The sequence below is a fragment of the Myodes glareolus genome, chromosome 1, assembly GCF_982192425.1.
Source record: "Myodes glareolus chromosome 1, mMyoGla1.1, whole genome shotgun sequence".
Taxonomy (NCBI): Eukaryota; Metazoa; Chordata; class Mammalia; order Rodentia; family Cricetidae; genus Myodes; species Myodes glareolus.
The window spans coordinates 104,148,374-104,292,552 of NC_142026.1; the positions used below are offsets into that span (position 1 = coordinate 104,148,374).

Below are 144,179 nucleotides of genomic sequence, written 5' to 3' on the forward strand. Positions count from 1 at the left end.
AGTCCCCAGAAAAAACTCTACCTATGCCTTTGAATAAATAAACAAATTTTTAAGAAGTGGGAATAAGCAAAGCATGGGGTGCATGATAGACACCTTTATCTTTTACTCTGTCTTTATGTGTCTCCCCTTTGGTGGTCCTTATTCCCATCACCTCTGCTATACTGTGTACCTACTAACCTTGGTTATATCAAATTTTCTCCTCCTCGTCATCCCCTAGTTTCTATTCCTCCTCTTCTCTCTCCTTTTCCTCCTTTCCCCCCTCTTTCTCCTCTTCCTTCTTGTTTTCCTCAAGACTCACACATGCTAGGCACACAAAGATATATGTCTTCTGCCCTTTTAGGATAGTTATCTTAATATTGAGACAGACTCTTGGTAAGTTTCTCAGGCTGGCCTTGAACTCACTCTCTAGCTCCAGCAGATCCTCAACTTGTCCTTTTTGGCCCTAGCTGAGATCACAGACCTGAACCATTAGGTCCAGCGTCAACATCTTTTCATCCTAGGTGCTGCTTAAATATTTGAACATTTTTTTAAAGTAACAAAAACTAAGCAGAAAGTGTGTGTGTGTGTGTGTGTGTGTGTGTGTGTGTGTGTGTATCTCAAAGAAAGCCTGAGGTTTTTTTAAATGTATTTATTTATTATGTCTACATTGTATCTCCTGCATGTACATCTCCATGCCAGAAGAAGGCACCAGATCTCATTACAGATGGCTGTGAGCCATCATGTGGTTGTTGGGAATTGAATTCAATTGAACTCTGGAAGAGGAGCCAATGCTCTTAACCTCTGAGTCATCTCTCCAGCCCCAGAAGGTATATTTTAAAAATAAACAAAAATGCATGCACCCAGGGCACATATGGGAATTCTGTTTCTGACGGTCAATTCCTAGCCAAAGGCCCAAATAAGCATCAACCTTCCAATCTTCTTGGTTGCCAATCTCTCAAGAAAAACATCGGATGAAGAGACTAACCACTTCAGCATTCACTGTGTCTCTTTGTGGGCAGATCTGGCTTGCCTCTGTGAGATGAAAAAGAAAACAAAACAGCAGGAAGAATTTCCAGTACTTTCCTCATGCAAAGGTCCAAAGCAATAGCCACACCAACAATTCTTTCTTCTCTATCTGTTTAAGAAGGAGGTGAAACATTGGAGAAATGGCCCAGTGTTTAAGGGTATGTACTGCTTTCCCCAAAAGAGTACCTGAGGTCAGTTCCCAGCACCCATGTGGAACTGCTCACAACAGTCTATAACTCCAGCTCGGGATATCTGGTGCCTCTGGCCCAGGACATCTGCATTCAGATGTACACATGTTCACACATACAATTAAAATAATAAAATAAATCTTAAAAAAAATAAAGAGGCAAAGCTCCCCCCAGGCCTTCATGACAAAGCATCTGCATCAGAAGTAGGTGACACAGGAGACAGGAGAATTCCATGAGCTTTTTGTGAGAAAGAAGGCAACCCTGCCCCCCACCCTTGCCCCCAGCCCCAACCCCCATACCAGGCAAGCAGGACACTGTGTTTTGGAGGTGTCCCATCAGCACACAGAAATCATTTCTGCCCATAATGATTCAATCTTCAAGACAGAAACAAAGGGATAGCCCTAGCATGGAAGACACTTTGCCTTTGAGGATACTGTGACAATGTGTGCAGAAACTTTTGATTGATTGTCACAGTGTTATAGCAGCTATTGGACAGGTGTCCATGATGTCCCTAAACATCCTACAATATAACAAAGAATTATTCAGGAAGTGTAAAGAGCACCAAGGGCTTAAAACACTGCATCGAAACTTTGTAAAGCCAATGTACTTTAGAGACAGCAATTTGAAAGTGACTCTATAGGGGATGGTCTTAGAGGTATACAATTAAACACTTTCTCTTTAATGAGAAGGGAAGTACTTTATCCTCTGAATTGTCTGGACATTTATGTATAATTTGTAGATTAATGAATATATCCAGAAATACTAGTGGAACTTAGAGAAAACAAGATTGGCTCACTAACTAGGTGCTGAGGGAAGCATTTTATGTAATGTACTCAGTCTAATGATAGTCACAATTTACTGATGAATAGACATGAAATGATTTTTCTGTGTGTGTGATAACCATTCCCTCAATTGCTTAATAGTGTCTGTCTTTCAGGCAGGTGCCAGATTCACCTATCTTTGTAGTTTGGGCCCATTAGTTTTATACTGGAATGATGGGGGATGCCCCTTTGTATGCTGAGAATATGTTTTATTACCACCGGTTAATAAAGAAGCTGATTTGGCCTATGGCAGGATAGAATACAGCTAGGTAGGAAATCCAAACAGCTATGAAGAGAAAGAAGGCAGAATCAGGGAGATGCCAGGTAGCCACCAAAGAAGAAAGATGCCAGAACATCACCAGTAGGTAAGCCACAGCTACACGGTGATACACAGATTAGTAAAAATGGGTTAATTTAAATTGTAAGAGCTAGTTAGTAATAAGCCTGAGTTAATAGGCCAAATAGTTTGTAATTAATATAAGTTTCTGTGTGATTATTCAGGAAATTAAATTGCAGCCAGCAGTTCATTGGAATGCCATTTACATGATTTAGGAATCTTTATTGCAAAGTAAATTTCTCCAATTTCTCTCAGAACATTCTCTCTTTCTCTCCCTCTCCCTCTCTCCCTCTCTCTCTTTCTCTCTCTCTCTCTCTCTCTCTCTCTCTCTCTCTCTGGTTTTGATTTTCAGGTCCTTTGATTTTCAGGTCCTATTACTCTACTCCCTTTGAGGTGAGAAGACAAACACCCCCCCCCCCCCCCCCCCGCCCGTCTGCCCTCACAGCTACCCCCGCCTGCTTCGAGGAATCTCCGTTGCAACCAGGTCAAGCTGTTCCCAGGCCAGCATAATCACCCTAAGACCAGATGGGTCCCTGAAGGTGATAAAACAGGATATCTGTAGTCAGATACCTGGATGTCAGCCTTCGGCCGATAGGAAGACAAAAAGGGGAGCAGGAAACCCAGAGTGAACTGCCTTAACTTATTCCCATGTATTCAAGATGAATAGACAACCCGTCCCTGACCTAACCCCACCGTTTTATCTGAAATAACCATTGAGAATGTATCTGCTTCTGTAAGCCCGCTTCCCATCATTTTATCTGAAATAACCATTAAGAATGTATCCGCTTTTGTAAGCCTGCTTCCCATCATTTTATCTGAAATAACCATTGAGAATGTTTCCGCTTCTGTAAGCTCGCTTCTTGCTATATAACCAGTCCTGAATCCAGCCCGGCATGCTCAGCTCTCCGAAAGCTTCAGCGTCCACGGGCGCCGCCCGTGTGAACAAATAAAAATACCTCTTGTTTTTGCATCCAATTGGTTCTTGGGCGTCAAGGTCCCCGAGGGGAGAACACCCAAATTGGGTATCTTTCAGAGGTAATAACAGTTCCTCTTTGCCTTATGAGCAGAGTGGGTATTGCAGGGAAGGGAAAACCCAAAGGAAACCATAATTTAGCTTGATGATGCTGAGAGTCTGTTTACTCACTAGCAACTCCATCAGACACTGGTAAGTCCTAAGCTAACAGCCTTTGTCCTTCTCATTTGGTGTTTACTTACCTCTTGTTTTCCTATTTTGGTGAGCCTGAAGCCCACCCATCACCCCTGGCCTTTACAGACAGCTGTGTGGTTGGTGGACTTCCACTCTCTGTCCATCCCAGAGCTGAAGATTTGCAGAGATAGGAAAAGCAATGAAGGCCCTCTTCAGGAGCCCATGTGACCTCTCTTCTGTTCCTTTTGCCCTACTTAGATGCACCTGCAGGTGAGGTCAGTGAGTCTTTGGGAGGCAAAGGTTCAAGGCTTCCTTCCCCTTTATGTAGCCTCTCTTCGCTCAGTGAGGGATTCTGAGGCTCCATAAATGTTCTTTCATCAGGCCCCTCATGAAGAAACTCTGGCCAGCTTATGCCTGGTGGGCATGACTCTGACAGGCCTGTCTCCTCTCTCCGTTCCCTCTGCCTGGTTAAAAACCATTAAATTGCATCCCTAAAGCTACCACCAAGGTCTATTCCCTTATTTGGCCACTTCCTCCTCCTGAGGCTGACTACCAAGGTCATTGCAGTTCATCAATCAAAAGCCCCCTTTGCCTTACCTAATTAACATGCTCAATTAAAATTAAACACCTCATCCTAACAAGGGGTTCCCCCTTTTACCTTTTTAAACTGCAGTGTATCTATTGCTACATCTGTTTCCCATCTCTCTAGTCCTTTGTCCCTCAGGGGTAAATACCCTTCCTCCCTCCCTTGTTTCAGTTCCCTTCTTCCTTGTCCTCTGCCGCTGTCTTTGTCTCTTATTCCCTCCCTCTGTCCATCTGGGGGACTTGGGAGTCCTGAGCTGATGCTTTTCCTTTCACTCAGGGTGTCACTGGTTGCCCACTGATTTTCTCTCCCTCTAACTTCACAGCCCACACGGTGCTCAGGGAGCACATCCCAGTTGTTTTCTACACTGCTGGAGAGGGCGGAGACTTATAAAAAACGCTCTGTCCATCACAGGGTTGTTAAGAGCAGGAGTGAAGGGTCATACATAATAGAGCGGTCAGGGCCCCACCTTTTCTGGCACGTTCTGAGGAAGGACGGATGGGTGAGACACAGATTGACTCACATCTGGATTTTCTTTACTCACCTCTGCTTCCTCCAGTTTCCCTGCCCTCTCCAATTCCTCTGCATTTAGGGGCAAATACCTTCGTTTTCTCTGCTCACACTTCTTTCTCTCCTTGTCTATTTACCCGATGGACAGTATTTTAATTTAACCTGGAGAATCAGCACCTCTCATCTTTGCTGTGGACAATATCTAATAGTCATTCTCAGTCTTGGGAGACCATCAATATTACCTAGAGAGCTTTCCAACTATAATTAAATTCGATTATCTGGAATGTGAACGCAGGCACAGAAAGGATGCAAATCCCCTCATTCGGTCCCCTCGGGATGCTGGGAACCGGTGCTTCAGAAGCAGGAGTGACAGGGGTGAGGGGATGAGAACAAACACATCCATGGATGCCACAGAATGCAGACAGCCAGGCACAGACAGGCTGAGAAACTTACGGAGGCTGCGCAGATGTCCATTTTCAGTGTGGGTCTCTCATGTCAGCCCAGAGTTCTGGCTTCCTATCTATTCATTAGTGAGGTGTAGGAGTCAGAGTCACTGTATTTTTTGCCTGCCCTTTTCAATCTTTCACCTCACTTCTCACCGCCACCCACATCCCATGCATACTCTCAGCACGGTACACCACGCGTGGCCTAGAGCTGCTTCAGGCCAGTTCACCTTCCCTTTGGACACTGACGCCATCCGCTTCTTCATTGCCTCTTCGGAGTGACCCTCTCAGAGTGATCCAGAGTTTACTGACTCAGACTCACACCTGAGTGTTGTGCTCCGTGTGGAGCAGGTAAAAGGAGGAGGAACATGAGGGACAAGGTGACCGCTTGCTTAAGTTATCTTAAGTTCCTTGGAGGCCGAGGAACTCCAAGTAATGTAATTTAATTTATAGTTGGAAAGGTCTCTAGGTAATGTTGATGTATTGAGAACGACTGTTAAATATTGTTCACAGCAAAGATGAAAGGTGCTGGTTCTCCAGGTTATATTAAAATGCTACTCCTCAGGTAAATAGACGTAGAGAGAAAGAAACGTGGAAAGGAGAGGGAACGTTTTGAACTGTAAGCCTCTTAAGTGTTGACTTAAGCATATTCTCTCAGCTAAGCCACAGCTTGGTGGTGTGATGGTTCAAATATAAGCTCATCTCCAGAAGTTCAAGCCTTGAACTTTGTCTCCAGCTGGTAGTGCTGATTTGTAAACTGTGGAATCTTTGAGGGGAGGGCTTTAGACTGGAGGAAGGGAGTGAGGAAGGCAAGCCTTGTGGGTTAAAGCCAAGCCACAAATGATAGATTGGCTCTCGCTCTCCTTCTCCCCGCCCCCTATGCTAAAATGTAAGCAAGCAGCCTTACCCTTCTGGTACAGCCATATACATACATCCTGTCTCTGCCTTTGCGGAACGTGTCCCCTTACACCTTGCAACAATATGAAGTTCTTTTCTGTCAAGTCGCTTCTTGTCTGGTATCTGTTCACAGTGACAATGAAGGCAACAAATACAGGGGTAACACAACTTACTTGGCGAATGTCATGCTTCAAGACTCAGCTGAGGTAAATGAAATTTCCTCTTGAGTGTCTGTTTTGAGAGGTCTTTAGCAGTGACTTCAGCACACTGGACTAGCCTTGCTCAGCCCTCAGCACCTCATACTGCTTCATGAATCTGTTTATCCTTCCTTCTCAATAGATCCTGAACCCTTTGAAAGAGACGGGGAGAATCGGATCCTTCATTTGTTGCCTTGGAATCTGGCCAAATCCCTGGCACAAAGAACGAATGCCAAGTCTTATGATCATAAAAATAAAAGGATCAAAATGTTAAAGGGGCCGTAGCTCAAAGTTTTAGCAGTCAGAATGATTCAGGGTTCAGATGACGGGAGATGACTTAAGCGGAAAAGTCAGGACCTACTTTTAGCTCCCGTTAACAGCTGGGAACCAACTATATATAACCCGATGTTTAATTTCTAGGATTAAGAAGGCCAGGACAACTGAATAGACTCTAAAAGTGATTTAATCACCCAGTTGCACTTTATACCTGCCCGGTCATTTTCACTAACAGTCCTTAGGATCAATGCCAAGAAAATGATTACATCCCTCTGAGATCTTCAACACAAAACTGAGAAAACAAAACAAAACAAACACTGACATGCTTGGGTACAAGCAAAGAAGCCACTGGTATGCCTTTTTTAAAATTTTACTCAAATTTTGTGATCATGGTAAACAGCAAGGATTGTAAACACAATCTTATGTTTTGGACACTAGCATAGTGTGCAGAGGCACCCTTTCCACACACTAAGATGTTCTCCTGTTTCTTTTCCTCTTTTTGCCATTTTTTTTCTTTTTTTTAAATTGATTTTATGGAGCTATACATTTTTCTCTGCTCCCCTCAGTATGCTTCCCCCCCACCCCATGAAAAGTACATGTTTTCATTTATATTTATTAGGCTGGAACTTTGAGAATAACTTGGGTGTGGATAAAATATGACTTACTGATTGCTTATTCCCTGTCTGCTCTAAACTGTAAATCTGTGTGAGGCCCTTTGGCAGGAATCATGGGAGATTTAATACAATAATCACCTTCAATCTCACCAGATTTCCTCATCAATTTATTAAAGAAAGAGAATAACACTCTCATACCAAAGTGCCAACTATTCAAGACCACGCATAAGAAAATGCTAGATTGTGTTTCACGGACATTTGTTAGCTGCTGAGGAAAGGGAAGGATTCCTGGAAGGTCGGCTAGTGGAGGGGAGGTGGGAGCTGTGAGCCATATTCTCTGCAGACATTCCAATCAGGTTCTCAGACAAGGCCCGGCACAGAACTGAAGTTTTAGTCTTCTCTAAACAGGACTTCCTCACCAACCCAGCAGTATAGTCTTCACGATTCTGCATAACAAGGCATATGTCCGAAGACCAGGCTGGCCTCGAATTTACAGAGATCCGCCTGTCTCTACCTCCCGAGTGCTGGAATTAAAAAAGTGCAGTACCACCGCCGGGCTACCCTGGCACTTCCTTTGTCATTTGGAGTCATAAACAAAAGTCCCAGAGTATTATAGTCCCCCGTATCAGGAAGCCAGATAGGACTGCTCAACACTATGATTTCAGCTCTCATTTGGTTGCTTTTTTTTCTTACTTTCGCGTGAGGCTGGATCCATACCCAACACGAGCATGTTGTCGGGTGTCCCTAAGTGCAATAGAGTGTGCTGGACTTTACAGCGCAAGTCTATATATTACGTAACCTTAATAAAGTGCTTTTTAGTCCGAGATATAGTGGTATGTGCTCAGTGTTAAATGAAGCAGTAACATCAAGGTTTCTTTAAATAGGCATATAAAACAAAGTTATGTAATGGTCAGTTGACAAAAATATGGTACTAGGGCTCCCAGCAACCTAACAGTACTTTCTCCACCAGGGTCAGTGGTACCCCTACACTCCTTACCTTCCTCTAGCCAAAGCATTTGTCTCTTGTATTGCCTGTCTCTGGGCCATGTTGGTTATCAGGGCATTTGTGGAGGTGGAGAGGAAGCCTCCCTCCCCGTGCGCCGAGCGGCCGGCAGGTGGCGCCCGACCTGTCGTTCTTGGCAGCGCTCTGTGGACCAGGTGGACTGGAAGGGGCGGAGGTATCCAGCAGCGGCCAGTGGTGGCTGCCCGCAGTCCCCCACCCCCTCCACGCAGAGCTCGCGACACGCGCGCCTGGAGAGGGCCCAAGAGCGGCGGCAGGGTTAGCTGTCTTCCGAGCTCCTGCTCCGCTGCCATCTGCTCAACGAGGCGTCCGCGTGTCCCCCGCGGCTCTCAGCTCCACGTCGGCCACCATGGAGGCGCAGGCACAAGGTGGGTGGTCGCCCCGTCGCCCCCGGGAGGTCTGGTCCTGAGCTGCACAGAGAGACGCTCTGCCTGCGCTAGCTAACTTTACTCCTGGTCCGATGGGGACATTCTGCGTGTACGGAACTCTGCGCCTACGCGCGCCTTCGGGATCACGTTTGCATCCCTAGCCGAATTCGGAATTTGCGGTGGCTTTTGGGGACCAAGGAAGAGGTCAGGGACCCGGAAACGGAGTAGCCCTCCTGCAGGATTGTGTCCCTGTCTTCACGACCCCTTCCCTTCCCACAGTCAGTCGCCCCCACTTCCTTACTGTAGAGGGTGCCCAAAGGACCTGTTGTGCGGGCTCCAGACCGTTGCGCTCGTCTCCACCGGGGAGCGGGATCCCCGGGACTCTCGCCGTGGGCTCGCGTCCTTCGGTTCACAAGTGCGAGCGGGGCCGGGGGGTGGGGGGTGGGCGGAGGACGGAGGCGCGGGATGTGTGTGACCTGGATGCGCGACAAGGTGATGGCTCTCTGTCCCTACTATGCGAGGACTGAGGCAGGAGGATTGGCCTTCAAAGGCAAGAGAGCTTTACAGTCCCTCCCGACCTACCCCCACCTCCAGATTGATAACCATGTCCCGGTTTTCCGCGATCAGGGATAGGTGTCTACCTGCAAGCCACAAGGGACGCCAGTCTTAATTAAGGCCCCCTCCTCCTCCGCGCGCTCTGTCTGTGCTCCGGTGTCCGCTGGAGGAGTCCAGAGAACGCTAGAGGATCCTTCAAGAATATGAGTAAAGGATCAGAGCAGGGCAGATGTGGAGTGAGAACAGGAACGAAGAAAGCACCCAGGAGTACACTTTGGAAGCAACGCTCAGAAGGAATGGCTTGCATTAACACCACCAGGACCACCGTTCTTAACACTAAGGAATTCTGTGGTGCCTTTTAAATACATCAAATCCTAGAGGAAAAAAAAAGTAAGGAGGTGCCTCATACACTTGGGTTCTAGGGGCAAACGCAGTTTGGCAGTGCTAGGTCTGGAGTCATTGACCCGGTTGCTGCCAGCATCGCAGTAGGAACAGCATGAACCATACTCCTCGTCGGTTCCATCAGTCAAGGTTCTACTAGGAAGCTGCAGAACTTCCAGTACCCCACCCCGCTATTATCTTAATAGGAAAGGAGAGGGCAACTAAAGGTGGAAGAAATTGTTTAATAACTTAAGGAAGCCTATCCCAGATCCTGGAGGGAATCTGTAAGGTCACCTGCAAGAGTCTTGTAATGGGAAAGTTTGGGCTCAACCCTCCAGAGCATGAACAAGTGCGCATGTGCAGCCAGTGGGGACTGTGAGGTCAGTGGATGCAGAATTACTCAGGAAACAGGAGAAAGGATGCCAAACAACTGCTAGACTAAAGAGGGTCTTCCTTAAGGCAGACCACGTGATCAGTCGTGAGGCGGAGTGGGAGGGGTCTGTGGAGGATGCGGAACTGCCCAGATACTGAAGATGATCTGGTGTTGAGAGTAAACTGACAGCAGAGTTCCTTGAGGGGAGTTGCATGTAACAAAAGCTTGCAGATGGGCCTTATAGAAGGTTCCTACTGACTGCTGGCAAGTAGAGAGTCTTGGATGAAGGTCAAATGCAAAAGCAGATGTCCCAGTGGATGTCTTTGTGTCTGAGCTGAAGCAGACACCGACAATACTGGGGCTTTTCAACCTGACTTTCAGATTAGAGTCCATTCATTTCTAAGTATTTGCGGAAAATTGGCTCCAGGGCCCTCCTAAAGACCCCCAAATCACCATCAGAGAGCTGACTCAGTGGTTAAAGCCTGTACTACTCTTGCGGAGGACCCTTAGGATCACACTTATTTGGTCCTCCATCTACATCTGCACCAGTGACTCACAACTGCCTGTAACTGCAGCTCCAGGGGAATCAGATGCCCTCTTCTGGTCTCTGTGGGAACACACATATGCGCGCGCGTACACACACACACACACACACACACACACACACACTCACACACACACACGCGCGCGTGCGCGCTTAAAAACATATCAAAACCCGAGGAGGTTCAACTCTGTTGTACGTCTTCATAAGAACTCTTATATATCTCCTGTATACTTTCATTTATCTCCAGATCATTTATAAAACTGATCCAACCAAATGTCATGAAAGAAACTATTATATATATATATAATTAACTTATAAATAGTTAACCTATATATCAAATACAATGGCAAAAAGTCCATATATGTTCAGGTAGTTTTATCAAGTATTATTTATCTGCACTTGATTACATTCAAGATTCCATATCAGTCATTTTGGAATCCCTGGGGCCTAAGCATGAGTATGCTTGAAAGCTATCCAAGCAATTCTATTATTCAATAAGGTAGGGAAAGAATTATATTAATTAAAAAGCACCTTCCCAAATTCTGAAGACATCTGAGACTGTAGACCAAGAACTACTGATGTTACTAGCTTGCTTTAATATGTGAGCAAACACTCCCATACTTTCTTTTCCCAAGCATGATATTGGGAAGAACAAAGCCAGGATTGAGTCCTACCCCGTGGAATGTACAGTAGAGCTTGAGATGGATATTCACCTGGAGTTTGCCTTACAAATCAACAAGTAAAATCACCACATACTAATCACGGGAAAGTAGATGGTGTAGTACAATGAAAGCATAGACTTTAGGCCTGGCCGTCAATAGTCAAAATAGCTTAGGCTGTTTCTTTTGTCTCTGTCTCTAGTCCCCACGCTTTATACGCATCGACTCACACTGTGTACATAGCCCTTGAGGTAGTAGGTAGATTTCTTGTTCCCATTTTGCAGAGGAGATGGGACAGAAGTTAGATTCCTTGTTTATGGATAAACAATCAAGGAATAGTGAAGTTGGTTTTGTGAGTGTCCATTCCAGTCAGACCCTGGACTTCTAAAGGAAAGGTAGAACCCAAGTCTTAACTTCAGCTGCCCTGTGACACTCTCCTCTGCCCTCTTAGCTGGATGGAACTGAATTGAACACTCAGTGGGTATTTGCTCTTTGATTCTAAAATAGACCTGTGGTTTCCAAGGTGCAGGTTTCTACCCGTGATTTATTTTAGAATTTTCTAGACTGGAGATGGTTTATCTTTCTTCCCCCCTTTCTCTTTCTTTTTCTAAATCTAAAGGAAAGCAAATGTGCATGAGATAAGACCTCATCCAGTGACTAGAGCCCCTTGCTGCCCACAGTGCTATAGATCTGTGTGGTCCATGCAGCTCAGAAATGCATAAGCAGGTCTTTGAAAGTCTCCCTTGGAGCGAAATTCTCCAAATATGTTCACTGGCTTTGTGAAAGAGCAAATTGCTTCCTGCAAAACAAGAAGGCACACCAAGGAGCTGGTAGGTGGGGAGCAGGGGGATTATGGGCGGGCGACTTTCTGAGAAGGGGCTGGTGAATAGAGTGCAGTGGGAAACCCTCAAGCGCACAGCCCAGCAAGCTGCTTTTCACTGGCCCTGGAGAAGTTTGCCTTCACAGAGTTGGCATACAGTCTCTGACATAGCATGATTCCATGGCGTTCAGTACTGTATCAAAGTCTGAATTTTGATCTCAGACTGATTAAGTACAGTATTTATTTTGAATTTGGTATGAACTATCTCCCTCCAGTCTCGTGTGCTGAAGGCTAGATTTCACTGTGGTATTGGCAGTCATTGAGAGGTGGTTCAGTCTTGAAGACTGTAGCTTAATCGATGTGTTGATCTGTCGATAAGTTCATAATTTGATGGCAGGACTGGGAGTTAGAAAGAGGTGAGACCCAGATAAAGAAGTGGGTCCTTTAGTAATGGTAGTCTGATAGTCCAGCTCTTCAAGGCCACCTCTCAGGTTCGAGGAAGAAGTCCTCAACGAAGCAAAACTGAGCTTACCTTCTGTCTTTGGGTAAAAACTCACACACACCGTCTGAGGGTCACACTCTTTCTCATTCTGTAGCTCTTGTTCCGCCTCCACTGCTTCTAGGTCTCCTTTGTTTCAATTCTCTGTTCCAATTCTCACTTGTTTCCTTGTTCACATGGCTTAAATGCATTTTATTTTAATAGGAGGCTTAGGCAAAGTTGCAAGAATTACATCTCATTGGTCACAGCACATTCCTTGGGTAAATGATTAGCTGAGCCATTTACCATGGCAACGCAAGGTTTCAAGGTTTCAGGTGTAAGACTGACCAGAGGCTGGGGGCACAGTGCCTGGGTGAGACAAGCTACAGAGAGATCTGCCCAGAGTCAAGTCTTGTCAACCAGGCTTGGCAAGTAAAGAATTGGTCTGATTTTTTTTTAGGTTGCTTTGTGTTAGTAACCTTGGCTGGGCATCAGCAACTCTGAACTTGTGCACATCTGTAAAGTTTTCAACTTATGAACCATTTACGGAAACATTCAGCCTAGTTTGAACTTGCTCTGAAGTAAAACCGAGCAGTTGTGTTAGTCTGAGTAAAAGGAACAAAACAGGCTTTTAAGTGTCTTACAGTCCTTGTGGGACAATGGATCTAGTTATGAAGCATGTCATAGAATATTTTCTGTACATCAAAATTATTCAGATTAATGAGAAGTCATCTTCCTGACTACCCATAGATAAACGTGCCCATAAAAATGAAATGCAATCATGAGACTATACATACATATCATATGAAATTACACACTACAATGCAGGTATTGTGGAGACACCAAAACTGCTTTAGCAAATGTGAAGTTATGGACAGGAGCAGCAGTTTCCAGAGCTGGAGGTCCCATAGGCCCTGCCTGGACAGGATTCTTCTCTGTCTGAGAATCATTCCTCTGGCGGGTCGACAGCAGAACACTAGTTGTCACCTACTGTGTACGTCCACAGCCCTCGACACCTGAGACATTTCTAGTGGTTGGAACCCTGCTCTGCTTCCTGCTTGTAGTGAGGCAAGCAGCTGTGTTCACCTGTGTTCTAACTACCATGGCATTCTGCCCCATCACGGTCCAACAGCAATAGAGCACGCTGACCATGGATGAAAGTTGCTGAAACCATGATCCCAAATATTTTTTTTCAAGCCGCAAGGTGTTTCCTCAAAGTATTTTGTGACAGCAGAGAATGTTAACTGTCCCACAATATTGTGATAGCTGAACGGCCATATATAATTTCTAGTCAGCCACTTGACATAGGAAACAGCTGACGCTCTGCAGGGAGTAATTTTTGCTGAGCTATGATGCTTATTAGTTGAGATGGTTCAAATTCTTCTCGTCATACGGCATTTTCAATTTATGATGTCTGTATTGGGGCCTAGCCCCATAGTTAAACTGAGAAACACCTGGAGTAAGGGAATTCGAATAGGATTAGAGTATGCTCCTGAAACATGTGGTAGCCATTTAAAACAAAAATTCTTGATCCCTTTCAACTGTACCTTAATGTTTTATTGCGTCTCTGCTTCTGACTATGGGGAGTCTCTGCTTGCCTCTGATAAAAACGTGTGGTCTTCAGCAAATATGTATTGGTTGTTATGACAATAACACATACTTTATAAGCACTTGGTTCCAGTAGACATTAGGACATCTATAGTTAAGATCCCAGAATCAAGGAAACCTGTCTCAATTTTAATTTTGTAATCCTTACTTTAAAATTCAAATGATTCTGGTGAGGTACTGGTTTCCCTGGGCCTCGACTTCATCATGTGAGCTGGAGTTAATAGCGCTAATGTTCTAGGGTCATATTGAAATGTTAGCGAGTTAATTTAGTTAAAGTACTTGAAATGGTGCCCTGTGCATGGTAAGCTCTTTGTGAATGTTTGTGGTTGCCTCTCTCAGCCCATGACAAGACCTGAACATGCACTGTTTTGTTGAAATGTGTGTAGGAACACCACAAGGCAGGTGTCTTTACTTATAGCTCCTTTTCAGACAGGAAAACTGAAGTGAGAAAGACAAACTTCAATTCCAGTTCTGCTGAATTGAAAATACATACTTCCCCCGGGGTACTGCCCTGTCTCTTAGTGAGGACTCAACTGCACCCCAAACGATGTAGCAATGAGAGGTTAGCAGAGTCAAAAATTTATCACCATGAGTAATACTTCAGAGAGCTAAAAGATGGCTTATTTCCACATTAGCAGGACTTTTAGAAAGCTAATTAGAACTAATTCACACTGAAAATGGTAACAATACTTTGACTTGTTAGGCCCAGTTCAACATTGTGCACACTGAAAACCACATCAGACTTACACGGAAGGTAATACTGTTTCCATTGTCTAGGTAAGGATGCGGAATTACAGGATGGTTACTCAACTTTTCTCACCTCAGGAACCTTAGAAATGTTGGCATATGCCAATGTGAATGGGGAAATTTCACAGGGTCCTCCCCCTAGGTGAAGAGCTATAGGAAATCAGTGGCTCCTGAGAAAGTGAGAACAAGTTTTCTCTAGAGATGAGCTCCCAGACCTAAACACATATGAACAACACTAAAAGGACTCAGTAGAATATATACGTCTATGTATAATTGAATAATAATAATTGAAGAGGAGAAGGCCAACAATTTAAGAGGATGTGAAGGGAAGATGTGGAAGAGGGAGGAATGGAAATGATTTAGATACAGTAATCATGTATAAAATTCTCAAAATATTTGACTGCATACCTGAGGTTTTACTTACTTTCTGTATCAACCCCTCAAGTTGGCATGCATAGCAATCAATGCACCAAATTGCAAATGATGAACTCACTTTATATCCTGTGCACTCAGAGCAGCTTTCGAAGGGCAGAAGTTAGCTGCACTATTCATTCTGTATGTGGCTAGGGTCTAGGTCATGAGATCTGAAGGTGATTTTGGATTTCTGAGACCTTTGAGAATTTTCTTCCCAGGTTGGAGACTGGGCTTAGGTGCTTAGGAGGAGCTGGACTGACTACAATGTCTATATTATTATGTTCTGATTATGGTTAGGACCAGTTAGCTGGGTTTGTTCACAGGAGGAAGAATTCTGTTAGATCACCCAACATGTGCTTCACAGAAATTGTACAGAATTTTATCACCAGATCTAGGAATAGTCAGTTTAAGTAGTTAAAATGTTCCACTTGTTTGCCCATATCTATTAATAATGGTGCTTGTGGATTTTATGCTTCTCTCTCTGTATATGAATGAGAGTGTATGGATATTTGTGTGTGTGTGTGTGTGTGTGTGTGGCCAAGAAGTCTTTCCCTATTCCTCTCCACTGTGTTTTCAAAGCCAAACACTCTCTCTAATCTGGTGCTCACCATTAGGCTAGATCGACTGTCAACCAAGCCCCTGGGACAGCTACCTGCTGTCAGCGGGGTTACAGATGGCTAACATTTCACCTGGATGCTTGGGACCTAAATCAGAGTCTCTATACTTGACTGCAGGTACTTTACCTTCTGAGTCATCCCGACATCCTCACTCTCAGTAGTTTTAAAAGAAACTAAAAGTTATAGAATCTTTGTGTTATTTCTGGCAAATGGAATCTCTATTCTCCAAACACTAACTAAAAAGGACTAATTGTAAAACGTATCCCCCTTCAAGATTTTGTTTTGCCCTGTGAATATTATAATACATAACAGTTTAGATGAAAAAATGTTTCATTCAAGATTTTGTTTTGCCCTGTGAACATTATAATACATAACAGTTTAGATGAAAAAAAAGTTTCATTCATTTAATTCTCTCCAATGCATATTAGCAAAATATCCACTTTAAGAGAGCACATAATGAAACTGTGGGGGAAAAAAAGGAAAAAAAGCGATTTGCCACTTTAGTAATGTTTGTGAGCATGGTCTAAAACAGTGATTCTCAACCTGTGGGTCTCCACCCTTTGAGGATTGAATGACCCTTTTATAGAGGTCACCTAACACTGTCTTGCACATCAGATATTTACATTATAATTCATAACAGCAACAAATTGACTGTTATAAAGTAGAAATGAAAATAATTTTATGGTTGTGGGTCACCACAACATGAAGAACTGTATTAAAGGGTCACAGCGTTAGAAAGATTGAGAACCACTGGTCTAAAGCATCAAGTGAAGAAAGAGGTGTCTGCTTCAGTCACTTGGCTTGCTCTCAATGTATGCAGGTGGTCACCATTACTGCTCCTCTGGAATTCTCCCAATGATTCTTGGAAGTCACTTGTTAAGCTTATTAAGTTATGATGCAATTAAGAACACATGAAAGATGATTGTAAAATGCAAATTTTCAAACATGTCATGCTGCATTCCATCAGATGTCTACAAAAGTAAAATATAATTTTCTTAAAATACAGACATTCAATTAAAAATTATTATTGATATACTGGGGAAGGCAGCAAAACATTTTGATGTATTCAAATAAAACTTAGGCTAAAAGGAAACTTTCTGTCCTTAAGTAGTGATACATTTTAAAGAGTTTCTCTCAGTGTGTTTTGTGTATAAATGGTGTGCTTTGATATATAAGATGTGAAGTTCCCAGAATAAAACCACAAATCCACAGTACCCTTAGTCATCAACAAATTCCTTCTTTTTGCAAAGGACAAAACTGGTATTTTACTGTAATCAGAAAGTATACCATACTGAAAATGTGTGAGTCTGTTAGACCTTGTTTCCAAAGCTGCCATGGTTATTTATATTGTAGAGAAAATTGCCTTTTATTTGACATTGATTTAAAATGTGGGATTCTCTTCAAATCCTGGAAAAGTTGCAAAATGGGGTTTTCTTCTTCCAGTAAGAAATGTCTTTTGTCGGCTGTTAGCAAGAGCATCTTCTTAGATGGTTCTTGAATGTGGAATTAATTCATTTGAAAGAAAATGAAAATTTGGGGTGAGGGGAGTGAGAGAGACTTCTGCAGATATCTCTCTTAGCGTCTGGATGTTGGGTATCTGTGTTTTTTCCATTAGTGCCTCCTTTACACATGAATGAGCTGAGAGCAGCAGTGATGAACGAGAGAGAAAGAAAGCACTGTGTATATTTCTCAACATTTCAGCTTCCAAAATAGATTCATTTCTACATAATGACATCAGGGAAAGGTAATTTCCCTTACTTCACAGGGCAGGCTTGGAGGAAAATTTAGTTCTTGTCCTGTGTTATTTCTGTTTAACTGCTGAAGGATTCCAGGAGGTTCTAAGATATGCATGTTACTGTACAGCTTGTTTCAAACAACTGGAAGAGATTCAAGGGTTGATGGGAATTAGGGTTGAGAGTACTGGTGTTTTGAATTCACTTGTTAATAAAGTTGTTGATTTCCTTCCTTAAAAGATCTGGGCAAAAATACTAATTTTCTCAAAGACTATTGTTTTATATCTTGCTGTCCAAAATCTCACAGTTAGATGTAAATAGATTTTAGATGTAAATAAACAGAGATTTTGATGACCTTTTCTATTAGTAGAAACAGTAAAACCCATTCATATGTGGCTTAATCCCATGTTTTATGTTCTCACCATTAAATCTACTTGATTGCAGCAACAAAGGAATTGATAACATGAAAATAAATAACTCTATCATAGATGTCCTACCTCAGGTAGACTCGGAGCTCAGTGCCTCTGTTCTGTTGACTCTGGACTAGCATAGAGGTGTATTGCTCTCTTCCCTCAGATGAAACTCTGAAGCCCAGGACCAGACAGCTCTTATCTTCTCAGATCATGTGCTGTATCCACTTTTATAGAACACTGTTTTAGCTCTGGTCTCAGAATTTGTCTGTTCCTCTTGTCTGGCTCACAAGGTTAAGGAAATTAAGCATTCCATAATGCTGTCTTGTAAGTTATAAATTTGGTTTTTATTTGATTTAAAAAAGAATTAGAACCCCGTTCCTTTTTCTCCTCTATTTTCTCTCTCTGTCTCTGTCTCTCTCTCAACACCCAATCCACTTGTGACATCTCAGCCAAATTATAGTTGACTATTATTACTTCACTCCTTTGACTTTCAGTGTCTTAGACTCTCCTCTCCTCCCTCCTCCACAAACCTCTTCCTTAGCCTACCCTAAGACTCAAACTTTGGCTTGTGCACCCTTTATGCCTACACTCATTCTCTGGGCCATCTCTTCATGGGATATGGAAAGTGCTACGTCTTAAGCACTTGAGATCTTACTTTTCCATTCAGGACCTTGCCCCTCTATTTCAAATGTCCTCTTGCTGTGTCTGCATATTCAATGAGATGCGACATGTAGATTTCTAGTGTGCAATGCCGACTGTGTTTTCAAAGTCTACTCAGACTTGAGCAGCTCTCCCCCTTCCCCTGCGCTGGGCCAGATCAATATCTCTCTCTCCTGTCCTCCTGGGACTTCTTAGCTCCTGGTCTCTCCGCTTTTTCTCGGCTTATCTTTGGCTCTTTGGCTTTGAAGTCTCAGCAAAAACCATCGAATTGACGCTTTTATTGTTTGGTCCCTCTGCTCCCCCCCCCCACCCAAACCTTTTGAGTTCTTCCCTCCTTATTCTCCCAGCACTCTTCCTCAGATATCCTTCTTGATGGTTTTCTCCCCTCCTTGGATCCTTCTCCAAATGCTACTCTCAGCCTGCTCCGCAGACCTGGTAGCCAGGCCATGTTACTGGGAGGCAATTCTCCATTGGTATCTCAAGCTTGTGCACTGCTCATCTTCTGAGCATTTATGCCTTTTTTTTAGACATGTTTCCAAGGTTGCCTGATCGTGTGCAGCTCTGGGTGACAGAAGGCGTATTCTTCATGGGCAGGGTTACTTGTTATTGGCAGGCGTGGGGCGTATTTGTAGCTCCTCTATAAATCAAGGCCTCCTATTTTAGTGTTGCCCTTCTGCAACACACACCACTGTAGAAACAGACAGACCTGGCCTTCTTCAGTTGATTACATCAGCCTTTGGCATCAGTGCTCAGGGAACCAGTACAGCGCTGCTATTCTGACGACTGCTATTGCTGGGTGTAGGAAGCTGTCTTTCCCTGCAGTCAGCCCAGATGCTGTGTTGCCTTTGACAGCATCCGTAAAGCTAGACTGCTCATTTTTCAACTTGAATTAGGGTAAGATCTGGCCTTTCAGAATTTCTGACTCTAGTTTTGAATCTTTTTTGCCATCTCCACGTTCACTTGCTGTAGTTGTGTGTATGTTTTATTGCTGTTGCTTTAACTCTTGGGGGCCTACTACACAGCTCCCAAATAAATCACAAGGAGCCTTATTTTTTCTAATGAATGCCTGGCCTTAGCTTGGCTTGTTTCTTACCAACTTTTCTTGACTTAAGTTATCCTGTATATCTTTTTTCCTCTGGGATTTTACCTTTCTCTATTTCTGTATACCTTTCTTTATTTCTTACTCTATGACTGGCTGTGTAGCTCAGTGGCTGGCCCCTGGAGTCTTCCTCTCCTCCTTTTTCTGGTTTCTTGATCTTTTCTTCCCAAGTTTTTCCTTCTGTTTATTCTCTCTGCCTGCCAGCCCCGTCTCCTCTCCTTTCTCCTGCCTCACTATTGGCAGTGTTTTAGATAGGAAAAGTCACACAGCTTCACAGAGTGAAACAAAGGCAACATAAATGAATGCAACACATCTTTGCATCATTAAACAAACGTTCCACAGTGCAAACAAATGTAACATGCCTTTAACTAATATTTTCCAACAGTCCACTTTTGTGTGAGCCTTTTTTTAAAGTGAGAATTTTATTTGTTGACCTGGAGACTCTGTTCTCTCTTCTAGATCATGCCCTGAGTTCCCACGAGTTCAGAGTTTCCTGGTTAAACAGCCCTACTATGTTGCCATGTTTACCTGAGCTTCCTATAGGCAGAACTTGCTGCTGAAGGGCCCGTTCATAGGTTTGAGAGGAAATGAAGAGCTGGTTGATTTGGGGGTGCTAGGAGCAGACTGAATACACAATTTCGGAACTAGTTCTAAAAGTGTTGATCAGTATCCTGGACTTCACCAGGAAACTTGTTAGAAACACAAACTTGATGGCCCTACCTTAGGCCAACGAAGTCAGAAACTCTGGGTCTGGGCCACTGATGCAAATTCAATAGTCTGGGACTAGTCTACATTGCACATGAACAGTGCCCCAGCCAGTACTTCTGGCGGACAGAAAGTCTTGCTGAGTCCTGAGTCCTGGTGGCCATTCCCACACGTCCCATAGATCCTGTAGTGCAAAGACAAGGCTATGGCTTCCTTCCAACTACCGATAGAAACATGACAGGTATGCTGAGATGCAGCTACCCTGTCAGCTTCACAGATAAGCAAGCAGTTATACTGTAAAGATTTGCCTGCCAAGGAACCATGGGGTAGCTTGTCGAAGCTGGCAGCTTTTCTAGGATTTAATCAAGAAAGCCTTTTTCTAGAAAGAACTAGTTCAGGGTCCTAGTTTAGGGAAAAGAAATCTGCAAACAGTCTATATGAACTTTGGATAGATTTCCCCCTCCTGTTGAGCTGCTAGGTAATCATGCATCCCCTAGCACTTAGTTGTTGCCTTGTGAGACCCTGAACGGAGGACCCAGTTAAGTTGTACCCCAATTTCTGACCTACGGAAACGGAAGAAAATGAGTATGTGTTGCTGCAAGCAGAAGCAGCAATCAATAATGTGTTACAGAAGTCCACGCAGAGAGAGGACAGGCTGCAAATTTCCCTAGGGAGCCAGTCTTGGGTTCTATAGGTGTGATTGACAGTTGTGTCCTGGTACATGTTTCCTCTGCACACACACTTAACATTTCCCTCCCCCGCTCTTTGTGGTCGTCTTCCATTTAATGTACTCTATAGTTTAAATTTATTCTGTTCATTTTTTTCTTCTCACCCCCCCCCCCCCAGGTAAGTTCTGCAGGGCCAAGATAGTTTAGTTTGGTGGCTTCTGTCCAACTTCCAGCTCCTGGAACACAGATCAGCCATCTCATAGGGATTCAGGCGGTATTTGTAGAAGAAACGGGGCCACCATAATTTTCATTTCAAAGTCTGCTGGTTCTTAGTAAAAGCTCCACTAAAATCAAGAGACTTTTACCACTGTTTTTGTTCATTATCTGCTAAGTGCATGAACAGTAAAAATAAATGAGCAGGAAATAATTTAAACAAAGTAGTGAAGGAAATGGAACAATTGGATCACATCCTCTGACCTCTTCTCATTAAAAAAAAAAGACTCACAGGTTGCTGTTCTTGTGAGGCAAGGGCTCGTCTGCTAAAAGGTTTGTTTCATGTAACAGTTCATTTCTCTGGGTCAGTTTCTTCATGGTGCATGGCAATCTGGCTCCCTGTGTGTCTCTGCCAGTGTGACTCCCAGAGAGACTCTAAGAGGAAGAGAGTGTCCAGTTTCTCTGTTAATCTGTGCTCCGTTTTCCTTCCTCTCTTCTTTTAAAGACAGGACTGTCCTCAGTCATTTCTAGAATGGTAGGGACCACTGCCAAGAGGAGAGAAGTAAATAAGCTCCTGGCTCTTAACCTGATGCCTGTTAGGAGCCTGGTGTATGAGTTCCACTGCCCACGTCTACGTACTCCTTCAAGAGCTTTGTTTTGGAACACCAGATTAGGCTTCAGGGCCAATACATTTGCAGTTCATGGTAACAGGCCCCTTCCGATTAGGCCAAGGTAAAACTAGTGATATATGTTTGAGATGGTTCCAAATGATGTAGACAAGGGGGAATTCTTACCAAGGAAGAATCTTCATATATAAAATGCCCTTGGAAGGCACCAGAATCAGCTCAAATGTGAGAGGATCTTCCGGAGCAGAATCATAGCCCTTCGTAACTACTCTCTCTGTCCTTGTCTGTCTTTCTGTCAGTCTCTCCCTCCCTCCTTCCCTCCCTCCCTCCCTCTTTCCCTCCCTCCTTCCCTCCAGTCCTAACAGAACACCAAACAAGCATAAATAAAATAAAATGTCTCCACAATAACAAAAGCAACCTGCCAGACCCAATGTCCTCTTGGTTTACTTGCTTTCGTTAACTTCAAAATCACTAACTTTGTAGGTCCCACAGCTGACGCCTACACTATTCGTCTTTACCGTAGATAACACACCTCACCCAAGGGCTATGGTAACAGCTGTCATGACTATTTCTGTAGAAACCTGAAGACCACTTTTGCTAAATCCATTGATTCTTCGTTGGAGTGTATTGTGCCTAAGGGGTAACTGAAAAGCTTGTCATTTCTGTCTGCATATGGACTTCATCCTTGCTGCTGTTTTAGCCCTTAGGTCAGATTTCTAACTAGCTTTTCGTGCAGACTGCCAGTCATTTGCAAATGTTGTATTCGAGTCTTTAATGCAGGTTAGCTTATTCCTAGCTGGAGCTAGTATCTGTTTCTCTTACACAACCCTTGTACTTTCTTGACAACTTATGCATCTGTGACTTTATCTATACACAAACCCAACCACGAAGCCAAGACATTTGTGCAAAACCCTAACGGAACCAGCAGTTTCTGGGTTAAGTCATCTTCCTGTTAGCCAAGAAGAAAAGCACCTTTATGGATGGTAAAAACCTTTATGTGGATGATGACAGGCCAGGGGACAGACTGATCCTCACCCCAGAAAAATTGATAAAACGTGACCTCTTCTATTCTGTCCAATGAGCGACAGTCTGAGCCCCGACTCCATCCCTACTGAGCCCTTTCTGTTCAAGGTAGCATCGACTGTCTCAGCCTAAAGTCCCAGCAAATAAATCCTGCTTATCTTATTTAACTTGTTTGGTATTGTACTGTTTCCACGGCCAGGAATCCCGCCATCCAGCACCACTCTGTGCCAACTTTGCCTTTAAATCAGTGGTATGGTCCAGAAGGACTGGGTTACAAAAGCCCTTATTATCTCCCGAACACGAGCCTGTTTTCCTCTGAGTAGTTGTTTCTTATTTTCCTGCATCACTTATTTATTTATTTGGTTTTTTTTTTTTCAAGAGAGAGGGTTTCTCTGTAGCTATCAAGCCTGTCCTGGAACTAGCTCTTGTAGACCAGCTTGGTCTCGAACTCACAGAGATCTGCCTGCCTCTGCCTCCCGGGTGCTGGGATTAAAGATGTGTCCTGCATCATTTACATAATGATGTAATTATAATCTTTTGAGAGGCAGCAGGATATCAGGGAGAAGGGCTGGGAGCCAGGTGTTCGGCCTCTGTTGCAGGCGTTGCCAGCACTTTGTCTGCTTGCTTATCACACACCTCTAACCTGATAGGGTTGGATGCCCTTCAAGGTCCTACCTCGCCCATCATTAATAGGTCTGTTTAAGTTCCTTCAGCACAAAAAACATAAAGTTGCTTTTCTAGATATATGTGCACATACATTTGTTTCTGAGGGGTTTTTGCTCCTATTTCCTATGTGGAAAATTTTCAAATACATTAGATATTTCTACTATCTAATGCAATAGGCAAAATTTTGTTCTGGGTGCTGTTACTTCTCATTTAAAAGATGATTACAAGACTGCATCAGCATCCTTCCTGTCTCACAGGGCTGCAGTCACCTGAGGGAGTCCAAAAGACAGAAACAGAAGAAAGCAAAATACAGGTTCTGTCATTTACAGGGACTGTCACCTCAAGGTGAATAGCGTCGGTGTTGTCACAGGTCTGACTTTTCCGTCCAATTCAGTCATTTCTTTGGTTTGTTTTAACATACCGTGTCTCAGTTTGCTCGTCTACAAATTGGCAAAAATGGTGGCTTCCTGGGAGGTTTGGTGAGGATAGAGTGCGATGACCTGTGGGAAATACTTGTGACAGTGGCTGGACACTGTCATGGCACTAAAAAAGGAAGATTATTCCTTTATTAATTTTTCCATCTGGTGTTTATTGGACAACTTCTGTGCTGCATCCTAAAGCAGGTGTGAGGCAACTGTGAATGAACCAAAGCCTTTCCTTGGTGACTTTAAACCCCACCACCTCCATTTTTGTTGTAGAAGCTAGGTATTTATGCTTCTATTTTTAAAATATTCTTATATCAGAAAAATCCTTTGGATTTTCATACACTACCTACCCCAACGTTAAAAATAACTTCCAGGGTCTGAGGGAAGATGAATAGGTTGAAGGTGGAAATAAATACAAAGACTAATGACATTTGGACATCTGGCCCTTAAATAAGATTTCATTACTGAAACATAAATTTTACCAAGTCAGTTAAAATTTCCTGCAAGTACATATTGTTTTTTTTTTTAACTTGGTTGCTACTTCGGATCTTTTACTTTCTAAGATTACAGCTAAAGACAGACAGTGGGATAGCAATGTAATAATCATCATCTAGATACATTTGGAGGAAGAATGGGCAGGTTGGATGTTTTCCTCACATTATATTGCTTATCTCATAACAATTTAATAAAGCAGACAGGGAACAGCCCGATACTCATCTCTTTACTCTGCAGTTCTTATTTCCTTCGAGTCTGACTCAGGTCTGATGATGATAACACAGGCTCATCAAATCAATGTGCTGCCAATGAAGCAAGGTGCCCGCTCTGGATGGCAGGACATCAAGCATCCTGGTATCTGTTGCTAAGCAGCATGCTGAGACCTCAGTGTTCTCAGAACATCTAATGACAAATTGGGATCCCAGCTCTGGCTTTTTCAGATACTTCAAATCTAATTATGGTAACAAAAACCTTTTAATATTCATGTTAGCACATATACATATACACACACATACACATATACATACATGCATACATACATTCATACATATATAATACACTACATACACAGGATGTAGTACATCCTGTATGCATATACATTATAAAGACTTTACTCTGGCTTTTTTCATCAGTTGATAGTATTTTATATTATACATAATTATGTGTTTGCTTTTCCTCTCATATAGAAAATAGACTCAATAAGAATAGGTAGTTAGACCAGGCAGTGGTGGTATACACCTTCAATCCCAGCACTCTCAGGGCCAGCCTGGTCTACAAGAGCTAGTTCCAGGACAGGTACCAAAGCTGCATAAAAGAAACCCTGTCTTTATTAACGAATCAATCCCACACCAGTTATGTTTTAAGGGGTTATTTATTTGGCGGGGGGTAAAACTTACATACACCATAAACCGTCAGGAAGGGAGCCTAGTCGCTGGAGCAGGAGCCGGGAGCAGCAGCCGAGACCGAGCACCGGAACCAAGAGAGACCTTATCCGGAACTGCTTCTCTTTTTAAAAGAGAAATATACCACGCCCCAGTGGGCTGGTATTTCAGCAGCTATTGGCTGACGGAGCGAAAGTCGCTCCCCGCTGCACTGTGGGCTCCTGCTTCAGTGATTATTGGTTGAGGCAGCGGAAGTTACTCCCACAACATGTCTTGAAAAACAGAAAAGCAAACAAAACACACACACACACACAAAGAATAGGTAATTAGGCAGTTTTCCTTTCTTGGCACTTCTTCAGTTTAGCTAGAACATTGATTGGTTTGTAGAAGATATTTCTTAAATATTTCTAAAAAATAAAAGAATGGAATAATAAGCGAATGAATGGGATTTAAAGAATGTAATCACAGGTAATCTTTGCAGATAGGAACAGGATAATGATCTTTCAACTTTTGTGAGAAATGAATTGTTTAAAGAATTCTTTTAACTTTTGAAATAAGAGCTGCTAAAGTTAAAGATAATAAATATTATTAAAATGCTGCAACAATACTGAGAATTTTAAGGGTTGTTAAGATGGCTCGGTGGGTAAAGGCACTTGCTGCCAAGCCTGCTAATCTAAGTTTGATATCTGGAAATCAAATGGTAGAAAGAGAGAACAAATTCCTGAAAGTTGTCTTCGGGCCTCCACAGGCACATACAACACACACACACACACACACACACACACACACACACACACACACATACACACACACACTGAATAAATAGATAAATAGAAAGATTGATTAATAGATGATAGATAGATAGATAATGTGATAAAAATTTAAAAGGCACAGAATAAAGAATTTTCAGGAAGTGTCTAGTGGTACAGACCTGCAATCCCAGGGAGGAAAATGCATGCGTGCGTGCGCGCACACACACACACACACAAAACTGCCTTTGTGTGAGAAAAAGAAATATAAGGAAAAGGACAAGTTGCTTCAAGACCAAAGAGAGAAACTTGGGCAAGAGATGTACTGGTCTTCAGGAAACTCTGTACCAACTCCTTCTTCATTTCATGATAGGTTAGTAAATTCTGATGCTCACTTGAGCAGTTGTAGGCTTAGAAGTTTAAGAACTCAAAAGAAACCACTGGTGTACCGATGTACATTTTACTAACAAAAAGTTATTTCTTCAATCTCCATTAAATAAACATTGAGGAAACCCTTGGAGATGACCACCAGTATGAGATGTGCAAAGGTTCCATGGTTTGGGTGGCGTGCTTTCCTGCTTGTTCTGGGGCAGAGGTTACAACGTGGCAGGAAAGGAGATGCCACAGCTGGCCACGGCAGGTGACTTGCCTGGCAGCTCTTTTTTAGGAGATTGGCAACACCTATTGCCAATCAGACAAACAGTCTAATGGACAGAAATAAAAGCTACAATTGCTTAGTGACATTTTAGTGACATTCTCTTCCTTTGTGTTGCTCATGTGGCCCATTTGTTTATCTAACATTTAAATATTTATTGGAAGATGTAGTCATAGTCTGTGTGCCACCAGAGGTTAGTGAACTAAACTCACAGTGTGAAGTTTCTTTGTCCAAATGTGTCACCTCCCGACAGCCCCTCTGATGACCCGCTACAGTTTAAGACATTGATGAGTATGAATTCATTTATCTCTGAATTTCAGTAGGCTTCCAGTGGAGGAAATTTTTAATTTCATTGGGAATTTTCGCAGAGGAAATCACCCATAGAAATATCTTAATATGTGGGTATTCTTTCTCTTAGTTTCACAGAACTCAGAATGGATTCTGTTAAACAAATGCTTGACTTAGCATTAGTTTATTCTAATACCATGGTGAAAGTGCATAATTAAATAAACTCCAAAAAACACTGTAATTTAAACTAAATCCTTTTTGAATCCTCAAATGCTAACTTAAATAGATATAACCATCCTGTTAAGCAATGATTTGATTCTGTCCTGTGTGGATGCCGTCATTGTTGTATGATAGTGATTGAGCTGTCCCTTGAATGATAGTAGATACAGCATGGGTTGCTGATACATCATGTCTTTGAGTTTTGAGAGCTGTTTGTCAATACATTGAAGCTCACATGTGATCACAGGGAATAGCTACTTCACCTTGGGTATATTCAGAATCCCGTCTCCCAGGTCATTTCTGCTTTGTCAAGTTAAGAGTTGACTCAGGTGGTTGTATCTATCTGGAATACTGTTAGTTCTTACGTGTGTTTCTCTGCTGCCAGTACACTCCTGACTTTGACATGGAAAGTCATCTCTGTTTTCTGAGTGCCCACTGCTTTCGGGGTCTGCGTTGTGCCCTCCAGAAGGGTCTTGGTTTAGAGTTAGAAGGGGCTTGAGAAGAAGTCTCAGACAATCTCCCGATCTTGTGGGAGAAAACATAGCCTTAGGAGATGAAGTGATTGACCCAACTAATGCATGGCAGTAGCAGCAGAGGAAAACCCCTGTTTTTCTGATCCCCATCCCTGTGGTATGTTCTCTGCCTGAGGCAGCCCGTGACCTGTGTAGTACCATGCCCACATTAACCCCTATTACTTAGAAATCAAACAAAGACAAATAAAAAACCAGAAGGTTATTTTTTTTAATGTAAATATCAGCATTTTTTTTACAGCTTTAGATTAGGAGAATTTATATTTTTAAGTGTTGCTTAATCTTTTTCTGTTTGTAAAAACAATTACATGATTAGTAATTTAATTCTTATATACTTATTGAAGCCATTGTTTTCAAAGCAACTTTGTATAGTATGATATCCAAATAATATATCAAGTACAAATTTGGTTACTATAATACCCCACTTTATATGTCAGTACCCACTTTCTAAATGATTAGTGTTTCCAAGTACTTAAATCTTAGAAATCTAAAAATTAAGCTTTTAAGCAAAGTGAGTCTAACATTCTTTTTAATGACTCGATATTACTTACAAATTTAGTAAAACTTCCATTTAAAGATCACGAGTTTAAATTGCTTAACTAATTAAACATTTAAGATTGCAATTATAAGTCTGGTAGTCTCCCAAGAGACGAGATTCTCTCACATACAATGTAAGTTCCAAATATTCAGGAGTCTATGTAGTAAAACCACAAGATTTGGGGGTTCAATTTCTTCAGCTCACTCTTCACTCTGTACTTACCTTAACTTTCCATGTGACAGGCAGTGTTTTAGGAAAACAATAAGAATACTAACCAAAAAAGGAACTTTTCTTATGAAGCCAAACATTGTAGGAATGGGGTATATAATAAATGATATAATTGAACATTCTTGTGACATATTTTGGTAAATCCTAAGAAAAGATTGATGAAGAGGAGCTGTGAGGGGGCAGGAGATCTCAGTGTGGGCCTAGAATGTTCTACCTCGTTGTGGTTGCTACTCTACATAGGGGTCTTACCAAGCTGATCGAAGTCACTTCTTAGAGAGCTGAATTTCCCTCAAGTTATACAAGACCAAACCTTCGACACACGGCAATGAATGAATCCTTCCCATGACCTCAGCTGACTTTATAATTGCTCTGTCCCTTAAACCAGGTGTAGTGGTGGCCACTTGTGATGCCAGCAGTTGGGCCGTACCAAAAGGAAGATCAGAATTTCAAGGTCATCCTCAGCTGCATCCTCAGTGAGGTCAGCCTGGGCTAAAGGAGAACAAACCAAAACATCAGTAATGATAATAACAACAAAAATTTTGCTCTGTCCCTGTCATAGTTTTATTTTTGCCCCAATTAAGCAGTAACATATGGAAGAGAAGGTCTACTTTACTTAATAATGTCAGGTTAAAGTCTCTCTGAACAGGGAAATAAAGACAGCAGGAACTAAAACACATCACATCTGTAGTCAAGAGCATAGACGAATGCATGCACACTTCCTCGCCTGATTGCTTCCTTGCTCCATTTCCCCACTGGTACAGTTCAAGACCCCCTGACTAGGAAATAGTGCTACCCACCATGGACCTGGTATTCCCATATCAATTAAGGTATTTAAAATAACTCCCCAGAGACATAGCTAACCATCACGCTCCCCAACTCCATGACTTCCAAAGAAAAACCTGCCATATTCATCTTGCTTGGTTGGATTTTGGTTTTTTACTGGTGCTTAAACATGACTGAATTCTAGTTACCTGAACTTTTTTTTTCTGTAATTGAAAGACAACTTTCCCAGCCATTATCCAATCAAATTTAGTTCCCGAGGAGGACTTCACGAAGGCAAACGTTGTGCGTCAACTCTGTTTTGTTCCTCACTTACTATTGTGTCACACGAAACACAACAGCCTATGTAAGGAGGCCCTCATACATGCTGTTTAAGACTACACAGGATGGCTCAAAGCCGTAGGTCCCACTCTGCCTTTTGGTTGGAGTCAGCAACTCAGAGAATGAACAGTCTCATACATGAGAAATAATTATAAGCACCACACACCAAAGCATGGTGTTAGCAAAGTAACATTGTCTGTATGGAATTACAGTTATCCTTTTCATTCATCGGGGAGGTGAATGCTTATATTTTTAAAAAACCCTTTAAAGCGTGGTGTGGTGGCTTATGCTTATAATTTCAGCACTCAGAAAACTAGGGCAGGAGGATTGCTATGAGTTCCAGGGCATCATGGACTACAGAGTAACAGTGTCTCAAAACAAAACAAAAAAGAACAACAACAAAAACCCCACATAAAACAGAAGCATTTTTTCTCCTACATATTTCTCAAGTAGGCAGTTTCTGTCCCGTTCTGTTTAGGTTTTGGTTCATACAAGCTGTTTTTTGTTTTTCTTGTTTTTTCTACATTGCTGATGGTTTTATCATAGCAGGCATGTGTCTACAGCATATGTTCTTTGTGCATAGAATAGCATTTAATTACAGCAGAAGGAATGTAGCATTCTTTTACTTTCGCTCTACTGAACTTAGCTTTTCCTTCCTATTTGATCCCCCTGTCTTCTGTAACCACAAACAAACCCCTGTAAAAATGGAAATGCTGGGCTGGGAGGGATGGTGAGAGTCTAAGTGTTCCTGTAGAGGACCTGAGCTGACCCGGCACCCCACACTGAGGGCTTCACAACCACCTGTAACTCCATTTTCAGGGTGATCTGATGCCCTCTTCTGGCCTCTGCAGGCACTTGCATGCATGCACGCACACACACATGCATGCATGCACACACATATGCATGTGTAAGCACACACACACACACACACACTTTTTTTTCTTTAAGGATGGAAACACTGAGAAGTCAGCTCCCACTTTTACGAAGTCTTTTTCATGCCATTGTCTGCACCATTTAAGATATCAGAAGACCATCGTGTAGGGAAACAAGGTCTTGCAGAAAAAACTAGGTAAACAGTGAGAAATAATTCCAGGAGGCAAGCCGCTTTCCACCTGTGTTGGTCTGTGCCTGCTTGTACTTCAGGATGGCACTCTCCCACCTCCCACCTCCCACCCCACCTCCCACCTCCCGCCCCCATACTAAGCTTTCTGCTCTCTTGTAACCTGTAACTCTGGCTCCTGTGGCCATCTTTCCTAACTCTAGCCTATGAGAACCCAATTCTTCAGTTTTAGCCATTTTTTTTAAAAAAAATACTAGATAAACATTAATTTATTCCTACATCCTCCAAAGATCACTATAAATTACTTCAATTGTGCAGAATTTTACTTTGATTTTGAAGTTCTCAAAATTCCTAATTCCTACGAATTTTCGAACTGGATGTGGCAGTGTCTTGTACGTGAGGATGACACGCACGGCTGTGCGGCTGTTTCTGGATCAGAAACCTCGAGTCCCAGTTACTCCTCTCTGAGCACTCAGCTTCCAGAAGTAACCGTGACTGGGACTGCTTAATATCCGTGTAAAACGCTTGTTTCCTGGGTCTTCTAATGATGCATTCAGGTATCACGAATGTGTCCTATTTCTTCGCTCAGAGTTCTTTTCCAGGGAAGGGACAGAAGCACACAGCTTCCTCCCTGAAGCCCACAGAGCTGCAGCCTGTGACACGCTCACTGTAACCTCCCCTTCCAACTGCCGACTGCATTTCAGCACATCTAGTTGTATTCATGGTCCTTTCTGTGCTGTGAAGGAGGCTGGTATTGCTCTTCTGCAGATTAGAAGACAAGACCCTGGAGAGAGGAAAATGGTAGGTTAAGGCCATCTCAGAAATAAGATTCCAGCCGATTTGTGCATTTTCCTCTTTAAGATCTAGAAAGACTAAGACTCTCAGGACAACAAAATCAGTAATTGCTATATGGTATGAATTAAGTTATATATACACGGTGGTAATTGATCTTCAACGATTGAATACATCTGATAATATATGACTCAAACTGTTAGCACAGAGCATTACTCCAAGACCAAAATTCTGGAAGACTAAGGTCAGATTATAAAACACCTCTTCTAGAAGATTTAGGAATAACCAAGAAAGATAAATAATGTACTAAAAAGACCAAGAAATATTTCGGCCAGAATACAGAAAAGAGGGCTGGAGTCATGCCTTAATTAGCAAAGTTCTTGCACACAAGACTGAGGCTCTGATTTTGGATCTATATCTAACACCCACATAAAAAGCAAGACACATTGATGCTCATCTTTAATCCCACCTAAGGAGTACTGAGGACCTCTCAGCAGAGCTGAGAGGCAGAGAGGGATTCCCTTGAGCTTGCGGACCAGACAATCTAGCTGAATCTGTGAGCTCCAGGTTGGGTGGAAGACTTTGTGTCAAAAATTAAGATGGGGAACAATTTAGAAAGACACCTGACCTTGTCATCTGGCCTTGACATGTGTGTGTATACAATCACATATATACATTCACATACACATACATGAACATGTATGCACATGCAAGCGCGTGCGCGCACACACACACACAATGAAGAACTAAAGTATTTGGAGAACTTGACTATCATATCAGGAAGGAAGCCAACTGGTGTTCATTACTTTCCCAGAGGAAATCGAGACAGAGGAAATCAAACAAGACCTCATCAGCATCCTGGGATTTCAATATTAAATTATGAATAGATAAAGAACTGAGGTGTTAAAAGTAGCATATGTTACTATTTGATAATATTTTCATTCAAGCTTTTGGTGAGCACCTTCAATGTTCTAGGCACTGCCTAGATTCTGGGGATACACCAGTGAACGGACAGGGATGCTAAATGTGTCAACACAGTTGACTTTGGATATGGGGGCTGTACCGGTTGACTGTGGCCTTGTGTGAGTTCTTGATGTTTGGAAACTCTGGTTGTCAGAGGCCAGGGTTTTTAATTACAGTTTGGAGAGTCAGTGTTACATGTTACATCGACTCCAGTGACTGAGGAGTATTTGGGACCTTAGGATGGCTCTAGACAGCTGTCCATGATTGGGAAAAGTTCATTCGTATAATCCTTCCCCAGAAGTTTTCTGCCTAAATTATTCCCTGAGGCCAATTTGTAAAAGATTTTATTTATTTATTATTATTTACTGTGTATGTAGTTTGTAATATGTGTGTATGTGAATGCTATGTGTGTAAAAATGTCATTGTGTATGCAGTATGTATGTATTTCACACATGCATGCACACGTGTGTGTGTGTGTGTGTGTGTGTGTGTGTGTGTGTGTGCATGCACGAATGATGCCAAGACTTATGTGTGGAAATCAGCGGACAAATTTTATCAAGTTGATTCTTTCTTCCCATCTTTACATGGGTTCCAAGAATCAAACTTTGGTTTTCAGGTTTTAGGTTTCAGCAAGTGCCCTTACCCACTAGCCATCCCGCGGACCCCTGGGTCAGTTTTTATTGGCAGAAGTCCTCTGACACTCTTGGTCTTACAGAGGTAATAATGAACTTCTGTGTAGCTATTCTTTCTAGAAGCCAGTTACACTTATGAACCAAGAGGGTGAGAAGGGTTAGGAGACAGACACGATGTTTGCCAGGAGATTTTATTGAGCTAAGGTCTGCAAGTTGTCTTACTTGTCTGGGCATTGTGCAAGCCCATTCAAATTGGATCTGTATGTTCTTGCAGACTGTGTGTGGAGATCAAAAGCACCGAGAGGCCTTAGGCAAGCTTGCAAACGTTCGCACTGTCACTTTTCATGATGCATAAGGACAAGTTGCCTTTTTCCAGAGTCGTGAGCTGAAGTCGTGAGCCACATGTGGGTGTTGCGTTTTTAGGGAGAGTGAGGTGAAGATGAGTGAGTCCCCGTCTAATAGTAGCAGAGGGGTGTTGAGTGGGTGGCTGCGAGAGTCGGTTAAAGGTAGAAAGGGAGGAGACCTGCCATCTGGATATGAGACGATATTCCAGGCCCCGGGGTACAGCTTCTTAAAGTAGCCTTTGCTTCTGGAGTAGATACAATGTCAGACATGTTAACCTCACTGAGGAAATCTTAGGGAGTTAAGCTGCTAAGAGCCCAGGACTGGCTCTCAGATCTCATCATGTCTCTGTCTCTGTGGTCTTGGACTTAGCTATATAAGTACTGCTATCCAGGACTCTATTTATCCTCTAAGACTCAGTTAAGTGGTAGTGATGGAAGCTCCGTTTCGCAGATGAGTAAACAGAGGCCTGTAGTATGTGAGTTACATGTGTGACTAGCACTCAAAAGTTACTGTGTATGCTTCTATAGCACATGATTCTGTAAGTATTATGTGACAGAGATTAAGAATATATAGGATGCCTGGATGCTCCTCTTAAATAGTTTATACCAGTGACAGCATTGGAAACCTAGAAAAGACGGAAGGACAGAGTCCCCTTATCTGGAGATTTTCCAATGCAAGTCGTTCTTAAAAAATAAATAGAAAGAAAACAAAGTCAGAACAAAAAGAGTACCTTGGAAGTAATGTTTCACAGCTGTAAAATAAGCTGCAGCACCCAGGAAATTCCGGGGCAGCCAGCTGTGGGCAGGGGTCTACAGAAAGTGCTCTCCTGTGCCCCAGGAATCCAAGGTGGCCAGCTAGAGACAGGAATACGCAGAAGAAACCTTGACAAGGTGAGTCCAGAGGTGGGTTTTGATGGGAAATGGTAGAATATAAATATTTGAATGAAACAGATGGATGAAGTGAGGCCGGTGAAGAATCCAGAAGAGAACAGCAGTCCACAACTCCAAGTACTAAGAAACTGTCTGGATAAAATCTTAGAGCAGTGGTTCCCAGCCTATGGGTCATGACCCCTTTGGGGTGTCACATATCAGATATCCTGTATATCAGATATTTACATCAGGATTCATACTAGTAGCAAAATTATAGTTATGAAGTTGCATTGAAATAATTGTTGAGGTATTGTTGAGGTTCATCACAACATGAGGAGCTGTATTAAAGGGTCACAGCATTAGGAAGAATGAGAAGCATTGCCTTAGAATTTCTGAGGAGAAAAAGGAAACATTCATCACACAGTCTCACTGCTAGGATTGTAATCCACCCAACTGTTTGAAACAGGCAGGAATCTGTAACTGAACCATACTGAACTGTCTCAGGATCATGGCACTAATGTAATGGCAGATTTAGACTAAGTTTTCATGACCAGTTCTCAGTGCTATCCCCCAAGACTGGGACCCCATGTGGCTGCTGCCATGGGTCCTAAGAAGCTGTTAGGGCCAGCACGACATTGCCTGCAGGATCTGCCTGGTTCCTGAGTTGTGACTTTTGCCCCTGGCTCCAGAACTACGCTGTGTCTTCATGTTGGTCCTAGGAAAATGACAGATCACACACTGCTGTCTTTTAACATCCTGATGTTGAGATCAAGACGCTGGGAACCCAGCCAGAAAGCATTGGTGCCAACATCACTGTGCTTGGCTGCCAGAAGAGCACACATGGCCAGTTTCCACCAAGTCCCTTTAGATGGCACATAATGGATGGAAATGAAGTCATAAAAATGAAGCCATTGTTGGGCTCTGTGAAGGTCAGGGCTTGGCTGTCCGGACAGACATGTCCACAGAAAAGAAATCCCAACTGAAGCCCTGCAGGTGCTAACAGGGGAGCAAGTTGGTGATGATGTATGTGGAAGACTTAGATTTTTCTTTATATGTGACAACAAACGTAAGATTTCGCTTTAGTGCTTGTATTTGGCATTTTGCTTTTATGAGATTTTAATTCATTTATATCCTAGCTTGCTTTCTGTTACTGTGATGAACTCCATAACCAAGGGTGCCTTGGGGAACAAGAGAGTAAACATACAATTTGTACTCCACCATGAAGGGAAGTCAGGAACAGCAAGTTGGAACCTGCAAGCAGGTCGGAGCAGGGACCATATGTGAAGTCTTCTTACAGGCTTGCTCCCTATGGCTTGTTCAACCTGCTTTCTTATACAACCCAGGATCACCTGCTAAAGGGTGTCATGACCCACAGTGGAGTGGGCCTTCTCACAGTACTCATCAATCAAGCAAACATACAAGAACCTGAGGCACAGAGTGACCATAAAGTAGCAAAATCCAAGCTAGAGAAGAATGAAAGAGATAGTATGGTGTGTAAAATTGTTTGTGATATGAGTATGTGAGTTTGCTCTCCAGAGCATATGGATAAAGGGGCCTAGCTTCTTGCCACATGAGATCCCAGCACGGTAGAGGTAGAGGTTGATACAGGGCGATCCCTGGGGCTAGCGAGCCAGGCACCCTAGCCTAGTTAGCAAGTTCCAGGCCAGTGAAAGCCAGTGTCTCAAAAAGTAAAGTGGGAAGTATTAGAGACACAGGACATTGACTGCTGGCCTTCACATGTGAATGCACAAATGAGTACACCCTGATACACACGTGTACACATGCACTCGTACACACAAAATAATTTTTGTAGACTGTGCAGGGGTGGGGGTGCAGAGACAACTTTGTAGGAAAGCGTTTGCTTGAAAAATGTGGGTGCTAGAGTTTAGATCTCTTGAATCCACATAAAAGCCAGGCAGAAATGGTGACTTCCTGTAATCCCAGCACCCTGGGGGTAGAAACAGGGAATTCCTAAGGTAAGGTGGTTAGCTAGGAGTCTAGATGGCCAGCTCCAAGGTCAGTGAAAGAGTCAACAAGAGCAAAGCAGGAAGGACATCACATGTTAGCACTCAGCAATAAGAAGGACCCCCGCATGTTAACCACTGGTCTCTACATGTAGACACACACATGTGCACATCATCGTCAACAACACACACACACACATATGTACAGTCATGAGAGAAATATTGTGCAGTACTACTGTGATTGCCTAAGAGGCACAAGGCCCTGGATTCAATCCTTAGCATGTCAAAAATAAAACCAGAGAGTGGACAGGATTTGAAGACAGACCTTAGATGCCAACCCATGAGCTAGAGTAAGTATAAAAAGATATAAATGACCCAGGCAACCCAAGGATGATCTTAAACTCCACTGGACTAATTAATAACTATATTTAATGAAGATTCCCTTAAAGTCCCAACAAAAGTGTTTTGGAGTTGTATTAACTGTTCATAGACTAGCTGAGGAACATAAATTGTTATTCTAGGGATTGCCCTGGGGGCTATTGGTATGTACTGTTCTAGCTTCATATCTGAGGTTGCGGTAAAATATCCTGAGAGAAAGCAACTGAGGAGAAACAGGGTTTTATTTGGCTTCTAGTTCCAGGTTGCAGCTCATCACTGAGGGGAAGTCAAGGCAGGAACTGCAGCATGAGTCAGCACATCTGTAGGCCAGAGGAGAGGGGAATTATCTTAGACACACTCTGGGTCTGCTTCTGCTCAGCTCACTCCTCTCTTCCACAAGTCGGGGCTTGGGCTGTGGAAACCAAGGCGGGCCTTCCTGCCTCAGCTCACTCTTAGGAAGATTCCTCTGAGACATGCCATAAGCCTGCCTGATGAGGCAGAGAATTCCTCATTGAGCTTCCTTCTTTCCAGACGACTCTAGCTTGTGTCAAATTGTCAGTAAACATTTATCAGCAAAATAGTAGTCGTTGTCATCCAAACAGAGGCACTGACACCAGAACGGTTCAAAATAAGTCTTCCAATTTGCTGGAACTGGATGTATGCAATACAGCGGAAAGTTAGTGGGGGAAGTCTAGCTTAGTAGTGACTGACTTAAGAAATCAGTTTTGAAGTTTGGCAAGGTGGTACATGTTCACCATCCCAAGACTCAGGAAGAGGAGCCAGGAGTTCAAGAATTCAAAGGTATCCCAGGCTAAATAGTAAAATTTTGTATTTAAAAGGGGAGAGGAGGCAACAACAACAACAAAATTAGTTTGACGTCTACTATATGCCTTATAAAATCAATTTCATATTAAAGCAGTGTCGACATTAAAGAGAAAAACGTGACAGGCATGTAAATGCTGACAAAAATAGAGAGCGATCACTTTCACGGGCGGATGGAGGAGTGTGAATTATTTTGGTCTTTGAAAGGGATAGTTGGTCAGCATCTGTTAAAATTTATATTCTGCTCTTGGAACTCCCCAGAACTGAGTCTATCTTATATAACGAAAGATAGCAGACACAGAGATTATTTACTGAGCACTGATTCTAGTGAGCACCTCATTCTGCCCCCTGGCGGGGGTGGGGGTAAGAAGGGGAAAGAAGCCAATTTTAAAAATCTATTTAAATGCCAGTGTTTGAACACATGTGGTATTTGTTTACCATGGAGTAGCCAGCAGTCATTTAAAAGTGGTTGGTGTGAGTTGTTCAGAGCAGCAAGATGGAGAGGGTATATAGAAACGTGGCATTTTTGACAAATGGTTGCAAAAATCTGTCTTTGAATATAATTATATACTGTACATATAAGTATGTATCTATGCATGTGTTCATATATGCATGGTTATGTATTCGCTCACAGGTTATGTATGTGTGCATACACACATTGACATGCTGCTTAATAATAAAATCCTGTGTTATTTTTAAATTCAGAAATTGGCAGGTACATTTTTAATACCTCCTCAGGGACATGCTAATGCGTTTAATTTCCCTCTGAAACACGAGAAATTAAGCAAAGCTTTCTTGTTGGCACTGAAGAACAATGGGCCTTTGCTGAGGGGCTGGGAGAAGTATCAGGTGGATCATTAATCTTGAAGAATAATTAGTGCCGATCTTGATTGGAGCCTTTCCATTGAGATGATACATGGTCACATGACCACCCATTGAAGAAGCGCTTTCCATCGTTACCATAGCATGCTGTGCATTCAGCCATCGCCTTCACAGTTTGGTAGGTTAGGAGCAAGCTGCCATATCTGAAGAAATGTGACTCAAATGGGAACGTTTCAGGAATTCTCTCACTGAGTGAGGTGCTCACATCACCCACTTGGTATCCAAATGGAGAGGCGTATTTTCATCCTTAGCGGATCTGTCTTTTGCAGAGTGTTGATCCTTACTCCCACAGCTGTTTGCTGATAGGGACCAAGGTGGCTTCCTTCACCCTCTTACACCTGCCTTGTTAAAAAGGACATACTGATAGCCAATAGAAGTGTTCACACTGCATGAAACAATGGGATTCTTTTTACAATTTTTGGAACAATAAAGATCACATCGTTTCATGTTAGTTGTCGTGTATATGCATGTGTGTTTAGACACAGAAACTACACTGAAGCAAATCAGAACCTCCTGAAACACTGCTCAGCCTTTCCTGGATCATTCTTTAACACTTCTATTCTCTATTATTCCACTTAATTCTATTAATAATCATTCTGGTCAGTCTGTTGAGTTAACTCCACGACCCACTCTAACTGTGGTAATGGCTTGAAGTTTAGACAAACAAACAAATAAAACAAAACATTGTAGACAGAATTCCATCAGAATTGCATGTCTGGCATCCCCGGGCTGAAAGATTTCTACTTGACTAGCTAGAAGGTTCCTCCCTGGGGTCAAATTAGAACCAAGCATAGTTTGTTTCTATTAGTATGTGCTAACAAGGCCAGATGTATGTAGGACCTTCTGATTGCAGATTTGACATAGTTCTAAGTCTCTACCATAGTGGAGACTGCAATACATTTAGAAAATTAGCTTGGACTAGAGGAGAATGAATAACTTTTGTGTGGTCGTTGTCTGTGGTACTGACTTTTGTTTACTAGTTGGTACAGCCATGAGGAGGATGCTCATCTCAGTATAAATAGAAGGTATCTCAGTTGCTTTCTCCTCTGCCCGGAATGGGCTTGTGTCACCTTTCCACATCAGTCTTTCAAACAACATGCTCGAGGCTGCCAAAGAAAGACTGCTGTTCTGAACTGAATGGCAGTTGTGCATATTATTTGAATGACTCCCCTACTTGGGCAAAGTCCTAGCATAATTTTTTGGGTGCCACTAGAGGCCAGTTGTCCCCTCTGTCCCAAATACAGGATTCATGCTTGCCTGACGTTCAGGACTTTACAGTTGAAAGGTTTGAAAGTCTGATTCACTCCTGGACCTCAGAGGAAAATGATAAGTTTCACATTTGAGTGGACAAAGACTTTCAAAGACTTTCAAACTTTCCAAAGTCTGATGGGAAAGTGGACTCTTCCATGCTACCTTTTAAAGTATGTGTAATTTAAGAAATATCTGTAAATAATCACTTGGAATTAAAGGCTGTTATGAACTACCTTGAACTGTAGTTTTTAATCTAGCATTTTTTCCTGCTGATTGACATCAGTGCCTTTGATTTCGTGGGTATTGTCCAGTGTTAGCGCATCACACGGTGAGTGCAGATAGAGCCTCTTTCTGCTTAGTACTTTTCCATGGGCTTCCTCTCAGCAACTTCGTTGTTATTTTCTTTCCACTCTGAGGTCCTTCCATATCTGATACAGGGACAACTTGATTTTATTTCCTCGCTGCATGAGTATTTGAAGTAAGCTGGTTTTCATTTAAAGTTATTTCCAGTGCACCCCTCTGAGAAGGCAAAAAAGTAGAAGCATAGCAGCAATAACCTGCAGAGACAGAAACACACAGAACAAAGGGCGCAGCAGTGTGCCAGGAAGTCAGTGTGCCAGCCCTAACACCGACCCTCCCACTCCTGGTCCCTTTCTAGAATTCTCTACCAGCCTTGACGTATTGTGGCTTAAAAGAAAAAGAACAGAGAAAGCATTCTGCGCCCGAGTTACTTGCCGTGCCATATGTGGCTGAACGGTTGGCCACAGTGTCACTTAAAGTACCCGATGAGGAGTAGCTTCCCTCTGGGGACCGCACAGCTCCGAATTCGAACTGTTTCTGCCAGTCGAGTCTTTGTGAATGGCGGGAATCTATATGCTTTTCCTTGGTTGGTTTGGTTTGTAGGACTGTCCAAATATAATATATTAAACTTGTTAAGCTTGTTACCAGCCAACCAGAGTGAAGTGAGCTATTATTGCAATCTCTCAATTTGCTTAATTGATTCCCTAGGTAATTCTGTTTTTTTTTTTTTTTTAAAAGGAAGAGACCTGGTCAGTTGTTCTTCTCAACTTAGACCATGAAACGCAATATGGATAAATCCAGCAGAACTGCCATTAGGGGCTGCTCATGCATGCTTCAGCAACGCCAGCCATAAATTTCATTTTCATTTTTCTCTATACAAACTGTACTGAATTGATTCGGCATGTGGGAGTCACCATCAAGAAACTGGTGGTAGGAAAGCCATGAAACCAAGCATCAGTCTTGTGTCAGCACGGGTGAAGGTGTCCGTTTCTTTGGTCTGTCTTTTTCTTATGTCAGAACAAGGAAAGAACGTGAAGCTATGTGTTCCTGTTCCCTCCACTCTTTGCACCGGGTTCAGTGATTTGCATTCTGTCGCAAGGAATCTATGATTTTAAACTCAAATTAAATGTTTTCCCCTTAAACTAAGTTATTCTTTGCTGCCCTTGGATTTTGTTTGTTGGTGATGGCCTTTTTTTTTTCTTTTACCATTATCATTTTATTCAGTTGCATGCTTGGGTTCTCAGTAATCTTCTGAATCATATTCGCTACCACCAGCATTTATAGAAGAACAAACTTTTCTTTGCTGCTTTCATCTCACCTATGGCCTGGGTGTTTGCTGGAGTCCATGAGGATGGGTGAGCCTTCCTGTGCTTGGTGCAGAGGGGCCCGGTGCTCTTTTCCGGGTCATATGGAAATACAGATGGTGTCTCTTTTCTTTACTTGTAAAAAAAACACCAAAGAGACGCTATGCTTAAACTGGGGTTCAGTATATGTTCTGACAGGAAGAGTAATAAGGAGGAGCCTACATATTAAAAAATGTGGTTTGTGATGCATCAGAGTTCCCTAGACTCAGACAAGTTTCCATGTAGCTGGTGGCTCTTGAAAGTGCTTGTCACGATGGAATCAAGATGCGGACATCCACGCACGGCAAACCTCTTTTCCTCCCTGCCAGCTGAGGAGAGGCGGAACAAGAAAGTTTCCCGGAAAAGAAATACATGAATGATTGTGGACACAAGTTCACAAGTCTCAGGCACCTTTAAAACAGCCCCTTTCTTCTCTTTTCTCATGCTCATGAGAGGCCAACATATTTTGTCATGATTGGCTAATTTTTATCAACAAGATAAATTCATTAAAACAATAAACCAAATAACTAGTACCCACATGGTATAATGGTGTAAGGGCTTCATTTTCTGGGGGTAGGATCTAATTAGAATCACTAATGAGTTGAAGGAAATTATGACCGAAAAACCTGGCACAGCTGCCCTGTGGCTGTGTTTTTCTGGTTCAGCTACACACCCTGTCCCTTCTTCATTATCCCCCAGGGCCTTCATTGCAGCACAAGAGTGGAAGTGTCTAGGGCTGGCCTTGACTCTGAGTGAAAATTTCCGTTTTCATGGTGACCCTGTCTAGCACTCTGAGCACCGGCTGTTTAACTGGAGGCCGTTGACTGCCTGCAGCCCTGTCACATGGTCACCTGCTTTTAGTATAGAGGGGTTTCAGAGCTTTAATGGCCTGAGCAGCAGGAATTTCTCTGGGGCTAATCTGTAGCAATCGGAATTTTAGAACAGAAGAAATCCCACTTTTCCTCGTTTCAGCGTGACGTGTTTGCTGGGGAAGCATCTGCCGCACCTGTAATGCCATTCGTTCAGACTTCTCTGTGTGCCAGCATCACCTGGCCACCAGGGGATTGCTGTTGCCAGAGAGCGATTCACCTGCTGGGGAAGGAAGAACTCTTGTCTGTTGGGTTGGAGTTCAGTAGCACCTTTATCAGAAGCCCACCACTGTCTCTGAAGGATGTGCACTGCGTTTTGTTTTGTTAACTTTCCAGCTATGGCTGAGCCCACTTCTCTGAGCTCCCAGGAACCCAGAGAGAAAAGATAACACTTGCCATGGGTTCCAAACACCAACCAAGCCTTTTATTGGGTGACTTCGATGGTGGGCCCAGCTTGCTTCATATGCTCATGTACACCCCACCCCTTTAACAAACCTTTTTAATAAAGCCAGATCTTCATGATGTACCCTGGTAAGAGCTGACTGTATAATAATAGGTGTGCCTCATTTGAGTTCTTGGACGATTTATTAACATCCCTGTTGTCTGTAGCAAATATTTAATTATAAGGGTGTTGGCCTGGCAGTTCAGTTCTGCTTGGCCGGTTGGTCATAATAATCATAGTGTTATGTCCAAACCTGCGAGTCCCTGCAGAAGCCAACAAGGAGACCGAGTCCCATATGTAAAAACAAAGAGCCTTTATTTTAATCAAGTTTGCAAACTCGGTCTCTCCACATGTCCAACATATTGGAATAACCAGAGAGCCCCTGAGCTCAATTAGGATTTGGTTTTTATAGCAGTAAAGGTGGGGGTGAGGGGTTCCTGAGGTTCAGGATCCCTGATTAGCTGACATTTGTCTAAGGTGAATGTTCTGTGGCAGGTGATCCTATCTACAGCGGTTGGAATGTTGGGCGTTTCCTTTGAATGGTCTGTTCTTGGGTGGTGGTCCGGTAATCTCAGCTTGTGGTTCCTCCTGCATCCAGGTATTGCCTCAGGGTAAACTGCTGAGACTCAGGCCTCTCATTAAATTTATGGAGGACTGAGTTTTACTCTGGCAAGTGATAATGGTTGGAAATAAAGAACTTTTTGGGGGGTGACTTGTCCATACTTAGCTTATCATGGCTGGCCCCCACAATAACCAACATTTATTCATTATTTTTATGCGGTAGACACTGTGACCATTAGTTTATATAACTGAATGCCATTTAATCCTTAAAAGAGCTATTTGAAATAGTTGCTATCAGTTCTTGCATTTTGCCGTTGAGGAAAATGAAAATTCTGAAATACCAAGCGAGGTACAAGGGCCTTTCTGTAAATAGTTGCACTGCCAGAGCTAGGTTCCGGTTTACCCGACCCCAGAGCTAGGCTCCAGCTCAACCAACTCCAGAGGGAGCTAGGTTCTGACTCCCAACTCCAGAGCTAGGTTGGGACTCCCAACTTCAGAGCCCTTACTGAGTTGCACTGTGATTCTCAGTCTGGGGAATGGAGCTGCAGCTAAGGCCTGGCTGCAGTAAGAATGCAAGTAAGGGCTATTTAAGCCTGCTTATGTCCTTTTCTCTTCCTCCTGGTACCCAGGCTGGGTAGGATAGGGAAGAGTCTCTTTTCACACATATCACAGTTTTGATGTAAAATGTCTTTCATAGGTGCATGTGTCTGAAGTCTTGGTCCCCAGGGTTTTTTTTTTTTTTGTGTGTGTGTGTATGTGTATACACTATACAATATATACTATATATACTATGTATAGTGCATGTGATATATACTATATCATATACACTATATGGTAAATGTATAATAGTATATATACTGATTTATATATATATACACTAATTTTCGTATATCTGTGCTCATATGTTCATTTTCACATATATGGAAAACACAAGTAAAATACATGTAGCAGTAAGATATATGTAGTTATAAAGATATATATGTGAAAGTATGCATCTAGGCATAAATGGCCCTGTCTTCTGAGTCCAGCATGAGTGTTGGAAGAACGTAAACTGCGTGTATTCTTGAGGCACCAGCTTCTCACTGCGCAGCTGCTAATGCCTTTCTGAGGGAACTGAGGAATCGGTGCTGTTGGAGGCTTTGCTCAGGCTTTCGCAGAGCTGACGGGGTCTCGTTTTTCTTGAGAACACCAACAGTACAGTTTATAGGTTGATGCTCTTAGACGTCACAAGGCAAACAGAGAATTCACGACAAGACTACTTTAAATATTCGGGGGAAGGAACAGCCAGGAGCCACAGGAAAACAACGAGAGTCTGAGACAATTTATGGACTCGGTTTTATGCTTTGCTCTAAGATGAATATCACGGGTGACATCCTTTTCTCCCTTAGAGGTTTCAACTTCATGGTCAGTTGGAAATGACAACTGACAGCAGCGAAAGATCGGGAGTGAAGGCTACATTCTCGGCATTTTCTTCAGTGTTTCATGTAAGAGTGGAGGGCCCTTTTAAAACTGCGGAGTCATCTGGGCATGTGGGTGAAAATGTAGTCTCAGCTATCCAGGGAGCTGAGGCCGGAGATACACATAGGCCTAAGAGTTCTGAGTAACATGGGGAGGGGGAGATGGTATCTCAATCAACAAGGACAAAAATAAGCAGACTTTCACATATGAAACAGGACAATTGAGCTGGCTGTGACCTCTCCCCGGGAAGCTGTTTTTCATTGGAATTTCACAAGGGCAGAGCAACTGACTCACAAGGAGCTTCTCAGGATTTCCCAAGCTATTCCTGGTCTCACACTGGGGCATCTTCTCTGCTGTCACCCTGCCCCAGTGTCCTGGAAGCACTGTGGCAGCTTAGAAAATTGATGTCTCTGCTTTTCACAACTTTGTAGCTTCAGAGAACGTGGGTCCAGCTTGTTCAAATAATGATTGTGTCTCTAAGACTTAAATAATGCTGAGCCCACAGATGTGCCTCTTGCATAATATCTTTTGATATAAAAATCTCTGGTCTTGAACATTAGCTGTCCATCAATGCCACCTGCAGAGATTAAAAACACATGTATCCTACAGATTGACCCCAAGGGTTCCAATTCAGTAGGCCTGGAATGATGCCCTTAAAATTGGCTTCAGATGGATGAATCATCAAAGAGTCATGACAAGGAAAAAATAAGCTTTCTGCAGCCTACAAAGAGGAAGTTGTTTTTAAGACTCTGTATGTTATGTTTTTGTCTCATATCCTTAGTCCTTGTGACTGTTGAACAGAGAAAACAAAATCAAACATGAACTTGTATTGGCCCCAGAAACATTTAAGGTAGTTCCACAGTTTTATTAAAGTACAGGATTACTTGAATTTTATGCAGAAAAAAGAAAACGCTTTAGTGGCTGTCTGAATAATGACAGCTCCAAAAGACATGCTAATGTAGAAGAGGGACTCTCATCAGGCCTGTCTTAGCTGCTTTTCTATTGCTGTAATAAAACACTGTAACCAAGGCACCTTATAAAGAAAGCATTTCATTGGCTTATGGTTTCAAAGGCTTAGAGATTGTGATGGAGGAGCAAAGAAACAGCTGAGAGCTCACATCTGGATGCACAGCCACAAGGTAGAGAGAAATAACTGGAATTACACTGGGAATCTTTTGAAACCTCAACACCAGCCCCCAGTGACACACCTCCAAGAAGGCCACACCTCCTAATCCTTCCCAAGCAGTTCCATCAACTGGGGCCATATATTCAAATATATGAGTGAGTCTATAGGGGAGCATTCTCATTCAAACTACCATGGGGCTCTACCCTTAGATGAAGAGCTACAGGCAATTAATCACTGCTGAGGGGGAGAATTAGTCTTCCCCGGGATGAGCCTCCTTAATTAGTTATCCAATACCAAACTTTCATTCCTGAAATTATATACATATCAACAACACTAAATGGATTCAGCACATAGCATCTGCGTGTGTATATGTATGTATGTATGTGTGAATAACCATTAAAAAAAAGAGAGACCATGATATGAGAGGGAATGTGGAAGAGATTGGAAGAAGGAGAGGAAGGGGATTATGTAATTATTTTTCGATTTAAAAAACTGCAAACCCCCAAATGTTGCAAACAATTACGAACTGGACTTATTTCCTCCTTGTAAGATGGTTAATTACCTCTTCTGCTTTCATGTATAAGTGTCTTTGTGTGTGTGTATGTGTGTGAGCATGTGTGTGTGTGTTTTATATGTGTATACCTGTATAGTTCAGGAGGGTTACCTGTGCCTGTGCATGTAAATATCAACACCAGAGATCCAGGCTGTGTGTCTTTCTCTATAGTGCTCCTCCCTTTCTTTGGGGCAGATTCTCTCTGCCCCAAAACCTGGAACTCATGATTTTGGTGAGACTGCCTGACAAGCAAGTCCCTGGGATCCAAACCGAGGGACTGATGATGGTACAGCAAACCACTGAACCACGGAGACGTCTCCCCCATCCCAACCATAGCTTAATTACTTCTAAGGAATACGCAGCATGATGGACGGTTATTGAGTTGTGTTTTCTGTTGGCTTGCATAAAGTACACGATGTTTGCTGGAAAGTGAATGGAGCTGGGGAATCATCATACTTATGCAAATAAGTCAGATTCAGAAAGATAAATATTTTTACTCTCATGTACAGAATTCAGATTTAAGACACAGATGGGGTATGAAAATAGATACAAAAAGGGAAGTTGGGGAGGAAGAGGTCTTGAGGAAGGCATGAAGGAAGGATGAGAGAGGATTTGAGGAAGAGAAAAAGGAAAGACAAATATTGCATGGTCTCATGTTTGGAACATATGTGTCAATATGTGTCTGTTTGCATAGAAGCAGGAAGACGACTTTAGGGGAAAGGAAGGGGCAGTGGATAAGAGACGAAGCATAATGGTATGGGGTGAATATGGGCAAAGTACAATTGTGCACATATATAAAAATGTCAAGGAATTCCTTTGGTTGCTGACTTTTTAAAAGTGCCTGATATTTAACAACTTGAAATATTGTTTTCATCTTCCCCGTAATGTATTCTTCAGTATTTACCAGATTCCATTAAAATACAACAAATTTGCCGGGAAAGAGAACGTCCCTTTTCCCTGCATGTCTGTAGCTGACAGTGGCCTATTCTTAGGCTTTGCACTTCCCTCAGCACCATGGCATTGAAGCAGACTTAGAGCGCCGACGTGGTGTCAGCCTGATTTGACACATAAGGCACAGAGGTGAGAGTCCGTAAGGACCATTTTCTCAGAACCACATAGTCAATCGGTGTTGGGTACAGCCTTCACATCCCTATCCCTCAGCCATGTCCTAGCATGATGAACAGGAAGAGACAGCCAAGGAAAAGAAACACCCCCCAGAAATCTCTGACCAGTCCTGAGCTTTACACGAACAAGCCATCTCTCATTGGCAGCAGAAAAAGATGCCCTCAATCTTTTCTGTGCCACAGAAGCGCTATGTTTAATGTATAGTCTGGGACTGTTTTCTAAGACAGCTTTGTACTCATACTTGCTCAAGTTGTACGGAGCCGTCCTCATTTCTTGATGAGAAAAGAGCTGGGGCCTTTTCCTTTAAATAAGCCTTCCTCAGAGTCTGTAGCAGCCCTTCTCTCGATAAAGGTCTTCCTCCATCCTAGAACTACGGCCTTCCAGGGCCAAATCGTTTCATCCAGGTGTGTTCATTCTCTTAAGACCCCACATCTTCTGTGCTACCCAACTGAACATGGGGTGGGATAGAAGTGAGTCCTCAAACCCCAAAGCGTAAGAAATGTTACTTTCTTTCCTCTTTCTCCCTACCCTCTTTGCCCCTGCAGCTAGATTTTTATTGCTGGCTTGCTCTTCTACCAGAAAGAATTGTAGAAAAATCTTTGCCTCCAAGCAAGGAGACACCCCTTTCTTCTTGCCTGCCACCCCTGAAAGTAAAGAGTCTTGCAAAGTCCTCGTAAGAGGCACAGTAATTAAAAAGTTTTTAAAAGTGGAATTAATTTTTCTTTATAAGATAAGATATAATAGGAGGTGACAATCAATATTTATAAAATAGCATATAGTTTAATATGTCTTAAGGTTAGACAACGTTTTATAAACAAGGGCCCCTTGGCAAGGACGACTCTCAGCAAAGTGATTCCCCTAAAAGAAAGTAAGCACTTGTCTAGTTGTGTTCTGGGACATGTCAGTGCTGAAAGTTCAGATACAGCTGCTGGTAAGCGCTAAGGAGAGAATAGATGACTGAGAAAATGCATATAAGAGTCAAAGGGGACACAAAGTCCACCCAATCTTTGCCCCTTCAGTTTTAAGACTCGAAACTGGCATGTGGGTATTCACTACCTAAAATAGTAGAGCTTCTGATAGCGAGAGAGAGAGAGAGAGAGAGAGAGAGAGAGAGAGAGAGAGAGAGAGAGAGAGAGAGACGTAAGAGAGGAGGGAGGTACAAGTTGTCCCACATGACGTGGCTAACTGGATACAGGGATGCAGTGTACTTGGGCAGACCTGGACATTTGCCACAGTTTCAGATCGCATGCACTGGGCAAGCCACAGACCGGATTAGCTCTGGAGCCTCTGAGTGAGCCCTTGACTCCTGAGGCCAAGATCTTGAAAGGTTAACACAATCAAAGCTCTCATAGAAAGTGGGATTGCATGCTGAACTTCCTGCCAAGACCAACAAGACCAAAGCTCCCTACCCAAACTGCATGTGACATTGACTTCTGCTTTGCTCTTAGGGAGAATGAGCCTGTGGCTTGTCTATTTTTGGAGACAGAGGACTTTAGTCGGTTTTCAGGGCATTCACAGTGCTTTGGGAAGGTCCTTAAAGGTGTTTCAGCACTTTCAGGTCATTTGAATCCTCTGGGCCTACTGTCTTCACCAATGACTTTAGTGACATGAGGTTTTCAGTTCCTTATGGGAGACAGAATAATCGAAAAGCCCTCTTCCTTCTTTTCCACTCTATACAGTGGGTACAAAGACGACCCCTGTCATCCCTGAACACACTCAAATTGGATTCACGGTGTAAGGGGAGGGCAGGTCACCTGCATAGAAAAAGCAGAACTTGGGTTTGCCATTTTCTCTGTGTGAACATCAGTTCATTTATGTACAAACTGAGAATAGTGATAACTACCCATATGAAATAAAACTTTCTTGACACAATGTCTGACACTGAATAGAAGTGACAGCTCTCTTGAACAGCCAACCTGCCTCTGCCCTGAACAGAGCTTTCTCTTTCCTGATGGTTCTCAGCTCTGCACTACAAAGGATATTGGGAAATCTCTCTCTCTCTCTCTCTCTCTCTCTCTCTCTCTCTGTGTGTGTGTGTGTGTGTGTCTGTCTCTGTCTCTCTCTCTGTCTCTCTCTCTGTCTCTCTCTCTCTCTCTGTCTCTCTCTCTGTCTCTCTCTCTCTGTCTCTCTCTCTCTCTCTGTGATATGCATGTGTGTACATATGTATGCATGGGTGTGTTTGCCCATCCATGCGTGTGTAGAGGCCAAAGGTTGGCATCATGTCCTCCTGTATTGCCTTCTTTGTTTCCTCAGATAGAGTCTCTCATTGAACTTGGAGCATGCCAGTCAGCTAGATTGGTTAGCCCGTAAGCCATAGAGATCCTCCTGTCCACACTTGCCAGCGCTGTGATTACAGGGACGTCTCTACCTCTGACATTTTACATGTGTGCTGAGGATACAAACCCAGGGCTTTGTGATTACACAGCAGGGATTTTCCCATTAAGCCCCACCTCCACTCTTTCTAGTTACCTCCATTACTCCTCTGACATGGGGTTACAGAGACTAGACACGCTGCTGAATATCTTACAGTGAGTGCACACTTCAGCCCCCATAGCAAAAATTCACCATGAAACCATCAATGATGCTGAGGCTGCAAGCCACAGGCTGGCTAGTTCTAGATGAAAGGGGTGTGAATTTAGCTATTGTCCCTTGGGAATTAGAGCATGTCTCATACTTGCAACATGGGTCTCAGCTGGCACTGAAAGAGGCAAAGGGGCCATAATGGAATCTACACACATTCTGAGAATCTAGAAGCCGAGCAGAGAAAAATTTTATCCTAGAAATACAGATGTATCAGGCTGGGTGGTGATGGTAATCCTTTTAATCCCAACACACAGGAGGCAGAGGCAGGTGGATTTCTGTGAGTTTGTGGCTAGCCTGGTCTACAGAGCGAGTTTCAGTTACACAGAGATCCCTGTCTTGAAAAGCAAAAAAATATGAATATTTCTTCGATACCCAAAGAAAAATGTTTTTTAAATTATTATTTTTCACGCTCTTGCCTTGAACTTTTGATCCTATGTCTTAGCCTCACAAGAGCTAAGATTTCACCATAACATTGTTTGTTTGTTCAATTTAAATTTAGACAAGAATTCTAACTACTCAGCGAGATAATTAAATATAAACTAAAGAGTCAAAGGCAGGTTATGTTTATTTAACTTTTTACCCATAGCACAGCCTGAAAATATTGACTTGATATAATCTATGAAATCATTACATTTTTGTGACAGATAAGACTAAAAAATAGGGTCACACATCAAATTCTGTGTTCAGAGAGACTCACTTCAAATAAAATAAAATGTCATTAAAAATATTATGTTTAGAATGCCTGAAATGTTCGAATAAGACATGCCAGAACTGAGCACTTACATGTGAAATGGTGGGAGTAAAGTCACTGCATCTGAATGTGTGGCCACAGAGTGGGCTAAGAATAAGTAATGATTGAGCGCTCAGCTGCAGACAAGTCATTGATGTGACCTCCTCTAAGGTTCAGGGAGCATAGTAGAGGAAGGAACAGAGGGAATGCTAGCATTCAAAGATGAGAGAAGAGCCGTGAAAGTGCTGTTTCTTGGGCATGGCACAGCCAATGTAGTCACACAGTTGCTGTCTGCCTATCAATAGCCAGCTATGGATGGGAAGGGACTCCAGGGCCCCGCCCCTTCCTGTTGAACTACTGTCTGTTGACTGAGGTTTTCTGTCCCACCAGGTCCCACATCCGTTTAGATCCAAACACACAGATGTAGAGAGGAGCTGCGGGCAGGCCTGCTTTTCGTCCCGCCCGGCTCCCACACGGCTAGCTTAGCCCCAGAAATAACAACACATAAATTGTATTCATTTAAGCACTGCCTGGCCCATTATCTCTAGAGAGTTAGTCAAGTATCATATCTTGATATTAACTGATTTCTAATAATCTGTGTAGCACCATGAGCTGGTGGCTTACTGGAAAAGATTCAGCATGTCTGACCTAGTGACTGGCTCCATGGCGTCTGCCTCATTGCCCTCTTCCTAGCATTATGTTCTGTTTACTCCACCTACCTAATTTTCTGTCCTATCAGAGGGCCAAGGCAGTCTCTTTATTAACCAATGAAAATAACAATAGATAGAAGAACCTTCCACATCACACAGAGGTCTACATTGATTATAAACTGAATTGGCCTATTTGCTCAGGCTTCTTATTAACTCTTAAAAGTTATATTACCCCTTAATTCTTGTCTATGTTAACCATGTGGCTTGGTACCTTTTTTGGCGAGGCAATCACATCTTGCTTGCTTTGTGTCTGGCTTCCTCTGTGTCTGGGTGATGATTGCAGACTGACTCTTTCCTGTTCCCAGGATTCTCCTGTTCTCCTTGCCCTGCCTCCACTTCCTGCCTGGCTACTGGCCAATCAGCACTTATTTAAAAATATAAGAGCAGGGCACAGACCATTGTCCCACAGCAACTGTCTACTGATCGATTCTGGGAGACAGATAGGTAAGAAACTGATGATGAACTAGCAGAGTTCAAAAGATGGCTCCAAACCCATGGTCACACACATGGCCTTGGTTCAATTTGAGTCACCAAACAGGATAAAAAACCAAAGGGTTTATAGAAATGAGGGGGTGGGAAGGGGGCTGGGTGACAGTGATCAGAATGCACTGTACATGTGAGAAATTGTAAAAGAACAGAATTAGTAAGAGTCACAAATAAATTAAAGGGATATAAAGTGCCCTTGGCTCTGAGTGGTCTCTTTCAGACTTTCACCACCTCCCATTCCCTTGGACAGAGTCTCCTGGTGGATTGCTACCTTACTGCCCAAGCGAGGTCCCAGGACCCAGAGGAGGACCTGTGATTGTTGGCACATTTAGCAGTTCTTATACCCCTCCTCTGCTGAGGCAGTGCCTTTGTAGGAGACCGTTTGTGTGCTTAGCACCAACCGTAAAGCCCTGCTTTCATTCAGTATGTTTTGCCTATCATAAATGCCATGAGTAAATTCTGAAGAGTTTGAGCTTCTTTCTTTTAAAAGCACTTCAGGATTCAGTCAGTTAAGAATACATTGAAAAATATCCTTTCTTTGGTTGAGGGGCATCTAGGTTGTTGTGGGAGTAACTTCCGCTGCCTCAACCAATAGTCGCTGAAATACGAGCCCACAGTGCAGCGGGGAGCGACTTCCGCTCCGTCAGCCAATAGCTGCTGAAATACCAGCCCACTGGGGCGTGGTATATTTCTCTTTTAAAAAGAGAAGCAGATCCGGATCAGGCCCTCTCTTGGTTCCGGCTCTTGGTTCCGGTGCTTGCTCCTGGCTCCTGCTCCCGGCTCCTGCGGCTTGGCTCCCTTCCTGACGGTTTATGGTGTATGTAAGTTTTACCCCCCAAAATAAATAACCCCTTAAAACATAACTGGTGTGGGATTGATTCGCCGATACTAGGTGGTTCCCAGGTTCTAGCTATTACAAATAATGCTGCTATGAACATTGTGGTGTGATTATGCCCAAAAGTGGTAATTAGTCAGACTGTGGTGGCACATGACTTTAATCCCACACTTTGGAGGCAAAGGCAGGCAGTTCTCTGTGAGTTTGAGACCAGCCTGGTCTACAAAGTAAGTTCTAGGACAGTTAGGACTGTTACACAGAGAAACCCTGTCTCAGGGGAAAAAAAGACTTCATTGAAGATTGACTACAGTCACATTAACAACAGATTCAGTGATGTGTTTTCTTTGAAAAAAATTCCATTTGCATTGCAGAGAGTATTTTCAGAAGCTAGAGACAAATGACAGACCCTGCTTTTCAATAATTCAACATGCCCTAGTTTTAAAATATTCCTTCATAGTCATTTATTTCCACCAGGAGTGAAGGCTTTGTGTCCAGGAGCCTGGGCCAGACCAGACAGCGAAGAGTTCCAATGGCTTCTCAACCTCTTTTGAAAACCATGGCCCACTTTGATTGACACACCATGGGAGAAGATGACTTTGGGTTATGATGTTGAACCATGAAATGCCTCTTGCTTAGGCTTCTAGGATGCTCCCATTCATGAGGAACTGCACATTCTTGATTTTTCTCTTTATTTAGTGATTTGGAGATGGTCACTACAGTAAATATATATGATTTCACAGGATTAAATATTGTCCCTATTTTTATTCAGCTATACAATGACTATTCACCAAATACTTTTGAGATTATAATATAATTACATCACCCCCTTCTTTTTCTTCCCTCAAACCCCACTTTTTTCTTTCAAATCCATCTCACTTTTTTCTTTCAAATCTGTGGCCTCTTTTTTCTTTAATTGTTGCTACATACATACATATATATATATATATATACATATACATATTCCTAAATATGTGAGTACAACCTATTCATGCTGTACAAGCTTATTTGTTTTCAACTTATTAAGTGAAAACTTATATGTTTTCAAGTGTCAAATACTTTTTAATGCCTCAGGGATGCTCCAGCCTTGGGAGACGATTCAGGCTATGCCTCTGCTCTGGCAGTCTCTGGGAAATTCCTGATAACCACTAATCATGGGATAGGTGCTGGAGTGGACTAATTGGTAGGGTGGATGGGAGGAAACATTTCTTAATTCCGAGAAGAAGTCACAGTCTGGAAACCATTTGATTGAGCTTTACAGGCAAAGAAAAATTCACACTCACACACATACATACATCATACACACATACACACACACGCACACACATACCACACACACATACACACACCACACGCACACACCACATACATACACACATGCACACACACTCACATGCGCACACAATACACACACATGCACATGAACACACACCACACACACAACATACATACACACACCACACACACACGCACATGCACACACATCACACACACAACATACATACACACACCACACACATACACCACATACATACATACACACACACGCACATGCACACACACCACACGCACAACATACATACACACACTACACACACACCACATACATACATACACACACACGCACATGCACACACACCACATGCACACACACTCACACACACAGCACACACACCACATACATACACACACATACACACACACACACACACACACATTCATCACAGGAAAGGGATGAACTGCTGCATGGGAACAGAAGGTGCCCGAATGATGAAGTTGTGTGTCAGGTCGGGGACTCCTGATGGAGAATGGTTGCAGGGACCAGTGCAGAGCCACTCCTGATTCCTGACTCAGTGCTGCTGGGAAGTGCTCTCATTTACTCTCAGTGAGATGCTGTAGGAGTCCTACTGGGCTTTTACAGACCAAATGGTTACTAGGTGAGAGAGTAGGACTAGTAGCCCAAGGGTGCCAGTTCCAGAAAGATCTGTATTTTTTAATATGTAGTTATTACAAACAATCTGAAAAATATAAGAAAGTAGTCAGAAGTAGTGAAACAACTCACTCATAGTTTCACTTTCCAGCAATATTTATTGTGAATTTTCTTCTTATAGTCTTTTTCTATGTAGAAGAAATATATCTAATATTTGATTTAAATATTATATTTTAAATACACATGGTACTTTGAGCTTTGTGTTATCATTTGTTGCTTTTCTGGAATGTGATGTTATTTTATGATGAAAGGATTTATTATCCTGTATATATCATATTTTGAATGATTAACATATTCCACATATTTATCATACTTCCAGTTAATATTATTGACTATAATAATACCACATCTAGGCTGTTGTAAGCCCACATGCTCTTTGATTCCACTGAAAAGGTACAATAATATGTCCCTAGTTGAGAAGAATGGAAATGCTGTGTTGGCTACAGTAGTATGAGGATAATTTTGAGCTCACAGTTCAGAAAGACGCCCTCTCTGTAACAATCATGAGGCCAAACTAAGGTTTCACTGTTTTGGATACTTAAAAAAATTGAACGGACAGAATTTAAGCACTATCTTTCATTGTAATTGACGACAGTATCTATTATCTAGCTCTGAAACTGTCACCTAAAATCCTTTCTTAGTTATTCATTTAGGTTAGAACTTTCATTTAAAATGCAAGCAAAAGTTAATAATTGTGCACCTGTTGCAGCCAGTCAGGTAATGCGTTCATACAATGATAGTTTTCTTCTTCTTTCCTATGTCACCTTTCGCTGTTGCAAAGATTTGTGCTGACTGTGCCCCTTTTCTAACCTTCCTCAACTTGCCATGCAGATCAACAGTGATGGAGAGTCATGCTTACACATCAAAGATATGCCATTCCTTCCTGAGATGGGTCATATGCAAACACAGCTCATTGAGTCCCCTCTTGCATTCAGTAAGTCATACACTGTGGAAACCCCTTATGGCCAATACATTATTTTGAAGTAATAACTGGAAAAAAACCCACACAAATACAGCTGTACTATGCTTGGATTCATTTTTGTAGTCTTCACTATTACCAGCAATACTTTAATATTTTAGAAATGTCTCTTTATGTCTATCCCTTTTTTCTTACAGATTCACTTTCAAAAGCAGAAATGGTAGGTTGAAGGCTCCCCAAGCCTATGACAGCGTAGAAATCAATGATGTATAGATGCCCCAATGCTTCCGAAGCTTTTCGATACAATGTGTATTTGAAGTTTGACAATGGCTTGGATGGAGATTTGCGTAGCTTTTGGCACCGACCACTGAGGTTGGGTGTCTTTTTGTACTTTTTGTGCAGTGCATTTTCATTTCTAAGGCTTGCTTTAAAATTTTCTAATTCTTGCACATTGTACTCTTGCAAAACATTCCACCGTTCAGAAACGTGTGTCCCCATGGCCCTTCACATGGGTTTTCCTGCTCAGGTTTCAGGAGTAAAGGGGCTTTTACTTGGACATGCTCAGCAACCATCATCAGGCCGCTGAGAGAAAGGTGAGTGTGCAGAACTGATTTGCTGAAACCTAGGTGGCTATTTGTACTCTGACCAAGTCAGAGCTGCAGGGCTCTGAGTGTTGTTGCAGACACTGTTGCTATGCGCTCTCCTTCTCTACCTTTGCCATTGCTTAAGAACCAGAGAGTTTTACAAAGCCCTCCCCCATCTGAGTAGCTTATCTGACTACCTACTCCTTTCTTTCATCAGATCTTGGGAGAGACTTGCACTTTTGTCCTGCTTCAGGTTTACACATGATGTCTTCCATTGCCAAGGGAACGATGCTATTGTTTGCCTGAACTAGGGTGACCCCTCAATTAAAAAGCTGAGTGAACATTCAAGGGATGACCTGGGATGGAATGTGGCCTGTCTGGAATGCTGACCCTGCATTGGCTTGTCCCTGCCTCATTCCCTGAGGAGTTGTCGGAAGTAAAAAGCTGCTCAGAGCCCATGGCTATAGGCTGGGTATTCTCAGGAAAATTCACATCACCTAGTATGTGACTGGGAGGACCAATTCTGAAGTCTACTTTTGGTGTTTTAAAAAGGAAGAAGGTGGAAAGACAAGACAGGATTTTTTAAAAAAGAAAAATGAAATAAAAGCAAAATAGGTACTAATTTTTATTAGTGAGTTTGAATTCCAAAGAATTTATTACTCTGTAGATTTTGGGAATATAAATCAGATCTTTGCTTGTGATAAAATTGCGAGCTGGCTGCTGAATTTAGAGAATTATCTTTCTTCAGGCTTGACTTCCCTTTCCAAGTTTGATGAAGGATAATTTGCTGTTGAAAGAGAAAGAGGTATGTGTCGGGAGAGGTAGGTGTGTGTGTGTATGTCTCTCTCTCTCTCTGTGTGTGTGTGTGTGTGTGTGTGTGTGTGTGTGTGTGTGTGTGTGTGTGCATGTATGCATGCTCAAACGTGTGGGTGCAGAGTCCAGAGGAGAAGGCTAGCAGTCAGCTCCCTGACTTCAGGCCTTATTCCCTTGAGACAAGGTGTCCTGTTGAACCTAGAGCTAGGCTTGCAGCCAGTGGTTGTGAATGAGCCTCCTGGATCCGCTCCCCACGGGTGGGCTAACAGGCGATGTTGCAGCCAACCTCAGATTTTCACCTGTGTGCTAGAGATTCGAGCGCAGGACCTCACGCTTGCCGAGCACGTCCTCTTAGTGGCAGAGCCACTTCTCCAGCCCCACGAGGTGATTATGACTGGGAGGGGGGGTTGTGTTATGGAAGGAAGGCCTGTAGAGAGGAGAAAGATGATTTAAAACCTTCCCTGGTTCCTCTCTTGGGTGGTTCACTACTCATTCCTGTAGCCGTTTATACATTTCCCTAGGCAATGGGAGGCTTCCTTCAGAAGGAAGTTCCTGGAGTCTATTGGTCAGGAACATTAAATATTTTTTTGGTTTTTTTCTATAGTTGTGTATTTACATTTTTAGTCATCAGCTTGTGGCTGTGGTGTTTTTATGACTTTATTTTGGGGTTGTTTTTGTCTTGTAGTTTTATCCAGCGTGCTTCTATTTTGACATGTGTCAAATGATGTCTTTCAAGACTAGCAAATAATCTTTTAGAACAAAAACAAAGCAAAAATAACTGAAATGCCTTAATCTTGATTTTTGAAATGTGGGAAGATTAGAGAAGCTGGGGGCTTTTTGATAAATATTTTATAACCCTTTCAATGAAAACTGACTCACTGTATCTTCCAGGTTCTGAGTGTGGTTGTTGAAAGACTAATATCAGCAGACAAGGTCATGTGACCTCGTGTCGGGAATAAAAGCTAGGGTTCAAGAGCTCACACTGGTTGAGTCAAGTCGGCCTCACCAGAGTGAAGTTCAGAGGCAGTTCCGGGAAGAACACACCTGCACACTCACTGTAAGAATGAAGACCCTCTGGTCTTTTTTCTTTTTTCTTTTCTTCTTCTTCTTCTTTTTTTTTTTAAGAAAACTTGATTCCTCTATACTTGTTCCTTTGACCTCATGGTAAAACAGTTTAGTTTGTTTTTTTGAATGTCAGTAGTATTTGCAGGCAAGTGAAGCTTTTTAAAAGAAACTGATAGATTGCCATTGACATAAACAATGAGGGTTGAAAACCTAACACACCTCTGTCCTGAGATTTACAACGATTCTAATACAAATGGTCCCAGATAAATACCAGGATTCACCTTGTCAGGCTCTTGGGTAAGACCTTGTTGTGGCTGTCATCTGTCACTTAAGGAGACTAAAATTCCAGGGCCATCTATCATGCTGTGTGCAACCTTGTTTAATGTCTCTCATCTTACTCACCTAGAGCTTTCCTGAGGGTGAGGGTGTCGGGTGTTTGTTGTATATCGGAAAATGAAGACACAGACTTGAGCGGCATATTGCTAGAATGAAAACAAGCATCATGTCACCTAGATGGGCAAGATTCTCGAAGAGAAAGAGTGATGGTGGCCACAGAGCAGATAGTCTGATGTGCACTGCCTGGCACTTCCTTTATCACTTATTAACTGTCATCTTGGCCAATGACCATCGTGTTGGATCCAGCCTTGGTCATTTCATCATCAAAATTACAGAAGCAAGACATCAACAGCTCTCCTGAGTATTATATGCATTTGAAGGTACATATGCAAATTTAAGATGGCTAATTAAGTTATCAATATTTGCTAAGGACCTACTATGAAGAATATAGGCAACTACAAAGAATAAGGCATATCATAGTCTAAAGAGAGAAAAAATTCAGTGAAGTATGCAATTGAAATACAATATTACGAGTCGGAATACTGTGAAGTCGTCCAATTTTTTTTACTGTCCACCAACCTTGTTAGATAACTTTGGCCCTCCATATCGATGCATGTTTTGTTGCAAGCAAAACATGCAGAACTTGTCGTGCGATAATTGGTCAGCTAGACAGATCCGTCTCCAAGGAAATTTGCTAGCAGAAACTGTCACCCACCAGTTGATCTCCTTTTTTTGTGTATGTCTTTCGTTACCAATTGAACCTAACCTCCAGGTTCATTTATCTTAATTGTATGACTTTTACAAGGAATTGGATATTTAGCATTTGTTTTATTTGAGAATATGAAGAAGGGTCCGTGATCATTTGGTAGAGTAATTGTGTACATGAGGCCTTAGGTGTGATCCCCAGCATCATCCAAAGAGAGGGAGGGAGGAGTGAGGGTGGAAAGGAGGGAAGGAAGTGTTAGCGGGGAGTGAGAAAGGGGGGGAGGGAGGGAGAGAGAATAAAATATGGTTTTCAACTTGTGAACTAAAATTTCTGAGCCTAGACAAGTACAGATGACAGCCTGGAAAAGAATATGGGCTCTCTCTACAGGCTAACCCCAGTTAGCCTGGGGTTCTGACCTGGTGGCCCCACTGCTCATACAGAGTAATGAACATTGTATCTTCATACAGTGACATGTCCTGTCCTTAGCTCAGGGAGATGATATGCTGAGGCAAGCCACTCTCCTGGGCCTGGAAAGTATTTTCATACCCCCAGGGTGGGCAGGTCCTGGCTACTGCTCCAAATTCTCAGCAGTTTCAATGCTTTCCTGACCATCCTATAGGCACAATTTGGGCATGGGGACCAAGAAGCCTTATGTAAATGAAGCCAGGCCAGGTTCTCAAGGCCAGGTTCTTATTCCTGGTCACATTTTTGACCATGGAAGTGATAGTTTAGGTGAATGGGCATCCTGGGAATTTTTAACGATTTATAAAGTCCCTTGTATAGTGACTACTTTTTAGCTACAAGTGGCACTTGACTAACAATTTGAAATCATATACTTTCTTATATCTTTGATATTTCTGTGAATTTTTGATTTAGACTTTCAGACAGTTAAGGGTTAGTACATAGTTAGCCGGAGAATTTTGCATCAGTGATATGTTTCCTCTGGTAGTCAAAAGAGAGTCCTTGTCTGTTTGGGATAATGAGAAGTCGGCAGAAATAACTCCATATATTTGCTGATTTCATTCCACAATAGTTCATTACTTCTCTCTGCAGCAACAGCTGTGATTTAATCTGTCACAATAATCATCTGTTTGTATTTTCACCTACACATTATATATAAAATGAGGACGACACAGTCTAAAATTTTAAGTTAATCACTGCAACCTAAGAATTATCTTGAGATAAAACTATTGGTAAAAATCCAAAAATCTTTGTTCATATGATTTATATAATTGCAGGCTGATCATTGTACATATACTTTCTGTATTTTGTCACATTATTAAATGGAACCAAGCTTGGAAAGTAATATTATTAGTAGTGGTGACTCATAAATCTTTCATATTTTAAGAAGGACAGTAAACATTAGACAGTACCTGAAATATTTGTTTCTTAAATTTGTTCGTTTATAATTATAGTAATATTTATTATTGTGTGTCTTGGTATAATTTATAATGCATTTTGTAATGTAGTTTATATTATATATGTATGTAGTTATAGCATATTTTAGTGTATACATAAATGTTTAGAAAAGGAAATGAGTCAATATCTCAAGTCAAATTAACACACTTAACATGTTATTTTTTTCAAGTGTTACTGACAGCTTGGTAGACTTCTTGGAAAAGAAACCATGGAGGAAGTGGAAAAGGGCTTTCAAACCTGACAGAAAACACTTAGGAACGAATAAAACACTACTGACAAGCATTGTGCATGACAGACAGCCTGGCTGGGATGGAGCATGGGTGGGAAATCCTAGGCAGGCAGCAGTGACTATCGCTCACAGCTGGCCGTATGTATAACGTTCACATTTAGACTGGACGCTGTGGACGTCATCCGTGGGCTGTTTCCTGAACTGAATTTTGACATGATAGCAATATCTCAAAATATTTACTTGAGTGTTGTGTAGATTGAGTTGTGGGAAAAGAATGCAAACAGGGAGATGAAATTTGGCTCCTACTGGAGTCGAGCATGTGGTGAGAAGTTGGAGTTGTCACGAAAATGAGAAAGGATAGAAGTTATGCTGGACAGCACAGTTCCAGCGCCCGGAAGGCTGGGTGGTCCAGTGCTCGGAAGGCTGGGTGGTGCAGCGCTCGGAAGGCTGGGTGGTCCGTCCAGCACTCAGAAGGCTGGGTGGTCCAGCACCCTGAAGTCTGGGTGGTCCAGTGCTCAGAAGACTGAGTGGTGCAGTGCTCGGAAGGCTGGGTGGTCCAGCGCTCAGAAGTCTGGGTGGTCCAGAACTCAGAAGTCTGGGTGGTCCAGAACTTACTGGGTGGTCCAGCGCTTGGAATGCTGGGTGCTCCAGAGCTCAGAAGGCTGGATGGTCCAGCGCTCGGAAGGCTGGGTGGTCCAGCGCTCAGAAGGCTGGGTGGTCCAGCGCTCAGAAGGCTGGGTGGTCCAGCACTCAGAAGGCGGGATGGTTAGCCTGAGTGTTTTTAGTACTTAGGCTATTTTTAAACAAATACGATTTAGACAACTTCAGAAACTACAAGATCCACCCTGGGCTCTACTCATTGGGGAGGCCTTGGCTACCAAAGCTCTAGAATTTGAGATTCTATAAGGGCCAATCCCTAAGGCAGAGAGATGGGAATTTGGATAGGATAGGATAGGATTGGGTAGGATAGGGTAGGGTAGGGTAGGGTAGGGTAGGGTAGGGTAGGGTAGGGTAGGGTAGGGTAGGGTAGGGTAGGGTAGGGTAGGGTAGGGTAGGGTAGGGTAGGGTAGGGTAGGATAGGATAGGATAGGATAGGATAGGATAGGATAGGATAGGGAAATACTTTATTCCTATCTAGTTTCCACATGAGATGGTGTGGTCAGGTGAAAAACAATGAGCTCTTTTACCTCACAGCTTTTCATGAACTTGGGAAAACCAGCAAATTTTCTCCAACTGGTGTTTCTTCATTGAGAAAATACCATTTTTCAAAGAGGATTCTCCAAAAATCTTTTGCATTTCTTCAAATGCACAAGCAGAGATATTTTTGTTGTTGTTGCTTGTTCGTTTGTTTTTCCAGGTATGCCTTTTCAAACATGAAAACAGTCAGGGAGGGAGGGAAGGAAGGAGAAAAGGAGGGGGGAGGAAGGGGGAGAGAGAGAGAGAGAGAGAGAGAGAGAGAGAGAGAGAGAGAGAGAGAGAGAGAGAGAGAGAGGGAGGGAGGGAGGGAGAGAGATAGTATCTTCAGGGGAAGCAGAAGTCAAGCCCACTTTCCATCTGGCATAATACAGGCCGTGCCTTCCTCCAGAGCAAAGAGCAGCCGGCTTTGCTACTAAATTTTCAGATTCCCTGAGCTCAGGGTTCTTCAAATGAGCTCAACCCCCGCTGTGTGCACAATGTCCTTTTGATGTCACCTCTACAGGGCTTGGTGGCAAAGGAAACCTACCTGAATGTGATGTTCACGATTCTCATTCAGACATGAGTCACAAACTCGGGAGTTCTGGATCTTCTGTCAGCAACCTCCAGATTGTCTCAGGGCAGCTGATAACTTGCAGGCTTGGCAAAACCTCAGAACTTTGGTCAGTCATCCTGCCACTGGCCTAATGTGTTTCTGGGGAGGATAAGAGAAGCTACGGGCATACTTTGTACCTACCATGTGGTTAAAAACAAAATTGTTCTTTTTTTGCTTGTCTCCTTGAAAGCTTCTAACGGTTCCCCCAGTCAACTTACGCTGTTTTCATTGCAATTTCAGTCAGGAAAAAATTTCACCTAAGTTTTGAAACATATATAATTGGGCGTGGTTCCGAGAGAGAACACCCCCTGATGCTGTACATAAAATGCGCTGTTTTCTTGCAGTCTACAGTCTAGGGTTCCTCGCTATCTTTTTTTCAAAGTCAATGAATTATCATTAGAGAGGAACAAAGAGCAGCCTGAGAGAAGTCCTTTGTGTAGTTATAAGACATCTATGCTTTTATAAGAGAAGAAAGGGGACATAGCGGAGAGAAGAGACCTACCATCACCTAGCATCGTAAGTCGGGTGACAGAAACTATCCTAGTTAGACAGTTCGGAAGCTCCCAGAAGGGGTTGATGGGAGAGGAAATTTACCTTTGTGATCTCTTGAAATTCCATAGTCACCTGTCCTCTCCCTTGTACACCTTAATGTGACATCCAGGTGTGGATTTGGGGTTGTTGGATTCAGAGGCATTTTGCCATCTGTGGATGAAGCTGCTACTGGTAGCTATGTTCCTCAACTGTTATTCTAGGACAAATGACCATGCTAAGTTAATATGCTCTGGTGCTTGGGTAGGAAAGCATGATTTTGCTCTTTAGGTGTTTATGTCCTAGACAATGACCAGACATGAAATCAAAGAGACACAGCGTGAGGGAGAGAGCATCTAGGGCCTGGTACGGGTACAGGTGCTGTGTGATGAGGAGGCCCAGGCTGATGATATTGCCCAAAGAGCTTTATTTAGTCACTTCCTATAAACAACTTTGGGCTGATAGAACCAGACATTACCTGCATCTAGCTAGTTAGTTTGTCAGAAAAGTACACCCGATTTGTTTCAGATCCTGGGCTTCAGGTTTAGTCCTGAATGATTCCTGGCATCAACTTGACCACATAACTATCAGTTGTCACTTTGGGTAAGATGACCCAAATGAGCCCTTGGTTCTGACTTGGTCTGTGCTGTCCTGTCAAGAGGGCCCCAATGATACACACGCCACGTAATAGATAAATGACATTTGCATGTGCTAAGGTAAAGCCCAGTGCTTGACACATGATAGGTACAATAGAGTAGGTGGGGTAGAGAGTCCTCCTTATCCTTGTCTTCATGAAGGCAAATGCACCTTGTTTCCATTGTGCTTCCAATATATGTGAACCATCCCTCTAGCTTTGCCCCACCTACCCCACAACCCAGCTGAACTCTCCCCATCAGATTGCCATGAGGCCTAGGTTCCAGATTAGAAACTACAGCAGACACATTGAAGCAGCTCCTTGTGGTTTGAATTCGCATTTCCCTGTTGGTTCATGGTGTTGATCAGAACACTGCTGTGCTCTTCTGGAGACTTAATAGAAAATTCTGCTTTTATTACCTTCTGAGTACAATTTAAATTCTTCCTTTCTAGAGTTCTAACTGAACTTTCTCATATGATCCTTTCTCAAGGATCTTGCAATCACCTATCTGTGTTTTTTCCTGATCAAATTAGAATTTCATAGCCTTGATAGATTTCTGATAACAAGATTTCATGATGTATGTTCTCCTCTGGATTTAATTTCCCTCCCTCCCTCCCTCCCTCCCTCCCTCCCTCCCTCCCTTCCTTCCTTCCTTCCTTTCTTCCCTCCCTCCCTCCTTCTTTCCTTCTTTCTTTCTTTCTTTCTTTCTTTCTTTCTTTCTTTCTTTCTTTCCTTCTTTCTTTCCTTCTCTTTTTAATGTAAATAAGAGTTGTTTTGCAACAATCCTGAGAAGACCCTGCTGTGGTTTCCTCTCCATTGAGAGATTAATTTTTTTCCTATCATTGGGGTTCTGCTGTGCATCAGTATTCTATGCAGGACAAAGCTTGACAATCCTTGACATGCAATCCCCAAAAATAAAGTTTAAAAAAATGGAAAAAAAGAGGCCCCTACTGTAAATGTCCAGGAACAATAAGCCAAGACCTCAACTATGGTGTTGAGAATGCCCAAATACTGTGTTACATAGCAAGGAAAGGGGGTGGCACAATTCCTAAGAACAAGTCCCCATTTGTGTGGTCTGTACCAGCTTTCTCAAATCCAGACTCCTCAGGAAACTCCCAAGAAACTTGTCCTGTATTCTCCACCTTCTAAAGATTCTCGCTTGCTCTTTCAAGCAATTCAGAATGATTGCAAAAGGATTTGCAGTTCTTCTGGCTTAGTCGGGATACCTGAGCATCTTAGTTACTTTTCTACTGCTGTGAAGAGACACCACAGCCTGGAGAACTTACCAAAGAAAGCACTTAACTGGGAACTTGTGTTCGGTTGAGGAGAGTGAGTCCATAGCCATCCTGACAGAAAGCATGGCGACAGACAGTCAAGGTGATGCAGCAGTAGCTTAGAGCCAACATCTTATTCACAAATTGGAGGCAGAGAGACAGAAAGAGATAGGCAGAGACAAACAGAGACAGAGAGACAGACTAGGAATGATGTGGGCTTTTGAACCCTCAAAGCCCAACCCAGTAATATATATTACTGAATAATATATCTCCTCCAATAAAGCCATACTTTCTAATCCTTTGAAACAGTTCCAATGGTGGACAAGGAATTCGAATATACGAGTTTATGGGGCCCATTCTCATTTTTAACCACAACACTGGGGTTTCTACCATGCATGGGTAAGATGTTTCCAGACAGGCTATTGAAATCCTTGTCCTTGATGGTAAGATCTCCCTTCAGAATTGGCGTGGAGACCACAGACCGATGGCTGGTAACTGTAGTCTCATCCGTTTTTGAAAACTGAATTGCCTAGAAACACTGCTTCTCTAGGGAGTACTGGACTAACTGATGATCAAAGGCAAAGTGGAGGGGGATGGACCTGGAGAGGAAAGCAGGAAAGTGCCTCCTGGTGTTGGTCTCGGAGAGTTTAGTCTAGTAGGCCTTTTATTCCAGACAAGACCTTCATGTCTGTGAAAACGACTAAATAACTTCTCAGGGTTTGTGGAAAGTAACCAATAATTTATTCCCTATTTAGTTCATTTAACTTAAGGTCAAGGCTAGGCATTGATATTGTAGAGCTAAATATGGAAAAGAACTCACGATTGTTATCTTTTACCTGGATTCTGTGATGTCATGTCTCTGTTTAACCTAGCATTGCCTTTTTTTAAAAAAAAAAAAAAAGAAGACATCCAGATGAATTCGAATAAAAACTATAAATTTTATTTTAAGGATAAAGAAAAAACTCAGACATTCAGAAGTCAGACAATCAGGCCTCCCAGCAAGGAAGAGTAAGTGCATCCAATTAGAGGAAAAGTCTGTAAGTTCTCCCTGAAGTTTGTTCAAAGGACAGGATTCAGGGCAGCTCTGAGGGAGATTTCCACATGCATTCTACCATGGTGCTGATACCAGAGTCAACCGTGTTTACCTGGCTCTTCCACCTTAGTTCAACACCCCAAGTGTGGATCGCAGGGCTACTTCAGTGTCCTTTCTAGTCTGTTAAGCAATGACCAGGAGGGGCAGTGACAAATGAATGAAAGGTACCCTTCTAAGGATCAGAAGATGGAGCACACAGCATGATGGTTTAGGGTAGTAGTTCTCAGTTTGTGAATCGAGACCCACAATGCCATCGGAGAACACAGATAATTTGCATTATGGTTCATAAAATAGCAAAATTGTAGTTCTGAAGTAGCAATGAACTTGATTTTATGGTTTGGATCACCACAACAGAAGGAACTGTATTAGAGGGCCATAGCATTAAGAAGGTTGCAAACCACTGGTTTAGGGCATTCATTTAGTGAATTCATTCATTAAGTCTGACATGTAGTAGTTTTCCTTAGGGATTTATATGTTAGCAACTTATCTCCATAGAGAAATTTTTTTTCAATAACTTGGGGGTCAAAAAAAGTAATAACTTTATTTTATTCTCAAAGCATGGAAATTTATGATTCCAATAAAAATAATGTTGCTTTATTATAATGAAAGTTGAACTAATGTATTTACTGATTATCATATGTCAGGTACTGGGCATTTGGCAAGACTCTAATCCCTTATAAGCTATTCTTATGAATAACATTGTTTTTCCTACGTTCTAGATGAAAAGACAGGTTTAAGACGACACAGTACAAAGTTGAAAGGAGTTTTTTCTGCAGTGGTCTGTTCCCTGGAGACAGATTCTTTCCATATAGTCACTTAATAAACCACTAATTAAGATATTATGATGAAATCTGCAGAACTGAGCAATTCTCATTCATGTGTCATTAGAGGTCCAAAGAAAGAGATACCTAAAAAATCCATAACAAACAGACTAATGTGTTGTCGTAAACTTCATGACTAGATTGGGAAAGATCAACTTTAAACACATTGCAGGACCAATTGAGTCCTTTGATATGGTCAGTTTTAAATGAGATAATTAAGAACGAGAGGAGAAAATTATATGGAAAAAAAGATCAAGTTACAAAACAATGTGCTTTCATTTTCAGTAACAGGGGTGTGTATTTAGATAGTTTATCTTCTATATTTGTAGTTTCTTACAGATCCAACAACTTTGTGGTGGTTTAAATGAGAATGTTCCCCAGGGGCTCATGTATTTGAACACTTGGTCCCCAGGTTGTCAGCACTCTTTGGCTTGGTGTTGTGATTTTGTTGGAGGAATTGTGTCGGTGGAGGCTGGCTTTCCAATTTTAAAGATTCGTACCATTTCTAGTTTGCTCTATTTCATGCTTGGGTTCAAAATGTGAGCTCTCAGTTGGTGTCTCCTCCCCGTGCTTGCTTGTCATTGTGCTGCCAGACTCGTACCTTTCTAGAACTAGAAGCCTAAATGATGCCTTTTGTATGTCACCTTGGTCATGGCATTTCATCACAGCAAAAGAAAAGTTAATAACACAAACTGTAATTAAAACATTTTTAATTATCCCCTCTATTATTCCCTAAATAATGCAGTATAAAAACTTTATATATAATGTTTACATTGTATTTTATAAGTTATTTAGACATTATTTGAGTATCAAGAGGAAATGCCTTGGTTATATGCAAATACTAAGTTATTTTATATAAAATACTTGGCCATCTGAAGTCTTTGGTATGTCATGGAGTCCTGGAACAAATCCCCCCACATAGAGTACCCTTTATTGCTATATGATTTTAAGGCCTAAAATGTCAAAGATGGGAAAATGACTATCAGATTATCTACACTAAGAAAGATTTTAATGCTGTCAATTAAGACACTGTCAATTAAGAGGTGCTCTGATGAGTGAGCATGAAGGGAGACTGTGTATACTGTATAGTGTTAGTCTTCTGCTGCCACTTTAAGAACTAACCACGCCCACCCAGCCACTTCTGACCTCCCCCTTCGCCATCTCTCTCTCTCTTGTGTGGTTGTTTCCTGTCGTGTGCACACGTTTCTCTCTGTCTCTGTGTCTTTATGTCTTTATATTTGTCTATCTCTGTTTTTTTGTTTTTTTATTTCTTTTTAAGTAATAAATGTTTACCCTTATGCTTATTTACTATGTCTTGTGAGCCTTTTATCTGTCGTAACCGCCGGCCTGACTCCCCCGGCCGCATGGCGTTGCAGGGACTCATGGCCATCCTTGCCGGACTCCATGAGCCGCCTGGGACATCCCATCATCATATTCTTTTTAAAAGAACAAAATATAGTATGTGGGAAACGTGATATTATTGAAGGTTTTGAAAGATCAATTTCTGTTTTATCTTTTTTGAATACTTAATGTGTGTGGAAATTCCCCATATGACCCTGCCTCCCTGCCCCCCTCTGACCCGTCTCAAAGGCCAGAGCGAGTGGGCCTCAGCTTCAGAAAAACCAGTTTTAGAATCTCTTGGCAAGCCCTGCAGCAGGTTTCAAGTGTTGAATTCAGGATGCGAGGATGTAAGGCATCCATTGTACCACTCCTGGCGTTTGAAGCCTTTGCCAGGACGCCAGGGCAACAGGAAACACAATGCGGTAACAGATTAGATAAGGGCTACTCACAGATGGAAGAAAAACAGCAGAATGATGGAGTCCATGAAAAATAATGCTTCAGTCTGAGGGATAAGTTAAGTGAGTATGCAGAGTGTACGGTACTAATAACTAAGCATATTTTATGTCTTTAATTTCCACACATCACCTTGTATTAAGGTTTTTGTGCATTTGAAGATAATCATAAATTCCACAGTAATGAGATTAGCTCAATATTTTATCCCTTTGATAATAAGCAGATATTTGGAACTTATTTTTACCTCACATTATGAAGAAAATATAATTAGGTAATAAATATTAGAGTCTTAAATCTATTATTCAAGTCATGGTAAGTTTTCATTTAAGCCGATTTATTGCATTCCTTCTTTTATTAAATCTTGGGATAATTTTGTGCTCTTTCTGAAAGAATACACCTTTCCTCCTTCACTTGGGACAGAACTGGACCTCTTTAGTTCATGGGTATAGTACAAGATTAGTTTATATATGGAGGAAATCTGCAACTCCCTAGTCTTTGCTAACAATGTATGATTGATCCAAAAACATAGTTTAATGATCATTTTGGTGTATAGTTGTCTGTAGAACTTCAACTAAGGCCACAAGCCATTGCCAAATCCCCAGACTGAGGAGATGCCCTGAGAATATGCAGATGCAATAGGTGATTTTCTCACAGTGCTAAAGGTATTATTTAACCTAGAGCTCATCTCTTGATTTCTAGCTGCCAACACATTGACGGTTCCTATTTCAACAGGTACAGGGAAGTACTGGTGTGCCGCAAATAGACCTCCTGAGGTTTATACAGTAGACACTAATCCCTAGTACTAGAGGACTGAGAAGTATGAGGTCACAAGGGTGCTGTCATAGTACACATAAATCTCTGTCTTTGTCAATTAAGTCAGGTCTTTAAAAGAGAAACATAAAATGCAGACAGGGACATACGCTTTGTAGCTAGACTAACCTTAGTTGGGCTTTGAACTTGGGACTGTGGGACCAGCACAGTATCTCTTCATCTAGGTCTGGATCCATTTGTATATGACATAAATGTAATATTTCAGGCCACTTTTTGATCTTGTACATGCAGCATATGGCCATTTGACTGGTACTTTACAGTCTCCTTGGATTGCAAAGGTCTCGTGTGGCCAACAGAGTACTCCAGTTCCACTCTCCGACTCAGATTTATTATTTGTTCTTCTATTAAACATTTCTATTTATGTTACTACATACATAGAATATGTATGGCTGTTTTTTTTATTTATTTCAACATTGTAGTGCCACCAGAAATGGATGTAGTCACACCACATCTTCCCTAGCATGAGCTGTTGTTTGTTTTATTGATCTTGGCCACTGTGACTGGTGTAAGATAAAATCTCAAAGAATCTTGAACGTTTGTTTAAGTATTTCCCAGCCATTAGTGTTTCATCTTCTGAGGCTTCTCTGTTAAGATCTGTACCCATGCTTTAACTGGGTTATTTGCTTTCTTGATGTCCAGTTTTCTTGGTTTTTTATTTTGTTTGCTTTGTTTTGTTGTTTTAGTTCTTTGTATAGATATTAGCCCTCTGTCAGATGTATAGTTGGTAAATGTCTTTTCCCATACTGTAGCCTGCTGCTTTCTATAAATAATGGTATCCTTTGTCATAGAGAAACTTTTCAGTTTCATGAGGTTCCACTCATTAATTGTTGATCTTACTGCCTGTGCCGATGGTGTTCTGTTCAGAAAGTGTTCTCCTGTGCCAGTGAGTTCAAGGCTGTTTCCTACTTTCTCCTCTGTCACATTCAGTGTATCTGGCCTTATGTTGAAGTTTTGATCTATTTAGAGTTGAGTTTTGTAGAGGGTGAAAGATTTGGATCTATTTTCGTTTTTCTAAATGCAGCCATCCAGTTTGACCAGCACCATTTGTTGAAGATGCTGTCTTTTTTTCCAGTGTCTCTTTATGACTTCCTTATTGAAAATAAGGTGTCCACAGGAGTGTAGACTTACAGTTAGGTCTTCAGTTCTATTCTACTGATCAGTGTGTCCGTTTTTATGCCTGTACTAGAGCTCTGAAGTACAGTTTGAGATTAGGGATGGTGATACCCCCAGCAGTTCTTTATTATGATGATGATTTTTGTTTGCTATCCTGGGTTTTTGAGGGATTTTGTTGTTATTGTTGTTGTTGTGTGTGTGTGTGTGAGACATGAAGATGAAAATTTTCTTTTCAATTCCTGTAAAGAATTGTGTTGTAATTTGGATGGGGCTTGCATTGAATCTGTAGATTGTATTTGATAAGATGGCCATTTTCACTGTATTAATTCTACTGATCCATGAGAATAGTCCATGGTCAAGATCTTTCCATTGTCTGATATTTTCTTTGATAAATATTTTTAAAGTCTTAAGATGGCACACTTGTACAACCAGCATGGAAATCAGTGTGGTAGTTCCTTAGGAATTTAGGAACAGATCTGCCTCAAGATCCAGCTATGCCATTCTTGGGCATATATCCATAGAATGTTCTAATGCTCTTAATTTTTCCCTTGACCTGTAGGTCTTTTATCCCTTTACCCTAAGGTTATGTCTATTCTTCGCATTATAGTATGTTTCTCGAATGCAGCAGCAGGATGGATCCTGTTTTTAAATTCTATTTGTTAGTCCGTATCTTTATAATGGGGAATTGATACCATTAATGTTGAGAACTATCAGTTAACATGTTTTTTGTTGTTGTTGGTTTTTTTTTCCTGTTTTTTGTTGTTATGATAATGTGAGTTTTTCCTTCTCTTTGAATTTGCTGCTCTTGGGATCATTTATTTCTGTGTTTTCTTGGGTGTGGTTAACCTTTTCAGATTGAAGTTTTCTTTCTAGAACTTTCTATAGAGTTGGTTAGATACATAGTGCTTAAATTTGGTTTTATCGTGGAATGTCTTGTTTTCTCCATCTATTATATTGGAAAGTTTTGCTGGGTACAGTTGTCTGAGCTGGTATCTGTGTTCTCTGAAAGTCAAATAACATGTGTCCAGGTCTTTCTGGCTTGTAGAGTCTCCATTGAGAAGTCTAGTGTTATTATCATAAGTATTCATTTATATGTTATTTGGTCTTTTCCCTTGCAGCTTTTAATATTCTTTCTTTGTTCTGTACATCAGTGTGTTGATTATTATGTGTCATGGGGAATTTCTTTTCTGATATAGTCTATTTGGTCTATTATGTGTCATGGAGAATTTCTTTTCTGGTATAGTCTATTTGGTCTTCTAATGTATGCTTTTTGTACCTTGACAGACACCTATTTCTTAAAGTTAGGAAAATTTTCTTCTATGGTTTTGTTGAAAATATGTTCTGTGCCTTTGAATTGGGTCTCTTCTACTCCTCTATTCCTATTATTCATAGACTTGTTTTTTTCACAGTGTTCCAGATTTCTTGGATATTTTCTGCCTGGCTTATTTTTTTAGCTTTAACATTTTCTTTGACTGAGTGAGGGCAGGTCCCTGTAATGGGTTTGCTACAGGGCTGGGGATGAGAATGGGAAATTTAAAATGGAAGACAGGAAGGAAAGTAAAGATTGCTGAGTTCCATTTTTTAATTGATTTGTAGAAATTCTACATATTCTAGGAACTGATATTTTCTTAATCTTTTATGCAGCAATATGCTCTGATGTCTTTTTGTCTCTGGTAGTGTTTAAGAGAGACATTCTTAATCTTTCTTACATGTTTTACTCTTTTTTTTTTCTGTTGGAGAAATCTCTTCCTTCCCAAAGGTTGATAGAGGTTGATGGATATAAACTGATTGTCTGCTAGAACTTTGTTTTGGCCTGTGAGACATGTATGAATGTATACATTATTATTTCCTCATGAATAATGTTTAAAATCCCTTTTACTGCAGATGTGTAAATGATAGCTCTGCCATGTACGATGTCATAAATAAAGTTTTTGTTGTTTTGAACATGTTTGTGGATATGCTCTGGGTTCCCCCGGCATCACAGGTTAACGAGTGGGGTGGCCAGGTGGCCCAGGGCACGCCTAGGGATTGTCTATCTTAACTAAAAAGGCATCTTTAGTTACAAGCTGAGTTATCATGACTGTAGTCTGTGGTACAAGGATAGCATCAAAACCCCAAGTACTTCCCATCTTTTTCTCTTTGGGGAACCATTTGTTTCTGTGTTTCCTCTATGTGTGGTTGTTCCAGCCTCTGAATGTTACCACATCAAAAATAGAAAATAGTTTTCTGGGCTCTGAATGTTTGCAGGCAAAGTGCATCTAAGCAGTAGGCTTATATTTAGCCCACTATAGGATAATGAGTTCCTGGGGGTAGGGGGCGATTCCTCTCTCTCTCTCTCTCTCTCTCTCTCTCTCTCTCTCTCTCTCTCTCTCTCTCTCTCTCTCTCTGTGTGTGTGTGTGTGTGTGTCTCCCTCTTTCTCTTCTTTCTTTTTCCATCTGTTGTTCAGTTATAAGTTTCAAAGCCATGCCTGCAGGGAAGAAGGGATTGTCTGAAGTCTCACTCTGTGTTTCTTTCTCTGGGTGGACTTCTTTTTCTGCTCCCTGAACCCTTGTGGCAGCTAAAAGTGAAGCTGTATGACCCAAGTAAATTGGGTGACAGCTTGCTTTGTTTCTAGTTTTTAAAAGATGTCTTTTGTTTTCAGAATTATATGCATGTGTTAGGGAGGTATGTGTATATGTGAGTGCAGGCACCTTCTATCCAGAAGATGTGGGATGCCCTGGAGCTGGAGTTACAGGTAGTTGTGAGTTACCTGACATGGGAACTGAACTCGGGTCCTCTGTAAGGGTAGTACATGCCACTGAGTCATATCTCCAGCTCCTTGTTTACATTCTGGCTTTCCCCTTGCACTCAGGTTCTTCGATTGTTTCTTTTTTGTTTGTTTGTCTTTGTTTTAGACTCCTCAATATCTGCTCTCTTGGCGTTCACACATTTAGCATAAAGGCTTTGTTCTCGTTTTTCTTTGGGTGAGTTTTGTTGGCTTTAAGTGTGAGGGTAAGTCAGAATCCATACGGAATTCTCCAGGTTACAGAAGGGGAAGATGGCTAAATATATGATCCTCACTTTATGTTCTGTCACTTCTGCCTGAAGGCTTGCTGGAGACGGAACCACTGCAAGGAAGAGATGAGGATGCGATAGCCAGTGCCGATTTCTCTAGCATGCTCTCTGAGGAGGAGAAGGAAGAGTTAAAGGCAGAATTAGTTCAGGTATGTTCCGTAAGCTTCTATTTCTGTCTTTTGCTCAGTGCAGGTCCCGTGTTGCAATTATGTTGTCTGTCATGTAATACAGTGTCATAAATGAACACATTCCAGGATGATTCATTTTTTTCAAGGGGTTTTTATAATGCTGGTTGTGTCTGCAGTGGTAATGTGGAGGGCGGTGCTGTGCAATCCACAATAACAAGTTGTGTTAAGTATGTGCTTCTTGTTTTCCTTAGGGTAGGGATGTTGTGTAAATGTTTAGCACTTAGGAATCAGATGGAATGTGTTTAAAGCTTTGGGACAGACCAGGCGTGGCCATGTGTACTTGTTATCCTTGCATTCAGGAGGCTGAGACAGGAAGATGAAGAGTGGAGGCTGGCCTGCGATGTGGAGTGAGATCCAGGCTTGTTTGGACTGTATAAACAGAATCTTGACACAGACACAGAAAAAAAAAAAAAAAAGAAAGAAACCACAGCATGGCCATAATCTCTGTTTAAAACAGCAATTCTTCAACATTTTTATTACTTTAATAAAAATGTCAATCATGAAATCAGTTGACTTGACTCTTTTGAAGAACAATGAGACTCTGGGGGTGGAGAGGTAAGCTACAATTAATTAGGACTTAACTGGAGCGTTTGTACCTGCTGTCCTAGAGGAGAGGAAAATGCCAATCTCATCCTAAGCATAGGTCTGTGCCAAGCCTTTTGTAGGTGGGACCCTCTCACCCGTTGACTCACACTGAGAGATGTCTGTTTCTTGGCGAGGGCTGGAGGAGAGCTCCTAGAGCAGAGTGTAGCAGGAGAAGATGAGAAGTAGACGCCACCATTCCTTCGGCACCTGCTTCACAGGGTGGCATGCGCTTGTTCCTCATGAAAGCTTGGCTTTCCCTTCCTTCAGTCTGTCACCTTTCCACCGGCTCAGGACACAGCCTTGGGTCCAGCATAGCTGCTACGCTATACTAGTTCACTGTTATCCATGTAAGGTCTTAATGAATTGCAATACATTCTTTAAGTTTTATTCTGTAATTTTATTATTTTAATTGTGTTTTGTTGAGGATGAAACTTGCTATGTAAGCCAGGCTGATCTGGAACTAACAGTTCTTCTGCCTGCCTTCTGAGTTGGGTTCTAATGTTTACCAATGCACCCAGTTATAAGTTTTCATTTTATTTTTATCCACACATAACAGTGGGATGTATCTATGGGATACAGTGTGATATATCCGTACATGTGAATAGCGTGTGGCAGCCAAATAAAGACGCAGCGTGTATCTGCTGCCTTACACATCTAGTTTTTCTTTGTGCTGAGACCATTCAGTCTCCTAGTTATTTTGAAATGCATAATCAGCATTATCACCCTAAGGAATGGTGGTCGAACCTCAGAACTTACTCTTACCTAAAATAATTGTGTATCCTTTGACCATTTTTCTCATCGCTTCCCTCTTTCCCTTCCCAACTTTCAGCAAACACTATTTTACTCTGTTTCTATCTTTTGTTTTGTATCAAATACAGGTGTCACTGTGTAGTCTATATGTCGATAACATTGTGTGGCATTGTTTTTGTGTGCCTGCCCTTAAATGAATTCCATTTTAAAATTAAAGAAGAACTTGGTCCTCCACCATGACTGGAAAGTATTTCGGCAAGTGCACTGCATCAAACAGAATATTCTGGCGTTTTACCTGGATTTCTGTGTGGCCACTGAATGGTCATGCATGCCAGAGTTCAGAACAAAGGTCACCTTAGTGGGTAATAGGCTAACCTCACGTGGTCTCATGACTCAAAATTATGTTCTATGACCTGTTTATGTCAACTGTAGTGTCTAAATATTATGTTCTGTAAACTGCTGCAGGCTAGTTGACATGAAGTTAGACCTTAAATCCTTCACTACAAAAGTCCCAGTGTCAGCTCAAGAAGACTTCTGTAGCAGAATGATTCCTATAAAATGTCTTGGTTTATCTGGATTCTAGGGTTATTGGGATGTGTACATACGTCACACAATTCAGTGTGCTCTTGTATCCAACTGTCGGCATATATTGTTCTTATTATCAAGGAAAAAGAAAGCGTTGGTTTGAGATGGATGCTCCCTAGGTGTAGGTCCCCAGCAGCATTCTCAGACTTCCCTGTCTTCTTGGCCACAGCATCATGCTTCCAGCAAGTTTCATTTCTGATACTCTTGAGGTCAGAATCCTGATGCTGATACGAGATGCTTTGTGACTGTGTTCAGGTTACCAGGATTCATGATTCCATCCTTCACGGTGCACTGTTTTATTTCTGGGAGCTTCAGAGATAAAGAGTCAACGAGGGTTAAAGTTAGCATCATGACTTCCAGAGACACTTGTTTGGGGCCTGTCCCCCAGACAGTGAAAAGACAGGCACATGTATCTTTGCAAATTTCCCTCACCCGTTTCTTCTCTCTTGCTACCCCCACCTTGGCCTTGTTCTTTTCCCAAATCAGCTTCCCTACCCTTTCTCTCTTGCACAGAATGTCCTGCCTATGCACAGGCAGAGCCGCAGGGCCTTTGCGTACCAGATACATTCAGGTTTTATTGGCACTGTGAGGATCCAGTTACCACAAGAACATAGAGACCACTCTCAGTCGTCTCAACAGAAAAGCTCAGCCCCATCTGAACTCTCCATAGATGGTCTCCTGGGTCAAAAGCAGATCCTCTCTGCATCTGGAAGGTCTTGTTGGGTTTCCTAGGCATGGGGTATGAAGACTCCTCCAAGGCCAGCAGATGGGTCAGCAGTTAAAGGTGCCTACGGCCAAGCCGAATGACTTGGCTGAGAGCCCCAGCACTCACATGGGGGAAGGAAAGATCAAGTCCCGCAGGTGGCTCTGTGACTTCTCCATGCGCCTCACGGTATGTGCATGCCCTCTTCATTCACAAATCAATTTAAAGAGTCCTCAGAGATCAGTGTTCTGGAGATCTCCCTTTGTATCCTATGGCAGTTCTATGGCAGAGCGAGACTTCTATGGATAAGGACAGCTTATCTCTGATTGTTTGTCCAAAGCAGTCTTGGGTCTGCCAGATACACAGACTCCGGTTTGCACCTCTTCATGGTTCCTTAATATCTTCCTATTGAATTCTCTCAGCCTCCTGCACCCCCTACTTTCTGTTACTGCCCTGATGAGGCTGTCGTCAGACAGTCCTATAAGTCCATCGATCCACAGAGCCAACACACTTTGAACACAACTGTAGTTTCTTTTATTATGTTATACTTGTATTCTTAAAATATCTTGGACACGAAACCAATATTACCCCTTGTTGCTGGGCCCTAGCGTCTTCTTTGGGGGAGGGGGTGAGAAGGCACAGTGTCAATGTCTCAGACACTGCGAGTCAGATAGAGGGCATACAGCGGACTCGTTTATTTTACAATGGGGAGAAACTTATAAACCCTCCCAGCACCCAGGTGTTCTGATTCGTTGACAGTTCGCAGGGTCATCCCTCATTGGCTAGGCATTATCAGGATCTCAGACAGCACCAGGCAGACTCCAGGTTTGCTTCTTTTGACCTGGTAGGCCTTAACTTCCTACAAACCCTATCTGGTGCAGCGGTGTGTGCGTAGGTGTCCAGTGACTATTTATCATTAGCTTGAGTTATTTTACAGCTTAATCAAAAATCTCTTTTGCTAATGCCCAAAGTGGAGTGTGTGGTCTTATGGATCTTCTCGCTATATTACAAAGTACTGGCTCATTTCAGGTCTATGTTCTGTCTCATCACCACTGCTTAAGGTCCTCAAATGTCTAATGATCTCTCTCTTCAGATACACTCACTCAATAATTCTTGTTATCTTTGCCTTTTGCTTCCTCTAAGCTGCATTTATAGTGTTAGGTAACGCGCCTGGCTTTGGAAAGATGGAAGTATTGGCACCAGTGCTATCAATCTGTGATTATATAACAATTTGGTACCGCCAATGTTCCTAGATAAGATGACTCAAACAAACAAAAAAGAGGTGGTTAAAATCCCGGCCAGCATTATCAGAAGGCAGAACCTATTTTGAAGCTTTCTCCTCTCTTTTGATTTCTTCCTCACTGGGTGGGAGGTCCAAGAACACACACTGCCTTCAGGCTATGTAGATTGGAAAAGGCTGACTTGACCCTGGGTCTTTCTCGCTCAATTCCAGTACGAGCATTTAAATCTTAGTTCTCCAGGGATCTCAACCAAAAGAGGCTCGTGTTGACGAAGTGTGCAAAATGACTTACCGACAATGAACAGATTAACAAAACATTTCTTCTGACTGTGCGTTATAAATTCCTCACAATGTAGCAACTCAAATAGAAAATTAAATTTCCAATCTTACAACATAAATTGCATATTAAAGTTAATTTTTTTTAGCGAATCCAGCTTAGTTTATTTGCTTGGTTTTTTTTTTGTATTTTTACCTAGATAAGTTTATTCAACACTGTCAGCAAATACACAACATTCTATAGTCATTACCTGAGCCTCCAAAACACAAATGTTTGTCACCCCCTCTGAAAGGAAACCATATACATCAAGCCATTCTCATACATTACTCCTCCCCTAGTCTCTGACAACCACCATGCTGTCCTTTCTCTCTGTGACTTTGCCTATTCTGAGTAGTTCATGTGTGTGGACTCACATGCAGTATATGTGGACTCACATGCTATGTGAGCTTTTGGTGTCTGGTTTCTTTTTCTTAAGCCTAATATTTTCAAGGTTCATCCATGCAGAAACATGGTCAAGGTTCATCTACACAGTAGCATGTATTAAGAGTTCATTTCTTGGTATGGATGTACCATATCCTACTTCATGTGTTAACACAGTTTTCTGTGCTCAGCCTTTGAAGGACATATTGGCTGTTTTCCCTCTTGGTTATAAACTGTGTTACTGTTAACACATGGATTCTAAATTTCTTGGGGTATGCATGTTGAAACGATACTACTAGACCAAACTAGTTTAGTATTTAGCTTTGAGAAACCAGACAGTGTCCTATAGTAATACGTAAAGATTCTATTCCTTCACATCTTCACTAGCACTTGTTTTCTTGCTGATAATATATAAATAATAAATTAAAGTGTCTAACCTTGGTCATAAATATTTCTCACATGGAGATTGTCTAGGGAGTCAAAAAACAACACATAACCCTAAATAGTGTGTTCTAGGCCAGCCAGCATTATGTAGTGAGACCCTGTCTCAAAGGAATAAATATTTAAAAGTAAATCAAAGAACAAAATATCTCTAATGAAGAAAAAAATTTATGTTGAGGTAAAAGATAGTCTAAATGCTTCTGTCAATGTGATTTACCTGTTCTTTATCTCACTTTGGACTTGATGTATCTATACAACTCCATGTGCTGAGGCCGAACTATCAAGATCTGTGAGCCCTTTCTCCTGCCCTACAGCGGTCATTTACTTCTGCAAGTGAAAAGTTTTCCCAGGGTTTTTTTTTCACACAATAGAAAGTACAGAAACATCCTACATATCCATCCCACCCCAAGAAAGAAGCAGACTCCCAGTAATTTCAGTCACTCAAAGCGAAAGAAGCAGGAGGGCTCTAGCTATCGAAAAGGAGAGGAAGATACGATTCCTGAGCATTGTCTGTGGAAAAGGAACAAGAGATATCCATATTAGGCAGGAGATGAAATACAGGAAGACACTTCGACAAAAATAAAAAAGTGGAATATGACAGGGTAATAAAGAACAGAGAAACTGTGGTTTTAAAATAACACTGTGTTCTCACGTAACAGGAGACTAACGCGTGCGCCTCAGGTAGTCGGAGTGGCCTTCTCCTTCAGCTGTCAGCCTAGCCGTGTACACGAAAGACTTGGTCATCAAGAAAAAGACACACTTCTACTGATTATGAATATGTATGGAACGTGTGATTCAGTCTCCCTTCTGGAAATGTTTCCAAGTACATATAAAAACATGCCGTGAATATAAAGAAATGTATAACATTAAACTATAGGAACATTTTCCTGCTGCTAAAATCTCTCCAAGATTTTGTTCTTCCATAGTGTACGGTGTAAAACATTCCTCCTCTGTGTCTGTGCCTTTGTCCCTAAAGTAGTCATCTGTGTTGTGAGGCTTCCCATCCAGGGAGCAGTGCGGAGTCCATGTGTATCATGCATGTGAGGCCGTGGGTTCTGTCCTCACCAGGGTCAGAACAGAAAATGAAAAGTCCAAGCGTGATTGCTACTGTTTGGCACTGGGGAAAAGTCGTCCTTTTGCCACTGAAAAGACTTTGTTTCAAAAGCCACTGTTCTTCAGCAGCTTCCTTGGTGACGGCAAGATGCGTGGCAGGATTATCCACAAGTTGTGGTCAGAAATAAAGTGGTACTTTGGATGTAAATGAGACAAAGTTTCCTATCGGAAACACTCAGAACGCTGAGGAAACTGGCAGACGCCTATTTCCCCTGGACACAAGGCGTACCGAGGACGTCCCCACAATGGTTTCTCTGGCCTTGCTGAAGAAAACCATGAATGGTTATGCTCCCCAGAAGCAGAAATGGGAAGTTAAGCACTAATATCAGAGCAATCCATGTAGTTGTAATATAAAGTATAACACACACAGTTAAATCAGACTTTGGGAAGCTTAAGTTTATTTTATAGAACATTGCAATACCCCAAATTCTAAGTATTTTATGTAATTCCTTAGGTAGAAATTAACTTACAAAATCAGTTTTATAGTGATCTTCTTAAATGCAGCATTGAGGAGAGAAGAAATGTGTCCTCTGACAAAGCCTTATAGTGGTTTTATTTATATTAGCTAAATCCAAATGCTCCTTAACAGCAAACCGGCAAGCCCGCTCAACAGTGGAAAGGAAAGGAACCCTTGCTAATGCAGCGACATGGGTCAATCACAAAAAACTGGGCTAAGTGAATGAAGCCAAACAAAACAAACAAACAAAGTATGACATAATGATTTAACATTCATAAGCTGCATCCTCAACTTGAATGAAAAAAGGAACGTTAGTGGTTGCCTAGTGAGGGCCAAAGTTAGGTGGGCAGGGAAGATTTAAGGAGAGAAAATTACAAAGAATAGCTAGGAGGTAATATATATTTTTCAGGTGCCAGGGGTAATGTGACTGCATGGGTATATATGTATGTGCAAATATACATACATGTGTGTAACACAATTAATAAAAACCCACAGGCAGAAATTGGGGTTCAATTTGAAGTTCAGAAAAGGAAAGCAGCCTACCACTGACTCTTACCTCTGTCTCAGTTCAAAATGGCGATCCTGCCTCCAGAATCTCAGAATGAGACTGAGAGCTGTCTTTTCCATTTTATATTCCTCTCTAGTGCTGGGATTAAAGGCGTGCACCACTACCACCTGGTTTCTGCTGCAAACTAGCGCGGCTACTGGGATTAAAAGTGTGTGTCACCACTGCCTGGTCTGTAAGGCTGATTAGTGTGGCTGTTTTACTCTCTGAACTTCAGGCAAGCTTTCTTTATTAAAATACAAATGAAATGTCACTACATATGTGTGTATGTATATATAAGTGCATACAGACATGTACACATATATTACATAGATATATTCATGTAAAATATATGCTTATATATTTATCTATAAATTGCATATTTAAGATACATGCCATTTATTGTGTGTCAGCGCCATGTTAATAAAGTGCTAAAGAGAATGTAACCCAATTACACCCTCACATGTATCCTCACCTCCCTTGCTCCTCCCTCTTTTATGGTACTAGATTGAAAGAAGCACAATGTCGGCCAAATGTATTCCTATCCCAGTACAGTTGCATGTAGCTGACAAAACTAAGCAGACATTACTAGTAACACTCGAAAAGAAATTGTTTTGTTAAATGATGTGGGCATTACAAAAACCAATCTTTATTTTTAAAACCTAAGTATTGGGCCAGTGAGAAGGCTCAGGCACCTCAGGACATTTGCAGTGAGGGTTCAACTCCAATTCCTAGGACCCTCACGATAGAAAGAGAGAGCCAACTCTGGAGAGTTGTCTTCTGACTCCACACATGAGCCTTGGCATGATTACATGCACATGCATCATCATGGATCATCATTTATGACCCAGCAATGCATAAGCATGCATGGGCAACCCATTTATGGCGGTTCTCCAGTTGTTCCTATCCTGGGCAGTCCTTGATGCTTGTGTTATTGCCATATCCGTGTTTCTACAGTCTTCCTCTATGCTGTCTATTCTGCATTTTTTGCCTTATCCTGTGCACTCCTCCAAGCAATGCTATCTTCGGGTTTCTGCCATCATTCGTTCCCATAACATGGCCTCAAACGCCGTTGCCATATTTTATAGTTTACTTCCTTCTGTAGATGGAGATGTTTCTTAACGTCATCACTGCGCAGTGTATCTATTCGTGTGATGCCTAGAATCCTCCTGAGATGTGCCATCTCAAACACATTCAGCCACTGTTCTGAGGAGCCTTTCATTGTCCAGGTTTCGGAGTTGTAAAGAAGGCAGCTCAAGACAAGTGTTCTTAAATGCATACATAAATATAATAAAAATTCCTATTTTCTTGTAGGCTTACAGGTGATTACTTTTATTTTCTTGTATATCTTGGTACCCAATCTGAATCCATTAGAAGGGAAACTGAGTACTCTGGGAATCTTTAAACCTAAATGTTCAGTTTTAGTTTCAGAGCGTGAAGTCTCATTGCATAGTTAAGCGTTGGGCTTGGCAGCGTCAGGCAACTAGCAGGACTCCACCAAAGCATCGCAATCTTTTGGAAATACATTTTTCACTCACTCTGACGTTTCACCCTGTCATTTTTTTCTCTTACCTGTAGCTAGAAGACGAAATCACAACATTACGACAAGTTTTGTCAGCAAAAGAAAGACATCTGGTTGAGATCAAACAGAAACTTGGCATGAATCTGATGAACGAGTTAAAGCAGAACTTCAGCCGAAGCTGGCACGACATGCAGACCACAACTGCGTGAGTATGGGCAGAGCCTCAGGAAGTTAGGGAGTCTCCGGTCTCGCCGCTCTTCCGGTTTTCCTCTGGTTCTCGCTACCAGGTTGTTTGGTGCTTGTAGGTGTCTTTAAATATTTTCCTTGGGGAGAAAAAGTATTTTCATTGGGAGCAAAGGAAAGAAATACGAGTGATAAGTAAGTATATTGCACGAATAACAAACTATCAAAGACCTTCCTGCGATAAGCTTGTGTGGATTAAAGCTCTGAATTCCAGATCTGAAGGATGTAGCTGGTAGAGTGCTTGCCTAGATACAGAAAATCCTGGGATCATGCGTTCACACGGCATGAAGGTGTGATGGGCTTTCTTTCCCTGCTAGCACTGAGGTGGTGGAGGTAGGAGAATCAGAAATTCAAGGTCATCCTCAGTTACGTACTAAGTTAGATGCCAGCCCATGAGACACCAAACATCAAACAACTGAACTCTAATTCCATTTAGACTGATCTTTGTTTCATTTATCAACTTTGTTGTAAGAATTTTGCAGAAGAAAACCACTCCAAAGTGAACCAGACCCAAAGTCTATGTACCTCAGTGTACTTCTGGGCAGTTAGAATAGTCATTTATAAAAGCAGCTATGTACAATGGATTTATACTTTCACTACCAAATATATTTTTATACATCTATCCACCACGAAAACCAAAAATTCCATGACAGAGTGAGAACTAAAAAAACAAGTGGCTTTACATTCTCTTTCATAACTCGTGTCCGTGACCCACATCCCGTCCTTTTTTATGCCCTAACATTAGGCTTTCTTGTTTCATTTCTACATGGTATGCCCAGACACACATTTGGTTTTGCATAGATTGCGCATATGAGGGAGAATATGAATATTTATTTCAGAGATTATGTGACCTCACTTAATATTATATATTCTAAATCCATCCATTTTCCTGCAAATTGTGTGATTATATTTATGTTTGAGCTAAACAGTATTCCACTATATCTATATCTGTTTGTCTATCTATGAAAATAGACTATCTATCTATATACATGTAAACATACATAGATACCCACTATGTATACATGTATATATGTATACACACATGCATGAATATATACATATATACAAGTATACATTTACTTTACATGTATGTGCATATATACATGTATATACATAGTGGATTTTCATTGTCCATTTATCTGTTGATTCACAACTCTTTGCTATAGTAAAAGAAGCAGTAATAAACATGAGATTGCACATATCTCTGTGATAGGTTATAGGATTCTCGAGATATTCCCAGGAATGAAATAATTGAATCATATGATAGTTCTATTTTTAATATTTGGAAAATCTCAAAACTGATTTCCACACTGCCTATATTAATTTGTACCCCACCAAGACTGGATTAGATTCCTATCTCTCCACATCCTTTTCAACATTTGTTGTCAGATTTATTTACTGAAGCTAGCCATTCTGACTGGAATGAGTTGGTACCTCTATCTCATGTCTTCTGGGAATGGGCAGAGGCTTCCCAGGAAGTTGAGTGCTCCTTCTTTTCACTCTTGTTGTGTCTCTTTCTGATCCTGTTACCTTGGCGACTATCAGTTATCATGGGATGGAAAGGCCAGGAGACTTGGCATTGGGATGAGACAGTAGTAAAGTTAGAGTTGCCTGCTCGCCACTCTGGCAACCCTCACATCCGACCAGCATTAGATAACCCCTGTGAAGAAAGATTCCTGGCCTTCAGGCATCTTTGGCTGGCATCAGGGCAGGACTATGTTTTGAATTTAGCTGTTTCCTGGAACTAGGGATGTGTAGGCCTCTGACAGAGTCAGTTCATCATTGCCAGTTTTCTGTTCTGTTCAAGATAAGTGCCGTTCATCAGAGCGGGACCCAAAAGTGATGACAAACAGCTGGGCATGTGGTAAAGCGCTAGAGCACATGCCTAAAATTGCTCACAAATCCTTAGGGGACAACACAGAGTCTACAAACTTGTCTCCTGATGACACTTGGTGATGCTATTTTTCCAAAATTTGAAAGGTGGCACAATGAATTGTTTTAGAGTCCCAGAAGCAGGAATGTTGTTAGACAGATGACGGAAATGAAGGGAATATTAATAGAGAGGGTTGAATTTTGGTATGGAGACAGACATCTACACCCTCACCCCACCCCTGTTGAGGGTAGCCATGTTCTAAACACTCAACAGAGGGAAGTTTTTGACTGTTTAACGCTGCTTATTGAGTTTCCCCATCGCTTTGTGTTAGTTCTCTTCGATCTTTCCAGACTGAGAGACTTGAATGGATGTTTGAGCATTGTGGTGCACTCGCATAGGCCCAGACCCTGCTTGTCGAGGGAGAATTCTAGCCCCTCATGTGATCTGCCCTTTGAGGTCTGTGTCAAACCTTGCATATATAAGCCACAAAGGTTCTGCAGATCCTAGATCACCTTCCTTATTATCTATTGAGCCAAGGTCAAAAACATTTTACTGGATTTGGAGCTTATCAATTCCTATTGTCAGTGAACTCTCGGGATCTCTCTGTCTCCACACTCACCAGCAGTGGGGTTACAGGTTTGTTGGTAGGTTCTTAGGGATAAAAACCCAAGTCCTCATGCATTTCTCAGCTGAGCCATCTCCTCAGCCTCTCGTCATCGTCATCTTTCCTCAGAAACTGTAAATGGGCAGGTTTTTTTTTTCTCAGAATATGAGACACTCACTATGTATTTTCATTTTTTTTTCCTGATTTTTTGAGACTGGGTTTCTCCATAGCTTCGGAGTCTGTCCTGGAACTAACTCTTGTAGACCAGGCTGGCCTCAAACTCACAGAGATTCGTTTGCCTCTGCTTCCCGAGTGCTGGGATTAAAGGCATGAGCCACCACCACACGGCTTCTATTTTCAATTAATCTAAAAATTCATTCACAGTTCTTGTACAGATTGTGGGAAACTAACTAAAATGAAAGCTCTGGCCTCTTCTCTTTGGAAATATACCTTATGTTTCTCTTGTAGAGAATAGTTAAAGTTGGACTTGAACCTATAAGTTGTTTGGCTTGCAATGTTCTTATTTTGTACAGGTGAACATATTGGATTCTTTTTTAACATACGTTAAGACTTTATTTATATAAAGCACTTGAAATTTAAAAACATAAATAAAATTTCACATTCTGAAATTAGACCCAAAGTCCATATATGGCTCTTTTTGATGATTTAAATATTTTCTTTGTTAGCTGCTCTTATATGGAAAAGGTTTTACATATAAGATTTTTTCTTCTTCTTTTTGTGTGTGGAGTACTAGTGACTGATGGGAAATCAGAGGGGCTTCCTATTCCGATCCCTAACTTTAGCCCCAAGGTCAGTCTTCAAGGATTCTTTTGCCATAGAGTTATGCATTTTTTTCCTGCTCCATTAATTAGCATGTGAAGATACAGTCTCCATGTATGTCTAGTACCCATGTGGAAATCGGTTTGTCTCTTTGCAATTCTTTGGCCCTGGGCTTCGTGCCTGGCAGTAAGAAGTACCAGCGGTGATTGACAGCAATTATTCCCATTTTTTTGTGAGATGCTAATCTCACCTGCTAGCTTTTAAACACTGATGTCTAAGAACTTTCGTTGCTGTGTAAGATGCCCTTTGTATGAGGAGCTGGACCTGAAAGGAGCCTGAGGCTCCCCAGAGTAGCTGCCTTCGTTTCAGGTGGACAGTTGTTTCTCTTCGCCTGCAGTGTGGTCCATGTGCCCTCTGGGTTGCTATGTGCACATATCCAAAGCTTCGTCTAGATAGGATGCATCCTAGAGGGAAGAGAGCATGGAATCCGGGGTCTTCGAAGTTTCTCTCCAGAGGCTTGCTAGCCAACCTTCCCTCCTCTGATGATGATAGTTGCGAAAAGGTTATAAACCACATACCCGTGTGCATCAACTTCAAATAGTAACACCACCATAGGAACAACCTCCAGAAGAGGATGGTGGAGCATTAGGCACTAGATTAAATATGTTTATGTATCAATGGCCTGGGTTTCTGCCTTTGCCCTTTTATGACCAATACCAATTAATTGCCCGGACAGTGTGTGGATGAACACCCTCCAGTTCCCTCTGCACCGAATTTAGGTCTCTGGCCTTCAAGTCATACTAATCTAAACTTCGCTCTGGGGTATAGGAATAGGAAGAATTGCTTCATCTGACCTCCCTAATCACTTCAGGAGTTAGATAACCAAACGTGAGCACAGCAGTTTAGTGGCTGAAGGTGGGGAGGAAGGAGAGGAAGGGATAGCTGTGCAGGGTGTGTCAGTGTGCCAAGCTGGGACAGGGGCAGGAAGAGGAGAGAGGCCCGTGCATCCTGGAATGTGGACTCGCAGCAGGCAGGTTCCAGGAAGTCTTCAGGCTATTCATGCCGGGAAGAATAGGTAGTCTCTGTTTTTTTCGTGTCTGAAAAACAAATTGGTGTAGCCAAGCAGTCTACTGGATGGAAAACTTCTTGGATGAATAGCCCAGATTTAATCCCTGGGGTTATAGAATTAGAAACATAAGAGTTTTGTTTAGTTTGTTCAGGAATGATAAATACAGGGCACTGTGGGAGTGTGAAGCAGGGCAGGAGCTTTGCCTGGAGATGTGGCCACTCCAGGGGTTGGGTAGAGCAGGGTTTCCCAGGAGTCCTCCGAATGTAATCAGTCCAAGAGAGACAGGTGGTGCCTCCTGAGGGTGACACACCAGAGATGGCACTGCAGGAGAGAAGGCTCTACTCCTAAGAAGCCCATCCTGTTAGTGTTCTTGGTTTGGGAGGAGGGGCAGAAAGTTACCTTTCTTCTTCAGGACACAGAAAGTCATTAAAGGGTCCTACCCAGTTATTTATCCAACAAGTGCTAACGAATGTCTACAGTTAGGCCCTTACTGCCTCCAGGCTACTCTAGACCTCAGGACAACAGGACTGACGAGTGCCTATCTTTCTTTTCTTTCTTTCTTTTTTTTTTTGATGTCAATATAAGTCTTCATTGCAAGCACTCCTTTCACGCTTGTTTCCTTCACAAAGTTAGGGTACTGGGGAGGAACATTTGTCCTCAACTTGACAGCTATTAGACCTTAGCTCCTGCCAGGGCTTCTTTGAGCGAAGAACTATCCACCAAGCAGCCAGATAAATGGCCCTCATAATCAACACTAACTGCTTCATATACTCCATGGACACCTTGAAGAAACCTCCTGGCATCTATAGATGTTTGTCGCTTAACCACAACTCTGGTCCAGAGAGGAATATTTCTATCAAGCTTGTTTTTTTTTAATTAAAATTTGCATTTATTGGTTTAAGTTTTCCAGAGTCTCATATTCTTTTTTTTCTTTCCTATCATTTTTAAAAATTGATTTTATTGAGCTCTACATTTTTTTTCTGCTCATCTCCCTGCCTCTCCTCTCCCCTTCAGCCCTCTCCCATGGTCCCCATGATCCCAATTCACTCAGGAGATCTTGTCTTTTTCTACTTCCCATGTAGATTAGATCTATGTATGTCTCTCTTTGGGTCCTCATTGTTGTCTTAGTTCTCTGGGATTGTGGTTTGTATGTGCCTACCTTTCTGTCAATGTGGAAAGGGAACAAAGAAGAAACAAATAATGAAATCAACTGGTGAGGAACTGCCAGGAACAACCTGTGAGGAACTGTCAGGAAGGGCTGACCAGGAAGTGCTGTGAGGACAAGAGTAGAGGGTGATCTGCCAGTTAGAGACTTGGAAGAGAGGGCTGAGGCTACTGGTGTGGTGTCCCAGGCAAGACAATCTTGTTCTAAAACCTGATTCCAACAGAGACCTGACAGACTGGAAAGATCCAAGGCTAAATGATCTAGAGAAGAACTTTCAAGCTGAGAAAAAGTGGACGCCAAGACTCTGAGGCATAAACTACCTTTGAAGATTCTGGGAACCAAAAGTCCTCTCTCAAGAAAGTCTAGGCTGTCTGCGGTGTGTTGTGTGGACAGCACAGCATCTAAGGCCTCTAGGGCAAGTGAGAACCCAATGCCAAGGGCTTTAGATGCTACTGGAAAGTTTGAAGCAGGAAGTAGCCCGGGCTGACACACATTTATGGATCATTTCCATTCGATTATGTAATACATTGTGGAGGGGTATGGGTGGGAATTGGAAAATGATTCATGGGACTATTGTAAGCAAGAGTCATGGAGAGTAGGGGGAGAATCTGGAGGTCAGTCTGACCAAGATGTCCCACTCATTTGGAGACAGCTGATGAGGGAAGTAAAGTGATGGGGTGTGACTCACACGGATGCTTAAACAATACAGCATCCATTCGTTCCATACTGCAATGTCAGTAGAGCATGCCTGTGACTTCATGGGCTGCAGTTACAACAGCCCGGATTCTGTGTACACAGGGAATGAGACCGCGTCAGTACCAATGTGATAGGCAACAGCGATTTAGTGGTGTATATCTTGTATAGTGTCAGGTGCTTTACTGGCTTGCAGGGACTCTATGCTGTCATCAGGAGGACTGAGACACAGTGGTGGAGCTGGCACTCAGTGACCTGTTTTGATCATGTCTGAACACTCCAGAAAGAAATGCCAGACTGAGAGGACAATCTGAGAACAGTTAAAGGCAGAGGTGTGTGTGTGTGTGTGTGTGTGTGTGTGTGTGTGTGTGTAAGTCATTCGCCCATGGATATCATCGAATTGAAAGCTGTAGGATTGGACTTGGAGATTAATACATCCGATGACTGTGGTCTTGCTAACTTTTAGGAATGAAGTTGAACTTTCCTTAGTAGAGAAGAGCCAATCCCTTAGGAGTAAGGAAAGATAAGATTATCAACCATATAATTTCAGGAGCAAATCTTCCCCTAACCCTGTTTGCTTGGCTGCTGAGGGAAAGTGGGGGATGGGGCTTATTAATCATATGTTGGCAAGAGTGTTGACAAGTATTTCCCCCTAAATTAATTAAAGCCCACTGGATTAGTGTCCATGACTCCCATTCTAACACACATTCTATATCTTATCGGATAAAAAAAATGTGAACATGAGAGAATGATTAGATGTGGCAAGTTAGCTGGGAAGAATCAGACTTCAAAGCACTGAAAAGAATTTCAGCTTTCAGAGAATGTGTGTGATTCCCAGAGGCGATACTTTGCATAGCGATTAGGTAATCATGACCTATTTAGTTTGATTTATAATGAAAAGAAAAACTATGGTATGCTAATGAAAGATCTTGGCATTGTTTCTTCAGCAATAGGATTCAAACTGCCATAGGACCCAATGAGCAAGAATAATTACAAAATGAACTCCAATTGTCTCCTTTACAGAAATAGTTGAGCAATACAGAAGCAGGACAAGGGGTCACCTGTGTGTTTGGGGGCGGGGGGAGTTGTTGCTCTTGTTCTTGGCCATTTTGTTCACACTGAGACTTCTTTTGTTTTCTTTTAGGTCTCAAGGAGGCAGGGTGCAGAAGGGTGCCTTCAAGTCAGTGTGTTTGTTTATATATTAACAGGGTTCTGCTTTGTGAACCCATGAAGTGCTCCCACTAATAGACCTCTGTGCATTGTGCCACAGACCAAATGGTAGGTCCACAGAGGGTAGGAGTTTTTAAAAAGGAGTGGAAACTCCTCCACCATTTTTGAAAAGCTCAATACCTAAGCTGTACATAAAGAAGAATACAGCCTAACTTGCCACATTTCCGAGACTTCACAGTGCTTGAGTAGTGAGGTTCAGTGACTTATTTGTCCTTTGCTGGTGGGCTCGATTTCAGGTCACCATGGTCCGAATGATAATTACCTCTCTTTGTGAGGAGTGGTTTGTGGCTCTGCTGCATTCAAAGCATCAGTGACAATTAAAGACCTAATATTAAAAGCTGAGCACACCCAATCTCTCATGTAGCTAGTTCTTTTTACCTTCTGGATTCTATTGTATTACCTAAACCAGAAAGTAGATTCGTTTCTCCAGGCAGAAGTGGTAGATTTATATTATAATGACATATGACTTTGGATGCCTTTGGAAGAAAATGATCCCGAGTGGTTTTATGTGTATGTCCTTGATGAGATGTTGAAATGCAGTCGTTAAGGGAATGCACTCTTTTGACTCTCTTCCTGGGGGACATACATTCATGCCGTGAAATATCTTCTAAAAACAGTTGATGTTTTAGTCCTTTCTTCTGGTTGTATGTAGAAAATGCTTAAGTTCAAACCATGCACTGCTCTATTGCTTTGAATATTAGCCCTGCCTATTAAAATTGTAAATCCTGTGCTGTATGTGAATACCAAGGGAATTCATGGAAAAAGTCAGTAGAATCCTTTTTATTTGGCTTGGAGAGGAAAACCCCCAGAGAGATCTACAGACGATACCGTATGCACTGGCCAAACAGCTCACCTGGCTCTTATATACTTAACATTTCAACCTAGCTCAACTGGTAATAAAGAAAGACTGCACCCTAATGACCTGTGTTTGATACCTGGAACCCACAAAAAGCCCAAAGTGGTGGCTCACATCTGCAATTGCAGTACTCCTACAGAGATATGGACTCCTGCAGAGATATGGACTCCCGCAGAGATATGGACTCCTGCAGAGATATGGACTCCTGCAGAGATATGGACTCCCGTAGAGATATGGGAGGCAGAGACAGGAAAATCTCTTGGAAGCTTCTGGGCTAGCTGGCTTGCAGGACACATAACTACAGGTTCAGTAAGAGAGACCGTGTCTCAACATGGTAGCAGGAGAGAACAGTTTCTGAGAGTAGGTGTCTGACCTCCACATGCATACTGTGGCACATAAGTGCACACATGCTCACTTATACACATGCATGCACACACACGCACTATTCATTATACAATATAAAATAATAATGCATGAGCCGGGCAGTGGTGGCACATGCTTTAATCCCAGCATTTGGGAGGTAGAAACAGACAGATCTCTGTGAGTTGGAGGCCAGCCTGGTCTATGAAGGAAGTTACAGGACAGCTTTCAAAGCTACAGAGAAACCCTATCTCAAAAAACAAACAAAGCAAAACCATAATAATAATGATATATGAAATTAGATTTTAATTTTAAAAAGAGTAAAAATGTGAACACAGTTTGGGAGTCAGGAGAACCAGTGGCCTGACAGGAGTGTCATTTTCAGGACTTGGGTCCCTAGCATCTAGGTGGGAGTAGCTTGCTCCCTCAGTTTAAGACCAAGTTCAACCAGGACTCCAGCTATAATGACAGGGTATGGACAATGCACAACCTCTGAAGTACCCTTCACGTAGGCAGTGCTATAAGTGGTGCTCCTGGGAGCCTCTAAGTACTCTGAGTTCAATGACCTACTTCTCATAGGCCCTTGGTTGCTATGGTGTTGGTAATCACTTCCCACATAGAACTCCCTCTCACTGCCTACCCCCTGAGATCTTTCCTGGTTATTGATTCTAAGCACCATGCAAAATGACTACTGGCTGTTCTTAAGAGACAGCTTGATAATGAAGAGGTGGAAAATGAAGCACGCACGCGCGCGCGCACACACACACACACACGCACACACACATACACACACACACCTAGAATTGTGTCACACACACACACCTAGAATTGTGTCACACACACACCTTAGAATTGTGTGTGTGTGCATGGTTGCTTATGCACGTGTGTACACACACAGAGGTCACAAGACAACCTCAGTTGGGATGCCTCGGGCCTTGTTCATCTTTGGGACAGGGTCTCCCCCACATCTTAAAATTCTTAAGCAACGGTGTTATTATTTCTCTATAAGAAACTGGAGCTGTAAAAAACTGACCCAGCCACCTCAGTGTCATCTCCAAGGCGACAGGAGGAGATGGGGGAAGGGGGGGCACCAGCTCTGTCACCATGGAGCCACAGCACCTTCCCATGGCTCCATTCATCTTGTGTCATCTAAGGGACTTGTTTCTAATGGCCTTCAGATTTAACATTAAAGGCTCAAAGCCTCGGATTCAACTCTCAGCATCACACATACACATGAGAAACGAAAAACAAAACAAAACAAAACAAAACAGAATAGATTTATGGATTACTCCCCAGAAATAAGGAGCTCTGGCATCCTAAATACTGCATTGAGCCATGCATCAGGCTGCACTGTGACAGTGAAATTGGAAATAGAGATGCATTTTTCATTGTTGATACATAAGTGTCACTAACACAAACATCAACAGATCTCTGTGTGTACCTACCTCCCATTTTGGGGGTGGGAGGTGCTTTTAAAACAATGTAACACTGACTGCTTACAATATGATCTTATTTCTGAACAGTTTTAAATTGAGTTATCCAATTCAGAATGTCATACACATATGTTCAAAAGATGTCTTATCTCAAAATTCAAAGCCTTCTCAAACACATACTGTTAATCTACATAGGCTAACTTACAATAAGAGTAAATATGCAGGCTAATTGCAAGACCCTGCCAAAGCGGTGCCAGACTGACATCAGAAGGAATTTTCTAGTAGCCCAACTCAGCCTCCTGTGAAGTTGTCGCACTGTTCCCGTCCCTTTTCCTTTGTAGTGTTTTCCAGGTCCCTTGAGTCAGTGCTGGGTGGCTGCCCGGTAGTCTACTCTCAGACTTTCAGGACTGCCTTTTCTTTCCTTGCTGTGACCTCTTTAATGCTGACACTCACATCAAATCTCCAGAAAGCTCCAGCCGGCTCTATTGGATGGAGAAAGGTGACTTCTAGTCTTCCCCATTGCGTAGGCTTCTTAACCCTTCAAAGCAGGACACTGACATTAACCTAACCCCTTTCTTGCCAAATGTGATGGCATCACAAAGCTGAGCAACTGGAGCAGAGTCCCCCAGGTTAAGATGGGGTCTGGCATCTTCCGGGAGCAGTGAGGCATCCTGAGTGGCTGAAGCAGAGTGAGCAAGGAAGAAGCAAAGGGAGGGTGGAATGGGGCAGAGGCCAGGTTGTGTCAAGCTGCCATGGAAGGGCAGTGCATATGGACTTGGTGAAGGGTGTGTGCAGAATGTTTCTTCTGGTTGTTGTGTTGAAAAGACACTGTCGGGAGAGAAAGACAGAATTATAAAAATAAGTTAGGAAATCATTACAAGAGCCCAGGTGAGGGACAACGCCAGGGGAAGTAGAGAACAGCAGAGGCCATGGAGGCAGAATTGGCAGGCTCTAGTTATACTGGGAAAACTGAAACAAATCAGGCGGGTGTCTTGATGGATTGGATATGGAGGGAAAAGGAAAAGGTCGAAGGTGGTACTAATCTCCCATCCAATGAACGGTTCCCTTTCCTCACCACTGTGCAGGAGGAATTTTGCAGAGGAAAACTGTTTCTTGACTGTTTTATCTATCTATCTATCTATCTATCTATCTATCTATCTATCTATCTATCTATCTATCTAGTTGTTGTTGTTGTTTGTTTGTTTTTCAGAATTATGGTATCGGTATTAGTAGGGAGAGTTCTAGAATAAAGCGAGCTCTGAATCCTAATCCATAGTGCGTGAACATATTTTATGTGTGTACTGTGTAGTGTTTTCCAGACCTCCACAGTGCCCCATTCTGTTTTTGAATGTACTTTTTATAGGTCTTCTTTCATGACTCCCTTACACCTTTGTAAAAACTCTATCAGCAACCTAGAATGTAAGTGGGTAGGGACTCTAGATTTTTTTCTTCATTTATTTGTAAACAAATAACCCTTATTTTCATAATTTTCTTTAGTTTTGATTTGTGTGCCTGTGTGTGTGCACGTACATACATGTGAATGCGCATATATGAATAGAACTGAAGTCCTAGGTGGTCGTGAGTAGTCTGTGTGGGTCCTCTGCGAGAGCAGTATATGCTCTGACTACCCCGTGGACATTTCTACAGCCCCAACCCTCTGCCTTTTTAAATGCTGTTGAGCTCAGTTAATTTAGCATTCTGTATACTGTTTTTGGATTCTGTTGAGTACTGTTTCTTTCTGAAGACTCTCAGTGTTTGCCCTTAGGTGATCAGAGAGCTCTAAAGCTTTGTGATAATGATTGCCATTTTTATCCTAATCTTTCACATTTTGTGCTGTGGTAACTGCCTTACTATTAGAAGCAAGTTGTATGTTAATATCTGAGATCATGTATAAACCACTTGGCACTCTGTTGTTCCATGTGGTCAAAATAGTCCATAATTAAAACATAAAGTCACACGTAAAATGTACAAAGTAAAATTACAATTTGGATATGCTGTTTTCAGACCTCTGTGGAAAAAAAAAATTCTAGTGGGTCCTTTTATTCATCTCCTCCCTTCCCTTTGCTGTGTGACCGGTCACCAGCCAGGGCTTACCACATACAATCTGTTCTTCAGAGACATAAACAAACTCCAAGTTAATGAATTTTTTTTGTGTGTGTGTGAAATATTTTTGAAATTTATAGGTTCGCAGTTATGCAAGAAGGAAAGTTAAACCCAAAGGTCTGAAGTATGGTTTGTTGCTATTTTAACATTGATGTTTGAAATGTCAGTATCTAAAAGGCCCGTTGTCTCTATGTAGCAACCTTCACAACCAATTCTGTTGATGGTAATAGAGCTTTTGTCTCCCAGCCGGCAGGAAACCTCAGCCAGACTCAAGAATGAGGGGCTCCTTCCACATCTCACATCCCCTGGATTCCCCTTGTCTTTCTATTCTGTTTCGTCACTCCCTGCCTGCCCTCTAGTGGGCAGCACGAACCTGGGGGAGCCAGGTCTGAAAATGAGGCAGACTAAAGCCCCATGCAACAGCCAACTTTATTCAGAGCATCAGACAGTTTATACTTGGAAGGCTAAGACGGATCACAGGAGTGGGTGTTCAATCACAAGGATAAGTCACACGGGGCCAAAACATGTTTCCTGTAGAGACTAGCACCAGCTGAAGCAAACTCACTCCTCTCCACCACACCTGGGAAGAACACGAAAACGCATTCCAAGAACAGTTCTGTGTTTTGAAGAAACTGAGGTCACAAGAGTCTTGTCTCGTTTGCGTGGAGTTCTCAGGCACCCAGAATTTCCCTACAGTGACTCCATTCGTGGACTGTGCTTTGACATGGCCCATGGTTTTCTTCTGTTTCTAGGTACAAGAAAACACATGAGACCTTGAGCCATGCAGGGCAGAAGGCCACAGCAGCCTTCAGTAATGTGGGAACCGCCATCAGCAAGAAGTTTGGAGATATGAGGTAAGTCAGGGTATTTAAAACAAAACAACAACAGGAGCCTTGCCAAAGGCATTGTGGATTGGTGGGATGTTCTTTCTTGCCTTAATGGGTAAAAATATCATTGACTGGTGACAGAGATAAATTTTCGTGTTGGATATTGTGATATTTCTGTCTGAAGGTCAGTTTAGAAGCCTGGCACCAGTCTTACCCTTTCTACCCATGAAATCAGAAGTTAGAGGGAATGAGGAGGGGTTTTAGAATAGTCCAGGATACAAAGAACCTGACTGGTTTTAGTAGCCAACTTGTCTCTGTGCTCTGACAAAAACAACTTCAGGAAGGATTCATTCTGTTCCATAATTTGAGGGTATAGCCCATCCTGGCCAGGAAGTCATGGCTACAAGAGTTTGAGGCAGCTGGTCACCTTGTACCCCTAGTCAGGAAGGAGAGAGGGGAATGCTGGCCCTCTCCTTTTAGGTCTGGACCCCAGCCCATGGGCTAGTGAGTCTTCCCTCCTCAGTCAAGCCCATCTAGAAACATGCAGAGAGATGTTTCCATGGTGATTATAAATCTAACCAGTTGACAATGAATATTAAGCATCACATATCTTAATTTAAATGATATTGGAAAATATTCAATGGAATCTGCTCTGATAAATTATTCTAGGTTACATTTTTGTGTCCAACCATCTGGTATATTTTATATTTTAAAATGATACTATTTGGCTCATACTTCTGGTAGTTTTCTTTCTTTTCTTTACCAGTATATTGACATATATTAACAACTTATATACCTTCATTTTTAATAACTGAATTATTGTACAGTATACAGCATCAGTAAAACTTTTAAGTACCCTCCACATTACGGTTGTCAATAGTTTACAGAGACTAGGTACAACATGGAGAAAGACTTTGAATTAAGCCTAACATCCTTCCTACAGAAACAGGGAAAATGATGTTGTGTGGGATTTTTTTTAATATTATATGTGAGAGAAATGTTTCCCATAGTCACTGCTGCCATATTTGTATTGTTTAAATGCCTGCCAATTTATTTTGAATTTTGCTGATGTGGTTTAGGAGATCTTTCTTTAGAAATCGATTTTATTTTTCTCATAGTAACCAAGATAATATTTTTTTTAAGTTGGCAAGTTTTAAGTTTCTCCTTTTCAAAATCTATGTGGACATTTATGTCATAGATTTCTGAAACTTATTTCTCTGAAGCTTTGATACCTAGTCATAAATATTCATATCTTTGTATTTAGTTTCTTACATCAAAAGTTGGTGGATTATGCCTCATATTCATGAACCATTTTACCTAGGCATTCATGCATATAGAATTAATTTGATTCGTACATGAATACTCTGCATTGCTTTATTCTCCTTTTTATTAATATCACATTATCAAAGGACACTGAAAGCCTTCAGAGACAGCATGTGATTTTGTGTTATTAGTTATTGCTAATCTTATTACAGGTAAGGTTTGCAGTCATGACTAGCATTCTTACACAGGAAAGACCCTTCCTCCCATTATATATGGGAGAATATATTTTGACATGTTTGTAAAGTTTGTCCTCTACATAGGCAGTTGACAACTTTTTCTTGAACACTTGACCTTGTACAACATGGCCAAATACCTTTCCTCCATCTTTATGAGTCCATATAAACATCTCTGGAGCATTTAAAAAAAATGTGTGTTCCTTGATTGCACCTCTTTAAGAGCGTGTTTAGAATCTGGGAAAATGATTGCATCAGGATGCAAGTGATCTCATCCTTACCTGGATGGTCTTTACCTGGTAGATGAGAGGAACATGGGGCTAAGATTGTAACTAAGTAGCAGATGATTTACTTTGCATACACAAGGGGGCCCTTGGGTTCCATCCAATCACAGAACAAGCAAGGGGAAACCAAGTAGCAATGCTACTGGGGTGTTATAGAACTATGGATGTGCTATACATTCAAGTGCTACTTTACCCTTTATTATATGGCCAACTCAAGGTGGTCCTTACCCGAAGGAAAGCAGCATGCATCTGTGATGGGGACCCATTGGGTCTTATAAAGGCCTTTTGTGTTTCTCTAGTGAGAAACAAAGGCTATAGAATATAGGTAGTGTGTTGGTCTACTTCTGTCCAAATTGTGGTAAGAGTGATACCCTCCTGTCAATGGCCTTTCCTCTTGTTTTAAAGTGCTTTGTTTTAGCGTGGTGTATAACTCATTTCCCCAAAATTCCAGGCTGTCCACTGATTATAACTTCATAGAGAGAGTCATAGTTTTCATTGTGAAATGACTGATGTTGCTACGCTAAATTTACGTGAGTAGTAAAGCAACTGCGTAGTATTCATGAGGTCTGAGAATCAAGCCTCATTGCTTCAGACAAACAAACGGTAGCTAAAAATTCTGGAAAATGTAGTACACGTTTCTAGAGACTCAAATTCAGTTCTGAACATTTTTATTAAGTTGGAAAAAGACAGAGATGTACTTCTAGTTTTTTTTAATCAAGTATTACAAAGGCTTTATTTTTAAATTTTACTAAAATGAGTATTAAGTATATGCTATTTTAAACTTCCACCAGGTTAATACACTTGAATTCTAAAATTTTCTTTTTACATTATGTTCAAACCAATGTGCCAATTTATAAAATGTTAGCAGGAAATGTTAAAATTTTAGCACAGGTATTTTACCTTAAACTTTCCATTGGTTTAAAGTGTGCTATTGTCTATAAAATTCTTCTCTGTGTTCCAGGACCAAATCTATAACCATGTCCAGTCTTTTTCTCCATCTGCAAATAGTGTTAGTAGCGCTTGCCTCACCCATGTGTTAAAGTCACACCCATGGAGTAAAGACACACACTGAGGAAGTCTAAACTGTTGGGATGGTTTTTATACTAACAAACTGGCATCTTCTCAGAATTTCCCAGTGAATTTGTTCAGACGGTGATTCACTGGGGACCAAATGTTTGGAGGAAGCATATAATGGAGGCTTGCCATCAATATATCGCTGTGGGAAAAACAACTAGATGCAAAAATTTTTTAGAGTGGTGGACAAAAATCTTTAAGGCACATTTAGAAATCAGTACTATCAGCCATTGTTTATGCACCTGACTCCATGGGTTGAAAATATTTCTTCATTCATCTTTATTGAACAGGTGCAGATTTTTGTGCTAAGATTCTCTAAGTAACAAGGCATAACAAATGTCATATGGTTTTTACCCTGTGTTAGGTATCAACGTAGTAAGGCTAGAAGCTATATGCAAATACTAAGGCATTCTATGCAAGAACTTAAGCATCCTAGTATTTCCATATCCATGGGGGTCCTGGAACACTTTCCCCCTCAGCACACACAGGGAAGGCAGACTGTGTACTCAAAAGAACAGTGAATGAAGTTGCGTAGACCTTTCTTTCTTGCAAAGGAACAAAAGTCCCAGGGGGGTCATGTCTGTGCATTCTGTGCTAACTCAACCCTGATCTTCTCTCCCATGCTGCCGGGCTTCAGGTCTCACTCTATTGGGTAAGCACACGATGTTGAGTCTGTGCGGCTGTGTGAGGTCTGCAGCTGTCTCCTTGCATGCTCTTCCCTTCTACCCATGGCTCTCAGCATCCTTCGCACTGTATCACAACCAGAAAAACAAGACCATTTTCTGGAGCATGCGCAGAACAAGAAAGATGCCAGTCACACAGCGAACTAATCCCTTGGAGTTCATTTAACCACACATTCATATCACTCATGAATTTTTCCCACCGGTTTCATTTGTTAAGCAATCTCCTAGAACTAAATCTCTTCTGTCAGGAAAATTTCTTCCAACACTTACAGAGCCCTTAGAATTCGAAGAGGTTAAAAAAAAAAACGGTGGAAATTGTTAAGACTTTTATTTTGTTTTTAGTTTTATTTTATTTTTTGTTTTTTAAAGAAAACTTGCAGACCTTGAAACAGAACTATTTCCCTTCTATCACTTTTCTCTGAATTTTTTTGACTTCAGTTTCCATACTTTGAAGTTGCAGGGGGGGAAATTCCTGGAAATACTTACTTTAAGAAGTTAGTGGCTTCCTCTGAGGACTTCAACTTAAGCCTTATTTTTTTCTAGAATCTTAATATGAACTTAATCCACTCCCGCCTCAGATTGTATTTAATGAGATGAGCAGACTGGCAATACTGGATTCCCTGTAGTGATGTTTTAAATGTGATTTCTCTATATAGTCTCTGGGAGGCTACAACTACTGCCTGAATGACTTTGCCTTTCTGATATTTCAGTAAAAGGCTGCCCTTCCTGATGGCTTTAGTTGATAGTTTCTGGAATGTGTGACAGATTTGATTAAAAACCTGGTAGCTTCCAGATCTTCCTCATAACCCTTTAAATACAGTTCCTCATATTGCAGTGAACCCCAACCATAAAATTTTCTTCATTGCTGCTTCATAACTGTAATTTTGATACTGTTATGAATCATAATGTAAGTATCTGTATTTTCCAATGGCCCTAGGTGACCCCTATGAAAGGGTTGCTCCAACCGTAGAGGTCACGACCCACAGGTTGCGAAACACCATTCTAGGTAGCCGGCCACTCAGGATCTATGTTTAAAATGTGGCAGGAGAGCAAGCCCTAATCCAGGACAATGGAGCCCAGCTTGCTTCCTCTCACTTGCCTCACTCCAGTTCTGGACAAAACTCCACAGACAATACCAGGCAGTGAGGAGGGGAATGGTGAGCCGTCTGCTCTAGGATTAAGAGGATCAATCTCCTAAAATTCTCAGGCATGTTTGTATTTGTACCAGTTGTTCCTGACAGTTAGTCCAGAATGGATGTAGAACTCTCTTCTTCCAGCTGGTGTGTGTGGATGAACAGTGTTAGCCTAGCCTGTGCTTCCTAGGGTGCCTTTTCCTAACCACCTGCATTCCTCTGGCCAGTTTCCGTACAATGGAATATTAGCATCTGCCTGCCTGGCCTCCTTCCTGGGTGCGGTTCTCACTCTTCCCCGGTGTGAGAAGAAAGTGGGATGGACTCGGGGATACCACACTTTCTAGATGTCCTGCGAGGCCCCTGAGAAGAGCAGGGGCTTTCAACATGGCTCACATATTCTTTCTCATGCCCTTGGAAACTGATTGCGGTTGCTTATGCCCAAGGAAAACAAGTGCCATCTTGGTTGGGTGGGCGGGGTTACATCGGATATTTGAAATTGCTGTTTTAGAACTGTCAAGTCAGAGTTTTCCCACAAACTTAAACTGTGCTGTCTTCTTTTCCCCCCTCCCTTTAATGTGCTTTGTCCCGAAGGTACTCCATTCGCCATTCCATAAGTATGCCTGCCATGAGGTAATGTGCACAAAATATTCACGTCCTATTAATGTATGTGAAGCATTTCTTATTTTACATGAGTTCCTTCCCCTTATCATTTTATAAGAAAAGATTTAGCTGAAGTCATGCTATACTTCACGCTTGCTTTCTGACTGTCTTCAGGAGGGAAGGTGGCCACTTGCTGTGGGCTTGAGTTTTTGGCAGACACAAGACCTGAAATCCAATCCTTCCTGAGATCAGAGATAAAAACTTCACCTATTGCAATCTCCATTTTTTTTAACTATATATTATAAAGAACTAAGAGCTGCCTTGCATGGATCTATGAGGCCAAAGTGAAGCAATATATTTAAAGCACTAACATAAGACCTGAAACATTCTAAACACCTTTGAATAATTAAATGCAAACCTAGGAGGGGAAAAAAGAGAGAATGGGAGAAAAAAGAGAAGATATCATTAAGATTTTGAGATGAGTTGTTTGTTGAAAGTTTAACAATGACAGACCACTACAATCCTGGATGGATTCCTGGTGACATAAACATCCAAATTCAAGGTTGTATGACTTACTGATACAGTAAGATTAAAAAAAAAATCCCCGGAGGTATGGATATTTGTAATGGAAATGAGAAGAGGCAGTTCATCTGTAGCACAGTTCTGCCAAAGGCCAATGTTACAGCCACAGTAAAGCCATTTCCTTGATATCAGTTGCACTGTGTTGAAAATAACTGGTTATAATCAGATTTGCTGTTTTTCCCATGGTTCTCCTGGGGGTGCTCCAGCAGCCTGGGCTGCTGTCAGTGTGGGATAAGGAGCACATGGAACCTCTGGAACCTTCCCACACTTCAGTCAGTCAGAGCTATGGCTCTCTTCTGCTTCCTGGTATACATTATGATTTAGAGTAATTGCAGAGGGCACTCAGTTACTTTAAATAGTATGAGATTACTGGAACCAAATACCTCCTAGGGTCATTTGCAGTACCAAAAGTTTATAGTTGTACATGATGTAATTAAGTTTGATTAAACCGTTCTCCCTGATCTCCAGCATGCATTCTACTGTAATTTAATTAGAGGTATGTTTATTCTTTTCTGTCTGATGAAGTCTCTTCTACACTGGGGATATTTGCTCAATTAGTTGGTTGGGAAATTTAAGCACAAAGTTTGGTTTTCTGTATTTGGTAGAAATAAGATTGCTTTGTTCATCTTCAGAGGAATTGTTACCAACCCTCATAAGAAACCCAGACTGAGTAGTGCAACCCAAGACTTTTAGCACCTTGACTGACCAAGTTTAAATCTGGGTGTCCAAAGAAGACTTGAACAAAATGAGCAAAGTTTCAGTCTGTGAACCAGAAATCCATCTTGTGGTCTGTAGGTCAAAGACAATCTCATCAACTTCCTGAAGTGAACTTTGGAAGGAAATTAAGTTTACTAATCTAACATATATCCACAAACCACCCATCTTACCTGACTACTCATGGTATGTCTACATAACTGATGGATTTCATGTGGGCAGGCTCAGCCAAATAAGGGTGGAAGAGAAAATGAAGTGCCACCATATATAATTTTGCGTCCTACAAATATAATTTCACCAAGACACACAGGTATTACGAAGGCTTACTTATAGGGATTTGACTAATGGTTGGTTCATGTGCAAGACCGAAGTTGTGCCCTTCAGTGTGAATAGAGTACAGTTCTAGCCACAGGGACTGTGGAAGTTGCAGGAACAATCCTCCACAAAGGCAAAGACCTGGAGAATACATTTTACACATTAGCTGCCTAGAGCCATGGCCATCCTACACCATACAACCAAACCCACATTTTATAGTCACACTCCCTTATGCAGATTCTGTAGGCCATTCCTCTTATTTTATTATCCTCTGTACTCAAGAAAGAATAAGTAGTTTATCAAATATGATAAAACTTAATTGAAATATTTGACTTGAAAACAATGGCAATTGTTACTGAAATGTGACATGCCAGATTTAAGATACATCTTTCACTTTAGCTTCTATTTCTTTAATTGGATTTACTGATATCACTTGTAATGCAGTAATATTAATTGTGGTCAAATCTAACAAAGAAAGCACCAAATGACTTCAAGGTTGGTAGACAGAAAATACAACACAATGTTTGAGTCATTAATAAAGCTCCAATGAGGTAAGAAGGCTCCACCTCCTAAGAAGGTGGAAAACTAACATGTATAGCTAACAAAGAAACATTAAGGAGCCATTGGGGGCAGCCTATGTACAATAATGAGAACATCAACTTCCAGAATTACCACTTTCTAGAACTTCTCAACGTCATTATTTTTTTTAAGGCACAGAAAGGAATTTTTTTTTGCCTTGAGCTATTTCTTGTGTGTTTTGTCTCAAATGTGCTGAAATAACTAACCTTAAATTTTCAAATAGGAATACTCATGCGTGACCCTTAAATGGATCTTTCACTACAAACAGACAGAGAAACTGAGTTAGAAAGGGGACCTGTTGTGGTAGAAAACAATGAACAAGATGTTAAATTAGCCATCAGTCCATTGGCTCAGAGAAAACGACTAATGGAGGATTATGGAATTATTGTAGTTGGATCACTGCCATGTGCTGACCATTTTACTTAGACGTATTCTGTATCTCTCTGTCTGGACATACCTGAGCAGAAACAAAATGTGTTTTAAAACAGAGTTGGTATAGGTGGCAAGCTGACAGCCAGCACTGGTGCAGAAGTGCTAATTTACAAACAAGAACTGAAAACCGAACATCATGGTTGCTAAGACACAAGGTCTTTGGAGCTGACCTCTCTTTTTTTATTTTAGGAATTCTCCTACTTTCAAATCATTTGAGGAGAGGGTTGAGACAACTGTCACAAGCCTCAAGGTACAGATGAAGTGAACTGTGTGAGATTGGGTCCATGTCATGAGGACAGCTTAGTCATTAACTGCCGTTAGTGCTGAAGGCAAGGAAGGGCCGTCATCATTCTACCAGTCTAAGAAGGTAGCCATGCATGAAGACAAGCCTTTATTCCCATAGAGACCTATGGATATAATCAGCACTGAAGAGTATTCCTGCATCCTTAGCCTTGATGATAAACCACACAGGGATAAGTTGTTCATGAAAGTGAGTTGACTTTCATTCACCACTCAATTTCATAACAGTATCCTCCCCAAAAGAGGATTGTAAAAGGATTGTATGTAAGAGGATTATGGATAGAAAATGAATGAAGTTTCTATAATAGCTCACAGATCTTCTGGTTTGGACATTAATTAGCAAAATCAAATTGGCTGCCGTGCGTCATGATGCTGTCTACTATTATCAACCTCCCAGACTTATTCACTAAGTTTGTATCCTGACCACAATACAGTACGGCCATCACAGTGGGAAAATTAAACAGTGTCACAGAATACATTGTTTTCTAGTAATGCATTTGATCCCTGGGAAATCACCGAAATTATGCCCATTCCATGGTAGGTGTTAAAGTTTCATGAATTGTCTAACTACAGATGTTAGTCTACAGAGGGGGAAAATATCAAAATCAAAACTAGTCTGGGTTTTAAAGGCATACATGTAAAATAGGAGAATGCATTGAAAATCAATTATTTTTGGAAGATGCCACATAAATAAGAATGTCCTTACCTCTTGGTATAATTACTATCATGTGTGCAGCCTATTCCTATATTTGCTATTACTGAGATTGAAATGGTAAAATCTAGCTGCTTCCAGACCCTCACCGTGCCGGTCCCACATGTACTACATGGTAGTATCTGCCATGGTGTAAGCTAGTCTGAAACAGGCCCCCAGTGCTTTCAATGATTTGAACCTGAAGGATCTCCCCACAAAGTGGAGTCTTTCACCAAGTTACTTTCAAGGCCCGTGATCAGGTTTTGAAGGCTCCAGAATGAAATTGTCATTCAGTGTTTACTCTGTCTCCATGGACTTCTTTTCTCTCCTCTCCTCTCTTTCCCTCCCCTCCTCTCCCCTCTCCTCCCGTCCCCTCCCCTCTCTTCCTCTCTTTCTCTCCCTTCCCCTCCCCTCCTCCCTCTGTGTGTGTGTGTGTGTGTATGTGAGTGTGTTTAAGGATTAGTAAGAGTCATAAAATTGTCCTGTAAAGTAACATACTATATTGTACCCATATCTGTTGCTAGAACATCTTGTATCAAAATAAAAGGCTCAAAAATCCCAAGTCAATTTCTCAATACTTGGATTTCAACCTTACATCAGCTCACGACTATAGGTTCTATTTCCTGTTGGAGGAGTTCTGATGTAGGAGAAGTTGTACTTTTTTAGGTTCCTTTAGAAGAAGGAACTATGCAGAAGCCAAAGCCGAATAAAGAACGGCCTATTTTCCTTTGCTTTTAGAAAATGGGGAAGGAAGCTCATGGTTCCCGTGTAAGTGTGGTCACAGTCGCAGCCTCCGGCTGTCTTCTCCTCAGGGAGACAGACGGCATGTAACTAATCCCCTCCTTTAGACAGGCTCATGACCGCGCAGCCCATCAGTCTCCGGGCACTGCTTTAACATCTCACAGCCCACACACCTGCTATCTCCCAGCCCAGGTCCAGTTCACTTCGCCCACCCAGGCGATGGAGAGCAGCTAACTATCAAATGGCGCATGAAGTCTCCCACTTCATCAACAGAAACTTCTCTACTCCCTGCCGCTCAGACCAAATAATAGATGTACTAAAGTCTTTTTTTCTATTGTTTACTTTTTGCAGTTTGCTTTTGGGTTCTAAATCTCCTAAGTTTCTCCACTTATGGGCCTTGAGGCTGTTTTCTCTCGAGGGACTAGCTCAGTGAGGAAGAATAGATATTTTCGCGTTTCATTTCCAAACACAAGGACAAGCTCAACTTTAAGCTTGGTTTTTAAGCCTCTGACAGGAACTCAGGGTCACATTTATGGTCTATGAAAAAAAAAAATGTTGTGTGAAGTGATGCCATGCCCTCAAGCAATCTGACTCAGACTGCAGGGCACTGTTCCAAGCCAGTTTTCCTCCTCTGATATCCAGTTCAGTGAACAGTGTGACAGTCCATGGAAGATTTTCTAGTTCATCATGATCAGATAGAATTTAGTCCTGCCAACATGCTGGTACGTGTTACTGGAAGGTACCTTGTTTAGTGTTTCCTGAACAGCTAACCAGCCTCCTTGCTATTCCATCCAAACAGATAGATGCAGAGCCGGCACCTACGCAAGCACATTTTGTGTATTTAGCCTTGTTCTGATTCATCATAAACACCAGTGTCCTGCCGCCCACCCTTCCTCCATATCACAGACTGTAGGTTAGTGCACCTACTCTCTGATGACTACCCCATAGTCTGAATCCACATTCAAAACCTGAGATGCTGATCATGTGTTGCTTTTTCATGCTTTGTGTTCTCCTAGACAGTTATCCGAAGAGATTAGGAGTGCGGCTGTGCAGTTCAAATGGAATTGTCTGTGAAGAATGACTCTAATTCCAGGGACAAAGTGATAAATTCGTAGGTGTAAAAATATTGTGTGCCGTGGTCGGACACTAAACACGCGCAGTTAGGAACTCTTCACATCCCGCTTGCTATTCTACAAAGCCCCTCTTTATCTTACTATTTTGATCTGAGAAAACAAGAAACTACATCAGGAAAAGTCCAAGAGGAAAAGCAGTAACTAGAGCTCACCTGACACAAGGCTGTGGGAGTTCTGCCATTAGACAGAAGCTGGAGAGAAGTAGAAAGGCTTTTGTTTGTTTAGGCTTTTGCTTTTCAAGACGCAGTGTTACTATGTGGCCCTGGCTGTCCTGAACTCACTATGTAGACCAGCCTGGCCTCTAACTCAGAGATCCACTTTCTTCTGCTGGGACTAACGGTATGTGCTTTAGTCTCACCCCATGAGAATTTGAATTTTTAAAATCCCAAAGGAACTGAAACTCTTCACACAGTAGACGACACTGAATCGATCCTGTGTGTTTCTCAGAGGAAAGAAACGGCACAGTGGAAATCACACAGCTGTGAGCATCATTGTCTACCCGACTTCCTCCCATGCCCAGGGTTAAGATCACAGGTTTGGGGCTTGACACTCTGTGCAGAGGTCCATAAAGTAAGGCCCCTGAGACAGCTGGTCACCTATTTTTGCATTACATATAAGCTAAAAACGGTTGGGCATATATACTTGCTTGAAAATATCAAAATATTATTTTGTGATATATGCAATGTCAGTTGCCTGAGATTCAGTGTCCAGCGTGCAGCCTATTCATCCCACACTCGTTTGTCTGTGCAGCACTATTTGTGGCTGCTTTTTGCCATAGTTCATTTAAGTGTTGGTGCTCAAGATGATGTGGTTCTGAAGGATGAAATATTTGCGTTCTGGCCTTTTACAGCAATTGTTCTCCTGGTTAGGTATGGTAGCACATGCCTGCAATACCAGCTAAGGCAGCAGGAATTAGGAGTTCGAGGTCAGCTTGGCCTATGTAGTTTTATAGGCTAGTCTGGGATACATAGGAATACTCTGGGGGAAAACAAATAAACAAACAATCAAACAAATTCCTGGTCTAAGCAATGTAGAAATAAATAATTTAATTTCTGATCTAAACAATGTAGAAAAGTCAGTTTAATAACTGAATTTAAAATGCAAAAACTTTTTTTTATGACAGTTGAATTATGGAACTATTAATGAATTAACTGCTTTTAAACCCTGGTTACGTTTCTTATAAATTTCCGTTTAGATTTATTTTCTTTTATATGTGTGCTTTGCCCATGTGTATTTCTGTGTACCACACGTATGCCTGGTGCTCATGTTGGTCGGAAGAGGGTTTCAGATCCCTCGGAACTGAAGTCTGACGGTTGCAAGCTGTCATATGGGTGCTGGGATCCAAAGTAGGGTCCTTTGCAAGAGCAACAGTGCTCCTAATCACTAAGCCATCTGTCTAGCCCTATCCAGTTAGGGTTTAAAGGGCGGGCCAGGCAGCATGGACACTGTCCCAGAGCGCATGTCTGCATTACTTTGGTGACAGTGGGTACAGACATTAGTCCAGCAATAGCAACAGCATATTCTGTTCTCTACTCTCCTTTTCCCTGATGTTTTTACACATTGTGGATGGTTAAGGAAAGCCCACTGTGAGTGTTCAGGTTAAATATTTTGGAATATAAAACACGGATCTGAAGAGCTTCTAATGACTCATCATTCAAAGTACTTAAGCACATATTTAAGAGGTAGGCTGACCTCTTTGTTTTTAGTGAGTCAGTAAACAAGGACACCAAAGCGACCCATCATACATATTCTCAGGAATTAGTCTAGAAAGGTATGAAATCCCTAGTGCTTAGTATAAAACGAAACAACAAGAAATCAAACCCCACAATGGTGGGGGCAGGGGTAGTCTGGAGAGGTAAGTGCTTCATGTCCTGCAGGTGCTATGACCAAAGTTCAACTTCAAAACCCCCGTTGAAAATTCAGGAGTAGGGATACAGACTTGCACTCATAACTCTGGGAAGGTGGCGATCGGGGGAATCCCTGGGGCTTGCTAGGCAGCCAGCCTGGCCTACTAGGATAGTTCCAGGACAAGCTGTCTGAAGAAAAGGGGGGACACACCTGAGGTTACCCTGTGACCTCCACATACATACACACACATATGTACATGCACACCTGCATACAAACATGTATCCACAAACACATGCACAAAAAGAGAGACATTTTCAATAATTAGGGCTGGCCACTAGTTATGTCTCAAATAGAAAACCCAAGTATACATTATACAAGGATATTTATACATTTGTTAAAACTGGAAGAATCAATCGAAGATCCCATTTCAATTTGATTCAATCAATTCTCTAGATGAATAGAGACAGATGATGCGCATCTATAGGTCTCAGTATATTCCTGCAGGGATTAGAATCTTACATGTAGATGAAATTCAAGTTTGGAATCCTGTCCTAGAACTGAAAAGAACGACATTCTGGACCGTAAAGGAAACTTCTCTTGCTTCACGTGCCTCTGAGGAAAAATAGTTATCTCTGAACTGGAAAGCAATTAAACTTTGGTATTCTAAGAAAAAAAAGATATAAAAATGACAATGAAAAACTAACTGGATTTTAATCTACCTGCCCATTTCAGACGAAAGTAGGCGGGACAAACCACAGTGGAGGCAGCTTCGAGGAGGTCCTGAACTCCACAGCACATGCCAGCTCCCAGAATGCTTCAGGAGGCCCGCGGCAAACCCCGGATGAGGAGCTCCAGTGCTAGGTCCAGCCAGTCTGGGCTGCAGGCGGCAAATCTGCTTGCTCATTTCCTGATTCGAAGACCAAAATCCCACTGGGAAACCAAGTTTTGATATTGTTATTTAAACGGCCTCTCCTAAAAGTTTAATAAAATGATTTCCATTGGCATTGGTGTTGATGATGAATCACTTGACCATCACACCGCAGTATTCACAAGTGTCGTCATTTAAAATGGCCAACTGGAGTAGGTTCATAATTGGTCATAATCCTTGTCTGTGGCACTCAATGTGTATTTCCCATACATGCAGCTACAGTTCTTAGCTTTGGTTTTTGCTTGGTCTCCATAATAATGTGCATGTCCTTGAGGACTGAGTTGTGCGCTGTAAGTCTGAAGATCAAGAGGTGGCACTCTTTGAGACTGTCTCCCACAGTAAGCCAAGCCACTACAAACGTCACCAAACTGATTGTGATCTCCCTCACCTACACCAACTATGTACATTTATTTAAGTCATTAAAATAATCCACTTCAATGATGACTGGAACTTTGATTATTTTGTCAGTGCTACTGATGACTTAAAGTTGGTGGCAATGCTTCCATAGGGGAAATTTTATATCCACTTCTACCCTGAGGAATGGGATAGACAGAAATCATAAGACCAATTGTCTTCTAAGAATGCTGACTCCCAAATTCCCTCCAATCCACCTAAGACAGTCGCTACTCAGGTAAGAATATCTGAGAAGAGAACCCCAGGAGAAGGTGGGTTAGGATGAATTTCCAATTTACAAGTTGTTCACCTGGAAGAAAAGACACCCAGCTCCCTGCGATCACCGTTTCCTTTAACACCGTAAACTTCTTCTTGTCACGATGGAAACCTGTTGGCTGTTTGGTAGCAGGGATATAATCTATGGCACATTTGTAAAATAAACCAAATAGACCTATTAACTAAAACAATTCACTGTGATTTGAACCTGGACACTCATACTGTATCCGACCCACGTTCCCAGCAGGACACACTCGTTATACCCACCACCAGCAGCAGCTGGTGGTCTCCCCTGAAGATCACTGCTCCCCACTTGGAAGCTATAAGACTACATACATGAAAATCCTGAGTCCCCAAGTCATCTCTCACAATCCACGGGAGCCGTCACTCACCCAGAGCACAGGCTGTGGGACAAAGTGACATTCTCCAAACACAAGGGCACAGAGAATTGTGCCACAGCTGGAGAAATGCAAGGCCCAGGGAAAACAGTGACCCAAATCATTTTTTCTTGAATTCAACCCAAGAATAATTATTTACTCTGAATCATAATTGTAGGACTTGTTAGTCAGAAGACCAGTCTGGGCAAGCAGCAAGACTCCTCCAAGGACAAGCAAAAATGTTTCAATATTGGTAGACATTGCTGATGGATGCAATAGTTATCTTTCCTTATTGAGCTCCAGTGTGGTTTTTATTAAGATTTTAGCCACAGTCCCATTATATATATATTTCAGAAATAAAGTTTAGGTAAGGTCTCATTGTGAACTGCCCCTTGGCAGGAAAACGATAAACTGAGGTAATGATGATGTAAACAGAGTAAGGGCTGAGCCAGCAGAGGCTTCCACAGCCTCCACACTGTCCTGACTTCATGAGAAACTGCAGTGGACACAACACAGCAAATCAAAGCCCAGAAAAAGCTGTTCCATGGAAAAGGCTCTGCTCACATAGTCTTGAACTGTGTTTGAGTTATTTTGTGAAAATTTCCAAACCAACAGAAAAGGCCCCACAATACTAATAGAATTTTTTCTTACTAATAAGACCTTAAAAAAAATAACATTTTCACATTACTAACTTTTCAACCCAGTAGATATTATACACATGGGTTGCTTTTGCAGAGATCATGTATCTTGCTTCCTGCAGACAGCGTATCCATGGATACTGCAGAGTTTCCAGAGAAACGCTACTTAGAATGTTCCACACCAGCCTCAAAGGCCTCCTTCCATTGGAAGATGACATTTCTATTAGAAGGACAGGCCTCATTGCTCATGCTGAATTACCAGGTAGGCTTGCAATGGATGGCCATCTTTTCTACACTTTTCGATAGAGTATACAACTAAAGCCATGTGAAAGGAATTATTATTCCCACCAAAGAGAAAGAGGAGAGATGAAGTTGGCAGATACCTACTTTTAGTGCAATGACCCCGGCAACACCCACACATAATTGTTATTATAACCAAGAAATTAAATCATAAAGAAATAAAGAAAGGGGTGGACAATTGGAAACAGTACAATGTTTTTGTTTTTTGTTTTTCTTGGCAAGGTTTCTCTGTATAACAGTCCTAGCTGTCCTGGAACTAGCTCTTGTAGACCAGGCTGACCTCAAACTCACAGAGATCCATCTGCCTTCCGAGTGCTGGGATTAAAGGCATGTGCCCCCACCACCTGGCTGGCATTGGAAATAGTATACCCTAAAATACATCCTTAGATGTTAATGTACTGGGAGAGAGGACAGACTGTGAGCAGGCTTGAAAAATCTACAATCAGGGGCCTGAAGCACCACACAGTAAAATCAAATATCTGGCACAAGCTGGGCATGGTGCCACATGCTAGTACTTTGGAAGAAGAGTCTAGGAGGGCCTGGACCAGCCAGAATGAAACCACCTCTCAAACAGCAACAGACGCTAGCCTCAAGAGCATCTCACCTGGGTGAGGGTACAGAACTATGGCACACAGTAGTAACTCACTACTGCACCCCAAGAAGACTCTGTTCTTAAAAGTCATTATAATTAGCTGGGCAGTGGTTGTGTATGCTTTTAATCCCAGTACTCAGGAAGCAGGGGCAGGAAGATCTCTGTGAGTTTGAGGCCAGCCTGGTCTACAGAGTGATTTCCAGGACAGCTAGGGCTGCTACACAGAGAAACCCTGTCTTGAAAAACCAAACAAATGAATGAATAAATAAACATTTAAAAAGTAATTATAATTAAATGTTCTATCTTCCAATGAATCTGCTCTTCAATAATATAAGCTAATAAATAAGCCTGAAGAAGATAGTTGAAGACATCCAAAACAGAAGTCAAAGTCTGGAGTGTTTAATATTTATTTAATTCACAAAACAAGCATTCTCCTCTCGAGCCTTTGCCCACGGCATCTTCCTGACCACTTCCAGTTCGGTGGCTTCTTTTAGGACCGGGGTTATATCACACTTGTTGCTCAAGTCCAGACAACGGAAGATAGATGCTCATCTTGGGAAATCTTCAGAGCCACAGTAGAAAAACACATTTCCATGAAGCAAAGAAGAAAGTAGGGCAGCAGAGGTGCGAGGAGCACTCAGGAGTCCAGCTCCTCAGAGGCCGAGGCTATGTTGGCATTTCTCTCTGCCTCCAGTTCAGAAACAAGCTGGACTATCTCAGGGTGACTGAATTTTCCTGGGAAAAGGGAGACATTTCTATATTAACATGAGAAGACACACATTTCTTCAGTTTGACCCCATGGCTATCAGGGGCTCTCTTCTGTGAACTTGGTCACACCTCAAAGCAGGAGATTCTGGGTCCCAGGAACAGGTAAAGGAGACCACTTTAGCCAGAGTGCAAGGATGAGATTCAGGCAAAGAATCATCATTTAGTCTGTCAAGATGTAGAGGAAACAGCACCAGGCAGCCCCTGAGTGTCCCTCCCAGGGACTACAGCGGAAGCTTGGGAGTGAGAACCCAGATGTCAGACCCATCTCTTCCAAAACTGCAATGAATTAAGGGGATACAGTTCCCACATAGAAAATGGCTGGCTGGGTGGTGCTGGTGCATGCCTTTAATCCCAGCACTCAGGTGGTAGAGGATTCCTGAGTTTGAGGTCAGCATGATCTACAGCAGAGTTCCAGGACAGGCAGGACTATACAGAGAAACCGTCTCAAAACAAAACAGAACAGAAAAGAAAATGGCCTACAGGAAGACCACGGTACAAAGAATATAAATAAGCTGCCTTTGGTTAAGATCTCAAGTAGCTGATGTCTGCCATTGTCCCTGTTCCTCAGTCCTCCCCAGGCTTCGGTTCTGGACAGTGACCTCATCCTCATCTAGTAAAATCATTACAGATACCTAGTATAGGTGGCCAGCTAACAAGCCCTGACTACACTGACCCATGAGGCCCTCAGTGCCTTAGCCCCAAAGCCATTTCTCTAGTGTCATCTCCTACCTTCCATTTGTCACCCACCCCAAAAGTCACAGACTCTGCTGTTCCCCAAAACAATAGGTTCAGAAAGCAAGGGCAACGCTATGGTGTGAATCAGAGAAAACCCCAAAACTAAAGCCTGAGGTCCTCTTCAAAGCTGCTGTAATTGGGCTGGTGTGATGACGCAGCAGATCAAGGAACTTGCTGCCAAGTCTGTTAAACTGAGATTCACTTCGAAGCCCGCGGGGTAGAAAGAGAGGACCAACTCCCGAAAGTTGTCCTTTAACTTCCACATGTGAGCTATGGCATGCCCCCATCTACTATCAAGTAAATAAATGTAATAAACAATTTCAGTTGTAATAGATGCAGTTTATATGTTTCCCCATGCTTTTTTGATAAAACCTTTTCTTTGTTAATTAACGATTTTTAATTTCTAAAATGAAAATAAAATATATCATTTGCCCTTCCCTTCCTTTCCTCCAACCCTTCCCATGAACCTGACTTGCCAGCTCTGTCTTTATCTTTGCTCTTACATATATGTGCTTAGGAGTGAGTCCTTTCCTTACACATCTGTCGCTGGGATACTGAGAAATCATTTCTCCAATCGGCTGCATTATACTGATTTACTAACTCTTTAATGGAAGCAGTGTGCTACAATGCAAACAGGAGATTCCCCTTCAGCTGGCTGTAGACAAGCCACCGTCTCTCTGGGCTGAAGCATCTTTCTCAGCAAAAGACATGCTTCGAGCTAGACAACTCCACTCACATAGTTTGATTTTTTAAAATTCTGCTTGTATGTCACTCTCTGTTTTTCCACTGTGACTATAACAACTGAGGACAACTAACTGTAAAGTGCAAAGATGGCACAAACACGGCCTGTGTGTTAAATCACTGTGAACTATGCTCCCGGGAACCCAACTGTCACGAGTAACATGGGCCAGCAAGCCATGGAAGTCAAATGCCAGATGGGAAACATTCCAGGCTCCGTGGCTCCTGTTATAACCACCTGATCCCACTTGATCCTACTGCTATCATATATTGTTAAACTCAAACAACACATAAAGAAGGGGGAACGCCTCTAGCAGGTAGAGTTACAAGTTCGTGTCCTTGGGGGAGAAGGCAAACAGCTGTGCTCCAACTAGACCCAACCATAATGCTCCATCATCGGAAGCCATGGGGCCATGCAATCACAAACTAAGACTTCTAAAACTCTGAGCCAAAAGAACCTTCCTCATTGGAAGTTGGTCATGTGAGATGTTGTGTTGCAGTAACTGAAGCTAACCAAAAGACGGAGCCAGAGGGGGACTGCAAGGTGTGACACACTGAGACCAAGTGCAGACTGAGCAAAAAGGGAACAATGAAGTCTCAGAGAACGGATTAGGAAAGAACGCTGGAAACACGGGAAGCAGCAGGTCCTCAGACTTTCTTGGTCACCCAAAGGTGTTGCGAAGTTATGCTTTAGAAAGAGGAAAACCGGGTGTTTTGAAAACAAAGATATCATCCTAGGGCATAGCTTTACAGTATTTACCTGGCATGTACAAGGCCCCAAGTTTGATCCCCACTCCACCCCTCTCTGCCCTCCCCTCCAAAAGATGAGCTGATGCCCATATGTACAGGGAAGGTCACACTGACAGTCCAGTATGAACTGACTTCCCTGCCTAGAGCAGAGAAAATGTGGTTGGAAGAAGAGAAAAAGAAACTTGCGGTCAGGATGGCCAAGCGGTCTAAGGCCCTGTGCTTAGAAACCTGCATCAGCTTCCTGCCCATGAAAATGGTAATTTGGAGATTAGTCTGTGAGCCAGGGTTTTCATGAGTTTGGTGAGATCACACAAGGGTCATGGCAGGTCAGAGAGAGGCCAGTCCTTGTAGCCCTCAGGGAAAATAGAGACTGGACTGACTGATCCAATAGGGCTCCCAGGAAATGGACAGGAAGTTCTATTTGAAGACACCATAGAACATCCATCTTCAACAGTGGGTGTGGGTGCTTGCTTTGTAAACGATCAAAATGAAGGCAGCTGACAGTGCAGGTGCCTCTCTAATCAGATCCCAGGATTTCCCCCAGCATCCTCCCTCACACAATCTTATCTATCATGTAGGTGCTGCTAATGTCACCATTCTATAGTGGATGATGGGATCTGGAGCCTCACACACGCCAGGCAAGTACTCCACTACTGAACTCTATCCCTGGCTCTTGATTTTGAAAACAGAGTCTTACTATTTAGCTGAGCCTAGCCGCAAACTCAACCCTTCTGCAGCTACCTCATGAGTGCTAGGATTACAAGCATGCATGACACCAGGCTTAAGTATCTCCATTACAAAGAAGAGAAAACAAGACTCAAGGGCCTTAGTGATTTATTAGATTTACATGGTTATATGTAGCATAAACAAGATTCAAACCCATGTCTCATGAGTCCATGGCTGTGCTGTGAGGTACTATACTGATGGTGACATCCACCTGGTAAGAGGATGTGGAAGTGTATGTTACTCTGCTGTCTTGGAATTGTTCGACTGCTGAGGAAGAAGCAACAGCTGCTAAAAACATTTGATTTTAAATGCTGCTGGATTAATCCAACTGATATATTTTGAAAATGCCTTGACTTCAAAATTTAAGTCAAAAGATATGTTACTTTGGAGAAGAGATTTTGCTTTTGTTTCCACAGGAAATGAGAGGCTGTGGATTTATTCTGGATTAAGAAAAATAAGGTTTGATCAAAGAAGACCCCCTGAAATATCTCCAATGGGAATGGGTGGCCCAGATGATCCAATGTTTCAGAGCACCTCTGGTGCAGTTTCTTTTAAATCTATATGCAGAGCAGCCTCAAGATTGTTTGCTGAGATGATCCAGCCTAACAGAATACTCCAGTAAGTTCTTGCCTCAGTCTTAAGACTGATGGCCAAGATAATCAGCCTCACAGAATACTCTAGTAAGAACTTGACCATAATCCTAAATTTTCTTTGGGTCCCCATAAGATTATCAGCAACCCCAATCAGCAGGAAGTAGCCTAGAAAACTATGTCCACATTCCCAAAAAATGGATTATGGATGTTTGTCTTTGTTTTTGAGTGTTGATTACAAGTTGTTATGAATAATGGTCAGGAAAAAAAAAAACTAAACAAAGCTGATTAGATTCAGGGTTCTTGTTGCGAAAAGAAAAAAGGGGAAATGCTATGGGATAATGCTTTTGTATACTATAAAGATTTGTCACTCGTATTGGTTTAATAAAACACTGATTGGCCAGCAGTCAGGCAGGAAGTATAGGTAGGGTAACCAGACTAGGAGAATTCTGGGAAGAGGAAAGGCAGAGATGCAGTTGTCAGTCAGAAGCAGAAGAAGCAAAATGATAATGCCATAGTGAGAAAAGGTACCCAGCCATGTGGCTGAACATAGATAAGAATCATGGGCTAGTTGTAAGAGGTAGTTAGTAATAAGCCTGAGCAATAGGCTAAACAGTTTATAAGTAATATAAGCCTCTGTTTGTTTATTTGGTTGTGGGACTGGGTGGGATAGAAACTTATGTCTATGTGCAAGACTTATTTTAAGTCACTCACTATTTCTATCCCAATCTTACAATTCTAAAGCACTAATAAATTAGAGCCCCTTACTGTGCATTATCTCTCTCTGAAAAGCAATTTTGAATGTAAGAAAGGAGTTTTGGTTCCCATTTATCAGACGAGGCACAAGCTCTAAGACAGCAAGGGACCAACAGCTGGCAGAAGCAGAATGTGAACATGTTGTTCAGACATCAAAGTGGTGGTGTCCTTGAGTGCCACTGGTGTCTCAACTAGCCATCTCAACATTACCATTTTCTTTCAAGATGTTCTTCTTGAAAGGTCAGAAGAGGGAACCAACAAGGGGTTTGCCACTTATGGACCACCAGTCCCCACACTAAGATTGAGCCCAACTAAATCAACGTTTATGAGTTTATGAGCATGAGTACCCGCTGTGGAATCATAGAAGTCTTGAAGCCTCCCAGGTTTCTTCTCCATGTCTTCATATTCGGATGCCTGAAGAATCATTTCACACTGGTCCAGCTGCTTCACGAATCTGGCCTCTGCACTAGATTGGGTCTCATATTCCTAAGGAAAGAGATATAGAAAGGGCATGATTAGGTTGCCTCACTGGGGAGTCTAGGGAATTTCCTATTTGGGTACCTTAAAGAGTCACAGCTTACAGAATGAGTGTTCAGTACCAACTCCATTTCTCCACTGTGTACAGATAATTAGAGACTCTTGACTTCAGAGCACAGTTTAGCACTAGGATATCATGCAAGGTAACAGTCCACAGAAGCCACCCAGTGCTCTGGAAGACTCTCAGATGAACACATCTTAAACACTTGCAAATTCTTCTCTTACTGTCTTGGTTTCATGACCAACATTCTTTTCATTTTATTTTATTTTATTTTATTTTATTTTATTTTATTTTATTTTGAGACAGGATTTCTCTGTGCAACAGTCCTAACTGTCCTAGAACTCCCTTTGTAGACCAGGCTGGTCTTGAACTCACTGTGATCCATCTGCATCTGCCTCCCAAGTGCTGGGATTAAAGGCGTGCACCACCACTGTCCAGCAAGATCAACATCCTTTTTTTTTTTTAAAAAAAAAGTATGTGCATGTGTGTCCATGTGTGTGCAGATGAACATGTTTGTAATTGATGTCCATCTTGTTTGAAGGAGACAGGATCTCCTATCAGCCTGTGGTTTTCTGCGTAGGCTAGAAGGTCAGTGAGTCCCAGAAATCTGCTTGTCTCTGCCTTCCTGGACTGTAGACTGACTGCATGTATATTTCTCTATACTTGCTCTTAGTCTGCCTGCCTGCCTGTCCTCCACTCCCCTACCCCTCCATCCCTCTCTCCCTCCCTCCCTCCTTCCCTCCCCCCTTCCCTTTTCTCTAACATATGCTCTTGGGATCAGACTCAAGTCTTCATGCTTGTAAAACAAGCATGTTACAAACTACTTTATTTCCCCAGCTCTAAAATCAGACACCTTGGTCAACTTGAGTTGAGTAGAAGAAATCTAGTAACTTCAAGATTTTTTTTTTTCATTTTACACTTCTCAAAGTTTGCATTCTCTCCTCATTTCACTCAGACTGCTTCTTCCTCTAAGCTAATTAATACCTTTACTAATTACTTTTCATTACAAGTTTACCTGGAAATCTCTGGGTTTGTGATCTACCTAGAGTAGTTAATTAAGTCCCCCTGGGTTATAACTACCGGGACATTAGAATCTATGAATTTTACACATGTGTGTGTTGGTGCAGATGGTGAACACGGAGGGAGGGGAGGAGCATTTTCACCTTTTCTCTTCACACTCTCCCCCCACTCCCGAGTCACACCGGGAGTTCCAGGGGCTTTCTTCTCAAAGTAGAATGTCCCACCTGCCACAAGTTCCAATTAAGGCTGCACAGGACCGTTCTTCTGTTAAGACCAAAGTATTCCCAACCTGTTTCCCGAAGAATCCTCATTTGTAATTCCACCCAGATGTGTTCCGATAACAAGCCTGCCATGCTTTCTCAGCACGGACACATGGTACAAATCACCGAGGTTTCTTAGGTTGCATTCAAAGCCCTCTCCTTATAAAAGCAGCCCTCTGAATTTGGGAAGAGCTGAATTTTACAAAGGAGAATCATTTAAACATGAAGCTCAATATATTTTGCTTTATCTCAAAGGCCCTTTTAAAAAATTACATTTTATTTAAGTGTCCATTCACATTCATATTTAGATTGTTATATTAAATAAATTCAAGTTCACAGTTTAGCCAAAGGAAACTGAATAAGCAAATCAATGTAGAATTTCTTTTCTGCTCAAAGTGAGGGGAAGAAAAACCTTTCAGAGTATTAGAAAATAAAGTATATTGTTGTGCTGGCCATTTTTTTGTCAGCTTGATACAAAACCAGGGCACCTGGGAAGAGGGACTCCAGACTGAACTGACTCCATCAGAATGGCCCAGGGGCATGTCTGTGGGGGCATTTTCTTTATTAATGATTGAGAGGGCGCAATCCCACTGAGGGTGGTGCTACTGCTGGGCAGATGGCTTTAGGTTGCATGAGAAAGCAGAGCAAGCAAGCCTGTAAGCAGCACTCCTCTGTGGTTCATGCCTCTGCTCTCGCTTCAGTTATTATCCTGACTTCTTCCAATGATGAACTATTACGAGAACATGTAAGCCAAATAAACCCTGTCTTCCCCAAGTTGGTTTTACTCATGGTATTTATCACAGCGACAGAAAGCAAACTAACAACTGATGGTGCAGAGAATTCTAATGAATTTACAGAATATTTTAAAAGACATGCAATTTGTTGGATTTTTCCCTTAAATTTCCCTTAATTCATTGTAAAGGCATTCTCTAATTTTATCTTTCAGTAAAAAGGCATGGGGTTGGGGGGATGCCTCAGCAGTCAGCAAGTGAAGGTGCTTGCCACCAAGCCTGACGACCTGAATTTGAGCACTGGAACACAAATGGTGGAAAGAATGAACCAACAACCGTAAGGTGTTCTCTGACCTTCACATACATGCTGTGTCATGCATGCGTGTGCACACATGCACATGGATAATAAATAAGTTTAATATATTTTTTTAAAGTCAGGGTTCAGCAAAGAGCACTATAGACCAAGCTCTCAGGGTGAGAAGTCTTCTGACATTTAAAGAACCACAAGAGTGGTTTCTAACATCGGCCTGAGAGTCACAGGACAGAAGAGGAAAGAGAAAAGGCTAAAGATGGAAGCGAGGATCTGTGCCTCCGGCGCCTGGGCTTCCTGTATTGGAATCTCGGCCACTGCGCATCACGGGCATCAAAGCGAGGTCCAACAGGAAGAGGCATACTCAGATTTGATGCCCAGCAAGATCACTCTAGCTTGCAGTATGGACAGCAATTAAGCTAGAAGCTGGGAAGTCAGAGTCCAAGACTTTGTAGCACCAGCAAAAGCATGATAATCACAGCAGCACAGATAGGAAAATATGGGAGGATTTGAGAAATGCTAATGATGAAGTAAAATAAATACAATAAAACTATATGCAAATGAGACAGCCCACCTGCATCCACAAGCCATGCTTAAGACCAGCATCTGTCTGAAGAAAGCACTGCAATACAAGAGGGGCTCAAAATAAGCAGCGAGAGTTCTTAAGTTTGCAGACAGACACTGGGCAAGCAAGATCCTGTGCACCCTAGCAGGAGATGAGCATGAGGGCCTACACAGGGACAGTCACCCCTGTCTGACCTTTGGGTCACCATACCAGGACACAGAGCCATGACAGCAAGAGAATCAAAACTGAGTACGGTAAAGGTTATCAAGATGGAAAAAAAAATACCTAAAAAAATAGGAAAGGGAAACATAGTTGGAAAGTTCCTAAAAACAAACCTCCATATTTCTCTCATATTACATAAAAACATGCACAACCCACCACCACCACCAATTACACTGTGGAGGGAGATCTGAACTTCATGTCCTTCCGAAAGTTCAGGAAATATGATTTCAAACTAAAATGAGCAACAGAAAAGCACAGTGTCAGATGTCCCACTACCTTAGATGGTAGAACAGAAGGTGAAGTAACACACCCCATGCTCACATCAGAGACACATTCTCAGATTTAAAACCAGATCAAACCTACCACAAACTACCCCCAAAGAACTGATAGACACACACACAATGTGACATTAAGGAACAACCTAGAAAAACATTAGAGATAAAAGTTATTTTAGAAAGAAATCTAAATGATGTGGAACCCAAGAGCAACTGAGCGTGATAAGTGTGCCGACGAGAATTAAAAATAAAAATGGAGTTGAAAACTGGATGGTTTAAAAATTAAGATACAAAAGGTTTCAGAGAACTTGACAAATATTGGCAGTTGGCAAAAAAAGTAGTATAAAGAAAAACTAGATGTCAATAAAACTTCTTTGCAATTACTTTTTTCTGCTAAAGTATGCTGAAAGCACAGGCTAAATACCTAAGGAAATTAGCTTAGGATAACCAATAAAAAGATACATTCTAATAAAAATTACCAGACAGCAAAGAAATTCTTTGGACTCCTATATAAAAATAGAATCTGACATAGAACAAAAAGGAAATGATGACTAGACACCGACAGCAATGCTTTAAGTTAGAAGAAAATGAGAGAAATATACTCAAATATATCAGGAAAAGAAACTGTGACCTAGGGACTTTATATCCAGAGAAACTGAATTTTATGAATTACAAAAAAAAATACAGAGAAGTTGAGGAAAATGAAAAAAGTTAGGGAACACTGCTCTAGGAGCCCTTCCACAGAATCAACCGCAGACAAGACTCAAAAAAGCAAACCGCTCAGGAGTTGACAAATACTAGAAGCCAGCGGTCTGGGTGGCATGTGCTTGCGTGAGGCTGACATAAGGCCATTTCTGCTGCCAAGGAAGTCATCACATTCAATCTTATTTTCTCACCTTTCCTGTAAGAACTGCAAGCAAAGAGTCAATGAGAGTCAAGCACAAAACTATACAAGCTGCAAAATAAAAATAAAAAAAAAAACATCAGAATACTACCTTCCGGCAACCTCCAAGGTTGAGAGGAGACAAGCATAAAGAAAAGGCAGTCATTACATACTGCCTCTGCTCTAGAAGAGGAGGGATCGGGGAGAATGAGGCAGACTAAAGTCTTATGTAATAGCCAACTTTAGTCTCGGACAGTTTGTAGTCTGAGGGTTCAAAAGTGTCACCTGAGTAGAGTGTACAATCACAAGGACAGGCCACATGTGGCAAAGCATGTTTTCCCACAGAGGCCTATAAACAAATAACAATAACTAGCGGTAATGAATCCTTCCACTACACCTGAGAGGGGCAGAAAACACATTCCAAGAACAATTCTGTGTTTTGAAGAAACTGAAGCCACCTGACTCTTGTCTTATTTTCTTAGAGTTTTCTCTCAAGCACTCAGTTCTCCTCACATGAGACCCTGTACCTTTTGAATGGGCACAACACTTGCCTACCATGTTGTCAAAAGGATCTGGCCTGAGTTTGATTAGTTGCTAACCTGTATTAAATAATAGAAGACCTCAACAAAGACTATGCAACTTATTTTGGACTCAGTAGTTAAGAATTCTCAACAGATAACTTGAAAGACAAAGAAATGGATGAAGGGAGATACTTTAGATTCAAGATCTGGAGGACATGTTAAGTTCAAAAAAACATACACAAGATTGAAGTACAACATCCAAGGATGAATGCTAAGATGAAGATGGCATCCAAACAATTTCTATGAAAATGAGGGTGGTGGTTACTACAGCAGGCAGGAGTGGTGTGCAGAGAAGATATGTCGTTTGGATGAGACACAGACACAGGTTTCTGGGGCGAAGGACCAAGTTCTACATATGGATCTGGGTGGAAGTTATAGGGATGTTACCCTTGTAGCAACTAACTGTGCTATCCATTGGTTTTTCAAGGCTTTGTTTTTCATACATAAAAACATTTTATTTGAAAAGGGAAAAGAATAATAGTGAGCATGGTCATGGACTTTAGAAGCGGGGGGTTCTGTGACTATGTGGGGGCCTGGATTTTAGGCTCTTGAGTATAGTGCTTTAGAGAGAGACTGCTCCCGAGGCGACAGGGAGAAGTCAGAGGTGAAGAGTGAAGCCCTACAGGGCTGCGGAGAGGAAAGGCGTCCATGCACGTAGTGTATGCACCTAGTGCACAGGATCTGAAGACGAGCTAGAAGGAACATTTGCAGAAACTCCAAAGAAACTTCCAGAAAAGTACAGAGAGAACCAGGAGGACCGAGAGGCTGGGAGATGACTCAAGGATAAGAGTGTTCCCGCTCCAATAGTAGGATCTGAACTTGAACCCTGAAGATCTTACATAAAAAGCCTATTACGACTGCAGCTGAATCTATCACGTCTGTAATCGCTGTGCTGATGCAGGATGGAGACAGGAGGAAGTCTGGGGCCTGCTGGCTGCCAGGGTAGCTCCAGGTCAGGAAGAGACCCTGTCTCAAGGAAATAAGGTGGAGCGCAATAAAGCAGGACACATGGCATCCTCCTGTGGCTTCTGCAGATGTACTGACAGGTATACACACACCCCTATAACACATACACACACACACACACACACACACACACACACACACACAAACACACACACACACACACACACATACACACACACACACATAAATGGAAGGATGAAAGACAACCAAGAAAGAATATACCAGAAACTCGAGGGATGAGCCGCATGTCACCAAGTGCCAGATGGCACAGAGGCAAAAGAGGACTTGCTGGGTAAGCCACACAGAAGCCGCATGGGATTTCAGCATAGCAATGAGAGGTGAGACTAGCAGTCACATTGCAGCGAACGTCAAAGAACAGAGTTGGGGAGTGTGGGCAAGTCATTACCTGCTTAGCCATGAAGGGAAGTAGAAAAATGTGGCAAGCGGGGAGATCTGCTTCAAAAAAATGTTACACAGACATAGACCTACAAACTCATACAGAGCTAAAAAAAATTCACATCTATGCAGCCTCTACTTCCCTAATTAAAAACAAACAAGAACAGAAGAGACGATCCACTATAAAATGGAGAGAGAGGTAGCAAGGCAGGTGGTTGAAGGGAGCAATGGACACTCAGAGACAGAGAGGGAGGTGCCTGAGCCTCTTCAGGAATGTGGCACTAAGTGAGAGAGGATCCCACACAGCACTCTGCCACCTGCAGGTGGACTGGAAAAGGCAAACCACCCAGTGACTCAGGCTAGGGTTTCCTAAGCAGCAGGACTAGAAGGCAGCCCTAGGTCCTGAAAGTAGAGAAGAAAGGGAGGAAAGTCTGCAATGCTGGCTCCGAGGGAGGATCCATCTGTGAGTCTGCCTTCCATACCTTCCTTTCTCTGACTTCCGGGTGGTTTTTGCTTCTGACTCCCAGGAGCCTGACATTGTTCTCCTCTATTCAGAGGATAGATGAGAAGTCATTTGTAAAAACGGAACATGTTAACCCAACTGCGTTTCCAACTGACTGACACCCAACAGTACTGAGAGAAAATTTCAGGCAGAAGAGAAAGCCCGGATGGGCAGTTGGTTAGGCATTTAGTCTGGCACGCTGGCCCCACGTGCGCTTTGGGGCTCCAAGGTCATTCTCTAAAATGCAGTGCAGGTGGCAGGTAGACAGCCTGTGATGTTCTCACAACACAGCACAGCCACAACCACAGCTGCCTCTGGTGCTTTCAGACGCGAGCAAAATAAACACACTTCCTGCTGGTCTACTGAAACATAATTTCATCTTTATGGTGGAAGACAGATTATAATCCAGAATGTGTAACCCCTTAAGCCTCTGGACTGGCAGGTGTTTATAATGCTGAACAGCTGTGGTGACCACGCTTCAGTACCAGCCTACTGGTATTTTCTTTGCAGCTAGGATTGCCCTAAGCTCTATTCTAGGTACCAATTTCCTAAACCAACATCAGGACTGAAGGCAGACAAGATAGAATGTATGGATTAGAGACAGGGGCGAGAACTCACAAATGTTCTAAGTGTTTTATACTAGTTACTTTAATTCCCATGTCTATATACTTCCACATCGCAGATGAAGAAGTACAGGCATGGAGAAATTAGATTGCCCTAAGTCACATAGATAATAACTAAGAGAACACGCATGTGGACAAGCAGCAGGATACCAGAGTCCATAAATGATCATGGGCTAGGCATCAACTACTATGTCTCCTATTGTGTTGAAAAATCCCTGTCTGCCTGGGATCTTAAATGTGACCTATGACTGTGGCTTATATAGAAACAGGGTCTCTGCAGAAGTGACTGAGTTGTAATGTAGCCCCAATCCAGGAAGCTGGGACAGAGATACAGACAAATAGGGATGTCACCACACCGCTGGTGGGTGGGACCGGAATGGGCAGGGAATGCCAAGGACACCGGTATTCTTTGATAAGCTCATCCAGTCAGGATGGAAGAACCATTACCTATTTGGGAGTTACCAAGTGTTTTACAACTCTTCAAGTCAAAAATTCTAAATAACGGCAATACTTGACTTGGAAGATATGATTTTTAAACCTGTAGAATTTGCGGTAAAATTTTCAGTGCATTGCTGGTGACTACGAAAAGAATTCTATAGATGCTGCCACTGCGTTTAGAACAAAAAGAGGCAAAGGCGGGCAGATTCTTATGAAGCTTCCCAAATTCTGGGAGTGCTTTGTCCTTAAGAGATAATGGAATTCACTTCAAAAACTCACACCTCACCTCTTCTCTTTCTCTGCATGGATGATGCGCAGCCTTACTCTGCTACCCGACCTAACGGAGCACGCTTCTAATGCTGTATATGCTGAGGCATGGACCACTGTTCCCTGAAGAAACCCTGGCATACTGTAACGGACACCTTCTGCAGCAGCTCCAGGCTGGACTCCATTACACCATCCCCGACTGAATTCTCCTCACGAGGTAATTACTAAAGGTCCACGGTGTCTCAGCAGACTCCAGCAATTCCTTATTTCAGAACACTAACACATGGAGTGCATACGGATAAACTGCCTCTAGTAGGGAGCCTAAGGCGGCACACAGAAATCAAACCTATTTATCTGCTAAAGCAATTAACTTTCACACAGTAAGGGATGAACGATGACTCAAAAAGCCCATGGTAGCTGAGGTTCAATTCTGCTTATAAATAAACTGAGATCAGACTAGGGATTTTAAAACCTAGCTTTCTAAGACCGCCGAGCTTCTTAGTTGTGGATGAGCAGGTAGACCTGTAGGACTCTCGTTTCCAAGAAGACAGACAGACTAACTAGAATGAAGTAGCTTACCTGTGGATGTTCAGGCTCAAGGCTCTGGTCCCTGTGCTATACCCCACTGCCTGGAAAGACTTACTTCACCCCATGCTTGAGTCACACTACTGCAAGGACAGGGCACTACCAAGTCTGATGCTGCAGACCATGGGTGTCTAGGGAAAGTTCAAGGGTCCAGTCCTAGACACGTCCCATTTTCCTCCCAAGTGACAATTTGACTCAGCATAGGAGGTAGTGGGAAGATATCTTCAGGAAAGGCAGAGAAGGGTAGGAGCCCGGATAAGGGAATGTGATTCTGAGGGCAGAGGTGTCGGAGAGGGATTGGATGGGAATGAGGAGGATTGGACAGTATGGGAGAATTGACAGGGGGCATTTGGGAAGGATGAAGAAAGGGCTATCCAAAAGCAGGAAAGAGGGCAGGCTGAGGGGCTCCATCAAGGACAGGCATTGTGCTCTGAACAGAAGAACCAGTGGAAAACAGAAAGAATGACAGAAAACATTCAGTCCTGCTTTTTCACCCTCCCTGCCCTTTCTTTTCAGCCTCGTGAGCCCTTGGGTGAGCCCAGCCTACGCCTTTCACCTTGATTTCACTCTGTTCTTTTTTCTCACTTCAAGACAGGGTTTCTCTGTATACCAGCTCTGGCTGTCCTGGAACTTGCTTTGTAGACTCTGCCTCCCAAGTGCTAGGATCAAAGGCATCACTACCACCACCCGGCTTTACTTTGTTCTTTTATGGATGGGCAACAGACTCAATAAAAGAACAGTATTCAAGGTCTCAGATCTGGTACGGTGCGATTAAATCTCAGTTCTGAACTCTCTCAAAGCCACGGGTCCAGAGGACAACTTCGGCTGTCATCCCTCAGATGGCATTTGCCTTGTTTTAAGAGTGTCATTCACATTTTAAGAATCAGAAATGGGGGCTGGGTAGATGGCTTACTCGGTTTTCCTTGCAGGCAAGAGGACCTAAATACAACTCCAGAACCACGTGAAAAAGCTAGCCAGGTAGCATATGCTTGTAACCCCAGGGTGGATGCGGTAGGAGGTCATGTGTATCCCTGGAGTTCAGAGGCCATTGGAGGCCCTGTCCCAAAAACAAGGTGGAGGACACCTAAGGAATGACGGCTGAGGTTGACCTCTGGCCTCCCCACTCACACATACACACGTGCGCCTACACACAGAGGAACAAGATGTGAACATGAATGCGAACACAGAAAAGAATTAGGTGTGGGTTCATGGCTGTGAACAAAGCAGTCGGAAATACAAGCACTGTGCGCCAAGGTCCGTGGCAGGTGCAGGTAGGTAAGAAGAGTAGAAACAAAGACAACGAAAAGTTTCTGTCAGCACAGAGAGATTTCTGTAGCAGCTGGGGGACAAAACTACAGTATAGAGACCGTTAGCATAACCTTTGCAACTAAAGCACAGATATATAAATTCAGTAACAGTAAAAAAAAAAAAAAACAGTCTAGTACATATACTCACTTCCCAGAGTTCATAGAGTTCCTTCCTGAGGTCCTCTGGTAGCAGCTGGGTGATCTGCTTCATAGCCTCCTGAAATATGAAGCCATTAATTCCATTACATTCGCCTTCATCTCAGTCATTATCTAGCCTACAAAAGCCAAGCAGGGACTCAGATTCCTTAAAATAACCCCAGTAGAATAAGCAGGACTTCACAGGTTCCAGGGTTTTATTTTTAAGTAATATATTCATTTTCTGTTATTTTCATTATTGCAAAAACTTAAGCATTATATAAAAAGTCAGTCATTGTCATTGACATAACAGAAGTCCCAGTTTTTGAGGTACACAGATTCCCAGAATGCACTGCTGAACACAGACCTCCTTATAACCTCAAGAGCCTGCCCAGATGAAGGCACTGTCCTATCCTCTGATTGTACACAGAGTGTCAAACAGCAGGACAATGACCAGTGGGGTCAGAGTGACGTGTCCCCAGCAACCGTTTGAGGGGATGTCCTTGCAGTTCATGCCTGGCTATACTGAGTCTTTCCACAATGTATCCAGCAGTCTAAAGATGCCTTTGTTACCACAAGAAGTCTGAGAGCTATCCAAAATCTAGAGAGAGGAGAATGAGAGAATAAGAGGTGTCCTCTGTAAACACTTCTAAGTCTGCCGTGGTGTCCTCAGTTTCTTCCTTGGCTTCAATCATCCTAGTATTCTTCCAAACAGCACATTTTTAAGGTCAATTAACTTCCCAATAGCCATCGACACCTTCACTATCTCATCCTGTTTAGCCCTGACTCTACTCTACTCTAGTGTTAACCAGAGGCCAAACTCTTTGAAAAGAGTGACCTATAAGTATCAACTTCAGTAACAGCAATGTCTTATATAAAATAAAATGAGCTGGAGAAAAGCGATGAAAAGAAAATGGGTATTTGTGTGGATATTTATACGGTGTAGCATACATCCATGTCTACAGCAAGCAGCATATGCCAGTACTAGTAATACGCTCTCACAAGTGGCACGGCCATCCAGGGAGGCCGCTCAGTCACACAGCTGGAGTGTCACACCACAGAGAAGCACAAAATGGATTTTACACTTGCACTTCTTGTTCCTTTATTGTAAATCTCAGCAATGTACTGGAGAACACACATTTTTGTAAATGGTCTCCATACACAGATCACTTTTGACTATACTATTCCAGAAATACATTTATTTCTTGCTTAATTTTTCCTCCAAAAACATTTGTATCCAGCTTGCATATGGAAGTCCACTCTTCTTGGAGGACCTGCTTAAACACTTTGCTTTGAATAGGAGTTATTTTACTGCCTCTTCTTAGCTGATTGGCCCAGCACTGAACGTGGCCGAACAAAATGCCTCCCAGGACTGAATTAGTTTTTTGGAGATCTTAATACTAACTAATTAAAAACTTTCTTCAAAATTATCGTGTTCTTTGAAAAACAAACCACAACAAATATGTTGTTTTCCTCTTAAAATTGAGGCTTTTCTGGATCTAGGCATATCAATATAACTTATTATACAATGGGAATTGTATTTTTCTTTTTACCATGTTTTAAAGATTTCATACAAAAGTACTATATCACTTCTAACCCTCTGCATCCCCTTCTCAACACCGCTGGTGTTCCCCTACTCCCTCTCAAATTATTATTATGGGTGTACACATACATATTTATAAATACAGCCTGTTGAGTCCGTCCAATGTTGCTTGCGTGTGTGTGTTTTAGAGCTGAGTGTTGGGATTGGGCCACCTAGCAAGGGTCTTGTTCCTGGAGAAGACTGATCCTATCCCCAGCAGCTATTAATTGCCTATAGCTCTTCTTGTAGAGGTGAGGGCTTGTGAGATTTGGCTGCCTAAACAAGACCCCCATAGTAACACTAGCTGAGAATTTTTGAGAGCTCTCAGTTAATATTCCTTGTTTGACGGCTTATATCAAAGAATCATGCCCACCTTAAAAAAAATGCTATTAACCTCACTGAAGCTCCTCGTCATGGGCCAAGACCTCACTTCTGTACTGCACCTGCAAAGCATGTCCTTCCAACCCTGACAAGGCTGAGTGGTGTGGTTGCTCACTCAAATTCTAGATTCAGACTGGTCTTAAACCTTGGCTTGCCATTCACTAGCTGAAGATCCTGGACGCGGTCACTTAGACCTTTTGTCTTGTAGTTTCCTCATTTGCAAGGTGGTCCTTCCTAAGAGGGTTGCATGGTCAGAACATGGGCACACACAGTCCTTATAAGTCAGCATATGAGTCCTCAATACATAGTCGCTTTGAGTTTTCATTTTCTTGACCTTCCAAAGACTCCCATAAAGAAGGAAGGCCTACTTTCCTTTCTCCCAGTTCATTAGCCACTTTGTCCCCCACAGATACGGGAATAGAATGACTCTGCAATCTATTTCAAGAAGCGTCTCTCTCTGCAAAAGAGCATATAGTTGGCCACTGCTATATCAGCATCTAAATCCAGCCCCTTAATCCTCATGATGCCTGTTAAGGCAACACTGGCGAGCCTGGGTTATAATAAAAGGTTCATGTTATCATGGTGGAGGAAGGGGTTAGACACAAGCGTTGCTTTTGGCCCCCTTTCCGAGTTCCGTCTTCTCTGCCTGCATTCTGCCTTTCATCTTAATATTGAATATCCTCTATAACAGTCATTCTTCAGTACACCAAGTTGTACCCTCCACCTCCCACTCCCGCTTCAACTTAAATCCTGGCCAGCCAGTCAAGAAATGTCTAGGCAAATGATTCCTCTGGTTCACATTATGCATGTTTCTCCTGAGGCCAAGAAGCCTTCATTTAATTATCTTAATGCATGGCTCAGAGAGCTGAATCATGTTCATAAACACCATCTGTATAAGGAATTTTCCCGTGCCCAAACTCAGATTGGCAGCAGGAAGATGTAATGGCGCACCAGCTCTCTCCAGGCCCTGGGTTTCTCAGCCAAGAACTTGACGTTCCTGAAGATGTTTCCCTGGTCCTTCTGCCTTTGACATTTATTCCTCCAAATCAGCAGGAGTGGGCAGCAGCAAAAACAGCTGGGGCCAGAAACACTTTTTTTCCTAACCAGAATGTAGCAGGAAAGAAGACAGCAGGACCTTGTGATCCTGCCTCAGGTTGACAGGAATCAGGACCCAGCCGGTCTACAGAGTTACAGGTTTCTCCCTCTGTGGTTGCAGTTCCTTGACAGTGTCTGTGGTTCTTTTCCAGAAGTTTCTGGCATGCTCTTCTATGGAGAAAATCCTCGTGCACGGTCAGAGGGGCAGCATATCTCTTCTCTGTCATTTCCCGTACCTGCTCCTCGGTCTAAGGCCACGTTTTTCACTCTACATCCATACTCGTGCGGAAATAGAACCAACATCCTCCAGCCAGCTTCAGAAATAAGGAGGTTTTTTTTTTCCTTCATCCTCTTCACCCAGGGGACACTTCATTACCCGTTATCCTCTGGCTAAAGTACCAATTCTTCAACAGCTGAGAATTTCAGCAGCTTGCTTTCGGTCTGTGCGTACTCTGTCAAGCAACTTAACAATTCTTTTTCACAACAGTCTAGACCTACATGGAGAAATATTTCCTTCTGTCATGATGAACAGGCTGTATTTTGGACCTGTTCTTTAGGAAGAAGAGGGATGGATGACATAGCCCTATACGACCACCAAGATGCCCATATTTTAGGGTAGGTTGGAACCTAAATTAGCCCCACTTCTTTATGGACTCTTCTTGCTTCTAAATAAGCAAACACCCTATTGGCTACTTAGCTCTAGTCTCCATCAGCTCAGAAAACAGTTACTTAACCCTACCTTCACTATTAAACCACGTCAGTAAAGGCGTCCTCACTAAATAACTTAGAACCAATCTCAAAGGACTCCAAGAAGTCGTTTGCAGTAATGGTGGTACTGAAATCCACTCCTTCAGCTTTAAAGGACAAAAGAGCGAGGGACAGAGGGAAGGAGGAAGAGATCAAGGGGAGACTTCTTCATGGGTTTTTCTGTCTCTGTCTCCACAAAGTTTCTTTTTAGCCCTGCGCTCACCACTGACCTTCATTTAATAGCTCATCAATGTCATTTATTTTTATGAATGAAAATGTTTTCTTTTACTTTTTAAATTTCTAGCCTCTAAAGGATTAACTTAAAATTTACTAAATAGGGGCTGGAGAGATGGCTCAGCGGTTAAGAGCATTACCTGCTCTTCCAAAGATCCTAAGTTCAATCCCTAGCAACTACATGGTGGCTCACAACCATCTGCAATGAGGTCTGGTGCCCTCTTCTGGCCTTCAGGCACACACAGACTATTGTATGCATAATAAATAAATAAGTATATTTTTAAAATTACTAAATAGTAATTATAATACTAAATATATTTGTGATTTTGAGAATCTCTCTTCAAATAGTTTCAGTGTGTGTGTGGGGTGGGGAGAATTTCCACAAACAGACTTAAGCCCCAGCTGTTGGTACTACCCTAATGAAAGCCAAGCCAACAAGAATGGAAGTCATCATGACGATTTGTTCCTGTGTCAAACCAGGCTAGAGCAGGGATGTAGCTCTATTCTTATAGAAAACAATGCTGAGAATAAGCTAAAATCAATTTGCGGGCCAAGAAGTCCTTGCTTAGAGAAGTCTGCTACCTCCTGAAAACAGACGGTACGAGTAACACTTCGAGGCTCTCTTGAAGACCTCCCCTCACTACGGCCACCAAACCGAAGCTGTTAAGTCCCACACTCTGTACAGACTCAGCTAGTTGTCGATCATAGGGTGAGCTCCATGGCAACACCTTGGCCCTCAAACTCCAAGAACATCTTCTCCGACCTTCCCCGTTTTCCAACAGGGACAGTGAATTCTCTTCACTTCAGCGACAGATTTTCCTCACGGTCTTTTGCAGATCAGCACCAACCTCTTCTCGCCTATGCTTTTCTTCTTTGGGGATGTTATCTGCTGGTGCTATGTCCCCAACGATGCATTCTGCCATATCGTGAACCAGGGCTAGGCGTATACATCTGATCAGGTAAGAAATGTTGAGTAATTATACAAGATTACATCTACTACAAGTTTCTTTCCTATACTATTTTTAAACTCAATAATGTGTTTTTTCTTTCTTCCCCACTCATAGACTAATTTAATACAACATTTTCTAAAGTAATTATATCCTACCAGCCCACATTAGTTCTGAATCAAATTGCTTTTGAATATTTAACACAAGACTTGAGAGTATAGAGCAGACTGAATTTTTTTAATGGTTGATTTCATAATTCTCACTTTACGAAGTTCCTAATTTCAAACCACAAAGCCAGGAGACGTTTTACAAAAATTTAGAATCGAGCATTTCCTCCAATGTCTAATGCCAAAGGGATCTATATATAGGGTAGTGGGTGAAGTCGAACAGATAGGACTTTGAATTTGGCTACCAACCGTACTAGCTATAGGAAGTTTACCAGATTACGTACTTAATTTAAATGCTCCCTTTTTCTGTCCTTCATTTTATCATGTAAAATGGATAACAGGGAGATACAGCTTGTAGAATATCGGTCTACCAATCACCAGGCCCTGAGTTGGATGTCTAGCATCAGAGAAAGGGTGTGGAAGAATACTTCATAGGGGAGATATAAAAATTATATTTCATAAATCATGTTCTTGTTCTATACTAGTCATTTAACACATGGCTACCATTATTAGTCTCTGATAATAACCATCAGAATGACAGAGGCAAGCAATGAAGTAGGTGCCCCAGGAGGGGAAGGGTTTTTCAGTCCTGCTGATCCACAAAGACCTTGAAGCCTCCAGTTTCTTTCTAGTCCAGTTCAAATGTCAGACACAGTTCATCTCAAACTGATGTCATTTTTTTTTTAATGCCAAAACTCCTCTACATTCTGGAAACACCATCTGCAGAGCAACAGGACTCTCGAGGGTTCCAGGCTCACTTTGCTGTAGTCAGCTTGACTGTTTTCTGTGCTTCCAAAGTACTTTGCTTTCTCCCCACCAGGGTTTTGATTGTGGCTTCTCTGTGTGTAGCCCTCTACTACATTCTTGACTTGTGCCAACTCTTTAGAAAGAACTCAACTCTGCGGAGACCAAGCAACAGCAGGAGAGCTCCCCACTATTAGAATAACCGGCTAATTCCCTCCTGTAACTTATTTTGTGATTTTTATTGAAGCCACAGAGAGGCTGGGCAATTCATTTGCTGTCTTCATGTAAACTCTTGCCCTGTGATCCCAAGAACTTTAAAGGGTTGCTGACTAGCTAAAGGGGTGCCTCTTTAGAGCATCTATGTAGTCGTTGCCGTACAACCTCAATAGCGTGACCTTGCAAACGGCTACCACTATTCCAAAAGCAAATAAATATGAATGCAAAGTCCAAAAGCAAAATAAATATGAATGCAAAGACACAATTTTACATATACTCACCTTCAAGGCCCTAATTTCTTACTAATTTCCACTGACACCAATGCGCACACTCTCTCAACAGAAAACCTACTGCAGTTTGTAACTGCAGCAGTCCTCACAGAGTCCAGAGACCCTCACATAACTCACCGATCCTTGTTAAGGTGGTCATCTCTGGTCACCATAGCCATAACTGCCATGCGGTACATGTGATCTGACACACTCTCTGGCTTTTCCACATTCCTGTACACCCAGCCCGTCCGGGGGACTCTCTAATAAAGAAGATAAAGAATTAAACAAATATCACCACTAGGAACAACCACACAACCAATAGATGCTCTTTAAGAAAATGTCAGGGGATGACCACAGAGTCAACCAAGTCATGGTTTCAAACCTCTTTTTAAAAAATGCTTTATTTAAGGCCGGGCAGTGGTGGCGAACACCTTTAATTCCAATACTTGGGAGGCAGAGGCAGAGGCAGGTGGTTCTCAGTGAGTTCAAGGTCAGTCTGGTCTACAGAGCAAGTGCCAGGACAGACTTCAAAGCTACACAGAGAAACCCTGTCTAGAAAAACAAAAACAAAAACAACAAAAAAATGCTTTGCTTAAACTAACCATAGTGAGCCATACATCTGAAATCAATCAAACTAGTGAGTGAGCAAAATGCAATTCACACGTATACTAAAGTTCAATAGCCATCACTGGGCTACTGAAGTGTAACGACGGGACAATACAAAGGTTTTAGAGAGAAAGGCAAAACTGGTGGTAAGCCTGGTGCTGCATACCTGGGATCCCAGCACTCAGTAGGTGGAGAACCGAGTTCCAGGCTGCCAGCTGTGCTACCAACCTCTTCTCAAAACAAGTACTTCGTAATTAGGAAAACCACGGGGCTTTGCTTTGTTATTTTTTCTACTTACAAGAGTAGTAGAATTTTGCTATCCAAAAACCCATTTCACAGAAGAAAACGGTAGCATGTTTTGTACATAAACACGTGACAGACTGCCCAGATCTGACACAGAAGGAATACACGAATTTCTGCCACGGTCAAGACTTTTATTTGGACCATGTTGTGATCATGCGAGTCTGCACTTTCCCTGGGAGTTCTATGCTTCTAAAGAATCTCACGAATAGTAGTCAGGTTCCAGGGAACCGGTGATCTGGGAACGTAGGGGACTCTGCCCAAGCTCTGACAGGCGAAGGCTGATGCACGCTGAAACTGTGTTACAGAAATGGTCGTTTCCGGAAGTCCCTGCGACAGGGGAAGATCTCCACTGCTCGTGTGCAGGGCTCGGCTGCACGGGTAATGGGCGCCAGGCCCTGAACGGGCGGCGCCGGGCCCGGAGCGTGCACAAGTCCCGGGTCCAGCCTCGGCCTTCAGCTTGGTCCCCGCCAGCTCCTTCCCAGCACACCCAGGCCGAGCACCGCGGGGCTGAGAGAGGGGAGGCTGCGTGGGGACGGAGTCTGAGCCCAAACCGCCGCCTCCCGGCCAGGCCGCGCCCGCTCGCTCACCTTGAGCTGCCCGACCAGCCGCAGAAAACGCAACAAGCCGGCTCCGTGTCCGGAGGAGGCCGAAGCCATGCTGGAATGCACCTGAACGGAGGCCCCTAGCAGATCCCCTCCCTTCGGCTCCTCCCCGCCCCCTCCGGCTCCTACCTGCCCTTAGGCTCCTCCCTGTCCCGTCCGGCCCCTCCCCGTCCTCTCCGGCCCCTCCCCGCCCCTCTCCGGCTCCTCCCCACCCTCACTACTTCCTCCCCGGGTGGACCATCTTCTCTCTTTGGACAGCTAGGACTTGAACTTTGCATGGTGGATGATAAAGTAACCCTTGTCCACTTACACCTGGATGGTAGTTCGATGCTAAGAAAGAGCAGAAGGGCCTCAGGAGGAAGAGAGTGGATATTGCCTGTAAACCTATAAGGAGCTTCACTTACAGGCCATCCATCCATCACCACTTAACAGAGGCATTGGGTACAACTATGAAGGCGGAAATGAGTGGCAGATGCACCGAGAGACTTTGGTGGAGGCAGAAAATGGGCTAGGAAGAGCAAGCCCCTGGTGAAATCACAACCTCTTAATACATCAAGTACTGAAGCATACCCCCCCCCCCCAAATTATCATCACCTGCTTGGACTGTTTCCGTTGACAACTAAACAGTACAAGCTTCTAAAGGCAGTTCATGGATATGGGCAGGATTCAAGGAGAAATGGAAGTGAGGGAGTATGTGGGAATTTCAGTTTTATTTGTAACAGGTAGGCTTATTAATATACACACGGTGGTCCTGATGAGCTAGATATGGCTTATCCCTGTTTCTTACTACAAAACACGTCTGTCCTGTCTTCCGTTTGAGTCAGATTACTGTACCAGGAACTATGCTAGAGAATTTCATGTCCACCATTGCGTGCATAGTCATCAAGGCAAAATGTTGGTATAGAGTAGATTCTACGGGACGCTAAGCTGGCATCCGTTTCAGAACCCATATTATAGACAGCTCCACAGTGGAGTTTGAATGTTGGGGGTATAGTTTATTTGCATGCCCAAAGCCCCAAATGATCTCCAACAACTGAAGGTTGCTGAGTACTTTATCGCTGTTTGGATTTCCACAAAATAAAAGCCCAAGCTTCAGATGCCAGCACTCACCTTGCTGCCTTGCTATGCTACATTCTTGTGTTGAAGATCCCAGTCCTGTTTTTATAGTCTCTATCTGCTTTCTCCCAATAGATCACACCGGTAGACACTCCTCCATGTGACCCCCAGAGCCTTTTGAATCTCAGGTGGTCACAGTAAACATGCCTGTGAAAGTGACTCTTCAGATTATAAAACCTGTCTGGACATAATCTGGACATAATCCAATAGGACTCCAGAGAAGTACATCTTAAATCTCACCTTATTTACTGCTCTAGTTGGCAGTGTGAACCCGGGAGAAACTGGCCAAAAAACTAGGCAGACTAAAGCCTCATGCAATGGCCAACTTTATTCAGAGCATCAGACAATTTATACTCTGAGGTTTAAGAAGTATTGAAGTACACATCAATTTATACTCTTAGGGTTAAGAAGTATTGAAGTACACTTCACCTGAGTGAAGTGTACAGTCACAAGGGCAAGCTGGATGTAGCAAAAACTGTGTTTTTCATAGAGGCAGATGAATAACAACAGCTGGAGTAAATTCTCTCCTCTGCTACACACTTGGGAAGCACGAAAACACATTCCAAGGACAATTCTACTTCTTTGAAGAAACTGAGGTCACCAGAGTTTTCTTGCAGTTTTCTGCCAAGCACTGAGAATTCCCCTGACACAATTCCATTCTTGGACTATGTTCTGGCAGCACCTATCACTTACATCAAGATTTAGCAATAAAAAGAGATCATCCTTATTAGAATAGGAGCTCAGGAAACAGGTTGGGGGCAGGAAAAGACCTCAGGTGACCGAGTCTTAAACTTAAGGATCCCTTGTAAAGGGACACAGTGGTGTTCAGTAATGTAAGTAAGCCTCAGGAGTTTGATGCAACTTTCTGATGGGCAAATGAGTGTTAGTGGATTATCACTGTGCAGATTGTTCATTGTTCCTAGAGAAGCAAGGCAGTGTTGACTGGAAGGGAATGCTATGGGTCACTCTCCTGCTGACTTCAGTCTCCTTGCTTGTGTAGCAGCTATTTGTAATAGGGTTGGAGCTTAAGTGGGCCAATGCTCAGGAGGCAATGGGACAACCACATGGAGTTACAACCACCATTATTACCATGTTGTCTGTAAATAAATGTGCTCAAGGCAATATCTACAAAATGGCTTATTAAAACAATATTTCACACTCTCAAGGACTTACTCATTTTCTTAATGAGTATAAGTTCTCCAAAAGCAAAGGCTTTACAGTGCCAGTAATGAGTATTGTAAGACCTAATCCTGAAGCTCCAAATACACCCTAGAAACACTGTTCAGGTTCATAACTGTATTACTTACTCTTTTGTTGCTGTTGCTGGGGGTGTGCCCCTTAGACTGTGTCTCACTGTGATGGTCACCTTTAATGGTCAAGGTGACACAATCTAGATTCACCTGAGAAGAGTATCAGTGAAGGATGGATGATGTAGGTCAGGTAGGCCTGGAGGGACATCTGTGAGGGAGTATCTGGATGATGCGGGAAGACCCAGCCTGAAAGTGACTGCATGAAAGGCACAAAGCCAGCAGAGCGGCAACCGGGAACATACTCACCTGTTGCTTGTTTCTCTTGACTCTAGATGTGCAGAGGTGATGTGACTGGCTTCTCTAGGCACTGTGACCTGAACTGTGCACTAAAACAAACCCTTTCTCCCTTCTGTTGTCTGTTCTCAAGGCATTTTATCCCAAAGTCAGAAACAAAGCTAGGGCAGCCCTTTCTGTGCTTCCTGTCCACATCGCTGCTCGGCTCCACCACCCTCCCCAACCACGATGGGATGAGCCTCTGACATCCTGAGAAAAAAAATAAAGACTTTCTTATGTAAGTTGTTTTTCTCCAGCATTTGGGCACACTGGCACAAAAGTCTGATGAATACAAAGAAAGAACAAACGAAACCAAACCCTATGGGACTTAGATTATAGTTGGGGGAGAAGAGTTACGTGAGGGGACACCCCAATATGTCAGGTGGTGTGATGTGACCACTGGCTGTCAATTCAATTGGCTTTTTAAAACACTTAGGGAATTAAAGAAGCACACTAGACAGAATTGACTTAGGAAAAACCCTGCACCATCCAACAGGTGGGAGAGCCTGATTTCGTAAAGGAAGGGACAGAAATGAAAAGAGTGTAGCCACAGTTTCTCTCTCTGTCTCTCTCTGTCTTTGTCTCTGTCTCTGTCTCTCTCTCTCTTTCTCTTTCTCTCTCTTCTCTACTCCATCTCCCTCCCTCCCTCCTTCCCCACCACACTGCTATGCTATATCCTTGCCACCATGGTGAATTAAAACACTTGCACTGTGAGCCAAAATTAATCTTGCCTTCCTTAATTGTTTATTAGTCATTTCATCATGGTGACAAGAAAATCGACTAATAACAGATGGTTAGAAATACTCGGGGGTCGGGGTGGAGAATAAGATCACTGGGGATATGAATTATCAGTTACATAAGGTACACTGAGGCATTCCCATTTTAAAGTGATATTTGAATGGTGTATCCATGTAAGCATGTGAGGCAGAGAGACAGCTGGGTAGAGAAGGTTAGGAGAGACGACATCAGTGGGCAGAAGACTAGGTGGGGTGAACACAATATAAACACTCAGAAGTGGAAGGACACACAGTCCTAATTAGAGAAGTTAAGCCAAAGACAGGAGGGCTTTGGCTGTGAGCAAGTGGGGGACCCTTTTCTCTTTTACTTCTTAACACATAATTCTGCTATATTGAAAGACTATGTAGAGCAGGGAGGAATGAGGAGGAAACACTACAAGATCATTATTATAATCCTTTGATGAAATAATTTAAATCTGGTCCAGTTTGGTGACCATGGAATTATAGTTCCCTTTATCCACAGTCATACTCTCTATAGTTCAGCTACCTTCAGTCTCAAAAATTACAATAAAGTAGAAGAAAAAACCTTTTAGGTACCACACAGTCTTTCAAAGAATTTATAATGAAGCTAGAGAGATAGTTCAGTGGTTAAGAGCACAGATTGCTCTTCCAGAGGACCTGGGTTCAATTCCCAGCACCCACATGGCAGCTCACAAGTGTCTGTAGTTCCAATAGCGGGGGACCTGACCAACACCAAAACACATAAAATAAAATTTAAAAGAACATGTTGTTATAATTTTATAATTCTATTATTATCAATGTATTTTTTGCCTAGCTAATAAATTCATCTGTTATAGGTATGCACATATAGAAAATACTAATGTAGGGATACATCAATAAAAAAGATTGCCTTCACACTTTAAAAAAGAATTTCTTTTAGGTGGGTGGTAGTTTTAAAGGTAGAAGATATTCATATATGTTCATTTACTGATGGAAGTGATTTAAGAAATTATTAAAATACATATAGAGAGAAGTACTTGAATGTTGCTGTTAAGAAGAAAAGTGTTGCAGGTAACCCACCAGAGAAGACCACGCAGTCACAGTTTATAGCCAACTGAAAGCCTTTATTCTAGCCAGCTGGGGCTACACCCAAGTGTTCTTGGACCTAGGTGTAGCCCCGAGTGTCCAGAGTACAGGCAAAAAGCACATGGTGGCATCTTGGACAACAACTTCAGGGATAGTAGGCAGAAGCAAACAGTTTAAAGAAGCTGAGGCTAGTTATCTAAGACATCCTGACCTTGGGTTCCTAGAATACAGTTGGGCTATTTTCCATAAGATTCTCCATCAAGGAAATCACATTTTAGTTAAACCTGAAACGGGCTCAACAAGCGTACAAGATGGCGGAACCTCTGCACTGCACGCCTTGCCCTGTCACAAAAGTCTAGGGCACAAGATGAAGGGTTGACCTTCTGAGGGGAAGATTTTACCCATAATACAGGAGGAAGGCACAGGAAGTGATGGCTATTAGTGGCAGATGTGGTCATGGGACATTGTAGCTGTCCTCTTCTAATTGTATCTGTTTTCCTACCTCAGGGGACAGCCCAGTTTAGGCCGAGATATGTTGTAGTAAGAGAATGTGACTTCCTGATCTGTAGCTCTGCGGCTGAGCACATCAAAGGTTTATTTCTCCTGCTGGATGGCTTCCCTTGTCCCCCGCCATTTCTTTTGTTTGCACAGGGTCTCACATCCGTGCAATATAAACATTAGAATCAGCTAGAGGACGATATTCTGATCTTATACAAGGACTCTGTGCCAACCTCTCTTGCCAACACTTGGGCGAAAAAGTGCAGTTGGTTCTTAAAACCTGTTCTTTAGAGTACTATGTGACCGTTCTTATTCATGTGATTGGTGAGATAAATACCATTGCTATGATCAGTTTCCAAAGGTCCTGTGAAATGCCATCTTCCCATGGACAGGAGTTCTGAAGCCTTGTGCATGGAGGGGAAGGAGACACTGGAGGATTGAGGAGAAGGAGAAAAAAAACCAGTTGTTTGGGGGAAGTGTTAGTGCAACAAGATTAAAAATGATTAAGAATCAAATGAATATAAAGGAAAATGCGGTTAGGATGGTGAGATGAGCCATCTTATGATGACTTGTGCTGACAGCAAAAGGGAGAATCGGAAGTAATGCTGTCAAGTCTGCCAGAGAAAACGCACAAATGCAAGCTGAGGGGAGCAAATATTAGGACTTTTGATTTGAAGGATATATGAAGAGTAGTCTGTAGATAGGTGCTGTGAAGCAATGGGACTCCAAACTGGGTGCTGAGTGTATGAGTCCCTTCTCATTTTTCTTCCCAGCATCCTGTTCTCCTCTGCCTGATGGGACTGGATTTTCTTAGATCCTTTCCTTGTTCACACAGAATTGACCTAGACAGCATGGAAAGTGTACCTGTTATGGTTTGAGTCTGAAACATCTCCCCCAATGGTCCACAGAGCTAAGGTTTAATCATTAGCCTACCACACTTCTGAGAGCCTCTCTAGAGGAATTATTTCCTTGAACTCAAGTGCATGCTTGAGGAGTTTGAGAATAACCTGAAATTGTCTTGAAGCTTTGCTGCCTTTGAAAAATTTTCCTGCTGCATATGTGGAGCAAATGCCTGAAAAGCAATAGATCAATCTGGTAAAATTATCCCAGCAAGCATTCATTGAATATAATTTAGAAATTAAGTAAAGAGTGAAGCCTGGCCTGGTGTGGTGGTGCACACCTTTAATCTCAGCACTGGGGAGGCAGAGGCAGGTGGATCTCTGTGAGTTTGTGACTAGTCTAGTTTACAGATTGAGTTCCAGGACAGCCAGGGCTATATAGAGAAACCTTGTCTCGAACCCACCCCCTCCAAAACCAGAGTGAAGATCAGTTTCTTTCTTGTTTCTCAAGACAAGAATTACTGCCTCTGTAAGCTAGATCTTTCTCCATAAAAAAGATGGCATCTGGTTTTGTTCATTAGCTTTGCCTATGCTTTGTCAATATACCCAACAAAGACAATTTAAAGAAGAACCCATTTGGCTTCAAGTTTGAGGGTACAGTCCCTCATGGCAGGGATGGCAGGGTGGCAGGATTGTGTTCTGTGAGACAATGGTTTGTACCCTGTCACTTATATTTTAAAGAAATGCTGATTGGCCAGTAGCCAGGCAGGAAGTATAGGCAGGATGACCAAGTAGGAAGTAGAGACAGGGCAGCAAAAATTCTAGGAAGAGGAAAGTTCTTTCTGTAGTCATGACCCAGCCACAGAAGAAACAAGATGTGACTGCCTCGCTAAATAAGTTACCGAGCAATGTGGCTAACGTAGACAAGAATAATGGTCTAACATAAGTTATAAGAGCTAATAAGAAGTCTGAGCTACTAGGTCAATCAATTTATCACTAATGTAGACCTCTGTGCGATTTCTTTGGGACTAAACCGCTGTGGGAACTGGGCAGAACAAAAACCTCAGACAACAATTGTGAACTGGTCATGCTCAGTCCACAAGAAGAAGAGGATGGATGCTGTCACCTAGCCACATTTAAGGTAAGTCTTCCTACCTTTATTAGCCCAAACTAGAAACTCCCTCGCAATCATGCCCAGAGGTGTGTCTCTCCCCAAGTCTCACACTGTCAAGGTGATGATTAAAATCAACCATAACACTGTAACTAGAGGTTTTTTGTCCCACCCAGTGACACAACTGCTTTTAAAATAACTATTCAGAGACTTAATTTTATTTAGAAATGTTTGGCCAATGGCTCAGACTTATTACTAGCTAGATCTTTCATTTAAATTAACCCATTTCATATTAATCTGTGTTTTGCCACATGTTCGTGGCATTACCGATCTGCAGGCATGTTGTTCCTTGGGAGGCAAGCTAGCATCTACAAGACTCTGCCCTTCTTCACCTGTATCTCTGCTTGAGTTTCCTGCCTGGCTCTATCCTGCCTTGCCATAGGCCAAAGCAGCTTTATTTATCAACCAATGAGAAAAACACATATTCACAGTGTACAGGATCCCACAGCAAATGTTCTATATCAGTTTTCCTTATCTTTGAATAATTTTTGCTTCAAGGGGACAACCGCCAATGTTTTAAGACATTTTGTTTGTCACAAAGTGGGATCCAGGGCACAAAAAGTCCTCCTACAACAAGAATTACTGAGCACAGCATATCAAAAGTGCTCAGATGAAGAGACTGCATTCTGTAGATCCAAAAAGAAAGCTCTTGAATTTGCATCCTTTATGCTGTTGATGAGGCAGGATCTGCAGAAAGCTGACTTTGTATGTGTGTTTTAAAAGAACAAGGGAATAAACAAGTTTTCTGTGACAATTCCGTTTTGAAGTAGTATGGAACGGCTCTTTCCCCTGACAGACTCTGGGAAGATGAAGGGAATTACAAGCTAACTTTGATCATTTATGCAACTAGGTTAAAGTGGAGCAACCCGAATCAAGAAGATAGAAGTAGGATAATGGAGCCTAAGAAGGAAGGAGTATTACAAAAGCCATGTTTGTTCAAGGGAGAAAGATGAGAGGAATTTGGCTTTGTTCTCTTTTGCCACTTTCTTGCCTGTGGCAGAGCACTGCAGTTCAGTTTTGAAAACTCAAGTGGTTCATGCAACTTCCCCATATAGCCAGCCAGTAACTAAAGACCCAGGGCACAAGTGGCTAGGCTGAGATGTACCTCTGTTGGTAAAGTGCTTGCCTAGAACACAGGAAGCACTTAATCTGATTCCCAATGTTATATAAACTGGCATGGTAGCACACACCTATAATCCTAGCACACAGGAGGTAGAGTTGAAGTCATCCTCAAGGAAACCAAGTCTAGTGGGTGGAAGCAGAGGTAATGCTGACAACATTGTCTCCATTCCTGAAACTAAGTGAGGGACAGTTTTGTCCTGGTGCTTCATGACACAGTCAGTTTTCACATCACCCACATATCCCGCTATGCATGAAGACAGAACGACTCTTTTGTTTTTGTTGCTTTTTTTTAAATTTTAATGATATGAATCAAGAACTTCTTTCATCAGTCCCTGCCAAACCCTCAAATCTCTTCCATAGATGACCTTCTTTTGACATGAAGTTCCATTTTTGTGACTATTGGATTGAAGTTTTCAGTATATAGCTAGCCCTGAATTTTAATCTCTACTAACCCTAAAGTTAAGAACAGGGGGTGTAGGAGGTCCTGCTGTATTTCTGTTGCTTTCATTGGTTTAATAAAGAGACTGCCTTGGCCTTTTGATTGGGTGACCCTTAGGTGGGTGGAGTAGACAGAACAGAATGCTGGGGAGAAGGGAAGTGTGGCAGATGCCATGGCTCTCTTCTCCAAGATGGACATTGGTTAGATTCATGCTGGTAAGCCACAGTCAAGTGGCGATACACATTAATGAAGATGGGTTAAACAAATATGT

The 144,179-nt window shown here is 42.3% G+C and overlaps 2 protein-coding genes across 5 annotated transcripts; one reads left to right on the forward strand and one right to left on the reverse strand.

Moving 5' to 3' along the window:
• The first annotated feature begins 8,184 nt into the window (after positions 1-8,184).
• On the forward strand, positions 8,185-109,625 carry Tpd52l1 (TPD52 like 1). 4 transcript variants are annotated; one of them, XM_048425403.3, is made up of 8 exons: positions 8,185-8,407; positions 73,621-73,736; positions 82,469-82,617; positions 95,574-95,675; positions 99,140-99,154; positions 100,910-100,948; positions 103,730-103,790; positions 108,986-109,625. In XM_048425403.3, the coding sequence occupies exons 1-8, from the start codon at positions 8,389-8,391 to the stop codon at positions 109,112-109,114; spliced, it is 630 nt and encodes a 209-aa protein (XP_048281360.1). In that variant the 5' UTR covers positions 8,185-8,388; the 3' UTR covers positions 109,115-109,625. The 4 variants fall into 4 exon arrangements, with proteins under 4 accessions (XP_048281360.1, XP_048281361.1, XP_048281362.1 ...); XM_085689919.2 differs by lacking the exon at positions 8,185-8,407 and adding an exon at positions 57,935-57,957; XM_048425404.3 differs by lacking the exon at positions 99,140-99,154.
• Positions 109,626-112,148: 2,523 nt separating this feature from the next.
• On the reverse strand, positions 112,149-135,457 carry Hddc2 (HD domain containing 2). The gene is made up of 6 exons (XM_048425277.3): positions 135,303-135,457; positions 133,945-134,066; positions 132,312-132,414; positions 127,438-127,506; positions 117,168-117,306; positions 112,149-112,492 (listed from the first exon to the last, which is right to left on the reverse strand). The coding sequence occupies exons 1-6, from the start codon at positions 135,369-135,371 to the stop codon at positions 112,395-112,397; spliced, it is 600 nt and encodes a 199-aa protein (XP_048281234.3). The 5' UTR covers positions 135,372-135,457; the 3' UTR covers positions 112,149-112,394.
• Positions 135,458-144,179: the final 8,722 nt, after the last annotated feature.

What these genes read in the sequence shown, in the direction of transcription:
- Tpd52l1 (XM_048425403.3), top strand. An exon ending in TAAAGGCAGAATTAGTTCAG is followed by an intron (nt 73,737 to 82,468) that starts GTATGTTCCGTA and finishes TCTTACCTGTAG; the next exon opens with CTAGAAGACGAAATCACAAC. An exon ending in ATAAGTATGCCTGCCATGAG is followed by an intron (nt 100,949 to 103,729) that starts GTAATGTGCACA and finishes TTTTTATTTTAG; the next exon opens with GAATTCTCCTACTTTCAAAT.
- Hddc2 (XM_048425277.3), bottom strand. Translation starts at nt 135,371, where the DNA reads ATGGCTTCGGCCTCCTCCGGACACGGAGCCGGCTTGTTGCGTTTTCTG. An exon ending in GACCACCTTAACAAGGATCG is followed by an intron (nt 132,415 to 133,944) that starts GTGAGTTATGTG and finishes TTACCTGATCAG; the next exon opens with ATGTATACGCCTAGCCCTGG. An exon ending in AACTCTATGAACTCTGGGAA is followed by an intron (nt 117,307 to 127,437) that starts GTGAGTATATGT and finishes CTCTTTCCTTAG; the next exon opens with GAATATGAGACCCAATCTAG.